Source organism: Monodelphis domestica, chromosome 7, assembly GCF_027887165.1.
Source record: "Monodelphis domestica isolate mMonDom1 chromosome 7, mMonDom1.pri, whole genome shotgun sequence".
NCBI classification, from domain to species: domain Eukaryota; kingdom Metazoa; phylum Chordata; class Mammalia; order Didelphimorphia; family Didelphidae; genus Monodelphis; species Monodelphis domestica.
The window spans coordinates 85,514,814-85,639,299 of NC_077233.1; the positions used below are offsets into that span (position 1 = coordinate 85,514,814).

General features: G+C 38.5%; 1 protein-coding gene across 1 annotated transcript; it reads left to right on the top strand.

Moving 5' to 3' along the window:
• The first annotated feature begins 13,896 nt into the window (after window positions 1-13,896).
• Window positions 13,897-72,172, top strand: RFT1 (RFT1 homolog). Its single transcript, XM_001380155.4, has 13 exons — window positions 13,897-14,078; window positions 17,377-17,462; window positions 18,752-18,868; window positions 19,820-20,009; window positions 20,513-20,614; window positions 24,177-24,311; window positions 32,030-32,108; window positions 38,692-38,742; window positions 40,042-40,172; window positions 45,402-45,546; window positions 57,216-57,321; window positions 66,228-66,477; window positions 67,045-72,172. Exons 1-13 carry the CDS (start codon window positions 13,980-13,982, stop codon window positions 67,207-67,209), a joined length of 1,656 nt encoding a protein of 551 aa, XP_001380192.1. The 5' UTR covers window positions 13,897-13,979; the 3' UTR covers window positions 67,210-72,172.
• Window positions 72,173-124,486: the final 52,314 nt, after the last annotated feature.

Here is a 124,486-nt window from a genome sequence, read left to right on the forward strand (position 1 = left end):
CTAAATCATTTTTTCTTTATATAATCATGTCCTTCCCTGCATCTAGGCTGGCACTTTCATAAAGCCCTTTTGTGTGTGCAGCCCAGGACTTGGTTTCTATATTTGTAGGCACAGGTGGTTAAGTGGAAGAGAGCCTGCAGTCCTCTTCCCCCTCCGCCTCCAGGCCCAGCTAAACTAGAGGTACACACGCCACATTCTTCCTCACCAAGTTCTCATGCCTATGGCCCTCCCCACCCACCCTGTGCACTCGTTCTGGGGAACCGGGCCCCATAGTCACATTTCAGCAAAATGCTTTTGATGTTTCCTGAAGGTACGGCCTTCTGAATTTTCTCCTGGCTGGCATCTTCTGTAGGGCAAGAATAGGGGCTGCTGAACCAACCTCAGTCTCAAACTCTTAACTAAAATCACCCTGTTCTCCCTCCCACACTAACTGCTGGGTCGGAGCCTAGAGCTAAGGTCTGGTGACTGGAAATAAACAGCTGTTTCATTTCTGTGAAGCACTTAAGTCCTTAAAGGCACTTAAACCTCTCTCTGCCTCATTTCCTCTCCCTCTGTAAAATGACTAATAGGATCTGCCGGTGGATGACCCCTGAAAGTACTTTGAGATTCTAAAAGGAAAGTTATTACCACAGAAGAAACTTCCTAATGGTGGGAGGAGAGGAGTTTCATCATCTCCTCTGCAGCCCAGTCCAGTAGAAAGGAAGTCTGAGGAAACCTGGGTTTTGGCCCTCGCTTTTCCAAAAAAATTGTTCCGCCTAAGGCAAGTGTCTTGGCCCCTTTCTGGGTCTTAGCAACTCCATATCATCTTAGGGGGAATCTGAAACGTCGTGATTGAACTAGTGGGGAAATATGGACAATAAGGTCCGTATGCCTTTGGCGCATGCCTGGACGCGGCCAAATAAAGTCGTTGGCACTCCTTCTTATCACCTTACCAACAAAGGGCCGGGATGTATTCGCTTCCAGATTAAATACCCCCTAGAAAGCTCCTCTCTGAGAGCAGATACCTGGGTGCAGGAATCTTTGGGTCTTATCTAGAAAACCCCTCGAGGCAATCCAACGTTTGTCTGCCGGCTATGTGATGGGAACAACACCGCCTAGTATTTTTACTTTTAACTCCTCTCTTGGTTCTCTAAGGTCCGACTACACTATGTGTTCCTAGTTATTGACACCACCTCCTTCATTAGAATGTGAATTCCTTGAGGGCAGAAACAGCATTTAGCCCCATGTTTAGTACACTGCCTGACGCCCAGAAAGTGCTTAATAATTTAGCGCTTGTTCAATTACCGCTGGGCCAGCAACCCATCATCCCTGGAATTTACCCAGCTGGTATCCCGGGAGAGGTCCTAAGCTCAGGGGATTTATGCAAAGTCAAACGGGTCTTACAGAACAGACCAATAGGCTCATTCCCCAAAGAGGAAAAGGGACTTGCCGAAGGTTACAAAGGAGTCAGTACCAGATCCAAGACTAGAATCCAGGCTATTTGACTCCTAGTCTACTGTTCCTCTCATATTCCTTAGTGCTTTCTCCACACTCATTGCCTTGTCATCTATCTACTCAGCAAACATTTATTATGTACCTATTAGATACGTGGCATGGTGGTGGATGCTGGGACTATAAAGATTTAAAAAAAGAAAAAAAATCTGTTTTCAAGAATCCTTTATTCTATAGGAGCAAAATAATGTGCACAGGTGATTTTGTTCAAGGCAAATTGAGAAAGGAGAGAGGCCTAATATCTCAGGCAAAAAGGGCTCAGCTCAGGAAAAGGTTCCTTTGAGGAGAAGATGCCATAACTGAATCTTGGAGGAATCAAAGAATGCTCTAGATGGAGGAGGTAAAGAGGGAGGACCTTCCAGGCAGAGAATGACCACCCATATTGGGGAATAGCAAGCAGATCTGTGTGGCCAGAACTCAATGTGTGTAAAGGTCAGAAAAATGAAGTCTGGAAAGGTAGCAGAGAGACAGATTGTGGAGGCCTTTAAAGGTCAGACTAAGGAATGAATTTATATTTTTACCCAAAGGCAATAGGGAACCACTGACAAATTGTGAGCAGGGCAGTGGTGTGGTAAAGCATATATCTTATTTGAAGTTTTTTTGTCAAAATGAAACATCACCATGTTGTGAGGAATCATTTTCTTTATAGACATTTGAAAGTTCACAAATTTTTTCCTAATTCAAAGGCTTTGACTGATCTAGTAAACCAAAGATATCTTCAAAGCCTTCTCTTCTCTCCCATAATTCTTAGGGACCTGAGAATAATACCTAATCTACCTCCTACCAAACTAATCCTATATGTATCTATTTAAATTATTTTATTTCTTCCAGATTCCAGATGTTACCCCCTCAAAGAAGTCTTCTGGTCCCCAGAACTTGTCACTCTTCAGCTGGAAGCAATCTCTCTGTTAATACCTCATATGTACTTTTCTGGATATTCCCTAGAGATCATTTTGTTCAACCCATCCATTGGAAAGGAATAGGTATTTGCTTAAGGTTACCTAGTTCATTGGTGGCAGAGTCAGAATTTGAACCCAAGTTTTCTAACTCCTAAATCAATTCTGCTTTACATTATAGTTATCCATGTCTGTGTCAATTCACTTTCATTCATTTTAAGTCATTAATTGTCTTCAATGCCATGATCTAGGGTATAAAATATTTGGAATCTTTCTAATCAAGCAACATAACCCGAACATCACCAAGTCCCTATGCCCAAAGGAAAGGAAAAGATCAACACTGCCACTTTCAGCTTTTAGGTTGACCATTCCCCTTTTCTGCTGCCCCAATTCCAAGGCAGCCAGGTTAATGTTGATGTCTCTACTCTGAGGCCTAACTTCATGAAAGGATATGGAAGCCCCAAGAGAGAAAACGTTTTATCCAAGGTCACACTGCTAGCAGATAAAATGAAGACAAATGGAGTAGGTGAACTCTAAATCCTTCTAAGTGAGATATCAAGTGATAATATATGTATAACCCAGTGGAATTTCTTGTCAGCTCCAGGAGGAGGGAAGGAGGAAGGGAGAGAACATGAATCATGTAACCATGGGAAAGTATTTTAAAATAAATTAATTAGCTAAAATCCCTCTAAGCAGCAAATTTTAACACACATATCATTTCTAAGGTCTTTGGCAAAACTTTCTCTAAATAAACCCTTGGCAAGAAACATGGGAGAACACATGAACTGATATAAAATGAAGTAAGCAGAACCAGGAAAACCATAGATACAAAGTCTACAAAAATAGAAATAGAAAGAATAGTGTCCAAAGAATTGAAATGGAATTCTATGTTATTACAAAGAGTAAGATTAGATCCCAAGAAGATACATGAGAATATTTCTCCTTCTCTTTTGGACAGAATCGAGGATTAAAGGTATGGAATACTGTTTAAAATGTCAGATTTGATTGATGTGTCGGTTTTATGAGGAATGACCTTCTGGAAGAGGGCTCAGGGAAAGATACCCAGGATATAACAGAAGTTAACAGGTTCCTATATAAGCTTCTTTTTTTCCTTTTGTATATTGAAATGTTTGTATCTGATGACTAAACTTAAAAGAAAAAGATATATTGGGAAATGTAGTTGTAAAAACAAAAGATAGAACTAAAAGTGCTTATAGAAAAAATTAAAATTAGTCTTCAATTTTATAGATAAGGAAGTCAAGGTTCAAAGTGCCCATGGTCACCATGGTAAATGCTGGATCAGAATCTAAGCTCAAGCCATCAATCTCTTTCCAAATCCAAGGCAACATTTATGATATTGTTCCCTCAATGCCCAGTATAAAGTCCCTTTCCTGAGACTATCCACAAACCATGTGACTATATATATATATATGTCCTTAAAATGGAAAGAACCTAGATTGGTTCTACCCACTTACTTCCAATCTGGCCATGACCTCAAAAACCTAGAGAAACTGGGGAAAGGTGAATGCTTCTATTACCCACAAGATTAAACAACAGCCCAATGACCAACTTTCCATTCTGAAGTTAATACTTAATCTATTTCAGAATAAAGGGTCCTAAATTGAATAAATGGAGGAAAGAAGGTGTTATGGGGAAAACCATTTTAACAACATTTCAAAAAATAAACAAACATTGTAAGTGTTTGGGCATGGTTGGGAACGGGGAGAGGGGAGACTATAACAGGGAGGTGATGGACCCAAGATGCAGAATGTCATTTTCTGAAAAAGTCGAACACAGGAAGTTGTTTTGTTTCACTAGGAATTTACTCCCCCAGGTTTCTTTTTCTTTTTTCCCCCCAATGGTGGAGGGTGGGGTGGACAGGATACAGAAAGGAACTAGGGATGGAATAGGAAACAAAAAGGAAAGAAGAAGAAAAGAGGGTCATTGAAGCATTTTTTTCAATGTTCTGAGAACAGAAGGAAGGTCAGATAAAATCAGAGACAAGTAGGGCAGCCTTCCAAGTGACATAGTGAAATTTCCAACCACCCTGGTTTTGCGGGAAGCCAAGTCTCTGAGAAGCAGCCTCTCCCTGGCCGCATAGGCAGGGCTGTTACTGTATCGTCTACTGTACATCAGCTGCCCTGCTCCGGACTCCCCTTCCTCGGGGAACGTTCGCCATCTAGCGGTTGCAAGAGGGGCGGCTAGGAGAGGAATGGGCTCCCGGCCGCCTCGGACTTGTCTGTAACAGCTGCGCCAACTTCTTCGATCCTGCGTGGGACTAACGCATTCGCTTCTTTGTTGAAACTTCCCCTCCAACCCAAAAAAGGAGAAGGCAGGACCCGTCAGTGATTTCGGCCCGTATGCCCGCCCACTCCTGTAATGGTTAGGTGTGCCAGGAGCAGCCCGGGGGCTCTCCCGTCCTCCCCAGGAGGGATGGTAACTGGTGCGAACAATGAGGAAACTCTCTCTTTTGCCCCTCTCTTTGTAATCTTTGCATTGAAAGCTCAGGAGGGGAGGGGGAGTGTACAGAGGAGGGGGACAGAATTAGGAATTGAGGCAGGGGAAGAGATCTTCCACTAGCGGTCTTTACCAATTTATTCATCCATCTTTCCATCCATCCATCTAGGTATCCATCCATTCATCTATCTCTCTATCTCTATCCATCTCTCTAGCTAGCCTTCTTATTTTGTAAATACATAGTTGTTTGCCCTTTATCTCCTGCAATAAAATGTGCGCTTTTGGGGGGGGTGCAGTTTTTTGCCTTTCTTTGTGTCCTCCGTGGCTGGCAGGGTCTGATACATTGTAAGTACTTAATGAATGTTTCCAGACTTGATTTGCCTTTTTCCTATTGGGGTAAATAAAAACAACAGACTCTGGTAACTAAGATTCACAGTTGTTTTTGAAAGGTGCCATCTCTCCCACACACATACAAGGTTTCCAAAGGAAAAGTAATTTCTCTCTCTGGAGATTTAAATGACCTCTTTAGGCAAATGCAAGCAGAAGTGAGACCTGAACATCCCTGGGTAATTTGTTTGCCATATTCTGTGAATTGTGTTATTCCCAGTTTCAGAAGCAGAGGCAGACTGTCAAGCTATTTCTATTAGAGTCAGTATGCATTCATTAAGCACCTTTTATGGGGTAGCTAGGTGGCTCTGTTGCTAGAATACCAAGCCTGAACATGGGAGGTCTTGGGTTCAAATGTGATCTCAGATACTTCCTAGCTGTGTGACTCTGAGCAAGTCATATACCCTACATTGCTTAGTCCTTACCACTCTACTATCTTAGAATTGATAAGACAAAAACCAAGAGTTTAAAAAATAAATCCATGGAGTCCAGGAGTTTTAACCTTTTTTGTGTCATGGACTCCTTTGGCAGCTTGAGGAAGCCTACCCTTTCTCACAATAATGTTTTTAAATGAAGAAAAATGGAATACCTCAGATTACAAAAGAAATAAAAGATTAGTGAAAATAAAGATGTACATAATTATTTTCTCATCCCACTTCATCAAACACTGAAATCTAACCATAGATCTTTGGACTTCAGGTTAAGAACCCCTGATCTATTCCAATTCCCTCATTTTGCAGATAAGGGAACTGAGGCCCAAAGAGCCCTTAAGTGACTCTCCCAAGATCACACACAGCTAGTAAGTGGTAGAGTCAAAACTTGAATCTGGTTAGCTGGTCTCTATGACCTTAGAGCAAAGCATTTTGATTGGTGTTGTGTTTAGGTCTTTTCTTCTCAAATTATCTTGTACCTGCTTCTCTGTGGTACTGGATGCCCATGCAGTGAGGCCATGGACATCAGGGACTGTTTTAAAATGTTAACTTTGTAACTTGAGTGAGGGGACAGTGTATGGCACATAAGTGTTTAATGAATGCTTATAAAATGGAAGTGACTTGGGTCCTGTGGCTCTCTCTGCTGTCTCTCCTGGACCTCCTAGATAGAAGTTCTTTTTGATGTTAGGCCTTTGGAATTTACTGAAATGAAGAGTTGTCCCTTCTGTTTCAACAGACGTGTTTTCATTTTTGTGTTGTCACAACTTTGGCCCAGGATAAAAAAGAGTGATTAGAACTCAGTAAAATTTTATAGCTCTGTAAACATGGATGAAATTTGGATGGACTTTTGCTTTCTCTGCAGGGGATCACTTATTCACAGTTTGGGGCCCATCTGGATATAAAGATGAGAAAATAAAAAAGAACAAGGTCTCAGCAATACCCAGCAGCGCTGCTCAGCTTGGAGAACAATGTTTACTCCTCTAGCACCAGGGAGCCATGCCCCAGATAATGACACTGAAGAGCAGGAAAGGTTCAGGGACACATTTTCAATGCCTCTCATCTTTCCCTTCCCAGTCAGTAAGTCAGCAAGCATTTATTATGTGCTTCCTTTGTGCTAAGAGCTGGAAATTTAAAAAAGGCAAAAAGGCCCCCAAACAGTTCCTATTCACAAAGAGCTCCCGCTCCAAGACAAGTGTTCAGGTAAAGGAAGGTTTCCTAAGGATCATAGATGTAGAAGGGGAGGGTTTCTTCCATTTCTTCTCCCTCCAATCTGCAACTGTTAGGCTAAATGGGGGCAACTTGCTTTGAGCCTCTGATCTCTAAGTTGTGCAACAGAGAAAATAGTAATAGCAAACATGTTATACTGTTGTAGTGTTCAAAAGCGGCTCAGTAGAACAGTGGATCAAGCCCTGGGTCAGGAATCAGAAACACTTGAATTCAAATCCAGCCTCAGATACTTACTGTGTGATCCTGGGCAAGTCATTTGGCCTCTATTTTCCTCAGCTATAAGATGGGGATCATAAAAGTACCTATGTTCCAGGGTTGTGAGGATCCAATGAGATAAATATGTGTAAAGAACTCAGCATAGTTCTTGACATATAGTGTTTTAATACATGCTCATTTCTTTCCTTCCTTCAACAAACATTTATTAAATATCTACTCTGTGTAAAGCTAGGTACTGGATGTCATAGGATTATGGCTTTAATGCAGGAAGAGATCTTAAATGTCATTTAATACAACTCCCTCATTTTACAGATGAAGAAACTGAGTCTCAGAAAGGCTAAGTTATTTGCATATACACAGACAATAATTTCCTATGGCAGGATTTTAATCAAGGCAAAACTGAGTGACAGGGAATATGATGGTGTTAACAAAAAATGTGAATTTTGGAAAGAAGGATGGATTTACAGAAAATCAGAGATTATATTTTAGACATGTTCAGTTTAAGAGGCTAATGAGATGTCCATCCCAGTAGAGATATCTAGCAGATAACCAATGATATGAGACTGTAGTTTGGGAGAGCAGAGGTTGATATGTAGATTTGGGAGTCATTTGCCCTAAGATGATACACTTGAACCCATAGGAAGTAATTAGATAACAAAGGAAAAGAATATAGAGTCAGGAGAAAAGAAGGGTAATGTCAAAGTATAGAGGAATACACATGATCAGCTTCTGGGACCTAGATGATCCTAGTAAAGGAATGTTCAGACAGGTATGAATAGAGCCAAGAGAAAGCAGGGTCAAGAAAGCCAGAGGAGGAAAGAAAATTCAGAAGAAGGAGATCAACAATGTCAAAACCAAAATCAAGGTAGATGAGAATAAAGAAAAGGCCATTGCATTTAACAGTTGAGATTGCTGATTATTTTGAAGAACCTTAAAGTTTACAAAACCCCATCCTCACAACTGCTCTTTGAGGTAAAGTTCAAATGTTATTATCTCTATTTTATGAAAAAAGAAACCCAAAATTTAGACCACTGAGGCAACTTACCCCAAGTCACACAGATAAATAAGAACTTAACCTGGACTTGAACCCAGAGATCTAAGTCCAAGAGAACAACAATAATTCCACCAATAAATAAAAAATCATGGAAAGACAGAATGATGAAGCTAGAAAGGCAGAAGCCCTTATAAGAGGGGAGGCTTAGCGATGGAAAGGGACCTTACAGATCTTTTGGTCCAGTCTCCTCATTTAGCTTTTAAAAACAAGTTTTATTGATGTCTTTTGTTTTCATATTCCAGTCTTTTCTGAATATATCCCTCTAGTTCCTCCAGTAAACTTTCCCTTGTAATAAAGAAAAAAGTTAAGCAAAACCAACACATTGAGCATAGTTTGACAGTGTGTGCAACATTCCACACCTGTACTCCCCAACCCTCACCAATAAAAGGAGCGAGTATTTCCTCCTCATTTCATCAAGGCCAAGAACAATAATTATCATTAAACAGCATTCAATTTCATATAATTATTCTTTTCATTGTCATCATTTAAATCATTTTTCTTAGTTCTGTTTACTGCATTATTTCATATGACTTCCTATATTTCTCTGAATTCCTTATATTCACTATTTCTTATGGCATATTTTAATATCCCACTACAATCATATAGTGTAATGTATTTAGTACTTTCCCAGTTTGTAATTCTTTGCAACCACAAAAAAGAAGCTGCTTTAAATTTTTGATATAAGTGTTTTGGCCTCCTTGGTATATTTGCCCACTAGGGAAATTTCTGAATCTGAGGGTATAGTTTAGTCTAGTCACTTTTTTGTATAATTCCAAATTAAAATCCAGAACAATTGGACCCCTTTATAGCTCTACCAATAATATATGAGTGTGTGTCTTCTTGAAGCCTCTCTAACATTGATTATTCCATTATTCCCATCTTTTGTCATCTTTGCCTAACTGCTGAGTGTGAGGTAAAACCTCAGTTGTTTTAATGATAATTCCTCTTAATATTAGTGTTTTGAAGAAATCATTCATATAGTTGCTAATAGTTTATAATATTTATTTTGAGAACTGTTTGCTTATATCCTTTGATAATTTAACAGTAGTTATTTGTTATAGATGATTCTATTTACAAGAATTCCTTATATAGCTTCTATATGAGATTTTATCAGAAATATTTGATGAAAAGATATTTTTACCAATTGAGACTTTCCTTCTCCCTTCCCTTGTCATTTTGTTCACGAAAAAGCCTTTTGATTTCATGTCATTGAAATGGCCCATTTTATCATTTCTGGTCTCCTTTATTCATTGTTTGGCAAATAATTCTCCTCAGCCATAGTTGTAAAAGGAACCTTTTTCCATTTCCCCCCAATTTTTATACTAGGTGACCTTTTGTATTTTGGTCAAGTAACCATTTGGAACCTATTATAGTATATTTCCTAAGATGCCGGTCTATACCTTTTTTTTTCTTTTTCTAAAATGCCTTTCTGTTTTTTCAGCAGTTCTGTCAAATAGAAAGTCATTCCAGAAGTAGCTTATGTTCTTGACTTTATCAAATCCTGGGTTACTGAGTTAAGATTGTTTTAAATTCTTGCTTTCCTGGTCTATTCCTAATCTGCTTTTCTATTTGTTTTAAACCAATGTCAAATAGTTTTTTATTACTGCTTTGTAAAATAGTTTGCAATCTGAAAGTGTTATTCCCCCTTCACTGTTACTTCAAGAAATTATTTTATTTCCTTTGAAATTTGTCCTCCATATGAATTTGGTTATTTTCTCCACCTCTACAAAGTAATTTATTGGTCAGCGGAATGATGAATCATGAAATCTAGAAATTAATTTAGGTAAAATCATCATTTCTATTATATTGGTGAGGCCCAAACATGAACAGTCAATATTCCTCCAATTATTTTTCTTCCTTTATTTTTGTTAAGAGGCAGAGCTAACAAGAATAGAGGTCAGGAATTTAATTTATGTGAGGAGTAATCATCCTGAATAGATAGAATGAACCCAGATTTTGAATGTCTAAATCTTTGTTTCTCAATTCAAAGACTAGAATAAACTACCTGTTTATTACCTTTCTGATACACTTATTATATGTTATTGTGTATTACAATTATCTGCATTTATATCTTACCAAGCTGTAAAATGTTTCAAACTTTTCATATCAATTAACAATTTTCTTTCCCTTTTATCTCTCCCCTCCATTAGAAAAATAAAACCATGGTAAAATTATATATATATATGTATATATATATATAATGTATCTATATATACACATATACATATATACATGTGTGTATTTTTATATATGTACACACATATATACACATGCAAGAAAACAAATTCCCACATTGGCCATATTGAAAAATATGTCTCATTCTGTATCTTGAGTCCATCACCTCTTTGTTGGTAGCATTCTTCATCATTAGTCCCCTGGAATTATAGCTGTTCACTACATAGATCATAGTTCTTACATCTTTCAAAGTTGTCTTTGCAATGTTATTATTGTATAATCTCAGCCATTCCCTAGTTGATAGGTAATCCTTTGGTTTTCAGGTATTTACCACTCCAAAAAGAGATGCTATAAATGCTATAAAAGATCCTATATTTTCATACATATTGGTCCTTTTCTTCTTTCTTTGATCTCTTTAGAATGTAGGCCTAGTGACTTTTGAGGTAAAGCTCCAAATTGCTTTCCAGAATTACTGAACCAATTTACTTCATCACCATTAGTGCCATAAATTTTAGATTGAGGTGAAATACTGTAAACTTCCCTTTGCAACTGGTTTGAGATCTGGTCCAACTTCAGATTTTATAGACGAGCATTTATTGGTGGGTGTCTGTTCTGTGCTCAGTGCTATGCTGAACCCTACAGAGGTTATATAGAAGTATCCCAAATGTCTTTCTAATACATGGAACTAAGGCATAGACCGTGAATATAGTGCAATTTCTTTCTCTAAATCATTCACTAGGATCTACTCAACAAATGGAAGGCTTTCCTCTTGTTCCTTCAATATCTCACAGATATCAGGACAAGACCACTTCTCTTGGGCAAGTCTTCTTTGGTAATGTGTTATAGCCTATTCACACAAGCTATGCATGTCTTTGCTGTCCTTAATGACCTCCAACTGTAAGTCCTCGTAAAGGGTAGTGTGCCATGACCAACAATTGAATTCATTGGAAGAATATTAATATTAAAATGATGATTAATAATTTCAAGGAGAAATTTAGGGTCATTGAGGGTTGTGAGCAACATCCTAGAAGTGGTTCATCTTGTTTTGCTAATCATTTCTGGACCCTGCTCACTATATGCATGAGGTATAATATAAAGGATGTTATTAAAACATTATATATAGAAAAGATAAGTTGGTCTGTAGCTGAATATGTAGCCATACTCAGCTGGTATCCTTGCAAAGGCCAAGGATCTAGTGGAAAGTTTCTAACCTCTTGGATGGCTCTCCTAAAGTGGTTTTATAATACAACATGAACATGAATTGTACAGTCTTGTCCTTTATTACATTTTCAATGCCTTCTCTGTGAAGAAATGCTCAGCCCTTGGGCCTTCGTTCTGTCTGGATCCAGTCTGCCTTGGACCATGTTGATGGTTCTCAGACTCGGGGCTACCACAATCTGAAAGATTGCTCGTTCAACTGTGGTTGGCTGCATTTTGGATGATGAAGTTCCCTGGGTATGGTTGCTCGAAGTCAGGCAGCATCTCATAAGTTTGTAAGGATTCACATCCAGGGTGGCTGCACAAAGTTCTGGGTAATGGGTGGTTTGGGGAGATGTAGGGGACATCACTTTAGACCCTAATGTCTCTTCACTGATCATAACTTTAGTCTCCCTGGTTCAAAGGACAATATCAGCTAGAATCATCTAGTTTCTAGGTTTTACTCATACTTGGTTCTCTTCCCACTTTTCTGACCTTTCCTCAGGCTTTTTTGCTTCATTCAAGCCACACTTTCTAATCTTGGTGTCCACCTAAACTCCATCCTGGACCTTCTCTTCTCCTCTTTATACATTTTCATTTGGCTATCTTATCTGCTCCCATGGTTTCAATTATCATTTCTATGTAGATGACTCAAATCTGCTTGTCCAGCTCTAAGCTCTTTGCTGGCTTCCAGTCTCACATCTCAGTGGCCTATTAGATATTTCAGACTGTATGTCCTATAGATCTTAAAGTCAACATGTCAAAATTGAACTCAATGCCTTCCCACTCCCCTAGATTCTCCCCAATTCCTAATTATCCTAATACTGTCAAGGATACCACTATCATCCAGTGACCTATGTTGGAAACCTAGATGTCAATCTTGACACTCTCATTCACACATCAGTTGTCAAGTCCTGAACAGTCTATTTTCATATCATCTCTTGGATATCAAGGGATATCATCCCTTTTCTCTGACTGCCACCACTGTTGTAAAACGACTCATCACTTCATGCCTGGATTATTGCAATAGCCTACTAGTTTTTCTGCCTATCACAAGTCTCTCCTCCAAAACATCCTCCACTCAGATGTTGCTAATCTTCCAAAAAACAGATAGATCTCCTTCCCACTCCATACTCCATTCAACAAACTATAGTAACTACCTATTACTTCCAGTTTTAAATATGAAGTCCTCTGTTTGAACTTTAAAGCCTTTCATATTCCAACCCAGTCCTACATTTCTAGTCTTATACCTTCCACCCCAACTTGTACTCTTTGAACCATGGCACTGGCTTCCTTACTACTCCTCACATACTCTATATCTTGACTTCAAGCATTTTTCTGGCTGTCCCCATGTCTGAAACTCTCCCCCTCCCCATCTCTGCCTCCTGACTTCCCTACTGTGGAAATATCACCACTAAAAGTCTCACTTTTTGAGGCGATTAAATGGAGATATAGGTCTGGGGACAGGAGGTCCGAGGTTCAAATGTGATCCCAGATGCTTTCTAGCGATGTGACCCTGCACTTAACTCCCATTGCCTGGCCCTTATAACTCTTCTGCCTTGGAACCTATACACAATATTAGTTCTAAGGCAGACGGTAAGGGTTTTAAAAAATAATAATCCCATTACATGTTAACATAACATTTTTGTGAAAAACATTTTCCAAGACCAAAAACCAAAACAAAACAAAAACCGTGAGAATGGCATGATTTTGCCTATTTGTGCCAGATGCTTGAATGTCTGGCTTCAATTCTCAGTTATATTTGTTGTTTTGGTTGAAGTATATGAGGAACATCTAGCCTTACAGAGAGTGGTAGTTGGAAAGGGGAAGCGTACTTTAATAGGTAAATAATGTTTCATTATTATGAAGAAAACAGTTTTGGCCTCAAAGTAGCCCAGCAAGGATCCCCCAGAGGTCGTTGGACCACATTTGAGAACCCTCTGCTAACCAACCCTCTAAGACTCCCAAGTTGCAGAAATGGTAGATGTAATTTCCTCCTCTGGGACCTCCCAATATCCCTGACGTTACAGGTCCAGTTCCTAGCCTTAAGTCTATCCGTCGATCACACTCTGCCTCTTCTGTCAGGCAGGCCTTCTGGACTGGCAGCAGAATGAAAATACAGCATGGTGCTTGGGGAAAGAGCTGTATCTGGAACCAGAGGAGTTGGATACATATTCTAGCTATATGACTAATTATCTATGTGACTTTGGGATTTCTCTGCACAACAGTTTCCTTCTTTAAAGGCCGACTACACTAAGTACTTTCACAGAACGAAGAAAACCTGCGCTGGTCCGTTGAGGATCCCCCCGAAGCCCACCCCCTTTGCCACTTTCGCCAATCAGCGGGCCGACCGCTGCGTGACGCCATCTCCGTGCGACGGAGGAAAGGCGGGGGCGCGGGCAGTGCACGGCGTTTCCTGGTAACTGCCGGCGCGGGACCGCGGAGGGGATGCGCGGCCCGGAGTTGTTGAGAGGCCGGGAGCCTCGCGATGGGCACGAGGTGCTGGGGCAGGCGGCCCGGCTCGCCTCCTCGGGGCTCCTGCTGCAGGTATCGCGCGCCGCCCCGGGATCAGTCAGCGCCTTTACACCGTGCCCCTTGTCCTTCGCTGCTGGGCCTGACCTAGGACTTCCCCCGAGAGAGGGGTTCGAGGAGCCGGGGACCTACCCCTGACTTCCCGTGTTCAACTTGGGGCAGGGTGGAGGGCAGCCCTTGAACCTGGAAATGGGACTCTAGTTCTGTTCATGGAACAAGGCCTCAGTACCCTTATTGGGACAGCTGGTGATGCAAGCGCCAGGTCTGGAGGCAGGAAGATCACAGTTCAAATTCAATCCCAGACACTAAATGAGTGACCCTGGGCAAGTCACTTAACACTATTTGCCTCAGTTTCCTCATTTGTAAAAAGAAGATAATAGTACCTACCTTTCAAGGTTGTTATGAAGAGTAAATAAGATAATTATAAAGTGCTTAGCACAGTGCATGGCACATAGTAAGAACTATCTAAATGTGTGCCATTATAATTCCCTATTATACCAAAAAAACAGCTGGAAGAAGCTTTAGAGATCTTGTCAAATCCTTTCATTTTACAAGAAGAAAGAAAGGGACTTGCCACTAGCAGCAAGCCAAGTGACAGGTCCAGGTTTCTAGACTCCCATCTTTTCCCCTCTGAAAATGGAAATAATAAGTTGAACATTGATATTAATCTTTAAGCACTTAATCTAAACTTTTCTCAAGAATTTTGGGAGGTCAGTATTATTTAAGCATTATTCTCCTTTTAAATGAAAAGAAAACTTAGACTTGCTGAAGTTTTTGAGTGACTTTCCCAAGGTTAGACAGCTATATTTTGAAGGGAGCCAATTTTTATTTTTTTAATTTTAAAACACTGTGCCCAGCCAGTCCAAGGAGATGGTTGAGGGAATTAAATGTATCAGGGACATCTAGGTGGCTCAGAAGAAAGAAAGCCTAGCCTAGACTAAAGGTCCTGGGTTCCAATGAGGCCTCAGATACTTCCCAGCTATATGACCCTGGGCAAGTCACTTAACCTCACTCAGTTGCCAGCCCCTTACCACTTTTCTGCTTTGGAACCTATTGTATCTAAAACAGAAGGTAAGGGTTTAAAAAAAATCAGATGGGACAATAGATTTAAAAATATACATTGTAGATTCATAAAAGATTGTGTGAGGTTTTTAAATTGCTGATTCAATCAGATGAAAAAATTATAAGTAGAATATACAAGTTGGACCATACTGTATATCTCTAAGCACTTAAAGAATTATAAAAACCATGTTTCCTATGTTTGTTTACTAATTTTTAATCAAAGGTTTTAGAGCCAAAAAGGACCTTAGAAATCTTGTCCCGTCCCTTCAAAAAATGAAACCAAAGAGGTGTATTTGCTCTAAAGATCTTCTAACTAGATCTAGTACTTATTCCTCTACACCGAGCTACTTTTGTTTTCTTCCCTCCACATTCCATTTCTCTGTTAATATGTAGTTTACATCTTGTCCTGAATATATCCACCATAACCTTCTCCAGATATGAATTCAACTGTGGAAGTTTTTTTCGTAGAGCACCCTGGGAAGTGTTTTGTGCCTACAGTTGTTTAATAAACATTTGATTAGAGATTTGCTTCTTAGATCAAAAGGGACAAGGTAAATATTTAAAGATGTTGGGAAGGAACAAGTGGTACAAGGACACACAATCTAGGAGTAGGGTAAAAACATTATTTCTTCTTCTAATATGTGGATGTAGATTTAGAAGATGATGCAATTATATCTCTTGCTTTCTTTGTACCCACAATTTATTTAGTGCCTGTGTTACACAAATTATTTAGTGCCTTGTATTTCCTTGAAAATCTCATTTGACTTGGAGGGTAGAATTGGAATATAGATAAATGATTTGACAATATCCTCAATATTCAACATTCTTTTTTTTAAACCCTTATTTTCTTTCTTAGAATTGATGATGATTATTGGTTCCAAAGCAGAAGAGTAGCAAGGGCTAGGCAATGGCTCTCTATCAATATTTAGCATTCTTAAAATGCCCTTACCCAGTCTTGTATGGTTTCTCCACTTCACCTGTGGAAATGTTGGTGATAGTTTTATATTTATATCTATATATTTTTTAACCTTACCTTCTGTTTTAGTAGCAATTCTAAGACAGAAGAGTAGCAAAGCTAGGCAATAAGGATTAAGTGACTTGCCCAAGATCACACAGCTAGAAAGTGTTTGAACCCAGCTCCTCTAGACTCCAGGCCTGGCATCTGTTTACTATGTTACCCAGCTGCCTCTATACCTATACTTCTGCAAGTATTGAGCTCCTACCAGTGCTTCCACTAGTGAGGAAGAGGGAAAAGGAGAAGGGATGAAAATAGTAATGCTTTTCATTTATACAGTGCTTTTAACCCTTTCAAATTGCTTTCATCTCTGATATTCACTCAACCCAGTAAGTGATTCAGAACTTATTTGCCCTATTTTACAAATAAGGGAACTGAAGCAAGTGATTTGTTGAAGAGGAGGCAGAGTAAAAAAGTTTTTACTCTTAGCCCAACTTAATTAATCAACCAAACTTGTGATTTAATCAGACATTGTGATTTGTGTGTTTAGTAGTAGGAACTGAAACCAGGTTTTCTGGGCTCTATCTGCTATGACACATGGCCTTTCTTAATGCTTTTTCCATTATCCCCAGACACCAACCCTTCAGTAAAGGCTTTTAAGCAGCAATGTTATGTTACTTTGGCTTAATTATCATATCTTTCCCCTAAAGTTTTGATTTATTTTGCTTTAAGAATGAAATAAGTTAGATCAGTGCCAAGTATTGAGATGGAAAGATTGAGATATTCCCCTTCCCTATTTTATAAATGGGCAGTTTGAAGTACAAACTTATTAATTACATGGCTCATTGGACTCATTAAATGAAACCTTAGTAACACCAACCAATTGATTTCTGTATTTCTTGTACTGAGTTGGCTAAGCCCTACTATATAGCTCAAATACCATATGTATTTTACTTATAAATAGAATACAGCTTTTCAGTTGGAGGGAATGTTAGTGTGGTTCCAAAACTAGATTTCTCTTTTTTTGTATTTTTACATGAAAATAACCCTTTAATAGCTCTATAATAGCCTTTTCTGTATTATAGGAGTGCTATAAAATACTTTCAGGGTACCTTTTCATACCTCCTCCAAGGATATTTAAAAAGAAAATGAAAATACAGTACATTTTTTAAAAGTAATTACTTTGTAAATTCATCTTATATTATTTACATGATTTTAATGAAATTGTATCTTTGTTCATATGACAGCAATTTCAATGTTACTAGGATTCTTTTCTAACATTTTTTTCTTTTGTAGGCATTGTTTCGTTTGATTACCTTTGGTTTGAATGCATTTATACTCCGATTTCTTTCAAAGGAAATAATTGGAATAGTAAATGTAAGGTAAATAGAAACACACTTTAGCATTATCTATAACTAATATCTCTACTTATAGTCTATAACAGCCTGTCATCTTATTTCAGGAGCTGTACATATGTTTCCCCTTGTCAATTCTTATATTGTGATGGTGTTTGTTGCTGTCATTTGTTTTTACTATTGCAGTAAGGAAAAATTGTGACTAGAGCAGTTGAGAAAATAATTGATTTGAGTTTGAATGGACACATGGATTGTTTTCCCTGCCAGCTATCCTGTTTTGTGTGCCCTCAGAGCCCCATAAGAAATTTGTGGAGGGGTATAGGGTGATTCAGTATAAACATGTCTCTGATTTAAACTATGTATTTGTTCTGACATCAGTGGAAGAAGTTCCATGAGGAGTGAGAAAGGATAGTGATTTGCTTAATCACAGAGCAAAGCAGCTAGTCCTTAACATTTTTTAGAAAAATCTAATGAGGAACTGAGGAACAATCAGAATAAAATAGTCTTTAAAATGACTGCTATGGCATAAACTTCTTTTGGTTTGCTAAAAGATTGCATACTTCTGAAGAGAACTGCTCCTCTGACATTCTATCTTTTGTCACCCACTTCCACTAGTAGAGAAAAGAAATTAATGATACTTTTAGATATAGGCAAGGATTTTGCCGTATTCCCCCACAGGACCCAGTTCAGTCCTAAACTCAGTTAAAGTTAAGCTGAATTGTACCAGTCTCATTCCAGTTGGTGGTTCAGAGTGTCACTTTGATTCTGTATACTCTCTAACTGAAACACCAGGTTCATACCTATTGACAAGAGAACCAGTGGTGTTCTGTACATCTTTACTCAAAAACATCTTTTCCTATGAAGTCTGAAGACTGTTGAATAACCTAGTACTACCTTTAGTTCTGTTTTATTTTAACCCTTACCTTAGATATCAATTCTAAGTCATAAGGGGGGCAAAGACTGGTCAATTGAGGTTAAGTGACACAGCTAGGAAGTGTCTGAAGCCAGATTTGAACCCAGGTCCTCCTGATCCCAGACCTGGCTCTCTATGCTACTTAACTACCTCTCCTTTGAGTCTTAAAGATAATCATGACCTATGTAGGTGTGCACAAACTCTTGTGCATCAACTTTGTCTCAATGCACACCTGGATGCGGCCTCTGGGAAAATTTTGATGGTGACAGTTGTATACTTTACCATCAATAAGTTGTTACAAAATCTTATTTTGTCATGTTATGACAAATACTGGCAAAATCCTGGGAATTGTTATTATGAAGAAACAAGTGCAATCATGCTGCTCCCTGTTTTTCTTCTTTAGGTTAACATTGCTTTACTCAACTATCATCTTCTTAGCAAGAGAGGCATTCCGTAGGGCATGTCTCAGTGGGAGGACAGATCGAAATTGGACCCAAACAATCAACCTCTTATGGCTAACGTAAGTTATCATTTGGTGGAGAAAAGAGGACTTAATCAAAGGAGATGCCCAAGCATTTAAGAAATCTGATGAAATAGTAGCTCCTACCTAATTAAAACCAGATTATTTTTGACTTTAGTTTTCACATGTGATTTCTTAGAACAACAGGTTATGCTGGGAAGAAGAGAAACCTGTCTGATGAAGGAGCATCTTTTGATTGCCTTAATGAACTTAATTTTGTTTTGGAATTCCTAAGATTTTGTTACTAATCATGCTTTTTGCCATATCCAGATATCCTGTAATTGCCCTGTGATACACCTAAACAGTTTCACTATTTTTTCTTCCTCTTTTTCATTTTCTTGGCCATATAGAATCAATTATTAATAAGTTAGTCTTGATGCTTTATGTCTAAAAATATTTTACTGTATCTTTCTTCAATTTTGTGTATCTACTTGGTTTCAGTTCTCAGCCTTTTAGAAGTGTCTCAGAGATTCAAGAGCTCATTACTTCAACTGAAAAAGTTAATGGCTTTCATGAAGACAGATCCTTGGGAGAGAGGCAGATGGTGATTTAGGTAGTTTTCAAATGCTGCATTTCCATAACTTTGCCTCAAGTGGGTAATTCTCTGTAGAGCTAGTGGGCGTCTATGTTCTTTTGGAGAAAAACCTGTTAACTGCTTAGTCACATTTGAGTAATTTGGAAAGTATTTTAAAAAAGAATACTGTATGTTGAATTCTTTTCTCTTTTTGAATGAAGATACTGGTCCATATATTTTTAGTTAATGGTTTAAAGGTCACAGGACCAAAATGTTTTAAGTATTTTTAATTTTCAAGTACATCTTGGGAAGCTTCTATAATTAGTTAATACAGCTGTATTTCCTGTATGAGTTATATATACTAATATTAAATTTTATATTCTGAATTCATGATAATATTGAATTTCCTTAATACAGATTTTTAAATTTTCTTCTAGAGTTCCCTTGGGTTTATTTTGGTCTTTGTTCCTGGGTTGGGTCTGGTTCCAGATCCTTGAAGTGCCTGATCCTAATGTAGTACCCAATTATGGAGTTGGAGTGGCAGCATTTGGTCTTTCTGCAGTGATTGAACTCTTAGGAGAACCTTTCTGGGTCTTAGCACAAGCATATATGTTGGTCAGGCTTAAGGTTAGTACATGGTCTACAAGGAGTGTATGAAGAAAATGCAGAGAGAGAGAGAGAGAGAGAGAGAGGAGAGAGAGAGAGAGAGAGAGAGAGAGAGAGAGAGAGAGAGAGAGAGAGAGAGAGAGAGAGGGAGAGGGAGAGGGAGAGGGAGAGGGAGAGGGAGAAGGAGAGGGAGAGGGAGAGGGAGAGGGAGAGGGAGAGGGAGAGGGAGAGGGAGAGGGAGAGAGAGAGAAAAGGTTGCATTGGGGAAAGGGGTTTTTCTAGTTTTGCACTTAAATGAATCAGGAAAGAAAATATGATATAGTGCAGAAAAGCTCATTCAGTGTCTTAGAAGAAGACTAGGTCAAAATTGACCTTTACTATTATAATTTATGAATAGTGGATTTAATAAGCAAAGTAATATTGTAAACAAACATTTAGGAAGTTTATGTGGGCTTCTCAGATTTTGCTAATTGTCCTTGTTAGTTTAAAGCTAAAGTTAATCTTTTTTAAAAATATCTTTGCAGGTGATTGCTGAAAGTCTGTCAGTGATTCTCAAATGTATTTTGACAGCTGTTTTAGTCGTGTGGTTTCCTCACTGGGGACTTTACATCTTTTCTTTGGCCCAGGTAACGTTCATACCTTTTAAGTTTTTTTATGTAACCATTATTTTTTCATGTCATTAGTTCTATTGGTTTATTTAAATGAATATTCTGTGTCCTAAGAGTCTCAGAAAAGAAGCACACAACAGTGCTACACTGTTAGTTTTGTTACTATTTCATCTTTGGGTGTTATCTCTATGCTAATGAATCACAGAGATTCTAGGTGCTTCCTCATACTTTGTGTGTTCTGCAATCCTGGCCTATTTGATAAAATTATGTAAAATTCTTCTTGCTAGTCTTAGTCAAATCTGTACTAGTTTGATCTTTTGTAATGTATTTCTCCTTTGAAAACAAGAAGGCTGGTGGAGAGGGAAATAATCTTATTCGGTTTATGTTGCTTTATTGGGGTTTTATACAACTATTTGTGAATTAGGAAGAACTTCCAAGTTAGTTTTATCCTTATTTTAAACTGTGTCTTTAAAAAGTTAACTCAAAGTTTTGCTAAATTTTGGTACCCCTTACTCTCAGTTTTTTCCTCCATAGTGTACATTCTGATCTAAATCTTAAACTCTCCTGCTTATCTCACAAATATTTGGAAAATTTTAGGCCAGGACATGGGAAAACATTTTCTTACAACATCTTGAGTAATCATTTCAATTCACCAGTGATTATTGATTAAATGGCAAAATATTGGATTTAATTTAGAAAACATTCATTAAGCACTCACTGTGTGGAGGGTGCCATGTTACTGAAGCTACAGAAGCCGGGTAACTGTGAGCTAAAATTATGTTTTAAAAATATATATCTTGTATCCTGGCTTTATAATTTATGTTTAACAGAAATAGAAAACTACAAAATTTCAAAACTAAATTTGTTTGAAATTCAATATCAGTTTTGGAAATGGAGAGTTAGTGATACAAAATGAGGTGTGTCTGACTGCTTGAGATGCTCAGCTAGATACTGCTTATAATTAACAGTGATGGCTGACCTCTGAATCTCAGGAAAATACTCTTTGACTATAAATGACCAAAAAACATGCAGGAATCTACATAAGGATGAAATGAAAGAATTGTGAAGGAATGAAGATTGAACACAGAAGATGACCTTCTGGCAGCTGTCTTCCCTTGACCACTTTACCCTTCTTCAAGTCTCCCTTAAGTTCTACCTTTTCTACAAAGCCTATCTGACCACTGAAGCCTCCAGGGAACTCTGGCCTTTTCTGAGTTGTAGCATGAATTGCCTCTATCACTCATTTGACACATCACCCATTACCTTATAATTCAATTTTAGTCATCTTTTTAATGTGTCTGAGCTCTGTCTTCCCAGGTTGTTTCCTTACTTGAGAGGGAGGACCATGTCATATACTGTCTTTGTATCATCCACAGGACCTACTCTAAGGCTCTGCACCTAGTAGGCATTAAGTAGATATTTATTGATTAGTCAGCTTGATTAAGAAAAGGCAAAACTGTAGTTATCTTCTGGTTTTTTATAGCTTTGTGATGCAGTTCCTTGAATAGCTCTCTTGGACGGGACCACACCCTGGCATAGAAGCTATTTTAGGAAAGGCATATTCTTCTTGCTTGCTAGGCTTTGAGCCAATTTATTAAGTCATTAAATAAGACCTGATTCTGAGTTCACTGCTTTACAGGAAACCTCTAAAAAAAACTCTCATTCCCCTACCCCCCCAAAAAAAATCATTTCAGGCAATTCTAGCAGGTTTTGTGTGAATCCAGAAGGAAACATCACACTTTGATATAACAGTAGAACTGCCACTTCTACTCCTGCCCATTACAATGATATACCCTCACTCTTACTGACCTGCCTCCTTCCTTTCTCTAAACTAACTGTCTTACTTGTTCCCAAGTATTAGTAGTGCATATTTAGTCAAATACACAGAATTTAAGGTACATTATATTTCAAGTGTTCATAGACCCTGACCACTTCCCTGTGGTTCCTGGCCAAGAGAAATTGCTGCCTGTCATTGTACTTAGGACTGTACAAGTACTTAGGACACTTTTAATAATACTAAACCTGCCTTTAAGATATTGGAAAGGTTGTGAACTGGAACAACCTCTAGGAATTGATGCAGAGTGAAGAGAGCAGAATCAGGAGAACATTGTCCACAGAGACTGATACACTGTGGCACAATCGAGTGTAATGGACTTCTCTACTAGCAGCAATGCAATGATCCAGGACAATTCTGAGGGATTTATGAGAAAGAACACTATTCACATGCAGAGAAAGAATTGTGGGAAAAGAAACACAGAAGAAAAACAACTGCTTGATCACATGGGTTGATGGGGATATGATTGGGGATGTAGACTCTAGAAGATCACCCTAGTGCAAATAATAATAATAATATTGGAAATGCGTCTTGATCAATGACACATGTTAAATCCAGTGGAATTGCATGTCAGATACAGGAAGGGAATGGGGGGAGGGGTGGGAAAGACCTTGAGTCTTGTAACCATGGAAAAATATTCTAAATCATCTAATTAAATAAAAATTTAAAAAAAAGAAACTTAAAAAAAGAAAGGTAAAATGACAGGTTTTTTTTTTCTTTATCATATTTTCCCTACATTCAAGCTTTTTGTACTTAAGAATTGATTGGGGGCTCTTTTGTCAAGGTAGGATGGAACAGAAAAAAATCTTGTTACAGAGGAAGAGTTTTTCTCCTCTTTTTCTGTCTGGGACTTCTCCCCCTTAGCATCAGGGGCACCACTATGTTCTTTATTAAAAAGGAAGATATGGAGATAGTGCCCCCATTCCAAGAGCTGCTGTTCAGTTTTGTAGGGGGCAGGTAAGCACTTATGAAAGTGTTCTTTCTCTCCCCTCACCCAGCCTGAGAACAAACAGTGGTTGGTGTCTGTTCTTCCTGGCTAGCCTCTGTAGTTGGTCTTTGTCTCCAGAATGGGTGGAGGGAGGAGGGACCTCTCTTATCAGTCCTCCTCCCATCCTGCCAACTATGTACTTAAGAGGAGACAGAGAGGACTGGCAGCTTCTCTGCAAATAAAACAGATGTGGGGTCTTTTTTTGTAATCATAAGTTGCGCAGGTTTCCGGAACTTATGAAAATTACTCATGTAAAGGTTGAAACCCCCCCAGTCCTCAGTATAATCAGGCACTCTTGAACAGAGCAATTGTGAATGCCCACAATATATTTTTTGGGTGGTGTTAACTACTACTGTGTCCAAACACTAATCTAATTTGTCTATTATTTTATATTGCTCAAGAGTTTTGAATAATGGTAATGTTAGAAATTATGTTCTGTCTAAAATTACTCATGTCATTTCAGCTAAGCAAAAGATTAAGGACATTTTTTACTGCTGCCCCATAATGTTCTGGGGTGCTATTGAAAAGTGGCCATGTTCTATTAGGTATAGCAATTCTCTAGTGAAGTGATTGTTTTGCCAGCAATGTTCACTGGATAAAAGAGGCTATGAAATTTTTAGTAACGATTTTATTTCTTGATTGGCATTCAAAATTAAATTTAGTAGATGCAACATCTCATCTTACTTTAGTCTGAAAAACTTTTGTTTAAATTTGTTTTTAACATTGTAAAATTCAGGTTTCTCTCTTCTTTTTTTTAGCTTTTGTATACCACTGTTTTGGTGTTCTGTTACATCATACATTTCATGAAATTATTGGGTTCCCGTGAACCAACCAAGAAGTCTCTTCCAATCTCCGGAATGACAGATCTCTTACCTCACATCACAGTAAATGGGGTAAATAACCAAACCAATAACTGTCATCTTAATTTTAATCATGGGTACTTGTTCCATTTCTGGAAGAGGAAACTAGAATTGGTTTACCCTTCTAATTAGGGTGGACTTTTCCTACATTGACTTCAGCATAGATTGTGTTGGTTGTAGAGTCACAAAGAAGGACTGTAAAAATAATGTTACTTTATAGAAAATACAGGCCTGTCTACAAAGCTTGTCTGACCATTGAAGCTCCCAGTGAACTTTTGCCTTTTCTGATCTGTAACATGGATCATCTCTATCACTACTAAGTCACTGAAAAGCTCTAATAGGATGATTTGCTAAATATGAACTGTGTCCTCCTCATTTGGGAAATTTGGAATTCTAGATATTGATGTTTGAGAATAAAATTGATCCTTTTTCTGTTCAGATCTCTACCTCATAGTTCAAGTATTGATGATTTTGGTGATAGAAGTCATAAAATTCTAAGGTTTAAAGGGACCTTAGAGGTCATTTAATAATCTAAACCCTCCCCAAAGCACAAATCTTCTTCATACCATCACCAGCAAGTGATCCTTTTGAAGTTTCTGTCTAAAGATCTCCAGTGACAGAGCTCCATTCATCTCCTTCACCCTCCCACTTCCCCAAGGCAGTTCAAGGACATTTTTTACTAATGTGGGCCAGAAAGTGCCTCCTTATAATTTTTACCAATTGTACTGTTTCTTCTCTTTGAGTTCAAACGGGATAAATCTAGTCCCTCTCCTATAAGATAGTCCTTCCGATACTTGAAGACCCCACTCAGGCCTCCTCCATTATTCTCTAGCTAAACAGGACTACTTCTCTCAACTTATTAACATGTGCCATGGTTCTAGGTCCCATCATCATCATCTTTTCAGTGCCTTTTTTTTTTAAATGTGGGCCGTAGTACCCCGTGTTTGGTCTCACCAAGATAGAGGGAAGTCAGACCAAAACTTCTCTCACTGGGAAACTATCCCAGTGTCTGCAAAGCTAAGATGGCATTAGCTCTTTTAGATGTTGCAGCCCACTTCTGACTCACATTGAGCTTTCAGTTCTCTAAACTTCCTGAATCTTTTTCACACAAACTACTCTTTGGCTACACCTCCCCCCTTTTGTACTTTATTTGTACAGATTAAAAAAAAAATCTCAGTGACTTTATGTTCATTCCTATCATAGTTCATTTCGTCTGCTTTAGCCCATGATTTCAGTTGGTCAAAATTATTTTACATCTTAGTTTTGTCATCTAGACCATTAGCTATTCCTCCCAGGTTTTAAACATTTGTACAGTTGATAAGTGTACCACTTGTTTATTCAACCATGTTATTGACACAAATGTTGAATTGGATGGGGTCAAGGACAGAAACCTGTGGTACTGTTATTAGAGAAGTCTATTCAAATTGATATTGGTTCGTTACTGAATTTTTGAAACCATCTAACATCTAGTCCACTTTCTCTTCTGGTCCACAAGCATATTGTGAAAGACTTTTGTCAGATTCTTTGCTGGAATTAATGTGTACTTTGTCAATGGCATTTTCATCTCTGTGTTTGCCATGATCCCTCAATCTTCCAGTAGCAGTTCAACAATTACATTTGCAAACTTTCCATGCTCTGGGATGTAGTTATTCATTCCAGGTGATATATACTGAAAATGAGAGTAATTGGGTGCTCTCTGACCATTTCCTTACCTCTCTTGAATTTCAATTCCTTATTAACATTTTTATTCTGCTGTTACTAGTCTGAAGGTCATTGGTTGAGAAAAATAGAAGCATAATGCAATTGAATAATTTCCCTTTATGTCAATCCTAATTCAAACTCCCTTTTCATTCTTCCTTCTCCTAAAGCAGGTATCTTATCACTGTGTTCTTGCCATTGACTATGAGCATAGCTTTAAATATCTTCTTTTATTATATTTAACATTTATTATATATCTCAGCTCATATATGCTTTATCCTTCCTAAAACTATTCTTATAAGCCTTGCTGTTCTCTTAATGCCTGTTTTTTCTTACCTCTCATGTAGACCCTTTTTAAAAGTCTGCTAGTCAATAAATTTGTGTGGTAACACTAGTATCCATGGCTCTATCATTTTTCAATATTAAATTCCATTAGGACTTCCTAGTCATAATTTCTTTCTTTAAAAAGAAATACTAGATTTATTAGGATATCTTTTATTTTTATATTGCTTAGGTTTTACCTTGTATCTTTCTCCTTTACTATCCCCACTGTCCCCCATTTATTCTTTATGATGCAAAACCAATCAAGACATCAAGAAAACCTGATGATATATGTGTTATATCATCTATACTTGTGGACCTCCACATCTGTCTTCTCATGTTTTCTCTTTGAGGCTAAACTTGTTTTTGATGCTTTGGGGGGGAAAATATTTACATTTGTTTTGTAATGATTGTCTTTCCACTTATGTTGTTGCAGTCATTGGTTATATTATTTTTCTAGTTCTGCTTATTTCATGTAAATCTTCTCATGCTTCTCTACAGCCATCACATTCATAATTTCTTATAGCATAGTATTATTCCATTACTTTCACATACCAACATTTGTTTAAGCCAATCCCCAATTAGTGGCCACCTCTTTTATTTCCAGTTCTTTGCTACCATGAAAAGTGATGCTATAGATATTTTGGTATATATGAGGCCTTTTTTATCAGCAACCTCCTTGGGTTTCATGCCTCATAGTGGAATCTATGGATCAGAAAGGATCCCATCTTTCTTGATCCCACTTTCCAGTTAGCCAGACCATTGGATTCTACCTGTCCTATATCTGAAATCTTATTAATCTGCTTCCCTAAAATTTTGGGTATGTGTTAGATAATGCCTGATGTTTCCTTTTTATCTGACAACAATTCTAAGATTGCATGGTCACTATCTCCCAAGGTTCCCTGTATTTTTATTTCATGGACAGTTCCTCCTTATTGGCCAAAATCAAGTCTAAGTTTAACAATTTCCCTAATCACTTCTTCCATCTTTTGATCCTTTGAAAGGAGCATCCATTGATTACCTTACCACATAACGATGCTATTTACTACTTTGACATAATTTATAGTATTGTAGTTCTAATAAGATGGTTTCTGAATGATACTTTGGTTAGGTTGCTCTCAATTAGTCTGCTTTTCCATTTCCATCTTTTTATCTTTGTTTTCTAGAAATAGAACTGTTAATTATGTGGGGAAGAGTAATGAAGGAATTTTTATTTATTCTTTTCCTTTGGTTCTTAGAAAGATACAATAATATGTAGAATTTAACCCTTGGAAGTTCCTGAATTCTGTTGTAAGTTTTTCTATAAGAGAACTGATATTTCTTAAGCTTAAACACACTTTAATTTTGTGAAAATGGTCAAGACCAAATGGATCTTTAAGTAACTTATTTAATTCCTTACAATTCTTTTCTTTTCACTTGAAACAGTAAGAAAATACAGATACTTCTTGACCACATTTTTTAGCAGACTTAGATTTCAATGATATTAATTATGCCAGTCATCTCTCCTTCACACCAGCAAGTCAATTCTAAAGACATTAAGAAAATTCTTTATAAGAGTGTGAACAACTCACTTATGTAGTGCCTAGTAAAATTGCCCAACTAGTAAGGTTGTTGGAACTGATTCTTCCTTAAGGACCTGTGCAGGGCTGCAATATGGTAAACTTTTTCAGTAAACAGCACTAATCTGTGACGAAGTAAACAAAGCCAAGAAATAAGAAGTAAATAAAGTGAGTAGGGATTTGCATAAACAAAATAATGTATGACAATTTTACAATAAGAAATTTACTTTATGAAATTCTTTAAATTGGTTATTTTATGAGGGTTTTTTTTTGAAGTTTGAGAACTTCCTCCTAGAACAAGTTTTTTTTTTAATCAAAAGATAGTATGTTTAGAACAAAAATTTAAGGTAGAATTATTACATCCTACTTGTTCTTTGAATTCCATATTAATATTTTAATGGAGTTAATGAAATTTAAAATCGTTCCTGCCTATGAAATTCAATGCATGATAAAAGAACATTGAGCACCAGCATGAATCCAAAGGCCTATAAACATTGTTTAAGGACATTTGGCCTTTATAGAGAGAATCCAGTTAATAAGATTGTCCTCATGAAGAAAAGAGTTAAAAGAGTATGGGCTGACCCCAGCTAAAGTAGCTTGATCTTCTCAGTCCAAGTTCTGTGACTTTGTCTAACTTACTACAGATCACATATCTTTTCTCAGTGCCCCCCTTTCTTCCTCTAGAAAATGAAGCTGGAGAATGGCATGTTGATCAGATGCTTCTCAGAGAAGGACCTGTAAAAATTGACATCTCTTTCAGAGTCAAAAAGTACAAGTCTCCCTCCCCTCTTTGTCTCCTAAGTGACAAGTTACTCATAAGAGCATGAAGAAAAATAGAACTTTCTTCTTTCTCTCCTATGCTTCTTATCAGACTGGAAGTCCAACCTTAGGTTCAGTCTTTAATGAGCATTTTAGAAATAGTAAATTATAGTAAGGCCATTCCTTCCAAACCACAAGTCTCCTTAAACAGAAGACATTGGGAAATTTTAGCCTGAAGTCAGAACTTTTCAATGAAATGCACTAGAGGAGGGCCTTCATCACCCATTGACTCTATGTGGTCATTCCTATTTCATAGTCCTATAAAGCTCTTGACAGCACAATATGATCTGATAGTTTTCACATTTGAATAGGAAGTCAAACAAGTAATTTACTTAAGAAAAAAGTAACTCAACAGATCCAAGGTATTACAATCATTTACTATTTTGAAGAGAATTATGTGAATCCTTCCTGTTACTCCAAAGTTTAATGTTTACCCATACCTGAAGAAAGTAAAACTGCATAACTGTGGTGCTTAAGAACCGATGTATTTGCATCTGGTAAAAAAAAAGTTTGTTTAGTCTTTTAGATGAAGTACCCTGTGATTTGGCATCAATCAGCTTATATTTATTAAATAGCTACTGTGTTCAGGGTACTAGACAAGTACAAAGAATGACTTTATATTCAAATGGAGGAATCAATACATAAAGATATGAAGCAAATAAGAAGTCAATATCTACAAATGTTTGCCACACTCAGTTTTAAATCTATATATTGTTCTACTGTACATTCAGCCTCAGAAGAAGAGGACCCCAGAAGGTCAGGTTGATTTTAGAAGACTCTGGTTTATTATTTGCCTTCTAGGATTCTGTTGAATGGATTAGAACTAGTGAGATTGCTAGAATTTACCTTTCCTCTCCAGGATCCCTCTGGACTATCAAATCAGTATGGAGACAAATACCCAGGTCATCCCTAATCTTTAGACAGGGCCTACGTCTATCCTAGTATGTCACTACAGACTTCCATGATTGACTAGCTGAAGGAGTATGTGCTGCAGAGATAAGGCAGGCTTGACAAGTGAATGGAGTAGATGGTTATCTCTCTATCTAGGATGATTAGGGGGTGTTCAGAAGATTCTTTGTCAATATGTATGTTCCCAGAAATATCCCTGTTAGAGAGTGATTGTCTCAAAGTTAAGTGTTACTGTCTTCTTATAAACCTGTTTTAAAACGCAGATACTTCTATATACTAACACTTTAATTATACTCTAACCCATTATTACCAGAGCAACCTTATACATAGAGCAATATCATAATAGCCAGGCAGCCCCAAAATGTGCATGCAAAGGAATTAGAGGACATAAAAGAGAGGTGCCGGGGGCTAAAGATAAGCTTCACTTGCTTCTGGGGCCTTTTGTAGGACAACTTGATGTCTGCATATTAAAGACCCAGCATCACTCTCACCGTTTGACAGACACAATGCTCAGTAAATATAGGGCTGTTCTGAAGTATTTCTCCCTACATAGACTGGGATCAGATAAAGATCAAAGCTCTTGTTCATAATTTAGTTTGTAACTGAGGAAAAACTCAATACTAAGTCCTTAAATTATAGCATAAAGATCATGATTCCTTTGGTAGAGCAAGTCAAGGTTCTGGTAGATTGTAAATGAAAGGCTCCGGGGCATATTGGTATAAGGCAGTGATGGTGAACTTTTTAGAACTTTTTAGATACCATGTGCCATGCCTCAACCTCACCCCCACTCTGTGCTATGCCTGCCCCCCCAACTTTGTGCAGTGCCCCCCCACATCGAGTACCCCCCCACACACACACACACCCTCCCCCTAGACAATGGATCCTATGTGGAGGAGGGACTGCTTTTCAGGATGTTGTTGACTACCTTAGGCAGCTTTCTTCAGGAAAATCCAAGCCAGTGGGAGAGATTCCTGGGCCAGCAAGTCCTGCCACCATTCCATTGTGGGAAGGAAAGACAGATTAAACAGGATTCTAGAATAAGACAAGCTTCCCTTTTTAAAAATAAAATTGTCCTTTGGGGTAACTAATCCTAATCTGGGTTCAAGTCAAGTCTGGGCTTATAAGAATTGTCTTACCAGTGATTCTGGTCTGACTGCCATCTGCCTGACCTGAAGTCTTCTGGGTGAGGGCAGTGCTGCCAGAGGGATCTGATGCCCCCTACCCCCCCACCCCCTCAGACTTGGAGCAAATGGAGTCTTGGAGTTTCCTTCTCCTCTGCAAACCAGCAGGTGTACATTCGATAAAATTCTCTGATGGGGGTGGAGGTTGCTACAGGTAGTTCTTGATGGGGTCTTGGTGAACCAGGGTAACCCTAGAGAGGGGTCTGGGGAGGGGGCGTTCAGCTTGAGCCTCCACTGTTTCCTTCCTGTCATTCAGGGCAGCTGCCCAGCCCCAGGCTGGGGCTCAACCTGTTCCTCCTTGGAGATCTGGGTGCAGAGTCTCCCCTCAGACTTGGTCTCTTCTCCTGAGGGAGGAGGGTCATGAAAGCCCCACACCAGAAAGGGGAGGGAGAAAGGGGGAGGAGTGGCTTGAGCACTCTACTCAGGGGAGGGGGTAAGTGCAGAGGAGTGGGGAGGTGCGATGGTGAGGGGGAAGGGAGCAGCTCTGCCAGGGACTAAATACATGCCCACAGAGAATTCTCTGTGTGCCATCTTTGGCACAAGTGCCATAGGTTTACCACTATGGGTATAGTGTTAAACTGAAGTGTAAATACAGCAGGAATGTTTATCTGCAAGCTTAAGAGAATAGACAGAAGAGGACGCTCCCTTCTTTTATTGGAGAAATGGGAGACTCTGATGGGGGTGGGGTGGGGGCAGAATATTGCATAGCATGTCAGTCACTGTGCCAGTTTTATAGAAATCTGGTTTTTAAAATCTTTGTTAACAAGGAAAGCTTAATGAATAAGGGGAGAAATGAACATGATATAAAAACAAAAGCAGCAATAAAACTTTTTTTTTTAATTGGCCTACATACAGCCCACAACTTCACATTTACTCAACAGCTGGGAAGATCAAGGAAAGTACTTGCTGTTTGTTGATTATAAGGAATATTATGTTGAATTACTAATTTACTCTTCAGAACTTTTGAAAGAAGTGAAACAATTTCCCAACTGTCATCAGTGTATTGCTATTTTGATAGGCTTCTTGTAAGAAGGCTGCCAAGATGGAAGAGTTCATATTTCTATTTGATAATGTGTACAATTCAACTCAGCAGTTATTAATTACCTACTATGGTATCAGCATTAACTGAGGAATTGGGACAGGTATAGAAAGAAGGATGCCCTAGTCAGATTTAGGAATTATAGTACATAACCTAAAGGCAGAGCTCCCTCTCTCCCTCCCTCTACTACTAAAAACCAAAACTTTAAATCCTTTTTTTCTGCAGAATTTTGTCAATTGGAATGAGGCTAAATTAACATGGAGTTTCTTCCAACAATCCTTTCTGAAACAGATTTTGACAGAAGGTAAGTAAATTCAGAGAGGGAAATTTCTTGGGATTGGAAGTTAATCATAAGCCCAAATGAACAAGTAGAATTTCAGTAGAATTCCCAAAAGATAAATTTTGAAATAAGTAAAATGTAGCAACAAATAGGAATCCTTGTTTAACAAATACTTTACAGATTTGCAGAATTTTAGAGTTGGAAGGAACTTCTGGCCCAGCAGAAATCCCTACCTAAAATGTTACCTTGGGTTACATACATTAAAAGAGGCATTCCTTCCAGGATTAAAGAGGAAACAGTTCTAATAACTTATCCAACATTTGCTTGAAGATTTCTGTTGAGAAGAAACTATCTTCTAGGACAGTTCATTCCCCTTTTTGATGACTCTTAATTGCCAAGACAGTTTTTCCTAATTCCCTCTTTGCAATTTCTATTTGCTGATCCTGGCTTTGCCCTCAGACCAAACAGAATTAGGCTCACCCCTCTCTCACATTTTAGCCATTTAAATATTGAAGAAGTATTCCCTCACAGTTCTCACTCCCATCCCCTTTCTCCCTCAGCCTAAATATCCCAAGTTTCCTCAGGTGACTCTCCTGTGGCATGTACTTAAGGCTTTTTACCATCCTGGTTACCCTCTCTTGGATACTCTTCAGCTTATCAACAGCCTTCCTAAACCATGGTTCCCAGAACTAGATATAGCACTTCAAATATGGACTGGCCAGGGTCCAGGGCCAGGGACTGGTATAAGGGGGGGACTGTCACATCACCTCTTTTAATGCAGCCCAAGGCCACATAACTTTTTGTCTCCTCCATCACACTGCTAACTCATCATGTTTAAAGGCCCCAGATTGTTTTTGGACAAACTGCAGCCTAACCATGCCATCCTCTTCTTGTGTTTATGAAGAGAATATTTGAACCCAAGTGTAAGTATATGACTTTACATTCATCTATTCTTGATTTAAGCCAAGTGCTCCTTTTTGTGTCCTGACTGCCATCAATTTTTTAGTTACTTCACATGGAATAAAGACTTTTATAACTGAAAAGAGCCTTAGAGATTATTTTATTCAATATCTTTACTTTTTATATGAAGAAATGAAAAGGAAATTATTTACTCAGTGTTATAGGAGCTAATTAGTAGCAAAATTACTACTGGCACCTAGGCCTCCTGACATTCCACTCCTGCTTGCCTACAACTCTATTTTTAGATTAATTTATGAATAGGCTTTTAAGAACCAAGTTTTTATTATTTCATTTGCTTAGAAAATGAGATTTACTCATGTAATGACTGTATTGAACTTTCTATCTTAACCAAGGCATAGCTAGTGTATAAGCATATTGGTAACAAATTTATTTGTGGGAGATTATCTTTAAACTAAAAATAGAGATTCAGGAAATCCTTGTCAGTTGATTCTCTGACTTAGATAAAACTCTTATCCTTTTTATCCTTTGGTTTCTTCATCTATAAACTTGGGGGCGTAGCCTAAAGACCTTTCCAATTCACAGTAATCTGATATTAATAAATCTTGGTGCTCTCAGCCTAAATATAGATACTTACCTTTTTAAAATTAGAGGGTTTGGAAACTTCTGGAGGAAATAAATGCAAATATTCTTTTGTGTGACTGGATAGGAAAAATAGCACCAGTGTTTTGTGACCTGGTTAATGAGGGTACTGATCAGTTGGCCACATTTTAAAATAGGAAGGCAAACTGACTGTTTTTTGATAAACCATATTTTTGTTTGTGTGTACCTTGTCTTGGGCCCCAGATATTTAATAGCAGTTAGAATATGTCTAGAGGGAATGTATTCAATCTAAATTGTGGCCTATGTTAAGTCTTCTAGACCACAGATAACCATAATATCCTTGTTTAGATGAGGTAATATAATTTACAGATTTACCAACCAAGTCTTGATATAACAGCACATTCATCCTGGTAGTTTGCAACAATAGCTGGAACTCACTAAAAGAATTCTACTAACTCAAAGCAGGACATTCTGCAAGTCTATTTCCCTCTGGACTTCACTTTCCTTTTTTGTGAAGTGAGGGAGTTCAGTCATAGTCTCAGACTCTAAGGTAGTGACTAAAGCCTCTTGAGTTTTTTCAATGCAAAAATCAGGCTTAGTAATAGTTATATTATCCCTTTAATATAAAATCAGTATATTGGTTAGCTGATATATTCTTATCCACAGAGGGATTAGGTATCACACCCAAGATTGGTATGGTTAGGTTGGAAATTCTATGCTTAATAATGAATAGTTAATGATGATACTATCCATTTGGACAAAATTTCATGTTGAACCCTAATCACTTTTATAGTTTTCATACTTCATTTTGATTCATTAGTCTCAAAATAAAACACAAAAAGAAGTATAATTTTGGGGAAACAGGAAGTAGGTTAGGTCGCTTTTAACTTCTGAAGATGGTATTTGAAATTGTGTTAGAATTGGATCACAAAATAAAAAATGTCTTGAGTAGTTGCTAGCTCTAAAGATGAATCAGACTATTTATTGCAAAAGCAATATGATTTTTAAGAGGAAGTATGATATAAATCAATCAATAAAAATTTATTAAGAGCCTATTATGTGCCAGCTACTGTGCTAAGTGCTGAGGATACAAAAAGGTAAAAGATAGTCTCTTTCCTCTAGGAATTTATGATCCAATGAGTGGACAATATGCCAACAAATATATATATATATATATGTATGTGTGTATATATATATATATATGTGTATATATATATATATAAAGCAAGGAAATAATTAACAGAGAAGAGGCTCTAAAATGAAGAGAAGCTGAGAGAAACTTTTAATAGTTAGGATTTTAGTAGGGACTTAAAGCCAGGGAAGGAAGAGTTGAGGACAAAAAGCATTTCAGGCTTTGGGGATAGTCAGAGCAAATGCCTAGAGATGAACATCTTGTTCATGGAACTGGAGGGAGTACATGGGATATAAGATATAAAAAGACTAGGAAAAGAAGTGGAGGAGGGCCACATTATGAAGGATTTTGTATTTGATCCTGGAGGTGGTAGGGAGCAATTTATATGAATTAAATATCTGGGGGACCTCCAACCCAGTCCAATCCCAGAAGACTCACCACATTAAGTAGCCATAGGAGTCACAGAGTCATGTGTCTTAATATGCCAGCATGGCAGGCCAGATTCCTGACCATTGAAAGTCAAAGGATGTGATGTATGGGGACTGAGGTGAAACCCTGGGCCAATTGAAGGATCCTGTGGGAGGGGTTATACTGAGCTTGAAAAAGCCAGCACTTGAAGTTCAAAGGCCCTCACTCTGCTATTCCTGTGGGCTTTAGGAAGAAGCCCTCTCTCAGCCATCCAGGTAGCACATATTTATGTAAGCCACCTCTGGCAACAGGGGCAGTGGTACCTCCAGGAATCTAGGAACTCAGTCTCTTGGGCTCTGGTCCCTTCCTGAACTCAAGCCTGCTCCTTGACTGGCCTTAATTTGTCTGGTCTGATCATGGGGGTAGCTGGGTCCCCTGGGCCTTGCCATGGAACCATGGCCCATGAAGAATCTAGGATTTGATGGAGTGGAATTAACACAGCTAGGTTAGGGAGGCTGAAAATGTTTTCTTTTTTCTTTTCCTTCCTTCCTTCCTTCCTTCCTTCCTTCCTTCCTTCCTTCCTTCCTTCCTTCCTTCCTTCCTTCCTTCCTTCCTTCCTTCCTTCCTTCCTTCCTTCCTTCCTTCCTTCCTTCCTTCCTTCCTTCCTTCCTTCCTTCCTTCCTTCCTTCCTTCCTTCCTTCCTTCCTCTCTTTACAAATATATACCTATAAATTTAGTATAAAGCCTCCAAGATTAATTTTTATTCGTAACACATTGGAATTTCTTGAGTAGGAGGGTAACATGATCAGACTGGCTCCTTAGGAAAATCACTTTGACAGTTGAGTGAAGGATAGACTGGAGTGGGGAGAGACTTGAGGCAAGCAGATCTTCCCTGACTATTTCAGTAGTTCCGGTGTGAGGTGATAAGGGCCTATACCATATCAGTTGTAGTGTCAGAAGAGAGACTGGAGCTCATATGAAAGATAGTAAAAAGGTGAAGTTGACAGGCCTTGGCAACAGATCAGATATGAGGGGTAAGAGATAAAAGGGAGTTGAAGATGGAGCCCAGAGGACTAGGAGGATGTTGGTACCCTTGACAGTAATAGGGTAATTTGGAGGGGAGGAGGTTTTAGGGGAAAAAATAATCAGATGTCTAATTTAAGATGTCTAATAGGTATTCAGTTGGAGGTGTCTGAAAAACAGTTGGAGATGTAAGATTGGAGGTCATCCAAGAGATTAGGGCAGGATAAGTGGCTTTGAGAATCATTGGCATAGAGATAATAATTGAAGCCAAGTGAGCTGATTGAGATCACTGAGTGAAACAGTATAGGGAGAAGAGAAGGCTCAGATAGAACCCTGTGGAATACCAGTGGACTGACCTGGATTAAGATCCAGCAAAGGAGTCTGAGATTATGACTGTGAATGCTTTCTCCCCTACCCCTTAGATAAAACCTGTGATTTTTTCAATATGGGGAATAGACCGCATACCAAACCAATTCATTATCTTTAAATTTTTTTTTATTTTATTATTTTGTTCTGATTAATCGGCATTTATTTTCTCTCCTTCCTCCCCCCTTTGAACTATCTAAAAAGAAAAAGAAAACCTTCATAACAAATATACATAATCAAACAAAAAAATGCCCAATAGCCCTCTCCAAAAATGTGTGTCTCATCTTGCATTTTAAGTCCATCATTTCTTGGACAAAAAGTGGTTAGTGTGCCTCTTTGGTCCTCTAGAATTGTGTTTTGTCATTGCATCAATCAGGATTCTAAAGTCTTACGAAGTTGTTTTTCTTTATCCAGTTGTTCTCAGTTTATAATTTTTTCCCTCCTAATTCTGGTTTACAACATTCCATAGGCTCATAAAAGTCTTATTAATCCCCCCCCAAAAACAATTTTTTGGGGGTGATTCTGATCTAGCTTTATTATAATAAGACATTTGAGAACTGAGAGAAACTACAATGTCAGAGGAAAGGGGCTGGAGAAGGATTAAATGGGCCCAACTCTAAGATGGGAAGGGGAGATTTTTCAGGGGTGGTAAAGGAGGGAAGAAGAAAGGAAGAAAAGTAGGAAGGAATAGGGGCAGGTTGGAACCTGAACTAAAAAGGGTAGGGGTGTATAAGGCAGGAAGCTGGCAGAGAAGGCTCATAAAGGTGCTTCCTGGAAAGTATGACCTACCATCAGGGCTCTTTTCAGTTGCTCATAGGTGACAATCATCACTACATTCCAGAAATCCATGCGGAGAAAGGAAGGCATGAACCCTTTGTAGAAGGTTTGGGGTCCCTCTTTCCGAAGCATGGTGAGCATGGTGTCTGTTACTGGCATACTGGCCCTCAGCAGAGTTAATATAGCTTTCTTGACCACATCTTTAAGGGAGGCACTTATGGTGGTACAGAAGCCAGCCCCAAAGGCTGATGTAAAATGGCATGGAAGATTGTCAGTCATGAGGCAGGCCTTCAGAAGGGCATCTTCAATGAGGTAGTAGGTCACCAGCTCAGCACAGTTGAGAATAACATTCGGAGTGGCATTGTGGGAAGTTCCTTTCTAAAAGCCCCTCTTCTTGGGTGATAGTCTTTTAAGCATCCATTGTGTTCTGGTGTCTCCAGCTATCATCTGCATGAGCCTGGGCCTGGAAACATACCTTTATCATCTGTGGGTTGGGCAACACCTTCTGCCAGTGCCTTTATGATACAGCTTGCCAGTGCCCTTATGATACAGCCTGCCAGGAGGTGGATTTTAGTATCATTTCCTATGACCCAATAATATTATATGCATATACCATAATTTATTTAGCCATTTCCCAATAGGTAGGTATTCCTGTAGCCTTTGGTACTCAGAAGAGAATGGCTATAAATATTTTTGTACATGGAAGGCCTTTTCCTTTTTTCCTTGATTTCTTTGGGGAATATGCTTAAGTATAATATATCACTGGGTCAAAGAATATACAGTTTTGTGATTTTTAGAAATGGGTGACTTCTGAAACGGGTGGACCAAATCATAGCTCCCCTAGCAGTAGATAATTGTGCCTGTTTCTCTGTAACCCATCCTATATTTCTCATTTTCCTCTTCTGTCATCTTTCCTACCTTCCTACTACTGATAGTCTTAAAGAATTTCCCAGAGCATTGAGATGGTTGTGACTTTCCCAGTGTTAGCCTGACAGGTAGTATCTGTTAGAGATAGGACTTGAAGAGATAGTACCAGAGGGTCTTTCTGACATCAAGGCCAACTCTCTGTCCTAAGACTATACCTACATACTTTCTATATATATAACTTTTAGACCTAGATTTCTTAAAAACTTGAGTAAATTACCTTGACTTGGAATTATCCTAGATTTTGTCATTACCTGTTCAGAAATAGTTTCAAAATATTTTTTCATTACATTTCAATCTTTTAGAGTCAGCATTAAAACTGGACTGATCTACAAGGAACTTTACTTAGCTAGAGATAAGATTTTTTTTTCACTTTAACAATTTTGCCAGTGAGAAAAGAGAAACTGAAACTCTTTTGTGTTTTAAATTTTAATTATTTTACTTTATAATTTATAGGTGAACGGTATATGATGACATTTTTGAATGTGTTAAATTTTGGAGACCAAGGTAAGTTTTTTACCATAGTTGATGTTTATAAGAAAGCACTCAATAAATGTTTATTAATGTGTCTTCTCTGGCTTACTGTTTTTTGTGAAAATGAACTTGTCAATTCCTAGAGATACCAAAATGTTATTCTTGAAAGTATATAAAAGGTTTACAATATCTTTTAATAAGTGTTTAATGGTGGTGCTAAAGGATTTGAGCTATTGAGGTCCTTTCTCTTACTGCTTTGTTGGGCATGGGATTCTAATGTCCAAGTAGTGTCAGTGGTTCACATAAAAGTTGGTAAAAGTTGAACCCAACTGTCTTTAGGTTGAGTATATTGTTGAGTATGTTTATGTAGCTAGAAACTTCTTTTTGTGTCAATATGTTTATAGATTGTAGATATTTCTTTTAAAAATTGAATACCTGTTTGCTCTGCAAAGTTAATAGAAACAGAATAGAAAAATAAAATGTGTATTGTGTAAGTTTTAAAAAACCTGCTGCTTTAAAATTTGGAACTATACCCAAAGGGCTATAAAACAATGCGTACCCTTTGATCCATGTAATACCAGACAATACCACTACTAGATCTGTAGCCCAAAGAGATCCAAAAAAAGGGGGAAAGTACTTTCTTGTACAAAAATACTTCTAGCAGCTTCTTTTTGCAATGGCAAAAAATTGAAAATTGAGAGGATGCCCATTAGTTGTGGTATATGATGGTACTGTAAGAAATGATGAATGGGATGGTTTCAGAAAGAGCTGGAAAGACTTACATGAACTGATGCAGAGTGAAGTAAGCAGAACCAGGAGAACATTGTACACAGTAACAGTAATATTGGGGAATGATCAAACTGAAAGACTTAGTTCTTCTCAACAATGCAATGAATGATCAAGGACAATTCTAGGGGACTTATGACAAGAAATGCAATCCACCTCCAGAGAAAGAACTGTTAGAGTCAGAATGCAGATCAAAAAATACAATTTTTCACTTTAATTTATTTGTTTTTTTATTTGGGTTTTTTATTTTATATGATTATTCTCTTACAAAAATTAACAACATGGAAATATGTTTTGCATGATAATACATGTATAACTCAGATCAAACTACTTCCCAGTTCCAGGAAGGGGAAGAGATAGGAGGGAAGGAGACAATTTGGATCATATAACTTTGGAAAATTTATGTTGAAATTTATTACATGTAATTGATAAATAAAATACATTTTTATAAAGACAAAAAATTAAATAAAAACCTGTCACTTTAGAAGATTAAAACAGGACAAAAATATTAATAATATTGCATTTGTTCCTTTTTTGTTTTGCTAGGTGTTTATGACATAGTGAATAACCTAGGCTCACTTGTAGCCAGATTGGTTTTCCTGCCAATAGAAGAGAGTTTTTACATATTCTTTGCTAAAATGCTGGAGAGGGGTAAGAGTGTCAAGCTTCAAAAACAGGTAGTTTTTGCTCTTGTATTAGTTCTAAATTAAATTCACTTATTGAACTGAAGGAAAAAATCAGAAATATCAGTTAATCTTTATTCCTTTTATTTAAATTAGATATTCTTCTGAAGTTTTAACCTCCTAATCTCATAATTTTGCTGTAAAGTCCCAAACTCCAAATAGTTGTTGAGAGATAGTTCTCCCCCACAACCTCATTCTTTCACATTGCTGGCTTCTTTTTCTAGTTTGCCCCAACTTCTTTTTCTCTTTGAATGTCTGTCTTAAACTTCTCTTTTACTCATAAAAGGAAAGAAAAGTGCCCTTCTAACACCATGGCTTTTCCCCTAGGAACAAAAAAAATTGTCTCACATTTCCCTCTTAGGTGGAATGGTAATATGGGACACCAAGGAAAGCCTTAAGATGGTCCATAGGAGGAAAAAATTTGAGAACTACAGCTTAAGCAGTATGATGAGGAGAATAAGTAGTCATATGGTTCCCTTCTCATCTCTAAGCATGGGAGCTGCCCAGGCTTGGGCAAAAAGCATTAGCTGTTTGGAGACAAATATCCATCTTAATATCCTATGTGATATATAGCAAATGTAGGTAGGATTCCAAGAAATTGAAAAGCTTCACATTCTTATGAAACTACTTCAAAATTCTGATTTGCCTTTAAAGTACAATCAGATTAGGTAAAGCTTTTGCCCTGAGAAATTTTAAGAGATTTTGTCAAATGTTTCATGATCTCTACATTTTATATGTATTTAGTTGTTTGGCTATTGTAAAATGTGAATTCCTTAAAGGTCAGGGATTGTGTTCTTCTCTGTCTTTGTACCTCCAGTGCTTAGCATCGTTTAATTGCTTAAGGTAGTAATTGCTTAACAAATGCTTAATGTTGTTGTTGTGGTTAAAATATCTAGTATGTAGTCTAACATTTGTAAAGATTAAAATTTAGGGGAGACTGAGGCAGGTAGAAATTAGTTTCTCTCTGCAAGGAGTATTATATTTTTTTGAGGTTTATTGAAGATTAAGGATTAAAGAAAACACAGGATAAGAGACCAGTGTCCAGGCCATAGAGAGGCCTACACACAACCTCACCTACATTATGAAAAAAAGTCACGCCTGCCCCAAAGTGGAAGTCCAGGAGCCCAGACAAGACCTTTGCCACCAGCTTAAATCCTTCCTCAATCTCGGCCCACCTCAGAATTCCCATGAGATTACAAAGCATTTTGGGGAAGTGGAGCAAAGGCTTGTGGGGATTGTAGTCCTATATTCGAGTCTATTATTTACATTTCTCCATGTGATCATTTTTGGAAAAATTTATTTTTCCACAAAAGGATCACAAAAACATAATAAACTTAAAATATTACAATAATGTGAGGATAAGAGAAAAAAAGAATAAAACCAATAATTGCTGAACACATTGACAAAAAGCCGTTAGGGGGCAGTCCCCTTTGGCATGAAAGTATACATACAAATAAATGTTCAATCAACCACACCCAAAGTTCAGTTTGATCTTGTGCAGCTTGTGGTCTGGAGGCTTCTTCATAGTGGCTTCTCCAACAGTTCAGTTTCTGGATTCAGAGACATAGCATCTTCTTTACCTAAAATTCTTCTCAAAAGGAATTTAAACTTTGCAATTTACAATAATATTTTTTTACATTTCCCCGTGTTGTGGGTGATTGAAAGATACAGAATCAGTTAGGGATGCATGGCTGAGGTATGAAGTATATGAATCAATTGGCAAGAGACATTAAAAAGACATCAGAAAAATCAAAAAGAAAAGAAAAATTTCTGGATGAAAATATAGACTATCAAAGTCTTATGTGTAAAAATTCCAAGTAGAAGAAAAATAAATCTATAACAGGTCCTTCAATCAGGGCCCAATCAAAATGATCTAAGTAATGATGCATTTACCCAGTAAATAGCCAGGACTACAGAAAGGTACCACACTATGAGAGGCAGAAAAGAAAGGGACCAGATTATAGAAGCCAAGTAGGAGCCAAGGTTTTGGGGATACTCGTCTGTGAGTATCTTCAGAGTGAGTGTGGACACATGTTAAACAGTAACCTCCAGTCTTCACACTAGGTTCAAGACCTTTGTATTGGCCTAGAAGTGCATCAATCCATCCTGGATTGGCTTTTCTTTGGCCCTGTGCAATGGCTCTTGTGTGTATATCTTGTCCTGGAATCAGACAGAATCATTAAGCAAAGTCCCATAATTTATTTAAATAATTAGTGGCATCATTTTTATAGTCACAAGCTTTTTAGGGCATGCATTAGCAAATGTATTTCAAACTTGTAGCACTGAAAAGTCAAAAAGTTAAAGAAAATCTTAATGTTGGTGACATGTGCTTCAAATATAAAAAAGAGAGAAAAAAATAAAAAAAACTGAAAAAGTATATTGCACATGCAAGAAAAATATAATAATAAAAGAGCTTTAAAAAATTCAAAAATATAGCTTATAATCATTGACACTCTGTGTCAGCTAAGAAATATAAAATGCAAGACTTTCTTACCAAAAATGAGATCCATTTCCTCTAAATATCTGGCCATGATCACTGTGAGTAGGAGGCAAATGAATTGAACAAGGTTAACAATTTTTTCATCTTTAAAAATGCAGTAGTACAAATATGTAGTTACCAAAATCCCCAAAATTCTCAATAGCCCAATTAATTACAATAACAAACAAACACACTTTCATATTTCACATAAGTTGCTGTATGACATTTTTAAAACCTATGAATTGATGGACATTTGTCACAATTTTTACAAACATAGCAATCTTTCAACCTTGGTATTTAAACATATTTTTTAAAACAAAGTAAAACTCATCTTGGGTTTAGAACATAATCAAGAAATCTATATATCATTCTGGTAGAAGTAAAATAGTGAGCTGAAGAGTATAAATAAAGGGGTGCTCCTTTTTTGGAGGCTTTTAGGGATAAAAATGCCCTGAGATTAACTGCCCAACTTCCATTCACATATTTAGAAATGCGGGAAGGTTGGGGGTTATAAAATGTATTTCACTTCAGCTAATGGGCCTTAGGGCAGGCAAAAATAACCAGATTGTTAAAAAAAAATTCCAAAAATCATATTTAAAAAACCCTTAAAATCAAATCATTTGAGGTATTTAGCACATTAAAATTTCCAAGGTTGTTAATACAATTATAACCAGTTCTGAAGTCCATCTATCCTCAGCAAAATAGAAAAAAGCTGTTTTTTCATATATGGGCTTATTCACAATAATATTTGTTCAACACAGTTATAGGGGAAAAACAACATAATTTTAAAAACTCAGTACATTCAAAATAAATTCAATCAACCTTCAGTTCAAGCAGAATAATATTGAATCCAGTAATATATGAACTTAAAATCACAAAGTTAAACCATAACAAAAAATGCAATAGAATACAGAGATTTTTTTATAAACCATTGGAGTCTGAAATGCCTTAGTAAATATAGCCTTTAGTTTCTTCAAAATTCCTTGGGGTTTTTTGTTTGTTTGTTTGTTTTTAATTATCCATTTAAATGTCTATTGTCCCAAGGTAGAGTAGTAAAGGCTAGGCAATGGGGTTCAAGGGACCCATCCAGGGCCCCATAGCTGGGGAGAATCTGAGGCCAGATTTTAACTAGAGACCTCCCGTCTCTGGGCCTGGCTCCCAGTTCTCTGGGCCACCCATTTTCCCCTTAAAGTTAGTTGAATCTTCTCCCTGACACGCAGGTGAAGTCAATGCTATTACCAGAACAGTCAAAAGGTATCCTTTTAAACCCATTGCTTTTTAGGTTTCTGTTTGAAAAGATCTGTTTCTTCTCTCTAGTCTCTCTTTCCCCTCTCCCCTGATATGATCCCTCCTCCTGCCCCAGTCCATGTGGAGCCCAGGCCACCCACGTGGAGCCAATACACCCCGTTTGCTCAGAGGCTTAGCCTAAGGGAAAATTTCTCTCCCCTCCGCCCACGTGGCCAATACTGTTACCAGCTGGTCAAAATGAGTCCTGAGCTATCTGCTCCAAGGATCTGGGTGATGAGCCATCTGGGTCGCGCTTGTGGGTCTGGGGCTGGGGTGATGAGCCGTCTGGGTTGGAGGCCAGATGGGTGAGAGACAGACTGCCGGGGTGGGTAGGGCACGGAGCTGGAGCGCAGACAAGCGGAGCTGGGGCACCAGGTGAGAGGCCAGGAGCAGGAGCAGAAGCAGGAGAAGCAGGCAGACAGAACTTAGCAGCCAGGGGCCAGGTGGGCAGAAAAAACGCAACAGGTCTGGATCGGGGGCTGAACACCAGCAGGCAAAAGCGACTGAGCCAGTTCCGGACCGAGCCTGTGAGCTATCTACTGGCTGGAACTGAATGAGCAGCAGCTTTTCAAGGGTAAAAAACCTTGGCCAGAGAGATATGGCTCAAAAAAATTTTTTTTCTAGGTACTAGATATTAAAAGTTGAACTAAAGATCAGAAAAGAAATTAGAAGATTGAGTTTTTTTTATATCCCTTCGTGGTTGCCAAACTGTAAAGATTAAAATTTAGGGGAGACTGAGGCAGGTAGAAATTAGTTTCTCTCTGCAAGGAGTATTATATTTTTTTGAGGTTTATTGAAGATTAAGGATTAAAGAAAACACAGGATAAGAGACCAGTGTCCAGGCCATAGAGAGGCCTACACACAACCTCACCTACATTATGAAAAAAAGCCACGCCTGCCCCAAAGCAGAAGTCCAAGAGCCCTGACAAGACCTTTACCACCAGCTTAAATCCTTCCTCGATCTTGGCCCACCTCAGAATTCCCATGAGATTACAAAGCATTTTGGGGAAGTGGAGCAAAGACTTGTGGGGATTGTAGTCCTGTATTCGAGTCTATTATTTACACATTTATTATACATTTACAATGCCTTCAGAATACTGAAAACTGAAAAGTTTGGAGTAGGAGAGATGACACTGCCAGCAGGTAGAATAACATTCTACAGTTTTTATTTAAGGAAAAAGGTAAAAGGAGAAATGAGTGCTTCAAAAATTTTAGCTTCCTTGAGTATTACATAGTGTAGCAAATAGTTGAAATTAATTTATCCAAAAGCAATTGGGGGGAAAAAAACCTTACCTCATAAATTATTTCTCCCTCTCCATTTCTCTTTATTTGCTAATTGATGTGAAAACACATGCAGGTTACAAAGCTGGTATACATTGATTAAAGTTCCTAAAATGGAGGTATTTTCCTTTAGATTATGATTCATATAGTTTCCTTTCCCTTTCTTCCTGCCCCAGGAGGATATCGCCATGGCAGCAACAGTTTTAGAGTCCCTGCTGAAGTTTGTCCTTCTGATTGGCTTGACAATAACTGTTTTTGGCTATTCCTATTCTCAGTTGGCTTTAGATATTTATGGAGGGTCCATGCTTAGTTCTGGCTCAGGTAAGTACCTTTTCTTTCTTTCTTTCTTTCTTTCTTTCTTTCTTTCTTTCTTTCTTTCTTTCTTTCTTTCTTTCTTTCTTTCTTTCTTTCTTTCTTTCTTTCTTTCTTTCTTTCTTTCTTTCTTTCTTTCTTTCTTTCTTTCTTTCTCTCTTTCTTTCTCTCTCTCTCTCTCTCTCTCTCTCTCTCTCTCTCTCTCTCTCTCTCTCTCTCTCTCTCTCTCTCTCTCTCTCTCCCTCCCTCCCTCCCTTCCTTCCTTCCTTCCTTCCTTCCTTCCTTCCTTCCTTCCTTCCTTCCTTCCTTCCTTCCTTTCTCCCTCCCCCTCCCCCCTTTCTTTCTTTCTTTCTTTCTTTCTTTCTTTCTTTCTTTCTTTCTTTCTTTCTTTCTTTCTTTCTTTCTTTCTTTCTTTCTTTCTTTCTTTCTTTCTTTCTTTCTTTCTTTCTTTCTTTCTTTCTTTCTTTCTTTCTTTCTTTCTTTCTTTCTTTCTTTCTTTCTCTTTTTCTATCTTTCTCTTTCTTTCTTTCTCTTTTTCTATCTTTCTCTCTTTCCTTCCCTCCCTCCCTGCCTACCTTTTGTCTTAGAATCAATACTAAGATTTGGTTCCAGGGCAGAAGAGTGGAAAGGGGTAGGCAATTGGGATTAAGTGACTTGCCCAGGGAACCCACGGCTAGGAAGTATTTGAGACCAGATTTTAAATGAGGACCTTCTGTCTCTAGGTCTGGCTCTTTATCCACTGAAACACTTAGCTGCCCCTATAAATCTTTATAAAAAATAACAAGTCATTTATTATGTACACACAGGTTGATGGTTTTGTCAGTAGGGGGAAAACCTTCCCATTGGATAGAGCTCAACTAGGTGGCCTAATTAGCACTTGGAAGACTGAGATTCTTTGTGATACACATACCTCAGTCTGGAGGAGGTGCATAAACCCACCTCAAAGCTATTTTTCCAGACACAAAATTTTTCTTGTGGAGTAATTCACCAAGTTTCCTTTCTGTGACTGTAGCAATGCTAATGAGTTTCTGCTTGGTACTGAACACATCTGAAGATAATAAATGCCATTTAAATCTAATGACTTCATGCATAAAAGCCTCTAAAGGATAACTCAGAGAAATTTTCAAAGAATAGGATCAAACTATATGAGGGAAATGGTGTGTTTTAGGGGAAAAAAGGGTTGGATATATTTAACTTCTAAGTAACTCAAGACCTTTTACATACAATTTGTCTTAATTGTTTCATATGTTATAATTCACAATTTTGTAAATAAGTAGCTCATCCATTTCAAATTATATGGAACAGCAGCTTTATCATCAATCTGGTCATCCATTTATAGATTTTCTTCTTAGATTTAGAAAAGTTATTTTAATTCCTCAGGTTAGTAGAGAAAACTCCAAATATCTTTTCCTGCTGTTGAGCTGTAAAAAGAACTCTTTATAAATCACTTGTTAAAGTTATCTGCTGTAGTCAAGTCCAAATTCTTGGGATAGAGGGTGAAGGAAGTTCCAAGTTTGGGTAAACAAGAATAAAGATAAATTAAGTTTGGAGAAATAACTGTTGTTGAGCAGATGAGGTACCTGGCATCATTCTTGGGATTTGGTAAGAAGTATGTGGAGACCTAATTACAATCAGCCCACTGCAGGGAGATCTCAGTAGGAAATCACTATAGAATTTACGTGTAGAGATTGGTGATGCAACTATTCCACTGCAATTTCACTTGTTCATAGATGCAGGCAACAAGATACAGGCTTTCTCTATAGCATTACCCTAGTGAAAGGAGTTTACTGTGTCTGATTTGGCCTTAATATAATTAAATATTTTGTTATAAAAGAAACTCTAGAAGAAAGTGGAGAAATTCTCTATAGTCCTTTTGTACATATGAACAGAACATAAGTTCTGAATTTTAGAACCAGATTTATTAGTTAAAAAGAAGTCAGTGCTAAAGTGGACACATCCATGTAATTTCAGTCATTAGGGGTTCTAGACCCATAAAGACCCTCTCTAAGCCTATTCTTTAAGCAGCTAGAAGGAGCTCTAGTCAGAAAAAGCTATTTTTGTTTTCTAGAGTCTCTTGAAAAGTATAAATTTATAAGAATTTATTAAATTCTCATGTACGTTGTCTCATCTTGTTTGAACCACTTACAGAGTCTTCCTCATTAGACTCTGTGTCCTTCATGAGCCTCCAGCTTCCCTTAGTCACTCCTATTTCTTGCTTTGATTATACTCTCATAAAGGATTTCCTTAACATCCAATGGTTGCTTTCTTTCAGGGAGAGGGGAGGGCAACTAGATCTGTGAATGCATCACTTGAGGAGCTCCCTCAACCAATGCAGGTCAGAACCTTCTCTGTATTGATATTCTTCAGCAATTGTTGGAGGCCCTGAGAGTTGCCTAACTTTTCCTGGGTCAGAAAACCAGGATGTATCGAAGTCACTTGAACTCAAGTCTTCTTGACTCCACAGACAACTCTGTATTCATATTTCCTCTCCAATAGTTTCATATAATATACTCCAGATGAAGCCCAATATTCAAAACTTTTTATCATGGTATGCCAAGTGCCTTTGTTTACTGCCCCTTAACTTGCCTCCTCTGTTCATTGTTGGGCACATCAGTTATTGTTATTGTTTTTTTTAATTTTAATTGATTAAGAACATTTTTCCATGGTTACATGATTCATGTTCTTTCCTCCCCTCCTCCCACCACCCTCTATGATATTGAAATCACTTTTAAAAGACTGATATATATTAATTTAAGGTCACCAAGGAATTCACTTATGTAATTCCTACATGAAACACTCAAGTCAGCTGCCAAATTTTTTCATGGTGTTTTAATTACAAATAGGAGGAAGAAAGTATTAGAGGGAGGGGGAGAGAGAGAGAGAGAGAGAGAGAGAGAGAGAGAGAGAGAGAGAGAGAGAGAGAGAGAGAGAGAGAGAGAGAGAGAGAGAAGGATAAGGGAGAGAAGGAAAGAAGTTTAAATACCCACTCTGGCTCAGGCTGAGCCAAAGTGGGCTTTAAGGCCCTGGATAGCCAAGGCAAGGAAAGGGATCAGTCCTTATCACTCATGTGACCAATCTGAAGGAAAGCAGTCTGTGGGACTCCTCCAACTCCAAGCACCAGCCTCCAACTCACTCTAGCCCTCCTCACAGGAAGTCCCAAGAACTCCAAAGGCTGTTCTCTACCTCACTTCCTGCGTCTCACATGTGCCAATGATGGCTATAGCTTGACCTAGGACCACCCAGAGGTCTCCTTTTTTTGCACATGTCTGTTGAAGGCCATATTCTCAAATAATTAAATCTTGAGTTTGCTGCAGCCCTTCCTAATCTTGTTACAATGAGTAGGGTAGAAAATGTAGTTTCCAAGACCTGATTCTGTTATTCCAAGTATCTCTATTGTTATTGATCAGGAAATAGCTAAATCTGATCTTCTAAAGAATGGTCTGAATAGGGTAGAGTAGTTTTAACATTCACAAAAGCCCCCCTGAGGCCCGAGGAAGACTAGTCTCTCGGATGGGTCTTGTAAACATACCAGCTATGAAATTACAATAGTTAGAGATAAGAGGAAATATGAGAGAGAGAGAGAGACAGAGACAGAGAGAGAGAGAGACAGAGAGAGAGAGAGAGAGAGAGAGAGAGAGAGAGACAGAGACAACAAAACCAATGTTTTGCTGGGCGCATTGACAAAAAACAATTAGGGGGCAGTCCCCTTTGGCAGAAGAGTGTACATTCAAAATAAATTCAATCAACCTTCAGTTCAATCAACCACACCCCAAGGTTCATTCTTGATCTTGATGTAATGTAGGTTTTCTGGCATCTTTCTGCAACAGTTTATTCTCTGGATTTAGGGGTTAGCAGGCTTTTTCCTTAAAGATCTTTCTCAAACAAAAAAATTTTTCAAAATCTTGGATTTTTATTAAAATACAATCCCCCCTGAAGTGGGTGTTAAAAAAACATCCAGTTCAGCTCAGGATGCATTATTGAGTTATGGGGGTGTATGAGTCAGTTATTAAAAGAATTAAAAAACAAAACAAAAATATAAAGGGAAAAATATGGAAGGAAGTTAAACTTTGGGGAGAAAGGGAAGGAAAAAAAATTCAAAATCAGAATCAAAATACCAAAATCTATGTATATAAAATGTTGAATAAGCAAGAATAAATTCATAATAGGTTCTTGTACAGGTCCAATTTAAAGTAATTTCTATCCCACAGGTCTGTAGGACAGAATGCAGTAATATTTCACTTACCCATTTACAGCCAAGACTACAGGAAGTTGCCATACTATAAGAAAGAAAAAGAACTAGAATTCTATTTTGATAGGGAAACGTCATTCCCAGGTCTGACTTTTTTCATTCTCAGGGATATAGGGAGCCAGCATGATGACCACTGCTTTATAGTACAGTTTAAGATCTGGTACTGCCAGGCCCCCCTCCTTCACATTTTTTTTCATTATTTCCCTTGATATTCTTGATCTTTTGTCTTCCAAATGAACTTTGTTATAGTTTTTTTCCAATTCACTAAAAAAATTTCTTGGTAGTCTGATAGGTATGGCACTGAATAAGTAAATTAATTTAGGTAGGATGGTCATTTTTATTATGTTAGCTTGCTTTGTAATTGCATGAGCAATTAATGTTTTTCCAATTGTTTAGATCTAATTTTAATTGTGTGGAAAATGTTTTGTATTTGTGTTTATATAATTTCTGTGTTTGTTTTGGCAGATAGATTCCTAAGTATTTTATATTGTCTAGGGTGATTTTAAATGGAATTTCTCTGTCTAACTCTTACTGCTGGGATGTGTTAGAAATATACAGAAATGCTGATGATTTATGTAGGTTTATTTTGTATCCTGCAACTTTGCTAAAGTTGTTGATTATTTCCACTAGCTTTTTAGTTGATTCTCTAGGATTCTTTAAGTGTAGACCATCATAACATCTGCAAAGAGTGATAGCTTGGGGTCCTCATTGCCTATTTTAATACCTTCAATTTCTTTTTCTTCTCTAATTGCTACTGTTAGTGTTTCAAGTACAATGTCAAATAATAGAGGTGATCTGGGCATTCTTGTTTCACTCCTCATCTTGTTGGGAAGGCTTCTAATTTATCCCATTGCAGATGATGCTTGCTGATTATTTTAAATATATACTGTTTATTTTTTTTAGGAAAAGTACTTTTATTTCTATACTTTCTAGTGTTTTTAATAGGAATGAGTGTTGTCAAAGGCTTTTTCTTCATCTATTGAGATAATCATGTGATTTTTGTTGTTTTTTTTGTTAATATGGTCAATTATGTGGATGGTTTTCCTGATATTGAGCCATCTTTGCATTCCTGGCATAAATTCCACTTGATCATAATGAATAACCCTCTTGATCACTTTCTAGAGACTTTTTTGCTAGTATTCTATTTAAGATTTTTGCATCTATGTTCATTAAGGAGACTGGTCTATAATTTTCTTTCTCTGTTTTTGACCTGCCTGGCTTTGGAATCAGTACCTTGTTTGTGTCATTAAAGGAATTTGGTAGAATTCCTTCTTTGAAAATTATGTCAAATAGTTTGTATTGTATTGGGATTAGTTGTTCTTTAAATGTTTGATAGGATTCACTTGTGAACATATCTGGCCCTGGGAATTTTTTCTTAGGGAGTTCTATGATGGCTTGTTCAATTTCTTTTTTTGATATGGGATTATTTAAGTATTCTATTTCTTCTTCTGTTAATCTAGGCAATTTATATTTTTGTAAATATTCATCCATACCACCTAGATTGCCGTATTTATTGGCATATAATTGGACAAAAAAGTTTTTAATGATTGCCTTAATTTCCTCTTCACTAGAGGTGAGGTGTCCCTTTTCCTCTTTGATACCGTTAATTTGGTTTTCTTTCCTTTTTTTTTATTAGATTAACCAGTACTTTGTCTATTTTATTTTTTTCAAAGTACCAGCTTCTAGTCTTATTTATGAATTTAATATTCTTTCACTTTTGACTTTATTAATTTCTCCTTTAATTTTTAGGATTTCTAATTTAGTTTTTCTCTGGGGATTTTTAATTTGTTCTCTTTCTAATTTTTTATATTGAATGCCCAATTAATTGACCTCTGCCCTCCTTAATGTATGCACTCAAGGATATAAATTTCCCCCTGAGTACTGCTTTGACTGCATTCCATAGATTTTGATAGGATGTCTCATCGTTGTCATTCTCTTCAATGAAATGATTAATTGTTTCTATGATTTGTTCTTTAACTGATTTTGGAGAATCATATTATTTAATTTTCAATTAATTTTTGATTAGCCTCTCCATGTACCCTGACAAAACATTATTTTTATTGCATTATGATCTGAAAAGGTTGCATTTATTATTTCTGCTCTTTTGCATTTGTTTGCCATGTTTTTATGCCCTAGTACATGGTCAATCTTTGTGAATGTACCATGTGCTGCTGAAAAGAAGGTGTATTCCTTTTTATCCCTATTCATTTTTCTTCACATATATATTAACTTAATTTTTCTAAGATTTCATTCACATCTCTTCTTATTTATTTTTTGGTTTGATTTATCTAGATCTGATAGAGGAAGGTTCAGGTCTCCCATTAGTATAGTTTTACTATGTATTTCCTCCTTAAGCTCTATTTCTCTTTTAGAAATTTGGATGCTATACCATTTGGAGCATACATATTGAGTACTGATATTTCCTCATTGTCTATGCTGCCTTTAATCAGGATGTAATTACCTTCCCTGTCTCATTTAATCAGATCTATTTTTACTTTGGCTTTGTCAGATATCATGATTGCCACTCTTGCTTTCTTTTTCTCAGTTGATGCCCAATAGATTTTGCTCCAGCCTTTTACCTTCCTCATGTTTGTTTCTTATAGACAACATATGGTAGGATTTTGGTTTCTAATCCACTCTGCTATTTGTTTCCATTTTATGGGTGAGTTCATCCCATTCACATTCAAAGTATGATTACCACTTGTGTATTCCCCAACATTTTGATTTCCTCTCCTAGTCCTGCCCTTTCTTCTTTCACTATTTCCTTCCACACCAGTGCTTTGCTTTTAATCAGTCCCACTAATCTCCACCTTTATTTTACTTCCCTTTCCACCCCCTCCCTTTTTATTCCCCTCTCTTTTTTTTTAGGGTCTATTAAATTCCCTCCCCATTCAAATTCCCTCCCTTTTTGTACTCTTCACCCCACTCCCCCCTTGGTTTATCTTTTTCCTTCCAGTTTCTCTTGGTACCATCTTCTATTCCCCCCCCCCTTTTTTTGCATATCATCTTAAACCTTAGTACCCCAACCTCTACCTATGAATCATTCTTCTAACTACTATAATAGTGAGTACAATTTTTGAGAGTTACAAATAACATGTTTCCATATAGGAATATAAACAATTTGAAGCCCTTAAAAAAAAAACTAAAAAAATTTCCCCCCTCTCTTTATTATTTACCTTCTCATGTTTCTCTTGATTTTTGTATTTGGATACCAAATTTTCCATTTAGTTCTAGTCTTTCCCTTACAAATATTTGGAAATCTATTTTATTGAATGCCCATACTTTCCCTTGGAAGTATATAATCATTTTTGATGGGTATATGATCCTTGGTTGTATACCCAATTCTCTTGCCTTTCTGAATATAAAATTCCAAGCCTTGTGGTTCTGTAGTGTGGAGACTGCCAGATACTGTGTAATCCTGAGTGGTGCTCCTTGATATCTGAATTGTCTCTTTCTGGCTTCTTGCAATATTTTCTCCTTAGCTTGGAAGCTCTTGAATTTGGCAATTACATTCCTGGCAGTTGTCTTTTGAGGGTTTAATGCAGAGGGTGATCTATGGATTCTTTCAAAGTCTATTTTGTCCTCTTGTTGAAGAACATTCAGGACAGTTTTTTTTAATAATTTCTTATAGTATTATGTCAAGGTTTCTATTTATTTCTAGGTTTTCAGGTAGACTAATGATTCTCAAATTGTCTCTTCTAGCTCAGTTTTCCAGATAAGTCATTTTCTCAGTGAGCTATTTCATGTTTCCTTCTATTTTGTCATTCTTTTGACTTTGCTTTATTAATTCTTGCTGTCTTGTGAGATGATTAGCTTCTACTCGCCCAATTCTGGTCTTTAAAGATTGGTTTTCTGCTATGATTTTTTAATTTTCCTTTTTGGTTTATCTATCCTGCTTTTCATGGCTTCCAGAAGGTCATTTTTGGTCTTCAATTTGCTTATCATTTCATTTGATTTCTGGGCTTCTTTTTCCAAGTGGGAGATTCTGTCTTTTAAACTGTTATTTTCTTTTTTAACTATTTCCCACTTTTCTTGCCAAGTTTTTCCTATCTTTTTAACTTGGTTCTCAAATTCCATCCTGATTTCTTGGAGAGCTTGTGATTAATTTCCTTTTTTTTTTTTGAAAGTTTAGATATGTTTTCTTATTTGTCATCCTCTGCTCTCTCCTCTGTAGTCTGTTGTTTCTCTAAGTAGAAATTATCCTAAGTCAAAGGCTTTTTCTTATTCTTTTTGGTAGTTATAAATTGTAATTCTTGGATGTTGGTAGCCATTGCTTTGTTGATTTTTCCTTCCCCTCCCAGCCAGAAGTCTGAGTGAGGAGGGCAGGCTCTCTGTGTATCAAACTAAAGAGAGGTTTTTGCCCTGAAACTATTTTTTGAGTCTCCCTGGAACCTGCTGTGTGCCATCCCTCTCTGCTCTATCTCTGTGTTCAAGGTCTCCTCCATTCCTCAACCTCCTGAGGTCCCAAGTCTAGCTGCTCTCAGGGGTAAGTCTGTGGTGTTCTCAGCCAGCTCCCAAGAATCTAGAGATTGCCTCAAGCTCACTCTGACTTTGGCGCCATAGGTGGAGTGGAGGAGGAATAATCAACTTGAGCCTTGGTGGGAGTTTTTTAACCCACTTATAGTGTGGAAATGCCCAAATCCCACCTACCTTCCAGGCTATATCCTACAGTCATTTACCTTGTTTTCCTTATGTGTAAAATGGGGATAATAAAACATCTCCCAGAATTATTGTGATGATAAATAAGATATTATTTTAAAAGCCTTAAAAAAATTTAAAGCATGATAACTTGTACATATTCAACACTATGTGCCCAACAAAAAGGTAGAAAGAGAGAAAATATACATATCTATTACTCTACAGGATTGTATACTCAAAACCATTGAGTAGCATTGGATGGTAGGTTCCCATACTCCCCTGTGGCTTGTTTATGACACAAGTTGCATCTGGACAATCCCCAAGGAAGGCCCAGGGATACTACCAGCAGCTCCTAGGCCCCAGAGTGATTCCCTCCAGATATGTCACCAATCAGGGCAGGAGAGAATTGTGGAGGAGAATGGCAGAAGTGGGAGATGGATCAGAAAAACAGCATTGCCTTGTTAGTTCACAAGTAGAATTCTAATTCATAAAAACTAAAACAAACAAACAAAAACAGCCCACTATCTCCCAAGAACAGCAAGGCCTTGATTGTTCTCTGTGGAATAATTACAACTCTCCATGATTTTTGTATTATTGCTGACTTTAGAACCTAATCCCTATGTTAATCACTGGAAATATTTATGAAGCCCTTGCTGTGTGCTAGGCACTGTGCCTTTAAGTGCTAAGGATACAAAGAAAAGGGAGACTCCCCCTACCCTCCAGGAGCCCACAGTCTAGTTCCCTTTTTAAAGCACCTAGCCACAGCATTGTACAAAATAAGGTGTTTCTTATATGTTTTTGATTGATGGTGTGATTTCACTCACTAAGAGTGAAAAGTAGAAGATAAAAAAGATTGTATTTTAGTGTTCCCAATCTCTTACCCTTTGCAAATGAAAAGTAACTCTAGGGAGGAAAGCTACCCTTAAGCTTGATAGCCAAGGGTGTGGAAGGTCATTGCAAGTATGTTTCTTTTTTTAAAACAATGGTTTTTGTTTGCTATTTTTAAAGAGCTAAGTTTTTGTGCAATAAGGCCTCCTTTAATGCTAAGACCTTCCCTATGAAATTATCTTCAATTTATCCTGTAAGTTTCTTGTTTGTATGTAGTTGTTTACTTCTTGTCCCCCTCATAAGATTCTGAGATTCTTGAAGGCAAGCTGTTTTTTTTTTTTGCTTTTCTTTTTATCCCTGGCACTCAGCACAATGCCTGGCACAGATTAAGCATTTGGTGAATGCTTAGTAAAAATGTGAAACACTGAGAAATCTAAGAGGCTGAAGCTCCCTATTTGTCTCTCTCTGATTTGTGCCCCTCCTTACAATGCATTTTGCCCAAACTTTTAATCCATGTGCTCATACCAAACATTGCTGTCCTGATGACTAAGATCCCATATGGTATTTGCCTTTTTTTTTTCCTCAGAGGCTTCTGCTACTTGAGTTCCCATCCCAAGGGAAAGCATAATCATTCCCTCATTTCTCTAGGATGGATCTTTAGTGCCACTTCACATATTCCTCTCTTCACTCTTCCCAAAGTCAGCTTGTCCCTAGATTTGGTTCTTCTTCATGTATCTAATATTTTTTCCCTTCATCTATAACCCAACATTTAAGATCCTGATCCAGGATCATGCTTGGATATCTCAGTTTTAGCATTTTCTCCCATAGGGGATCCTCAATACCTCACCCCAAATCTATTCTCTCATAATTTCTGGAAAGGGGCACAGTTGTTTGTTTTTGTTTTGTTTTGAACATCTTGGAAGTGGCCCAGTGTTCTCCCCTATTAGATGAGCCTGGAGTCTTTTTGGAATGTTGAAGGAGGGAGAGAAGGTGTAAAGAGTAAGTAAAGGTGGTAGTGGTGGCCTTATTAAGGTCTCTTATATGAGATGTAAAACTTACTCTTTGATCTTGAACTTACTAGAACTATAGATTCTACTACAAATAACTTCTTCCAGTTGAGGTGGCCGGCCAGGCTACTTTGTTTTCTCTTGTCTCTGGCAATTACTGCCAGAGGACCTAAAAGACAATGGGGAAATGACCCTTTCTTTAGTGAAAAATCAGTATTAGGGTATTGAAATAATTCTTAGTAGTTTTCAGAACTGAATTGCTTACCTTCATTTGGCAATTTATGATCTTCATATTCTTTTGGGTCCCCACTGGGAGTTTCATACTAAAAATCTTTATTAACAGTGAATGGATTCCAGATTCTTAAGATCTGGTGCTTTGATCCCATATAAAAAAGACTCCCTCCTAAGTATCATTTAAAAGCTTGTTGGCTAGTTGTAGAATTGAATCTCTTTCATCTTGACCAAGAGTGAAACAGAAACTTTAGCTCTCATTGAAAATATGTGGGCATTTTTGCCCAGTTGTTTGCTTTTGACCCCTGGCTCTGGATTTTTTCCTCAGTCTGTTGTTCTTGATGGTTTCTACATTTGTAATCCCTTAGCATTTAGGGGTCTTGCTTCTGTGTGGCGCTGAGAATAGCAAGTTACCATGTTTATTAAAAAGTGAGAAAATCTACTTTTGGCTGTCAAGGAGAAGATCTGGACTATTTATTCATAATTGTTCTTTTGGTTTGGGCTGTCTCCTCCATGAAATACTGGGAATCTCTCCAAATAATTAGGCTGTAGATTTGAATATGAAATCTGCAGTAGCACTGGTACACAGCAGCATTGGAAAAGAGCCCTGGTTTATTATTGTTGTGTTTCCTGTGAATACTAAGTAGAACGGAAAGAAAGATGTTGGGTCTTTTATCTTTCTGTTTGTGGTTTTGATAACCTTTTGTTGGGCTTTTTGTTTCCAGGTCCTGTTCTCCTCAGATGCTATTGTTTATATGTCCTCCTACTTGCTGTAAATGGCATAACTGAATGTTTCACATTTGCTTCTATGAGCAAAGAGCAAGTAGACAGGTAGGTAACTTGGAAATTACAAATTTAGCTTTGGATTTTAGTCAAATGAAATGGTTTACCAGTTTATCCACTTCAAAATGAGGTTCTGTTTGTATTTGTATCTTTTCAAGAAATAGACTGTTGCCATCCCCATGATATATATATATATATGTATATATATATATATATTTAAATTATTAATATTATAATAAATTAGATTGTGTGGTCCTTGTCTTTTGACTCTTTTTATATCCCAGCCCATAGTACAGTGCTTGGTACATGGTAGGATGATAATAAATGTTTATTGATTGATTAATAATATTCATCATACCTATTGTGGGGATAGGAAGCAAATTCTGTTATTCTCAATAATACAACATCAAGAAGGCACGGTGGGGGCATCAAGAAATTAGTCAACTTTTTCAGAATCACAAAGTAAACCTAAAGGACTATGAAAAAAAAATTCAGCCCCTGCCCATTCAGTGTTATGTAGAATCTAGATCCACTGGGGTAGATCTCTTACCCATTTAGCCCTAAATTCCACAAGTGGGGAATTAGCAGTGCTCAGAGGTGCCATTTGCTGACATGTGTATTTGAAAATGGGAAATAATCAGAGGAGAAAAGTGAGAGAGAGAGAGAGAGAGAGAGAGAGAGAGAGAGAGAGAGAGAGAGAGAGAGAATGTTACCTATTGTGGCCTAGAGTAGTAACAGTATGGATACTTCTGGTGCCTTCCTTAGTTGGATCATGTCCCTTTCTGTCTTAATTTTACTTAGCACAAGAAGTTCTTAACCTTTTGTTGTGTCTTAAACCCTTGGCAGTCTGGTGAAGCCTATGAACCCCTTTTCTGAATAGTATCTTTTTAAAGACTCATAATTGAAGTAAATAACAAATTCCAGTTAGAGGTCAGTGAAAATGAAAATGTAATCTTTTTCTCATTCAAGTTCACATGACCCCCTGAAATTTCTCCATGCACCCATCTGTCTAACCTTAACTTCATGTTAAGAATCCCTAACTTAGAGATACTTTGTGTCCATGTAAGTCTATTTTGTGTCCATCTTCTTGAATGGAAAGTTGTGTTGGCATTCTGCAATTTCATCATTATTGAATTTATTTTTTTTTGGTGGCTTTTTGAATGTCTGTATACATTTTCTGTATATCTAGTGCTATATGTGAGAGAGTCAATTAAATACCAAACCTATTAACATGGGAGGCAGAGGGGAGATCTGTTACAGCCTAACAGTGTGGAATGTAGACCCTGACAATTTGCTTTCCTCCTACATCTGTTCCAGCTGAATTCCATTATAATAAACCAAAGGAAACAATCCTTTTATTTTGCTTTTAATGGAGTTTCAACAACGTCTCCATAATTAATTCCATGTTAATATTCAATACTGATGCTAAGCAGAGTGCCTTCCTAATATAACTTTAATCTGACTTTTAATTAATTTTCTTGAAAGTTAAAATATTTTGATCCTTCAACATATTAGTCTAGCAATTTTTTAATAAAGTAGCTTATTCTTTAATTTTTAAAAAAAAAACTATTCATCTGGACCTAGTGAAGAATATCAATAGTGGGCATATATGCTTTAAAGTTTGTTTTTGCAATAGTTTATATTCATTTTCTATTTTGAACTTCACAGTAGCCTTGGGAGATAGGCATTTCAGATATTATTAATATTATCACGCCCCTTTAGAAAAATTAAGTGACTTGCCCATGATAAGACAGTTATCAGATGATAAGGATAAATGCAAATCCATTTCTACTGTGCCATTTTTACCTCAAAGTAGGTTTCATTTTATCAATCCATCAGATTTTTCTAAAAAGAATTTCATTTCTCTGTTATCCTCCAACCCATTCTTACCTGCTCTTCTAGCTTTATTCCAATAACTAATTCAATTTTTAAAAATTTATTAAACCTTTACATAATATATAGTGTTGTGCGAGGTTCTGGAGGAGAGAAACTTTTGCCAGTATTCAATTCTTACCTGTTATTCAGTCTGGTCAGGAAATAAGTTACACTAATAATGATCATGTACAATAGTACAACAAATGCACTTGAGGGGTGCAAAACAAATTACTATGTGAGGTCCAATGACTTAGACAAAGTTGGGTTGATTAATAGAGTGTCAAGATTGATAGCAGGAAAATAATTGTGGTATAGAATATTGAATATCTTATTCATAGGAGTTGTGTGATATATAACTAAAATGATTTCAGCATTTAACATTATTAACTGTGAATTTTTTTTAGTTAAGTGGAAGAAAAACTTCAGTTTGGACAACAGACATAGTACAGTAAAAACTTAATGGAAAATGCAAAGGATTGGAAAAAATTACTTTTAAATGAACCAAGTTGAGATTGGTCAATGTGAAAGAGGAGATGTGTTTTTGCCTTACCATCTCAATTTTATTTTAGTCAGCAAAGAAAAAACACAGGTGCACTCTTGTATTCTTTATGCTTCTCAGTCAGCTGTGTAACTGTAAAGATATGGTCTCCTGTATGGAGCAGAAAGTCCAGTTATCTCTTCCCTTCTTGTACTTTCATCAAGGATATTCTTGGTACCTAAATAGGCCAAGCTGTTCAAGATTTTAGAGAGTTAGGAAACTGGACATATAGATAATGAAATTCAGTTAAATATTAAGTGCTTACTTCTATGTGCCAGGCACTCTGCGAGACACTGGAGATATGAAGGCAAGAACAAAACAGCCTTTATTCTCAAAGAGGTCGCTAAAGGGTACACCACAGTTCACAGAGCTCCAGGCCTAGAATCAAGAAGACCTAAGTTCAAATGTGACCTCAGACACTGTGTGTCCCTTGGCAAGTCACTTCACCTCTGCCTCAGTTTCCTCAACTGAAGGGGAGATAATAACAGCACCTATCTTCCAAGGTGTTGTGGGAAGGGAATCAAATGAGGTAATATTTGTAAAGCACTTATTAGCGCAGTGCTTGGCACTTAATAGATGCTTATTCCCTTCTCCCCTTCCCTCCCTTCTAAGGGAATCAAGAAGAAAAGTACCACCTGAGCTGAAAGCTGAAGGAAGCTGAGCCTGAGAAGCAAAGATGAGGATAGAATGCATTTCGGGCATGGGGGACTGATTGCTCAGAGGTAAAAAGAAGAGGAAAGGAAGGCTGAGTTTGCAGACTAGGAAATAGGCCAATATGACTGGAATATAGAGTTCTTGAAGGTGATCATATAAAATAAGTCAGGAAGTCACTAAGCATTTATAAGTTCACCATGTGACTAGAGTGTTAGGAATACAAAGAGAGGTAGATCTAATGGGAGAAACAAGGTATATGAAAAGAGGTATAGACAAGATAAAATAGGTGGGAGCCACTTGACCTTAAAAACTAGGCTGAGGAGTTTTTATTTTATCCTTGAGGCAAATAAGAGCTATTGAAGACTTTTGAGCAGGAGGTGGTCAATTTTCAAACCCATGGAAAAGGAATATTAATTTGGTAGCTATGTGGTAGATTGGAGAACTAAGAGCTAAAAACAGGGAAAACAATTAAGAGGTTTTTTGCTTTTAGTCCAGTAGGCAAGTAGCTCTGCAGATAGAGAAAAGGGATGCTATAGATGTTGTAAAAAGAAAACAGGATTTGGGATCTGATTAGATATATAAGGTAAGAAAGAATGAAGAGTCAGTTACTTACTAGAAAACTGTAAACCTGGAAGATTGGGAATATGGTGATGCACTCAACAGAAATTGAGAAATTTGAAGAAAGGTTATATTTAAGTAGAATAAATTAAATTCCATTTAGTACATGTTACGTTTGATATGCCTAAAATGGCATTCAGGAAGATTATGTCCAATAGATAGTTGATGATGTTAGATTGAGATTCAGGAGAAATTAGGGCTGATTTTATTGATTTGGGAATTGTCTGAATAAACTGACAAAAAATAAGCACCTTTTAAGGGCATTTTGTGCTAGGTGTTGTGGATTCAAATCCAAAGAATTAAATCTCTACCCTCAAACAGTTAGCATTCTAATGGGAATTGAACATTGAATTGAAGCATGAGAATCAATTTAAGGGTTCATCAGGGATAAATATACATTTTAAGGATCAAGGACACCTTGCATGCTTTAGGGACAGGGAAAGGAGCCGATAAGTAAGAAAAGCTCAGTGATGATCAAAAGAGAAGAAATAATCAAGGGGGGTAAGCTCCCATGAACAAGTAGAGGACTCTCAGGAGTAGATCTGAGAAAGAAGAGAAGGCACATCTGGAAGAAAGAATTGGAAATGACGAGATATGATAGTTAAGGTAAAGAGTAAGAGGGAAGAGGAAGTTCGTTACAGAGGGCTTCTGTTTTCTCGGTAATATATATAAAGCCAAGCCCTTGGGAGGAGGGAAATGAAAGCTTTGAAAAGCTTTTCTGGGAAATATTGTCAATCAGGGACTAAATAAAAGGGTTCATTTGCATCAGGGAAGGACCACTTGATTATAGTTAACATCAATATGTTATAACCAGTCAGTATGATTGTGTGGCTTTGTCCAGCAGTGTTCAGAGCACATGAGTAGTTGCAAAGAAAGCAGAAGGTGGGGCAACACAAAGATGGAATTTGGCAAGTTGTAAATAATGATAGCCTGGAAAGGCAAAGGATTCTGTAGTAAAAAAGCACCTTTCTCTTGAGATTGCTAAAGGTTCACTTGAAATAATCTTTATAAAAGCCTTGTAGACGTTAAATTGCCATACAAGTTTAGTTATCAATTAAGCTCAAAACAACAAAAGAAAGAAGACAAAAACAAAGGGGACAGACTGGGGAAAAAAGAATGGGTTAGAGGGATTGAAGGTGCTGGTGAGAAGAAAGAATAGATTTAGGTAGAGTGAAGTTGAGATTGTAACATAGGAGATTATGATTAGAGGAAAGGATATCCTATTTCAAGATTTTGAAGGTAGTAAAGTTATGAGTAATGATGAGATCTAAGTGATAGGTGGAATGATGATAAAGATGGTACTTGAGGATGTTGAGTAATTGATTAATTGGAAGGCCAGAATGTTCAAGTATATTAAAATTTTCAGATATGATTGGGTACAGATTGAGTTGGAAAAGAAAACTATGAGTACTAATGCCTTCTCACTTGCCCTATTTGGGGTATAAATGCCAACCACTTAAAAAATTCTTTTGGAATCTTTTTGTGATATCTTGCATTCCAGAATGTCTTAAATTCTTATCTGCATGTATTTAGTTTTGTCCAACTGCTTTTCCCAATTTCATTTTTGAGTGTCATTTCTATATCCCCATAAAACAGATATAAACTAGAGTCCAAACATGAATGTTCCAGTGTCATTGAATGAAGATCTGTTTCATTTTATTTCTATTTGGTTTTTTCCTTCCAGTTTTTCTATAATTGTCTTTGGGATAACCAGGCCTTGTTGGGTCTCATACCAGATTTTTCCATAGCCTCATTTTCTTCTCTACTGCTTTTCTTTTTCTGTTTTGTGAGATGATCCTATACTTCAGCCCTTCTCCTTCATAGTATTTTACCAATGAAGTTGTAATATAAACTGGTTTTGACCTTGGCCAATATATTCTTTCAAAGTTTTGTTCATTTGTGAAATGTATGACCAGAAAAAGAAGTAGGCTAGTGAAATATAGCAAGTGAAGAATAAACAGATGGACAACTTGAGTGTTGCACTAGCAACCACAAAATATTAAAAGGTCTAAAGGAAGGCCTCTAGGACATTAAGCAGATCTTTCATAAATTTATGGGGATACATGGTCAAAGATTGCACAGGATGAGAAGGCATGAATGGGCTGCAAATTGCAACCCACATAAAATCCATCAAAGTATTGCATCAATCAGTCAACAACAAACATTTATTTAATATCATATGACAAGCAGTGTGCAAAGAACTGGAGAAGAAGGGACAGAATTGAAATAAGGTCAGGAATTTACATTCTCATGAAGGAAACAACACTAACAATATAGTTCTATACATGGTACATAGAAAGACAAAGTAACCTTAGAAGAAAAGATCTTGTTCAGAAGGTGGCATTTGAGTCCATTCTTGAAGGAAGCCAGGGATTCTGAAGGGTGAATAAAGAACATTCCTGGCAGTGGGGCACAACCAGTGCCAAGGCTTGGAGCTTGAAGGAGCTTATTGTATATCAAGACAGCCAGTGTGGCTGGACCATAGAACATGTGGAGGAGGACAATGTGTAAGAAGACTCGAAAGGTAGGGAGAGCTTTAAATGCCAAACAGCAGTGTTTACATTTGTTCCTAGAGATAATAATAAAGAGCTACTGGAAGTTATTGAATAAGCATGATGTGGCCAAGCCTGTACTTGAAGAAAATTACTTTGGTGGCTCTCTGGTGAATGGATTGGAGTAAGGAAAGTCTCAAGGCAGGAAGACCAACTAGGAGACTATTGCTGTAGGCCTGGCAAGAGATCATGAGGGCCAGAACTAGGGTAGTGGTCTTGTGAGTAGAGAGAAGGAAATATCTCATGTTGTAGAGGAAGAAACAAGATTAGGCAACAAACTCTTTTTGTGGGGTGAGTGAGAAATTCAGGATGTCACTGTGGTTGTGAATCTGACTCCAAGGATGGTGATGTCCTCAGCTGCAATCGTAAAATTTAGAAGAAGATGAATTTGGAGGGGAAAGAATGAATTATGTTTTTTATATGTATTTGAGATGTCTATAGGACATCCATTTCAAAATGACTAGTAGGCATTTCATGATGCAGGCCGGGAACCTAAAATAGAAACTGGGGTGGGAGGGGGGGAATACCTACACACACACACGTTTGTGTGTGTAAAATAGCATGTAGCTGGATATGAAATAGTGGGTTCTTTATATAATGAGATATTTTTAGTCTATGTTAACATTTGGTAATATAGCACATTTAATAAATTTGTTGGAGTTGACTTCTCAGAATATGTATAGTAAAGTATTTTTATTCCATCTTGTTAAGCAATCCATCATACATGAAACAATGTAATCAGTTTATACATACGGTTACTGACTCCTGAAGATGCATAAAATGATATTTAATTTTTTGTTAAACTTCTTCATTGTTCAAACTTGGTGTCTAAAAAAAGTCAATCTTTCTAAGACCCAACTTTAAGTCTATTCTCTTTTGAGTGTGAAGAAGCATTAAAAATTATTTTTTTGTGTGATAACTAATAACAATAATTACCGTTACTATATAATAATTTTACATTGAGTGAGGAAATGGCTTCTTTCACATTTTCATTTTTTTTCCTAGAAGTATGTGATGCCTTTAAGACTATAGAAGGTGAGCTTTGGTTGGACCTAATTGGGAAGTGCAGCAGCTATAGATTAGTCTTCTTAATGGAAGAAAGACAGCAGGGCTCTTCATTATCAGCTGTACCAAAACAGCCTAAAAGTTGCTCAGTCTAGCATTCCAAACTGAGCAGGTTATGACAGGGAACTAAACTGTGCTTTTGTGAGTTAGTTGTTAGTGCCATCCATTTTGTCATTTACTGGGAGACATAGCTTTGAGAGTTTTGTGAAGCTGTTCATTCTGTGCTAAGGAATGATATATTGGTAAGGCTTTCCACAAATGTGGTTGCAGAGAAACAAGAAATTATAACAAATAATATAAATATCAGCTTCTTAATCGGAAAGAACTGGCCTATGCTATATTCCACTTCCATTGGCTGGAATACTAGCCACAGTGTGAAGTTGGTTTTTCTAACTACTACTTGTTTAATTAAAAAACTGCCTCATGCATTGAGTTCTAGTTCCAGCACTGTCATTAGTTTGTTCTGTCACCCCCAAACAAGTTCTTTCCCCTATATGGGCTTTGATATTTTCTGTAAAATGAAGAGATTGGACTACATGATCTCTAAGCACCTCCAGCCTTGACCTTTAATAGTGGTTGTGGCTACTGCTCTCAGATTGTTCACTTAGAGACTTTTTCTCCCAGGTGAAAAGAAAGCAAGCTCCTTTCCTAGAAGTCTAGACAAAGGGTTGATCATTAAAACTTTCCTTTTAGTTCCTTCTTCAACCGATAATATAAAGGTCCATGGAGTATGAGTCTGATTCGGCTAAAAAAAAAAAAAAGCAGAGACACCTGGTGACTGTTAGAAAGGCATGATTCTCCCAACCATTTTTCTATATGAACCCAGTCACTGTTTGAAGTAGCCCTGAAAGTAACTTAATAAGGGCAGTGTTAATAGACTAGAAGAAATTCAGAGGATTGGAAAGATTGTTAATAGTTCCACCATGCCTTACTGTAAAGCTCATTTTCTCTGGGCTTTAGTTGCTCTTATCTGAGGAATAGTCTGAGAATAAAGTGCCTGTGAAATCATGTAGGTAAATAGGAACAATATAAAACATGGATAGAATACAAAGCATTATATAGCTTCTTCTTCCAAATTTATAAACCTGAAGAAGTTGTACAAGATAATCTCACAGGTCCTTTCTAACTCACAGAATTTGTGAGTCTTTATGCATATGATTGGAATATGTTTTTGTTAGGAAAGCACCAAGAAAATTCATTTATTAGGGTATTATCTACATTTCTCCTATGAAATCAACCCTAATTTTAAAATAAAATGTTTTGCCTTGATTAAAACTGTTAATACTTGTAAGTAAAGAAAGATGTGTTTGAATTTCATTTTCATTCTTGTAATTCACAAAGACTCAGCCAATGTTTTTACATGCATTAATAAATGAAAAGGTCCCACTTAACCCAATAATTTTTGTTTTATAATATTAAAGGGAACTATGATTTTTTATTACTCAGTTCTTTTTGGCCCCATTAGATCTATAATATGTACAAAACATAAAACTGTTGTATCTTGATGATTTTAAAAGAATGCTAAATTTACTTGTGCCTAATTATCTGCAGAGCATCTTTTCTGTCCTTAAAAAGAATAAAGGAAAGGTAAGGTGTTTTGTACAGGTGGTGTAAATAGCTCATTTAGCTCCATTTGCTTCCCTCCTTCACAGGTACAATTTTATCATGCTGGCCCTGTCATTCACATTTTTGTTGTCTTCCTATTTCCTGACCAAGTGGCAAGGCAGTGTGGGCTTCATCTTTGCCAATTGTTTTAACATGGGAATTCGAATTGCACAAAGCCTACACTATATCTACAGGTACTATAGAGAGAGTCCTCACAGGCCACTGGCAGGCTTGCTTCCATCACCATTTCTAATTGTGGTGTATGTGGTCAGTGGAGTGGTTACTGGTATTTCAGAGGTAAGTTTCCCTTCTTTTTGAAAAGAATTTTTTTTCCAGATTCTATACAGAAACCATTTTAAATATTCGTTCTCTGACATTTTGCAATCCAAATTCTCTCCCTCCTTCCCCTCCCCTGTGGTGGCCATATGATATAAATTATACATGTGCTATCATGCAATACATATTTCCATATTCATCATATTCTATTCTTTTTTCACACTCTGGCTCAGACCATAACTCCGTTTCTTCCAGTACTGTCTACCTTGAGGTGGTTACTAATATAAAAGTTTCCCTCTCCCCCTTAGCTTTGAGCTTTATTCTTCCTAAATGTTTACTTTGCTAATAATAGACCATGCACTAAAATGTCAGGCCTGTATGCATAATACACTTTCAGTAAATTCTTATTAATTAATTTGAATAAAAAGCTAGAGACAGCAAGACCCCTATTTTTCCATCACTTATTCCTAGAATATGCAATGTCTCTCAGCTTCTCAAGAGATATGCTCCTAGTGGAACTTATGAAGGGAAATGTCAGGAGGTCAGGCTAAAGGCCCCAGGCACTAATGATGTTTCCTTTTCCTATAGGTGTTTCTGTGCTGTGAGAGAGGCTGGCTGGCCAGGCTTCTGCACATCATGGTAGGGGCTTTGTGTTTGGGAGCTACCCTTGTGACTGTGTTCTTCACAGAGACCAAGCTTATCTTCTTTATTCGAACTCAGTTCCTACCCAGATATACCAAGAAAAAAACATGAACACATTGGAGGACCAGTTCCTATATTTAGTTCTGCAGGCCTGTCAGAATGGTTTGTGGTACAAAGGCTCATTTCCTGTTTAAAGGAAGAAAGTCATTAAGTAAGAATCCACTGAAGTTCTGCTATTAATAAAACCATAAGTTTATAAGAAACTAGAAAATTAGAACCTATTGAGAAATAATAGATGTAATATTTGGTTTGTTTTCAAATCCATTTGGAGTTTTAATATTAAGGAAAGATAATTTTTGAATGCAGATCAGAATAATCGCATTTTCAATTGTTCTTTCATTATTTTGTACTAATTTGTGATTTTTTTCCTCTGTTGATTGCTTTTTTGTCTGATCTAGCTTAATAGTCAAATGTATAATGTCTAGTTTCCTTAGTGTTTAGTAAATATAGGGCCCCCCAAAAGAGCTCTGATCACTTAATTGTTCTTAAAAACATTTCATTCATTTCTGCAAAGAAGGAAATGCAGTTTTGCTTGAAAAACAAATACCAAGAAAGATACTAGAGTGGTGCTTTTACTGAATTTAGCCAACAGTCGTCTTTTCTTTTAGAGAAGAACAAATGTCATTCATCCCACAAGCCAGAAAAAGGAAACATGTAGTCTTTCTGAGAAGTATGTTTCTAAGAAGCCTGACTTATTAGAAAATAAAGAGAAATTCCAGAAAGTAAAGTGTGGAATTCAAAGTGGAAAAAGCAAGGCATTTACTTTAATTAATTATAAACAACTAACCATCCTAAAAAACATGGGATTTAAAAATGTGATCACCACAAATGAGTTACCTTTGATTCTTTAGGAAAATGTTGCCTTTGTAGCTGACCTTCACTTTTTATAGGACATGGTGTAAGAGTTAAAATTTAGGCTGAAACTGAGGCAGGTAGAAATTAGTTTCTCTCTGCAAGGAGTATTATATTTTTAGAGGTTTATTGAAGATTAAACTATAAAGAAAATACAAGTAAGAAAGGCACATGTCTAGGCCCAGAGAGCCTATTCACAACCACTCACATGTTGCCTGCTAAGTGGAGAGCCAGTGCGATTACAAAGCATTCTGGGGAAGTGGAGCAAGGACTTCTGGGGATTGAAGTCCTGGATTCAAGTCTCCATTTTTGCATATCTCCGTTTGATCCTCTGGGAAGAAGGACTTCCCCAAGGGATCATAAAAACATAATCAATTTAAAGATTACAATAATTTGAGGATAAGAGAAGGAAAAAAGAACAAAACCAATAATTGCTGGACACATTGACAAAAAGCCAGTTAGGGGGCAGTCCCCTTTGGCATGAAAGTATACATACAAATAAATGTTCAATCAACCACACCCAAAGTTCATTTTTGTGCAGCTTGTGGTCTGGAGGCTTCTTCATGGTGGCTTCTCCAACAGTTCAGTTTCTGGATTCAGAGAGGTATCATCTTTCTTTACCTAAAATTCTTCTAAAAAGGAATTTAAACTTTGCAATTTAAATAATAATATTTTTTTACATTCCCCCGTTAAGAGGGTTATTGAAGAATACAGGATCACTTAGGGATACATGGCTGAGGTATGAGGTATATGAATCAATTGGCAAGAGAAATTAAAAAGATATCAGGAAAATCCAAATAAAAAAGAAAAACCTCTGGATGAAAATATAGACTATCAAAGTCTTATGTGCAAAAATTCTAAGTAAAGGAAAAATAAATCTATAACAGGTCCTTGAATCAGGGCCCATGGAGAATTCAGTGCGATTACAAAGCATTCTGGGGAAGTGGAGCAAGGACTTCTGGGGATTGAAGTCCTGGATTCAAGTCTCCATTTTTACAATGGGGATGATATAGAAAAGCAACTCTCATTAACATATTTCTTTTCCATGTTTCTCCCAACTTAGGAAACAAAAAGGTTTTAATATTGTTGTAACAAGTCAGTAATCAAATATCTGTGATTTTTGATGATATGAAAATCCCTCCACTGATGCAAATTTCAGCCTGTTTATAATTTAGTAAGATGTTTTAGAGGGCTAGAGGAAGCTCAGATAGGTTCAATGATTCGCCCACAACCACACGCTGGTAAATCTTCCTAATTCCAATTCCTATACTTTACTAAGCCTTGCTTTCTCTTCTTTGTTATAAGAAATAACACTCTGACATTTTATTCATGAAAGACTTTGCCCTTGCCACATGACCAACCCTAGTTGTTGGCCCACTTGTTTCCACATTTAATTTTGTATTACTACACAATTAATATTGTATTACTACAATAAATACAATAAATTTTCAATCTATCCTAAGAGTAGAACTGATGATGCATAGACAGTAGAACGGCATATGGAACAGTAATAGAAATTCAGTCTCATTCAATCATCCATTTGACCAACACTTACCATCCTCATATTGTGTGCAAGGCCATGTGCTTAAACACTATGGGACATCAAAAGATGATAAGACTCAACTCCTATTGTCATGAGGTTCCCCATATTAGCTATGTTTTACAAAATATGGTCTTCTAAATAGATCGATTTGGCTTTCCAAAAGTATGTCTTCTGTGAGCTCCCTAAAGTACCATCCCCAAAGATGGTACTCTGCCATCAGAATAAGTTTCAGGTTGTTCCCATTAGACTATACCCTCACTAAGCATCATTCTAATGCCTTAGGCTGCTATTTAAAACTTTTCCAGCAACTTCCCAAGTTCAGTGATGCTGAAAGCCCACCAACCCTTTGATCTCCCTGTAAAGGTAGTAACAGTAAATCAGAAACTCTCATTCTTCTAGACTACATAACTACTTTTCATCTTAATTCACTTCCATTCTCTTCTCTTATAATCCCGATGTCAGTGGGACTGGACACACTTCCAGCCTGGCCTCTAGGTTTAAGACCATAGTTGTCTGTGGTCTTCCCATTCAAGTGTATTTTTAGCAGGTTTTTTCTGTTATCTTTTGTTTTTATGTCACCTGGATTTCCCCTTGTAACTCCTCTCCATCACCCAAGAGCCCCTTATGACAAGTAATTTTTTAAAAAGAAAGTAAAAGAGGAATAAGAGTTTGTTCCAGGGTGTGATCCTTAAAGACCTAAAGCTCTGCTTCTAGTTGTTTTAAAAAATAGATCGTTTACTTTCATTTTCCTTATGCTGGCAATTCCTGTTTTCTAGGACCATTAACAGTAACCCGAGAATGCCCGTGGATATTACCTTTATTTTCCATGCACCTATTAGGCTAATCCTCCCTTCAGCCTTCTCTCACTAGTCCCACTGAAGGACTTGCCTGTGGTCATTATATTAGGTCATCCTTTCACTTCTTCAGAAGAGTCTACTTTGAATTGTTCTTCCCCCATTTCAACCATAAGAACCATAACTCATTCAAATACAATTTTACTACCTCAAAGTGTGACTCAGGCCAGTCTGATGCTTAAGGACCAAGACTAGAATAAAATGAGACACTCAAAGGTCATCCAGCACTTATTGAAAGGTTTATTTACCCATAACATGGTCAGAAAACTCAGTAAAGATACAACACTGGTTTAGTTGGATATTTCCCCATGTCCATCCCTTATCTTCTTTTTCAAGTCATCAGGTATGTTGGGTTTGGTGACTCATATAGCAATGGGACAGATGTCAAGTCTGAAGGGCACTGATTTCTCATGGGCTATATTTTATACCCTAGGCATTTGCAATACCATATCAGTAGTTTATGCTTTAGTCCTTTGGTCTGATATCTCAGAACCAATTTCCTGACAAGATTGCCTGTCCAGTATGTGACTCATATCTGTGTTCTCCCAAGAGATTTCCACAGGAGCTAATACTCACTATACTGGAAGCCATCCATGATTCCTTTTATGAGAACACCAGTGGAGTGTATAGCCTAACTATTCATTTTCTCTTTTTCATGTGTGACTAGCCCATCATCTTTTTCTTTCATGCATTCCTTTAATAATGTCCTTCTCCTTTGTTTAGTTGTTGGAGAAGAAACAAACAAACCTTTACTTTGTGTTTGGTATGTAGCCCATTAGAGACACATATTTCATTTCTTCTAAACAATTTCTGAGTTTTCCCACTGTGTGGCAGCCTTTCTATGCCTATTTTTAAAAATGAGACTGTTTTGGGGGAGAAGTTTGAAATCATTAGTAGAACTCTCCAGTTTTCCAAAGGTAATTCAGCCTTCAGCACTGGGCTCAACTTATTGTTTGTCTGTAGTGCTTGTTCAGGATACTGATGTGTGAATTTCAGAGGTTGTCCATTCAAATGTGTATTTGTCTAGACAAAAGTCATTCTTCATTTGCTTGGACTTTCCTGTGTGGGTCCTTAGCCCAATCTCTTGAATTTTGATGCTGGAGCCAGTTCCGATTAGCTCCAAAGAGCCAATTGTTAAATTTTCAGTGTAAGCATTTACACCTTGAAAATTGACAAATGCTACAAATTAGGGTTTGATTTATTTTTGTTCATTGTCAAGACTTAAGAAAGTGATAGGGAAAATGTTAATGATGCAGATTAAACTTAAAATTGAGTCTTGGGGGTAGGTGTATGTATATACATACACACATATAAGAACATATATATATATATATAATAATTATTATGAAAGTTGGTTGTTAATACCAACACAACCCTAATTTTTGGGTGGAAAAAGTGTGTGTGTATATGTGTATACACATGTACACCCACACATATCCTTTAAGAGTCTTCTCAGGTATCCATAGCTTGATACACTTGACTCAGTTTATCCAGAGACAGGACAGAGGACCTGACTCTGGGTAAGATCTCCATTAGGACAATGGCAAACATTATGTCTCCATGCTTTATGCCTCATTCAATGTTAGTGATCAGAGGGACATTGAATAAGGTTATCTCTGTTGTTGTCCCAGGAAATCTTGAATAATTCTGACATTCATAGGAGACATCTTGTTGAAGAAGAGCACTTGAGATGCTTTTTGTAATTTATTAATTAAATTAAATGCTTTTTGTAATTAATAAACAGTAATAACTGTGGTATCCTGTATTTTCTATATCTTTAACTCATTTTTATGTTGGTAAAGCCATGGTCTACTGTGGGAAATCTCTTTTGAAGGCTCACCAGTCCCCTTCTAATGGCCTCATCAAGGACCCCCTCAGCGCAAATATAGCTATTTTTATAAAAATGTATGTATTTTTCATCTTTATTGCAGGAAATTGTAAACAAAGAGAGAGTTTTACAGTCTTTTTTTTTTTAAAGAATGTAGAACTGAATCACAAACAGAGACATTCAATTTTATTGGACCATTCAAGATCATTCTCTACCTGCCAAGAGTAGGCTCTCAGCCCTTGACTGCAAGGGCCTCTGGGAAATGTAGGAATTGCATCTTTGTAACATGTATTTCTCCTCACCTGAAGTCCCTGGGACACAAGGATGAGCAGAGACAGCATGCACTATTTGGAAGAAGAACTCAAATGGATGATCTGAAACTGGAAATAAGGAGAGGACACTTTTGTGTTCAATATCTCCTCTGGGGTAATCCTGAGCAAGAGTGGTTAGAGTGATCTTGAGGAAAATTTTCTCTCCAGGAGGTAAGATAAAGGACAGTGGCCTATCCTTTTCCCTGTTCTGATGAGAGAACAGATGTTAAGTCTAAAGTTTTCCTTTATTCCAAAAATCATCTCTTAATTTTCATTTAGTTCATTTTGAATTTGATGGCTCTAAAAGTGATTTATCCTAGCTGATTCCAAATAATTGAGAAAAGGAAGTTGTAAAAAGAAACAGCAAGGCATCTAGGTAGAACAGAGGATAGAGTACTGGATCAGGAGGACCTGAATTCAAATCAGCCTCAATTCAAATTCAAATTCAGACATTTAACTAGCTGTGTAACTCTGGGCAAGCCACTTAACCAACTGGTAATTGCCCTAGTTTCCTCATCTGTAAAATGGAAATAATAGCACTTACCTCTCAGAATTGATGTGAGAATCAAATGAGGTAATATTTGTAAAGCACTATAAAATTTAAAGCACTTTGTAAATGCTGGCTATTATCATAGGAATGTTATACAAAGGGGCAAAAAAACAAATACTTCATCTATGGGGGAAGAGTAGATTTTTCTTACTGGGTCTCAAGAATTACATGAGAATCTTATTGAGTTTTTAGAAAATGTTTTGTATAAATGACTCAAAGCAGGATAAAAGCAGAATCTAGTCTTTGTTTTGGTGAAAGCAAGTCAGTTTTCATTTTGTCTGGTAAGGGCTGGAAAAGCTGCTTTAGGTCCCTTTGTCTTCCCCCATTGTTCTTCCACAAATTCTCAAAAGAACCCTCTGAAAGAGTAGCTCATTCATGATGCCTCAGAGAGGGAGAATTGGTGAAAAAGATTAATGATGCTCCTCTGCTAAGGATAGGGGCCATAGGCAAGGAGTGAGTGCCCTCCCTCCCTGTAGTGATCCAGAAGGTGAATTTTTCAACTTGAAACAACCATCCATCACAGATAGGTGACTACACAGCATCATCTTGTATTTTTTAATAACTCTATACAGATGGGGAAATGGACACGTGGGGTGGTGGCTGTTGATATTCTCCCAGACCCCCTTTCAGGAGTGGCGATAATACTAATAACTAATCATTTGTATAACACCTGCTATATGCCAGACTCTGTGTTCTCTTTTAGTCTTATTTGATCTCCCAGCAACCCTGGCAGGTCAGTACACTTTATAGATAAGGAAACTGAGGATGGGGAGAAATGGATGCTGAAGTATCCAGGAGACTGAGATATTTTCAGAATTGTTTGAAATATTCCCAGCATGAGGCCTTATACATGGACCCAGTGATGGAGACTTGGGGCTGAGGACTGTAAGTGAACCCGAATTCCCTTTTCTGAGGCATTTGCCTCAGGAAACTTCCCTTCCCATTGTTTCTCCTGGGCAAATTTTTAACAAATCACCTCTCTCCAGAAGTAGCACTCAGAACACTGACTAAAGAGAATGTCTTAACTGGAGGGAGGGGGAAATAGTGCTACCTGCCTGAAATGGGAGCCAACCAAGAGGTGGTAATGGATTTCTTCTAAACCAAACATCATCTATTCCCACTCTCTTTAAAACAAAGAAAAACACAAATGTATGACACGGACAAAAAAAATGGGGCAAATAGTTCTAAGAAGTATACAGTTTTCACACTGTCTATAAGCTTAACTGATAGTACATGAAATTCGAGATCCTTCTCCAATAACCAATGAATCAACATTTTACTACTAAAAGGATTGTATCATATCAATCATGACATTCTCATTGTGAATGAAACCAGAAGATAAGAAAATTGTGGTTAAATGAAAGGGTAGCTCAAAGTTTCTCCTTAAAGAGGCAAATAAAGGAGTTGAACAAGTTAGATTTATTATGTATCCAAAGGCACCAAAGAAACATTTCATTGAATATTTGCTCATCTCTTTTTGCATAGCTCATGATTTACATGAGCTATTTGTAGACTACCATGAAAATGTTTGTAGTTGATACACAATCTGCTCCATCATGCACCAAAGAAAAAATTCTATGAAGACCTTGAAGACATACTCAAAAATTAAATCAATATATACTCGGAGAAACATTATGACATAGTGGATGGGGTATAATGGATATAGTGCTGGCCTTGCCAGGAAGATCTGAGTTCTAGTACTATTCCAGGCATAAACTAGTTATGACCCTGGGCAAGTCATTTCTCGATGCTCTAGGCATCTGTTTAAGGCTATAAATTGCAGGAAAGGTGTTGTTGTGTTTATAACATCACTGTGTGTGATGGTCTTTTGTGTAATGTTTGGTGGAGAGAGGCTAAGCTGGTGAGTGTAAGCTAAGGGTTCCCCTCCTCATTTAGAGTGATTAAGTGGGGGCAGCTGGTAGTAGCTCAGTGGATTGAGAGCCAGGCTTAGAGATGGGAGGTCCTAGGTTCAAATCTGGTCTCAGACACTTCCCAGCTGTGTGACCCTGGGCAAGTCACTTACCCCCATTGCCTAGCTATATCTCACTACTTATAAACAACAACCTGTGCTGTTGGGGGAAGAAGTCATCACCTGAGAATTTCCTATACCAGTAAATACATCTGGTTACTTCCCTTCAAAAGTAAGATTAGTCAAAGGCAACATAACATGGTACCTTGACAAAACATTTTATGTCATGGAAGAAAGAAATGTTAAAAGGCAGATAAAGTAAACTGGCAATGAACAGTAGTTATTAAAGAAATGTAATCAAAAGCTACCAACCAAACCGGAGACTAAGAAGAATCTTTATAATGAGAAGGTCCAAAAATAGATCATATAAATGATAAACTTTATGAGAACAGCGGGATATAACAACAAAATTTATAGGATGAGGCTGAAGCAGTACTTGAAAAATTATGTCTCCGAATCCATATTGGGACAGTATGAAAAGATGATTAATGAATAGAATGTAACTTTTAAAAACTAAAAAATTATCATGTAGGGATGAAGGCAACCATGACCATGTACTGCATATGGTGATATATGTGAGATGCAGAAATGGAGTTTTACTCACTGAAGATACCAAACTTTCACAAAGATCAGTCATATTCTGGTAAATATTTAGGAACTAGCTTTCCCCCAAAAAATCTTATTCTTGATACACGTTTAAGTATAATCTGCCTTATTAACATTTTCTCCATCTAGTTCTAGACAATCAACAAAATAATAAATCAGTGTTTTCCAACTTCCAAAGTGTAAATGTTCACATGAAAAATTTAACAGTGGGCTCCTGGGAGCTTATAAAAGCTGGCTCCAGCACACCCCTGCCTTAGATTATGGCTCCCAGGTTCATAAAGATTCTGAAGATCATAAGAAGCCTGGAGATCATTTTTCTTTATAAAGAAATAAGGAGCAAACCAGGAGTAGAATGATACACAGAGATGAATGGACGCACCCGTGGGAACTACTATTCCTGTATCACCTCAACCACTTTACTGAAATCTAAGCAAAATAGCTTCCCTAATTTCCTGGTGTATCACCAATAGAAGTACCAGGATGTAATTGTGAGCCATATAAAATAATTTTTGCAAGAACAGACTCTGCTGTTGAGGATGAAGAACTGAGAACTGGGGAAAGTTTCTACAAGGCTGAAAGAATATTCAGAAATGCACAAAAGACCCCAACTCTGTCCCAATCTCAACACCATATACCAGCTAGATAAACTGCTCTGACCTTTTTTTTTTTAAGCCCTTACTTTTCATCTTGTTATCGATGCTGTGTTTTGGTTCTAAAACAGAAAAGTGGTAAGGACTAGGCAATAGGAGTTAAGTGACTTGCCCAGGTCACACAGCTAGGAAGTGTCTGAGGTCAGATTTAAACCTAGGACCTGGCTATAGGCCTGGCTCTCAATCCACTGAGCCACCCAGCTGCTCACCCAGCTTGCTCTGACCTTTCTTAAAGAAAAAAGAATTTATCAACCCCTAAAACAAGCACAAAAAAAAAAAAATCTTGAAAACCATAGGATCCTTAGGTACACCTGAAAATAAAAGATGGAAGTTACTTTTATAAACTAACAGTCATTAAGCAATTTGATCCCCCCTCCTACTCTTTTTCCAAAGGAAAGAGGAAGAAGAGGGAATGAAAAGAAATGATTTAATTTTAACATAATTTTTAATATATGAAAAATACATGAAGAGGTAGACTGGTTATATACAGAGCGTGAACGGTAACATGAACCCAGGTCCCCTCCATACCATGAAAGGCATTAGAGTAGCAATTTCTCATAAACATTGGCTTTCAGGAGTAAGGGGGTCACTTCCTTTATTTTTCTTGGGGGCAGGGAACCCCTCTTTAGACAACAGAGCCCCACCCACAACACAGGATTCTGCCCCACCCCAGCTGAAGACTTAAAGGAACTGAAGTGGCCAGAGCCCACACCTGAGATAGCAGGACTGGCCAGATTTGATAAATCAGTAATAAAAGAATCACAAATGAAAACAAATAAGAGCTTTCACTTCACATGCAGAAAATTAGTAAAGATGAGAAGAGGGCCTGGTGGGTGAGCTGCTCAGCACTCTGGCTCAAATTAAAGGAAGTAGCTGTACAGAGAAAATTTTTCAGTGAAATGAAATAAAGTAGGTGTCATTCAGCAGCCTCTTCCGCTACTGAATGCACCTAGAGCAATCCCTAAGTTGGTAGCCCAATCAATCTTGGTTCATTCCAGACCCTAGACTCCCAATTACTGTGAACATGACAAACTCTGTCAATAAAGCAAATAGGAAATGTTCAGTCAAGACTAATGATACCCCATGCACAGAAAGACTCGCTATATCTCACTACTTATAAAGCTTTAAGAGAGAGGGGGGGAAAGTGAACTGGTTAAGGACAAGGAGCTCAGCTAAGGAAGAACAAAGAGAAAGAAGTGACACGATCTTTAAGATTTTAATATTGTTGTTATTTGCAGTAAAGTCTGGTCCCTGCACTGAAGCTACATAAGAACTTAAGCAGGGCCAAGGGGTAAACTATTTTAGGGCAGCAAGAGTTTTAGAGCCCAGGTGAGCTTTGAAAAATAATACAATAGACCCTATCTATGTAAATAGTCAATATCTGACTTTTTATATGGAAGGTTTGTATAAAGTATCTAAATATATAGATGCTGCTCTCAGGTGACATGAGTAGACATGATCTGAGTTCTAACCCAGTTGGACAGCAGGAGAAAAGCTATTCCTAAACCATCAGCACGATAGCTAGAGAAAGGAGCAGACAGTGTCTCCGGTGCTGAGTTTGGGCAAGGTCTCTAGTCTCTAGGAGGCTAGAATTGTATCTAACTGCTGCCCTTCAGATGTTTCTGGTTTAGGAAAGAAAGCTTCTTCACTTGCTTAATCACTTTTTTTTTTTAAACCCTTACCTTCCGTCTTGGATAACACTGTGTATTGGCTCCAAGGCAGAAGAGCGGTAAGGGCTAGGCAATGGGGGTCAAGTGACTTGCCCAGGGTCACCCAGCTGGGAAGTGTCTGAGACCAGATTTGAACCTAGGACCTTCCATCTCTAGGCCTGGCTCTCAATCCACTGAGCTACCCAGCTGCCCCCACTTAATCACTCTTAATGAGGAGGGGAACCCTTAGCTTACACTCACCAGTTTAGCCTCTCTCCACCAAACAAGTTACACAAAAGCCCATCACCCATAGTGAATAGAAAGTAAACTCTTTTATCCAAGAGAGCCAATTAAAAATTGGAGAAGTTATCACAGGAAATTCACAAGAATTAATGAGCTCTTCAGGTGGGGACAAGAAAAGATCTTTGCTTAAACTAGGAGAGAGAATCTCACCCAGGGGAGATCTCTCGGCAGTCTTTAGAATGTGCCAGGGACTAGAGGTTGGGAAGATGATTTTCTATATATCTACAACTCGGATGGCTTTAGTCCACAATTTCTCTGAAAACCATCTCCCAGGAGGCCCTTTCTCCACTTATCTTTCCCAAGAATGTCTGGAACCAACTACAGTTTCTTATGTCAGATATAGCATTGTCACAGTTTATATTTTCTCAACCAGTCTGGAGTATCATCTTCCATATTCTCAGCAATTTTTAAAAAATCACACAACACTCAGGTTACATAGAATACTTTAAAATGGGCAAAACACTTTTATATACATTATCTCCTCTGATCCTCACACAATACTGAAAGCACTTATTAATCAGCATCTATGTGCAAGGTATTCTGCTATGAATAGAGGCAAAAGTGAAATACTCCCTTGCCCTCAGGGAACTATATTCTACTAAGATTAAATAGCATTACACAGATCAGCATTCATACGATAAGCCATAGCAAATTTCACATCATCTGTTTAAAGGTGAAAAAGCAAGTGGACAACAGAAGGAGATATCTTTCACAACTTAGTTTAGGAGAGGATTACATTCTACATTAATTTTTTTTAACCTTACCTTCCATTTTAGAATCAATACAATTGGTTACAAGGCAGAAGAATGGTAAGGGCTAGACAGTGCGGGTTAAGTGACTTGTACAGGGCCACACAATTAACCAAGGGCCTCCCATTTCCAGACCACTATCCACTGAGCTACCTAGCTGCCCCTTGCAATAAAATGGACTTTAATATACCTAAAACTCAATGATAAGTTCAATATAAGCAAAAATATTGACAATAACACTTTTTGCAATATCTCAGGTGTGGGCTCTGGCCACTTCAGTTCCTTTAAGTCTTCAGCTGGGGTGGGGCAGAATCCTGTGTTGTGGGTGGGGCTCTGTTGTCTAAAGAGGGGTTCCCTGCCCCCAAGAAAAATAACTTCTGAAGTTTTGGTTATCCTCTATCAACCACCTTGAGGTCCACCAAGGCAGCCAGTATGCCCCCATGGAGGTCTCATTTATTGTTACTCTCACTTCCCCCCTACTTTCAATTCCCTTTTTAAAAACTTTTGTTTTTGGGGTGGGGATGGTGAGGGGGAATTCAGAGTACTAAGCTGAGGGGCAGGAGCTGAGAGAACAGGTCAGCAGGTCAGTCATCTACAGTAAGTCTTAGAATGTGTCCTCCTTGGATATGGGACTCTACTGTATTGTGGAATATAGAATATATATATATATATATACAATAGAAATAAATATTCCCCTATTGATTTGGGGAATAGCTAAATAAATTGTTTGATGAAATGGAATATGAGAATGAGAAATTATGAATATGAAGAATCCAAAGAAACATGGAAAAACTTATATGAACTGAGAGAAGGTGAAATAAACAGACCCAAGAGAACAATAGACATAATGACTATAACAAGAATGTAAATGGAAAGGAAAAGAGGGGGGAAAAAGATGGACTACTGCATAATTATAATGGCCAAGCCTGGCTCCAAAGAAGACATGAGAAAATGCAGTTCTCTTCATTCTTTGAAAAAGTGGGGGGCTGTGGGTGGGGTACAAAAATTGCCCATTCACACAGACACCAGAAGTAAGGCCCTGTCATTCAAGCTCAGGGCCCCATCCAGGGACCTCATCCACCATTGCCATTGCCCATTTGGATGGCTCATCCATTTGCACATGCTCACAGAGGAAGCTGTGGCTCTCCGAGATTAGACTGCCACCTTGTGGCTTCTCTCCCATATTGCACTCTGCCTAGTGTTGATGCATAATTTCTTAAATCCCTCCTTCCTAGTTCCCAGTGTTGAAGACATGGAACATGGGGCCTTGTGTGTCAGAATGAAACCCAGGAGTTCACTTGGCTAAGATCTGGGGAGGTAAAGAGATTAGTCCAAGATCACCCAAGTAATATGGATCAGAGACAGGATTCTTAGACCCTCTAACCAGTTCTTTTTCCTTTAATGCATGCTGCTTCCACTGTTCTTCTAAAGAGAAAGACAAAATTTAGGGGTAGAGGAAACAAGAAGGACAGTCAAGGCATGCAGACCTTGCAAGTGAAGGCTTACCTTGGGGAAGAAAGGCCTCTCTTGAGGTATAGGTTTGTTTGGGCAGAGAAGAAATTATAATCCATAAAGCAGCAGGAGACTTAAGAAAAATGAACATAGAAAGAAAGAGAGGTGAGGGGAAGGGAAGAAAAAGAAAGAAAGAAACATGGGAAAATGTTTTTAAATTTTTTTAATGAAAGAAAGAAAAGGAAGAAAGGAAGAAAAGAAGAGAAAGGAAAGAAAGGAAGGAAGGAAGAAAGAAAGAAAGAAAGGAAGAAAGAAAGGAAGGAAGGAAGGAAGGAAGGAAGGAAGGAAGGAAGGAAGGAAGGAAGGAAGAAAAGAAGAGGAAGGAAAGAAAGAAAGGAAGGAAAGAAGGAAGGAAGGAAGGAAGAAAGAAAGAACGAAAGAAAGAACAAAAGAAAGAAAGAAAGGAAGGAAGGAAGGAAGAAAGGAAGAAAGAAAGGAAGAAAGAAAGGAAGGAAGAAAGAAAGAACTAGATGGACATAATCTCTGAAAGGCTAGTTTATCCACAAGGGGTCTCAAACCCTATGACTAGGGATTTAATTTTGATTGAGAAGTAAATTATTGTTAGGTCTTGGAGAAAGGGAATAAAAAAATAACATGGCAGAAGAGATAGTGTCAGACTGGAAGGCAGAGGACATGCTTATGAGTTGTGCTATCATGGATAAGCTGTGTAGTCTCTGTTTCCCTATCTGTAAAATGGGGATAGTAATATTTGTGCTCTCTACAGCCATAAGATCATTGTGAGAAAAGTACACCATAAATCTAAAAGAACCGGCTAAATCTAATCCAACAAGCTTTTATTTAGTGCCAACCATGTGCCAAGCAAGAGGCATGGTCTTAATGTTAGTAAGTCTGGGTTCAAGCCCCCCCCCCCCACCTCCTACAGACACTGGCTCTATGATTCTAGGCAAGTTACATCTAAACTTGAAAACCAAAGGGTAATCTGCATGGGTAGCGGGAGTCCCCTCATCCAGAGTGCCAATGAAAGCCTCAAGTCCAGGTCCAATAACTTAAAATTTGCAAAGAATCTAGAGTGCTGACACATGCCTATAATCCCTGCTCCTGGGAGAGGCAGAGGCCACTGGAGCACTGGAGCACATGGGAGTTCTGAGCTGTAGGAGGGCTAAAGATGATCCAGGGCTGAGATGGTGAGCTCCCAGTGGAGGCTGAATGCCAATCAAGCTGCCTAAGAAGAGATGAAGTAGCCCCAGAGCAGGGTATAGCCCCTGTACCAAATGGCATCCAGGATCAAGTCTGTGAATGGGGGCTGCACTTCCAGCTTAGGAAAGATACAGAGATGAGGCTTTTAAAAAAGGCAGGGGGTGGAGTGCGTGGGGAGGTGGAAGGTGCCAGGTTTAGAGACATGAAATCCTGGGTTCACATCTGACCTCAGACACTTCCCAGCTGTGTGACCCTGGACAAGTCACTTAACTGCCATTGCCAGCCCTTACCACTCTTCTGCCTTGGAACCAATAGGGAGTATTCCTACTAAGGTAAGGGTTTTAAAATTAAAAAGATGAGTAGGGCATAAGGGAGTCTTTATTGTTAAATGTAAATGGCACATTGAAGATCAGACTATTAGTGAGATTGACCTGGAGGGGGCTGCTGTAGCCTGGGTAAAATAGGGAGACCCATTCTCATAAAAAAAATGAAAAAAAAAAAAGGCATGAGATGTGTGCTGGGAATACCACAAGAGAAATGAAAAATTGGTCCAGCTCTCAAGGAATTGACATTTCTCCAGCTGAACAGCTAACCTTTCCCAGGAGAAGGATCTTCTTTGTATGGTTTCTATGGAATTGTCTGTTCTCGTTGTTAAGGTCAAAAAAGTTTCCGAGGCTTATAGATTTAAGACTGAAAGATCTTTGGAGACATTGAGTTCAATCTCTTTGTTTTATAAATGAAACACGAACTATTTGTAACAAAGCTGTTCTAGCATATTTGAAACAATATAGAGTCTAGGTTTTGAGCTGGAAAGCCCTAGGCATAGAACTGCCAGGCAGGGGCCAGGGCTGAAAGGAAGAGAGCTAAGACCTAAATGTCAGTGCGCCGCCAGCAAAGTTCCTTTAAGAAAACTGTTTGACCTTGGGTGAGTCACTTCAATTCTCCAGCCTCATTCTCCTCATCGATAAGATGAAGGTTTCAGACTTGATGACCCCTTCCGTCTCCTTCAAGTTCTAAATCTGTGAATCAGAGCCTCGAGGCAGAACAGAACGTGGGCAGTTTACTCTGAGCCACAGCTGAGAATTGCTGACTACTCTGGGAGTGTCCTGGCAAAGACAGAGGCTGTTGTACTGGATGCGGAAATTAGACTTCTGAGTCAGGCAGATTCAGATGAAAAGTGATCTGTTTTACTGTCATTTACTCCGCATAGTTGGATTACCAGACTATTTTCTCCCTCTCACATATGTACGTGGGTGAATTAGTCCTTAATATTGTAAATATCTCATTTGCTAATTAAATCTCGGTGGCTGCAGGAAATATGTTGTTTACAAGAATGCTGAATTGAGGAAGGAGGAGATTCATAACACTGATCTGCACCATCACTCAGGGCTCATTACTGCAGTGCACTTGTTCCACTAGTCAGCGTTACGTTAGCGTCCAGATGCCATCGGATATCAGAGTGGCCCAACCCAAATGTAACAAATGGGTTCATTAACCTAGCTTTGGCTCATCTGGGGACCTAATCAAAGGTATTAAGCAAGGAAGTCCTGGAAACACATTTAATAATCCTCCCGATAAATTAGTAGGCGCTCCCTTGACCATTTTTCCCAAGTGCCATTGTTTCCTCTTCAATTGGGTTGTCCATTCTTCTTAGGCATAACGATGTAGAGATCCAGCATGCTGGAGCATCTGTGGGCAATTATAGCTTTCCTCTTACTTTTTCATCCTTAATTGAATAATTGCATCTGTCAGTGGAGCAAGAGGAGACGTTAGAGTTGTCAGGAAATTGATCTTCTCAGAGCAGATGAAGTTAATATTAAGTACTTTAACAGAAAAATTACCTGGGTTTCTCTTGCTTAAACAGTTCAGAGGAATGTGGGTACTTGAGGGACTGTCAGGGTCTTGTCTTAGACTGGTGGAATTGAAATTGCCAAGGTTGGTGCCTGAAGCAGCTTCAAGCTTCCCGTGAGAATAGAATACATAATTCCTGGAGGTCAGGGATGATTGTCATGATTGCTTTTATGTCTCTATTACTTGGTACTTATGAAATATTTGTTGAATTAAAGTTTTCAAATGTTTATTTCTTATTCTTTCTCCACTAATTACTGCCAGTCTACCATTTATAGCATCAGCATAGCCATATCATAAATCTAGGAGTCAAGAAATGAAGCTTTGATATGATCAACTCTGCCCCCTAGACTATAAGCTCCTGGAGGGCAGAGACTGACTTTTCAGCTTTGTCCCACTCCACCACACCCTCTGCAGCCCCTCAGAGCATCAAATACAAGGTTTTTGCACATAGTAGGTACTTAAAGGATGTTTGTTGAGTCAGTAAGTGTTAATTAATTGAGAGAAAGATGCATTAATCAATTCCTTTGCTGGCATAGATGCAGTGATTCAGAATATAAGTTTAACAGTCCAAATATCAGATTGGGATAGAAACAGAGAATGACTCACTCCTCCTCCACAGATTTTATCTCATTAGAGTTGTATTTGCCATTAGGGAGGATGCCCATTTTGAGCTCTCAATTCTCTTTTCAGTTTCTAGTTAAGAATGTGATCAGAACACTTCCCGCTTACTCCTCTGCAGAGGCAGAAGGCTTTTGCATATGGAATTTTACATATAATGTCAGATTTTTTTCCTCTTCCTCTTTTTTCTTAAAAAAAGTTGTTGTTGTTTTAATTAGGGATGGCTCTCTGGAAAGGGAAGGGATGCCGAAATATATCTAGGTGATATAAAAATAAACGATATCAATAAAAATGTATCAGGGGCCAACTAAGTGGCTCAATGGTTTGAGAGCCAGGCCTAGATACAGGAGGTCCTGGGTATAAATATGACTTCAGCCACTTCCTGGCTGTGTGACCCTGGACAAGTCATTTAATTTCCATTACCTAGCCCTCACCACTCTTCTGCCTTAGGGCCAATACACAGTATTGATTCTGAGACATAAGGTAAGAGGGTTTTGTGTTTGTTTTAGTTTTAATGTCATCAGAAGGTGGCAGGGTGAATTGGCACAAAAGGTTTTCTAGAGCCTGGTATTAGCTGCCTAGAGCACATGTGTTCAAGTCATATAACCTGTGTCTGCCTCAGTTTCCTCATCTGTAAACTAAGGCAAGAAAAGATGATAGAGAGATTCTAAAGTCCTTAAAAGCCCTGGTCATTTAAGTAAATTATTCTTGGTAATAAAGGACCCATAGGAATCTAAATATGGGTTTAATTAATTAATTTTAGTCTCTAAAATCTTAGAAAATATATTTTAGTCAGGCCCTCATCAAAGTCTAGAATGCAAAAATAAAGAAGTGAAGATGGGGGTGGGGGAGGTAGAGGAAGAGGAGATCAGATAGATTTGTGAGCATTTCATGGACATTATAATTTTTTCTTAGAAACAGAATAACATGTATCAATACACAGTATTGATTCCAAGATGGAAGGTAAGGGCTTAAAAAACAAAAAAAGAAATAGAATAACAAACTTGGTTTTCCTTCTCTGCTTCCTGAAATTTTCTGGTTTCTTTTCACTCCAGGAGAAGAGCCCAATATTAACAAAAAGCTAAAAGTCAGGTAGGAAAATGAGCAAACCATCAAAAAAAATAACCTAACCATAAAAAAATTACTATGATAACAAGGAAGCCTATAACAAATTCAGAAGACAACAATGTCAAAACAGCTATACACATATCCAAGAAAGCATTCATGGAAGAGCTTGAAAAAGATTTTTAAAATAAAATAAGAGAAGTAGAAGGAAAATTGGGAAAAGAAACTATAGTGAGGCAAGAAAATCATGAAAAACAAACTCAAAAAAATTTGTTCTTATAGATAGGTACAACTAATGGGTTTTTCCTGGTCACAGTCCAACCTCTGATGGTAGTTCTGTCTCTTTTATGTTTTTCCCCACTCTACTATCTCTCCTATCACTATCCTACATTCAGCCACTGAATATAGGCCCAATCATGTCACCTCCTAACTCAATAAACTCCAATGGCTCCCTATTGCCTATGGTCAAATACAAAAAACGCTCTGTTTGACATTCAAAGTGCTTCATAATTTAACCCCTTCCGACCTTTCTAGTCTTCTTACACAGAGTCCCCTCCAAATACTCTGCTGAGTAGTAACAATGACCTTCTATGTATTTCAAAAACAAGACATTCCATCTCTCTTAACTCTGGGCATTCTCTCTAGCTGTCCTCCATACATGAAATGTTCTCTCTGCTCTGCCCTAACTAATGACATCCCTGGTTACCTTTAAGTACCATCTAAACTCCCACTTTCTCCAGGAACCCTTCCCTACTTCTCTTAATTTTAGCACCTTCTCTCTGTTGATTATTCCCTGTTTATCCTAGATATAGTTTACTTGTATATATTTGTTTGAATATTGTCTTCCCTATTAGATTGTAAGCTTCTTGAAAGCAGGAACTGTTTTTGCCTCTTTTTTGTATTCCATACTTAGTTGGTATCTGGCACACAATAGGGACTTAATAAATGTTTAATGATTGAGTGTTGTCCTGGGTCACCTAGCAAGTTCCTTAGATTAATTTCCCCAAATTTTTTAGTAAAGTTTTCACTTAAAAAAAAAAGAACAACAAAAACAAGCAAGCCATAATTTAAAAAATGCTATTAAGTTATAACCTAGACCTTGAAGATAAAAAGCAGATTTGGACAGATGGAAAAAGACGTACAAAAATTCACCAAAGAGAAGAATTCTTTAAGCAGCAGAATTGGCAAATTCTGTATGGCATTCCAGTATCTTTCTGATACTGGACAATCCCAAATAAGGTCACACAGAGTTGGACATGTTTAAATGACAAAAAGGAATCCCTAATCTCTAGAATCATGCTTTGCGCATCATTTTTGCTCAGTCATTTTCAGTTGTATCTAACTCTTTTCTTGGCAAAGATATTGGAGTGTCCACTAAAAAAGGCTGAACAAAGAGCATGTGCAAGGAACTGCTATAGGGGCTGGAGATTTGTTGTTGTTGTTTAGTCATTAGTCTGATTCCTTTTGGAATTTTCTTGGCCAAGATACTGGAGTAGTTTGCCATTTCCTTCTGTAGCTCATTTAACAAATGAGGAAACTGAAACAAATAGGATTAAGTGATTTGCCCAGGGTCATACAACTAATAAGTATCTAAGGTCAGATTTGAACTTGGGAAGATGAGTCTTCCTAACTTCAGGTCTGGAACTCCTTGCCAGTTACCTGCCTCAAGGAGCTAGAGATAGGAGTCAAGATAATGAGCACCTGCCCTCAAATAGACTGCACATGTATAACCTATATCAAATTGCATGCCTTCTTAAGGAGGGATAAATGAAGGGAGGGAGGGAAGAAAGGAAAGGATTTGGAACTCAAATTTTTTAAAAAATTAATGTTAAAGTTGTTATGTGTAATTGGAAAAAATATATAGTATAGTAGCCCAGTGGATTGAGAGCCTGGTCTAGAGATGGGAAATCCTAGGTTCAAATCTGGCCACAGACACCTCCTAAATGTGGGACCCTTGAGCAAGTCACATGAGCAACTCCTCGTTGCCTAGCCCTTACCAATCTTCTGCTTTGAAACCAATATACTATGCTGATTCTAAAATGGAGGGTAAGGGTTTTAAAATAAAGTATAAAACATTTAAAGCATTTCTATTTTGCTGAGAGATGCATCATGCAAACTAATAAGAAAATCCACAATAATTTTGATTAGGAGAGACTACTAAAAACTAGGGATATCAGGGCTTTGAGTAGGAAGTGATACTTGAACCAAGTCTTAAAGGAAGCTAAGAATTCTAAAATTCTAAGTGGTGAGAATGGAGTGCATTTCAGGCATGTGCAAAAAGACATAGACCAGAAATGGAATGTCATATACAGGGGAAATGGTAAGTAATCCAGGTTGGATGGAATGTAAATTGAAAAAAGGAAGAAGTATGGCTACAAGAATAGCCTCAGTCCAGATCAGGAATGACTTTAAAAGACAAATAAATTTGTATTTTATCCATAAGGCATTTGGGAGCTATTCAAGATTTTTGAGTAGGGAAAGTACTGATCAGATCAGTGTTTTCTTAAAATTTAGAAGGTCTAAAGATTGGAGAAGGCAGATATTTAAAAAAGGGAGACCAATTAGGAGGCTATAGGAACAATCTAGAGGAAAAGTGATGAGAGCCAGAACTCGGGTGGTGGCATGATGGAGAGAAAAGGGATAGCTATGAGAGATGCTGTGAAGACAGAATCAACAAGACTTGGCAACTGATTGAATGGGGAGATTGAGGACAAATAATAAAGACGCTAAGAGAACTCTGAATTTGCTAAACAAAATGACTAGCCCTATAGTGGCATTTTTAACATAAAGAGGAAGGTTTGTGGGAAGAGAAGAATTAGCAGGGAATATAATGAGTTTCATTTTGAGCACACTGAGTTTGGGAAGCACCTTGGTGGAGGTGACCTTTGAGATGTGGAACTGAAGCTCAAGTAATGTGATTAAGACAAGAGGGAGGAGGGGGATGGAGACAGAGACACACACACAGGAGGGGAGAATGAGAAGGAGGGAGAAGAGAAATTATAGTTAGTAACTAAATCCAGGAGTTTATTAAAACAAAGAGCCTAGGGAGAAAAGACCCAGGACAGAGGCATAGGGCAAACCTAGGGTAAGGAAAAAGGAGATACAGGATGATAATTCATCAAAAGACATCAAGGAGAAATCAGCTCCCCCTGGTTCAAAGCAGGAGAAAAAAAATGTCATGGAAGCTTGTGGCATCCCAGGAGTCTCTAGAGAGTAATGTTGGGGGGTGGGGTGAAGAGGAGGGGGGAATGAACAGTATAAAAAAGCCATAGGAAGATCAAGAAGGATGTAGACTGAGTTAAAAATCATTGGAGCCACTTTTAACCTTGGACAGACTTGTTTCAGCTGAGTGGTGAGAAAGCCGGGTAGCACTATGAGGAAATAAGAAGTGAGTAGAAGGAAAACAAATGGGAAGCCAAAGGCAGTAACAAGATGGGAATGGCCTAGAGGTCACCTGGAGCTGTACTCTGAAGGATGCTCAGGAATCTTCCAAGACAGAAATGAGAAGGGAGAGCCTGTCAGGCATGTCTGTGAAAAGCCATGGAGAAGGAAAGTCATGTGTAGGGAAGAGTAGGGAAGAACCCTAAGTGGCGAAGGAAGAATACTAGGAGGTCAGTCTGGAAAGATAGGTTCAAGTCCAATTGGGAAGGGCTTTAAATGGCGGAGGAGTTTGCATATTCTTCTATGCCATAGGAAGCCACTAATGCTTCTTAAGCAGAGAATGGCTTTGCCAGGCCTGTGCTCCAGTAATATTAATGTAATAGCTGTGAAGAGGATGGCTAGGAAAGAAAAGACTAGAAGCAAGGAGACTATACTAAAAAACCTTATTCTACTCCCCCCCTTCTCTGCCCCTTCACCCTTCCTCCAGTTTCTCTTTCCTTGGATCATAGGTTTAAAACTGAAGCCTTTAGAGATCATTTTTTCCAACCTCCTTATTTTATAGCAGAAGAGACTAAGCTAAGCCTGAAGAAGTTAGTTAATTAGAGTAGATAACCTCTAAGGTTTCTTTCAACTTTAATCTATAAACCTGTGATTTGTCCACTGTCTTTCTTCCCCTTTCCCTACTGAGAGCTCACCAGGATTTACATGTGTTTTTGTGGTTGATTTTTTTTTTTCCTGGAGCAGATTTAATCTGCCATGTAGGGAAGAGAAAGAGGGGTAGTCATGGCAACCACTTCATTTCAGAGAGTCAATGATCTCTAAGGCCCAGTGCTGGACAAGACTATTCCTGTGAGGGGCTGATGAGAGTGAAGGAATGGGCACATTTGACAGAGGTAAAAGCCCCATTCCTGTAAAGACTCCCTGGCATGCCCTCACACTCCCACCCCCAACCCCTCCATGCTCATACTCCACTCTCCCAAACTGTGAGAGGCCTAAGAGCCAGAACTGGAAGTAGGAGGGAATAGCCCTGGGCTGAGAGCTTGAGTTCTAGACTTGGCTTCATCAATGAAAAGTCATGATCTTAGACAAGTCCTACTCTTCTCTAGCTTTCAGTTTACTTCTCTGTACAATGAGAAAGGGTAGACTAGATGATGTCAATGGAGACTTCTGATGCTTATTTATTATGTTACCAATTTTGATGAGAAATGTAAGAAATCTATGGTCATTCATGATCATTTTAAACTTCTCCCACCCCAGACTCTGAAGTACAACTAGGAATTCCAGGAGTGGAAGAATGTATCTAAGGTATGACCATTCTTGAGGTAGATGAGAGACTAAAATATATATATTTTTAAACCCTTACCTTCCATCTTGGAATCAATACGGTTCCAAGGCAAAAGAGTGGTAAGGGCAGTAAGGGCTAGGCAATGGGGGTTAAGTGACTTGCCCAGGATCATACACCTGGGAAGTGTCTGAGGCCAGATTTGAACCAAGGACCTCCCATCTCCAGGCCTGGCTCTCAATCCCAATCTCTTAATCCAAGATTAAAGTCTTGGGAGATAGGGAAATTGAAGACTCTAGACAGAGTATGGGCAGGAATTGGGATGGAGAAGAGAACTGTAAACCAGGAACTAGGAAGGAAGGACAGTGGCCTAGAGGCCCAAAGATTATAGTAACAAAGCTCTGGATAGGATGAAAGGGATTTTAAAGGAGGTATACCCCTAAAGTTATTAAACTGTACATACCCTTTGACCCAATAATATCACTTTGAAGCCTATACCTCCAAGAAATCAAAGTTTCTTGGGCAGCAAAAAGGACTGTATATGTATATATAACTATAAGGACACTATAAGCACATATATAAGTACATTATAGCAGCTCTTTTTATAGTGGGCAAGCTCTGGAAACGAATAGAGTGTCTATCAGCTGGGGAAAGGCTGAACAAAATATGATATATGTTACAAGGGAATCACTTTAAAAGACTGATATATAAAAAACTCAAGTCAGCCGTCAGCCTTTTTTGGAGTTTAATTACAATAGGAGTAAGAAAGGAATTAGAGATAGAGAGAGAGAAAAAGGGAGAGAAGGGAATAGGGCTTAAATACCCCTTCTGTTTAGGCTGGGCCAAAAGGCCCAAGCCCTTAGATAGCTGGGGCAAAGAAAGGAGATCAGTCCCTATTACTCACGTGACCAAAATGGAGAAACAGTCTCAGAGGCCCCCACCTTCAGCTTCCTTCAGAGCAAGCTTCTCAGAGCACACCGCAACCATTCCGGCCAACTCCTCAACCACCCCCTTGAGTCTTCAGACTCCCCTATCTTTAAGGAAACCATCCAAGTTGCCTCCCCTCAGTCCTCACATCTACTAATCACCTGTCCCTCAATTTCCCTGTGCCAATGGAGGCTCTAGCTTAAACCCAGGACCGCCCAGAGGTCTCTGGCTTTTGCACATGTCTGTTGAAGGTCATATTTTCAAATAATTAAATCTTTGATCCTTTGCTACAGCCCTTTCTAAATCCTGTTAACCTGAGTAGGGTAGAGATTGGAATAATTAAATTTTGATCTAGGCTGCAGCCCTTACTCAATCCTGTTAGGACTGAATAGGGTGGAGATTGATTCCAAGTATCTCCATTGTATCAATTCTAAAATCAATCATGACTCAAAGAAATTCCTGTTCTATGCTTAAGCATAGGTCAAAGTCCTTTCCATTGTTCAGCAAAAGGTTTCTGTCCTAAAGTAATCTTAAGAAGGTAGGAGAAGGAACCTCCCATGCCAATGGGGTTCACATTCCAATAGTCAAGACCCACTATCAATAGGAAATTTTTCAAGTATGAAATTTCCCAATGGTGAAATTTCCAACATTTATAAGTCTAAGAAATTTTGAGGTTTACATATATGAATATAACAGAATACTATTGTACTATAAGAAATAATGAAGGAAATTGAGAGAGATTTGGGAAGACTTGTTTGAACTGATTCAGAGTGAAGTGAGCAGAATGAGAACAATTTATACAATAATAACATTGTAAAGACAAACAATTTTTAAGGACTTAAGAATTCTGATTAATGAAATGGCTGAGCAGGATGCCAAGAGGACTCATCATGAAACACACTACTCACTTCCTGACAGAGAGGTGGTAGATTTAGGGTGCAGACACTTTTAAAAATATCAATTCAGTCATTTGTTTTGCTTGACTATGCATATTCATTATAAGAGTTTTGTTTTTCTTTGGGGGGAACAGTTAGTGGGAGAGGGAGAGAAACAGATTCTCTCCCAGGACTAGCCTTCTTGACCAGCACTCAGAGATCATCCACTCCCAGAAATGTGGTGGTTGCCATGACTACCCTTCCCTCTCTATCCTACTTGGAAGATTTAATCTGCTCCAAAAAATAAATAAATAAAAATTAAAAGCCATCAAACAACAACAACAGTGTAAATCCTGGTGAGTTCTCAGCAGGGAAAGGAAAAGGGAGACATTGGACAAATCACAGGTTTATAGATTAAAGTTGAAAGGATCCTCCGACCTGGCCAATTCAGAAAGTAGTTTTGCTTGACTATGCATATTCGTTATAAGAGTTTTGTTTTTCTTTTTTCATTTCAAGAGGTGGGGGTAACCTTCCCGCCATGGCCTTCTGGCTTAGAATTGACACCAAGACTTTTAGGACACCCTGTATACTTAACAAGATGCAACAGTCATAGGTGCATGTACAATTCTCTTTTTCTTTCTTTCTTTCTTTTTTTTTGTATAAGGAAATGTTCATCTTAAAATTATAAATAAAGGGTGGGAGGGGGAGAAAGGAGTAAGCCTAAACTTGAAAGAGAAAATGGGGAAGGGTTCTTGAAGACATAATAGAAGGGGAGGGCAGCAGATTGTAGGAATTCCAGGGCCATGTTTACCATGGAATCCAGGAATGGGTCCCAGAGGCAAATTCTAAGCAGCCTGCTATTCAAAGTGTCCCTCTGGGGTGGAGAAAAAAATTGTCCTGGGAGAAAGCGCTCCCACTGAGGAATCTGATAGTTATGTCATAACCCTGAGGGTGAGCGCCATTCCCCCGGTACACTCCTTTTGTGAGCGCACACCTTCAAAACTGGTTTCCATTTTCCATCTTTAAAAAAAAAAAAGATGAATTGAACTAAAGGTTTATCTAGTTGGTTTCCGCTTGTTCCTCTCCCCCAGGCGCTGTTACTGCTTTTTCGTTTTTGTTTTTTTTACTGCTCTTTTGTAATCTATTCTCCCGTTTTCTCGCTGCTAATGCGCAGAGAGCCAAACTCAGCCCAAGGGGCCTTTAGTGACTCCGCTGTCAGAAGCCACCGAGCAAGAACGCGCAGTGGAACCCGAAGGACCAGGCAGTGCTTCAGAAATGTGACGGAGAGTCCTCCTTCACCTTCGGGCCCCTCGGAGATCCGGGCGCCACGCGTGGGCCCCAAGTGCCTGCTGCTGGAGTTAGTGGGCGCAGCGCGTCCTGCCCTTCCAGCCCCTGATCATTGCCGAGCTGGAGCAGGGGGTGGAGGAGCTTAGGCGCAGGCTTCCGTGCAGCCTGGGCTGGCCCTCGGAGCTTCCGAAAAGCGTCCCACCGGGCCTGAACCCAAGTCTTGGGAGCCGGGGTGGGGTGGAAGAGAGGGCAATCGGGTCACCTGCGCGAGCCCTCCCCCAACTATGACAAGCCCTTCCCAGCTCCGACATCGCTGTCGAGGGGAATCCTGCAGCCTTGGGGGATGCTGCCCAGGAGGACCAGGAGGGAGGTGGAGTGGGAAGGAGGCTGAGGCCTCACTCACTCACCCCAGGTGTGGACTCACACGCTGCAGGCTGGGGCAGACTGCGGCGGGGGATGGGAAGAGCAGCGTGGAAAAGGTTGGAGGATGGGGAAGGACTCGGCAACGTCTGTAGGGGCGTCTGTATAGCGGTGACGCAGTGGCCTTTGCCTACCGACTCAGAAAAGCCCGAGGGGAACCGCCTGCCCCCACAGTCTGCATCTCCAGCTATGCCAGCCCCAGCCGGAGCCGCCTACTCTTCCCCCTAGCCCACTACCTCGCCCGCCCACTAGGGACTAGTTCCCCTAGAACTTCATCCTCTTGGGTCTGAGCTAGAAGCTGACTCTGGGGGCGACGGAGGGGAGGTCCCGAGGTACTGCTCTCCTCAGCTCTGGCTGGGCTCCCCCAGGCTTCACTTAAATGAATCTGAGCAGCCTGGGAAAGGGGGAGCTTTGCTGGAATAGTACCTGCACAGGGAGGGGAAGGGCAATTTAGTCCTCCGCAGAGTTGAGAGGGTGTTTGTCAGGCCATCTGAGCCCAGCAACCCCGGCCCTAGGGACCCAATCCCTGATGTGGGGAAGCTTCCAGGCAACTTCCTGTGCCGAGGCCCAGGGCAGATGGTGTTCTGCTACCCAGTATCCCCCAGAGAAGCCCTCTGCAGGCCAGGCTGGCCCTGAGCTATCTCTGTCACGGCCTCTGGAGGAGCGGCAAAGGCCGAGGTCTCCACAACCTTCCCCACCCTCCATCTCAGGGGGCCTCTTCCACTTACTTGTTTATTGTTACACACTCAACAGGTTCTCCCATTTGCCCAATTAGTGGTAATTGGAGAGAGAGAGAGAGGAGAAGAGACAAAGTTACAGGGAAGGGGATGGAAATACCACCTCCATTCCTATTCTCACAGAGGATCTCTAATGGAGATGCTACCATCTTTTGGGGAGGTGTTGGTCCCTGCAAGCCTGTGCATGTCTGTGTGCACATGCCTAGGGGAGTGCATCTTTGTTCGGCCTCTATGTATTTGTATAAGGGTCTAAGAGCTTGGGGCACTAGAAAGATCACTGAGTCCCAGATTAAAAACCTTGCTCCAAACCTGCACCTTGCAGAGAAGGTCAGTTTATTTACACTGGTAGGTGAGGTTTCTTCTTACAGCCATGGAATCGCAATTGTGCTTTAAACACACACACACACACACACACACACACACACACACACACACACACAGGGTGCAGCTGGGTGGCTCAGTGAATGGAGAGCCAGAACTAGAGATGGGAGGTCCTAGGTTCAAATCTGACCTCAGACACTTCCCAGCTGTGTGACCCGGGCAAGTCACTTAACCCCTGATGCCTAGCCCTCACCACCCTTCTGCCTTGGAATCAATACATAATACTGGTTCTAAGATGGAAGGTAAGAGTTTTTAAAAATTAAAACACACACACAGACATGCAACTTGAGGTGATATTCTATGGCTGGGAACCAGGGAACATCAGTCTCCAGAGAATTGTACTTGAGTATTGCCCCCAAGGACAAGAGAGAGTGTATGGAATGATTGGGCTGAAACACATCATAAATAAGAGATTGCTCAAGAGAAGTAGAATAAAGGAAGTCATCAAAGGAATGTACGACCCAGAGAAGATAGAAAAATGAGCTAGCCCCATAGCATGGGAAAAAGGGACTACCTGGAGATGGATGATGGACTGCTGGTGTCCTTGACCTGTCAACAGGTCCACAGGAAGGCCCTACAGGAGAACCCAAATAAGAAGCACTTTCTCAGGCCAGAATGGGTAGGTGATGACTACATCATTGCAGGAATACGTAATCCAGTGAGGTGTTCTGAGAACCCGAAAAGGCTGAGTATCACAGAACACCAAAGCCTCTGAGGAAATAAAAATTGTAAGAGGCTCAGAAGGCAGGGATACAAGTAGGCTATAGCGTGTTACTGATGCTTGCTTGTAGGAAGCAGCAGAAAAGATGTCATCCAAGCCAGGCATGGTGGTGCATTCCTGTAGTCTCTTCTAAGAAGGAGACTCAGGATGGTGGATGCTGGAGCTCAGGTGTTCTGAGTTGTAATATGGCTAAAGCTAATTGGTGATCCACACTAAAGCTAGCACCAATGTGGTGAACTCCTGGGAGCAGGGGCCTAACCAATATGGGCCAGAAATGGAACAAGACAAAGCTTCTGTGTTGATCGCAGTGAGATTAGGTCCATGACTAGATGCTGTATTTCTTCACTGGGAAAATAGAAACTCTTGGTCTTGGGGGGGTGGGGGTGGGGAGGGGGAAGATGTCACTTAAGAAATATCTGATTGGAGAGGGAGGTAAGTCAGTGACATAGGGAGAATGAAGGATACCAAGTAGGCTAAGTGCTAGCCCAGGACCCCCCCAATTTTTTTAAACCTAACCTTCTGTCTGAGAATCAATACTGTGTATTGGTTCCAAGGCCAATAGTAAAGACTAGGAAATGGAACTAGGAACAGTAAAGACTAGGAAATGGGGGTTAAGTGACTTGCCCAGGGTCACACAGCTAGGAAGTGTCTGAGGTTAGATTTGAACCTAGGATGTCCCATCTCTAGGCCTGGCTCTCAAACCACTGAGCAACCCAGCTTCCCCAGGACCCCCAAATCTTAAGAGACAAAAGAGGGAGGTCTCTGGTGTAGTGGCCTCCAAACGTTTTTGACCATGTACCCCATCAGTAAAAAAAAAGAGCATGTACCCTTAATATGTATATATTTACCTATATATAAATTATGTGTGTACTAATTAATGTCTTAATAAATTCTATGCATAACAGTTACAAAATAGTAACTTAAAAAGTACGATATAAAGATGAAATAATATTTGATCTTAGGGTTAATGGGTAGACATTGGACTTTAATGAGTAGGAGGAAGACATGGTTAGATCTTCACTGCAAGAAAGTCACTTTAGTAATTAAAAGCAATATAGATTGGAGGGAGGAGAAACAATGCAAGGGGAGTATTAGGGAGCTATTGCAGGAGTCCTAGAGAGAAGAGATGAGGTTCTAAATTTTAATGAGGGGGGGGGTGGCTCTGTCAGGAGAGGGACGTTGCTGCTGCTGTTAAAGCTCATCTGTTCCAATCCCTTCAGTTTACAGAAACTAAGTCCCTAAGAGTAAAAGAGATATGTTCAAGGTAACAGAAATACCAAGAAACAGAGGCAAGATTTAAAACCAAGTCTTTTTGTGGCAGGGGCAGTGCTTTCTGGACCCCCAACTATACCAAGATACTGCTCACTAGAGCAACCAATCAGTCAACAAACATTTATTAAACACCTACGGTATGTCAAACACTGGACAAAACACTGGGGATACTGAGACAAAAATAAAATAGTCCTTGCCCTCAAGAAGCTTATAGTCTAATGGAGGAGAAAATATGTTCACAAGTATGTACTATATGTGTATGTGTGTGACTGGCTGATAGGGGATGGACCCAAGACTAATGAGATAAGAGTGTTGAGTAATATAGCAAAGCTTTATTAGTGGAAAGGAGAGCAAGGGAGGAGCCTGAAACCAGGAGATGGCTAGGGGGTCTCCACCTGGGTGAAGAAGGAGGAAATCTTTTATAAAATGGTGGTCTGGGATTAGGTAATCTGGGACTTTTCTCATTGGCTTTTTCAGGGTAGGAAGTAGCTGGTTCCCATGATTGTATAGTTCCTAACATGGCACAGACAGTACAGGACCAGAGCATTAATCCATCAAGGATCTGTTGGGTCATAGCATGGGAAGTAACAGTGCCCTATGGAATGGAACAATTGCTTTGTTCTAGAGTTCCAGCAGGTGCAGAGGAAGCAGGTGAGGGGGCTTAATCAGGAAAAGGGGTGATTTAGCCCCAGGGTCTATCAATACACAAGATCAAATTAGGAGGTGGAGAGAGTAGTGGGGGAATTAAGAAAGACTTCATATAGAAGATGCACAGAATTTTGGAGGAAATAAGGTCTCTAAGAGATGAAGCTAAGCTGGGAGTTCATTTCAGGCACCTGGTAGAGTTTCTGCAAAGGTGTGGATATGGGAGTGTGCAAGAATGCACATGTGAATAATAGCCAGAGGACCAATTTGAAGTATAGTTTCTGGGAAGGGTAGTAATGTATAATTAAATTGGAAAAGTTGATCGGGACTGGAGGTAAGGGCTTTAAAAGTTTAAAAACCCAGGTGCTTATATTGAATCCTAGGACAAAAGGGAGTCATTCAGGTTTATCAAGTAAGGGAGTAATGATCACTTTGGAAATTGTGTGGAAGATGGAGAAGGAATACTTGGGTGGGGCTAAGAAGTTATTCCAAGGGACAGCTAGGTAGCACAGTGGACAGAGTGCTAAGTCTCAGACATTTCCCAATTGTGTGATCCTGGGCAAGTCACTTAACCATTTCTGTCTTAGAATTGATACTAAAATGGAAGGTAAGAGTTTAAGAGGGGGAGGGTAAAAAGCAATTCTAAAAGTCTTGATAAGAGGTGATGAGTATCTGAACTATGATGATGGTCCTGAGAAAGGTGAATGAATTTGAGTGATTTTGTGGATGTAGAAATGACAAGATTTTGCAACTGATTGGATGTGTGAGCAGAAGGGGAAAGGGGCACCCAGGATATTTCTAAATGAATGAAAGGATGGTGATGCCCTCCAGGGAATACCCATATCAATGACATTACATATCCTTTAGAGTTTTTGCACTTTACTTATCAAAACATCATCTGACTTCACAGACAATGGATGATATGTGTGGGTGATAAGAATTCGAGCTTCATCTCTATCAGCATTCTTTGATTCTGGCAATTTTTTTAAAACCCTTATTTTCCATCTTGGAATCAATACTGTATATTGGTTCCAAGGCTAAGTATTAGTAGTAACATGTTTCCCATTAGATCTTTTCTAGGTTCTAACTGCCAGGAGTTAACAGTTAGAAAATAGTTTTCGTCCCTACAAGCTTTGCTTCTAGCTAGATAGGATCCAAGATGGCTAGATCCTATCAATGACAGCTCTAGTACAGTTTCCCTTTTATAATAGACTCTCTTTTTCAGGTTTTGTAACTGACCAGAGTGGCAGTTGGTAACTGACTTGTTCTCCCCCCCCCCCCCCAATCAAGATGTTTTTGATCCTATGTGGAAACTGCTGGGCAGAGTCAGTGAGAAAGGCTACTATCCTCAGGAGTTGTAATTGACAACTGCACAACTTACAGTTGATGACAGTTGGTGACAGTCACTAAAGGTTTTTTTTTTTAATAAATGGGTTTCTTTTAAATCCGGGGTGCCAACTGTCTTAAAAAAGATGAAAGGAAAGTAGGAAAAGGGGATCCTTGTCTCTATCTAAACCCTTTCCCCTCCCTCCTCAAGTTTGGGGGGAACTCAGGCCTTGGCAGCCTGAGCCCCCTGAGAGAAAGTCAGGTTGACTCACCCCTGGGCAACATGAGCTGAGGTAAAGTCTTCTCAGGTTTCTCTTCAGAAAGTCCCTTCATTTGGGAACTATTGGGGGGAAAGATTTCCAGTCACCAGCAGGAAAAGTGGGTAACCCTCAGGAGAAAGTCTTTTTCCCACCTTCTCTCTTGGCTTCTCAAGACTGGGAGACCCACTGCTCTCTCAGCCAGAAACTCCTCCTCCTCTGGATTTTCACTCCTGGGGCCCCTCCCCCATCAAGGTGATCAATTTCACATACTCTTCAGCCTGGCACATACACTTCACCTCAATCACAGGGCTAGGCAATAGGCAAAGTGACTTGCCCAGGGTCACACAGCTGGGAAGTGTTTGAGGCCAGGTTTGAACCTAGGATCTCCCATCTCTAGACCTGGCTCTCAATCCACTGAGTCACCCAGTTGCCCCCTCTGGCAATTTTTAATGTGCTTCTCTCTTTTTTTTATATATTTCTAGGAAATTTTCTTATATGCCTTCCTGTATTTCAGCATTCAGAGTCTTTTCTTTTTCAATCTTTGGGTAACATAACTCTTGAATTTTCTCTTCTTTCTTTGTCTCCCAAATATGTCACTTTTGTCTGCATAATTGCTTTTATGGTAGCATAGTTTTATGGTCTCATTTTTGTGTTTCCACTATTCATTCTTTCCTCCAGTGAAAAAATTCTCCTTTTCATTGTCTTCTGTTTGTTTTGTTTTGTTGTTGTTGTTGTTGTTGTTGATATATTGTAGGGATATTTCCAATCTACTGATTTTCATCAACATCTTGACCTGAGGTTTTGTCATTAATTCATTTTTTAACTTAATGTGGTAATGCTTTTTTGCTAATTTCCTTTAATTCCTTAAAAGCATTTAATATCCATTTTATTGGGTCTTGAGGAAATTATTGGTTTGTTTCTGGCCTTTCTCTTGATTTTTTAGCACATTTACATTTTGGTGGGTTTTTGGTGTCTAATCCGTTATTAACTTGTTCTTTGGTGTTAGAACTCTTGTGTTTATATTTTGAATGTCTAGAAAGGATTTTAGTTTATTTTGTTTTTTAAAGTTTCTGAGGGTTTTACTTCTTAAAATATTTCTTTTGCTGTTTTTGAAGGTCTTTTGAGGACATAAATTGTCTTGCAATTCATGCTGCTATGTTTTTGGAAATATTTCCTATGAAAGGGAATAATAACACTTGCAAATACCTACTTTACAGGGTTGTTATACAGAAAGTGCTTTGTAGATCTTTTTTTAAAATACTTATCTTATGTCTTAAAATTAAAACCAAGTATTGGTTCCTAGTCAGGAGAGTGGTAAGGGCTAGATAATTATGGTTGTGACTTGCCTAAAGTCACACAGCTAGGAAGTTTCTACCTAGCTGCCCTTGTTTTAATCATCTTAAAGTCTATTGAAATGGGAGCCATGTCTGTATTTGTATCTACTAGTATACTAGTAGGTGCTTGGGCATAGAGTCTTAGGTTCCTCATCTATAAAGCAGGGATAACACTACTGATACTACCTATCTCATCAGGTTATGAGAAAAAGTTAGAAGCCAAAGATTACCTTATTGTAAATTACTGCCTTTCCCACATTCTACTGTCCAGCCAACTTGAGCATCCTGCTATTCTTCATATGGCACTACAGCTGTGTGACCCTGAGAAAATCACTTAAACTCTCTAAGCCTCAGTTTTCTCAGCTGTAAAAATAGGGGAAATAATAGCATTAATCTCATAAGGTTTTCATGAGGGTCTAATGAGTTAATATATGTAAAAGCATTTTGTAAGGAGTGCTATGTAAATTCTGATTATTCTTACTATCGTTTTTATTATTATTATTATTATATTCCCTATTTTTCAGCTGGAGGAAGAAGAAAGTATTATGGTATTAAAGCTCTTCAGGAATGAGTACATTGTAAATATTAAAGCTCTATAGACATGAAACCTATTGAGATTATTGATGTTTCTTCAGTTTAAATGTCTGTAGGTTGCTCAGAGGAGAAGCAGAACATAGTTCTAGACCTAGAAAGGACGTCAAAGGCTAAATAGTCCATCCCCATCTTTTCAGATGAGAAAACTAAGCCCAAGGAGATTAAAGGACTTGCCCAAGGCCACATTGGCAGAAGGAATCAAATATATTAATGATTAAATTCTTTGACTAAAGGGAAAGGTGAATAGGAAATCCAAAAGATAGAATGAACTTTGTCTATGACAGAGTGGAGCCATAATTCCAACAACAGTTTAACCTCTTGAGTCCCATTGAGGCCACAGCACAATCTGGATACTCTCAGATGCTCTCCCTCCCTGTTTTCTAGGCAAGGAGTCGGTGGACTTGTCCATACCCATAAGTCCCTCAAATGCCTACAAAGTCTCACACTCTGCAATTTCAAGTTGACTAAGGACTTATCAAATACAGTGATACCATCTTTTCCATCCAGATTTCATTAGATCTGATCGAACCTCAACATCTTTCAGAATTATCTCATTTGATTCTGGTTTCCTTCTTGAACAACTGATGGGTTGCAAGCATGCCTCTCTTTGGGAAGGGATAGTAGAGCTGCAAACTTATGAATCAAACAGCAGTTGTCTTACCCCTTTGTTTGAAGAAAACAGCCACCTCCAGGGAAGCATATATCAATGAATCCTAGAATCAACCACACAACATCTAAAATGGATGATGTCTTTACCTCCTCCCCTTTTTCTCCTTCTCCTCCTCTTCCTCCTATAAATTCCTAGAGTTCTTTTACACAGGGAAAGTGCTACTTCCCTAGAGTTCTCTAAAAAAATTTAAAGTCCATGCCAACCAGAAGAAGTCATCACAGGAGGTATCTAGGTGGCTCAGTGGATTGAGAACCAGGCCTAGGGACAGGAGACCCTGGACTCAAATTTGACCTTAGATACTTCCTAACCATGTGACTCTGGGCAAGTCACTTAACCTCCATTGCCTAGCCCTTAACACTCTTCTGCCTCGGAACCAATAAATACTATTGATTCTAAGATGGAAGGTAAGGATGAAAAAAAAAATCATTCTGGGCAAAGGCAAGTATAATTTCCCTATGAGTGGGTAATAGGAGTTACACTATCTTTGTTTCACATTTGAGGAATCTGAGTTTCAGGAAAGTCACATGACTTGCCTGCAGGTCACATAGTTATGAATTGTCAGAAATACAGGCATCCCTTCCATATTGGGGGGGGGGGTAGGCGCCTGGCAACCCCCCAATCTGGAAAATCCACATGCAATTTTTTGGCCCTCCCTTCCTATCAGAGAAGAAGTCTGAAATATTTCTAGCTTTCACATGTCATCTGCTGATTTTCATTTTCTTTTTGCAAAATTTAAAAAATTTTAAACTTATTTTAACTTTAGAAAAAAATGTATATATTTGTGGTGCTAAATGATAAACATATATTGATATTATACAATACTATACATATATTTTATCCATTGCTGAGTTTCTAAACTTTTTCTGTGTGGTCTGCTGGCTTTTATGTATCATCTGTGGCTTCTGCAAAACTCCCCCCAAATTCCCATTTAATTTCTTACTCCAACTCACAATCTATTGAAACTGCAATGGGGAAAGTCACAATGTAGAAGGGATACTTGTACTCTGGAATCTCCCTTCCATGCTGCCTTCCCGCCCGGCAAGTGGACCACATCCAAACTACCACCTGGAAAGGAATGAGATATCCTTTACTATACTTGAGATTTGTGGTCAGAAGACATGACTTTAACACTAATCTCTCCCTCTTATTATCTGTATAACCTTAGAAAATCATAGCTCCCCTTTATGCCTCAATTTATGCCTCAATTTCCCAATAAAGTAAAGAGTTTGAACCCAAACACCTTGTCATCCCTTCTATATCTCTGAGTAGTATAATTCTATCCGGTTCTTAAAATGGAGTTTGTAATATTTTGATGATTGTACGTCAGTTTAACTGGTTTCCTTTGTAATCCTCTGTATTTTTATTTTACTCATTTAAAAACATTAATCTGAGAAGAGAGCCATAGATTTCACCAGATTGTTAAAGGAGTTCATGATGCCCAAAAGGTTAAGAATCCCTCTTACAGAATAAAAGTTCCTCAGTCCCTTTTCTAGAATGTTCCCCATCACAAATGAGGCAGGAGGCACAAACTGGATGGGGATGTAGAAAAATTACTTTTAATTCATTGGCTTCCTTTTTTTACTCCTCTATAAAATTTCACATCCCCAATGAGGGATGCAGTGAGGATGGGAGAAATACAAAGTAAGAGACTGAGTGAGGATGGAGAATCCTAGGGGCCACTACCTGACCTTGGCCCTAAGGGGCTTTCTTGGCTGTGACCACTAGAGGGCAAGACATTCCCACACTTTCCCCATAGGGACAGTGACCCAGTACAGCTATCCATTGACTGGATAGCCCATCCAGGCACTGGATAAGACAAGGTAGAAAACAATTCTGGAGCAAGGAGGAGACAAACCTTCAACCCTCTTCTTCTGGAGCCTTCAAGGCTACTTATTCCTTTGTTAGAAGCTTTCCTGTAGATTCTTGCTACAAGGCTCCATGATTAAATGATTAATTGAATGAATCACTACTTTAGGAATATGTGTAATATGTATTGTCCTCTGCTTTTCCCTTTCAATTCTAATATTCTATTCTAGAGGCTACCTTTGAAAACAGACTCCTGGACCCATACAGACACACCCTCAGTAATAACCATATATCCACCTAGGGGTGGGAACACAGGAGCGCTTGTTTTAAGAGTATAGAGAATGTAAGCACTAGAAAGGACCTCAGAGAACTCCTCTTCCATCTCTTCTATTTCACAAAGGATGAAACCAAGGCCTAGAGAGTAAAAGGGACTTGCCCAAGGTCACACAGGAGGGATGATGGCAGGGATAAAACATAACATTTTTCCTGACTCTCAGCCCAGGAAGAAGAGTTCATGACTTTCCACCAAATTGGGATTAGGCTATAATCAATGGCTCTGGAGTGCTTACTCACATGGGTTAGAAAATACAATGATCAATGATTCTCTCAGACTTTAAGCGACAAATGAATTGCTGGTGCACATAGGTGGAAGAAGAGAAATTTTCCCATAATGATTGATCTATCAACCTCTGCTATGTGCCAGGCAATGTGCTAGGTGCTGTCCTCAAGGAATTTTGCATTCTATAGTGTTATAAGGAAGAGAGGGTTAGAGCAAGTTTGCAGAGGCATGAGACTAACAGGGAGAGAAGTCTAGAATGGGAAAGTAAGGGAGAGACAGTTAACTGAGTTAGGGGTCTTTCTCTGGGTTTGACTTGGGCAGAGAGGCTGCTTTTCCTTAGTGACTGATACTACCTTATATTATCCTGAATTCCCTCTCCTGTCTTGCTGTCTGGCTGCCCTGCTCCTCTACTATCCTGTTGCCCTGCTGCCATGTTGATCTGTTGTTATCTACTGCAGTTCCTGGTGATCCTGAACCATCTGGCATCTGATTGTGAGACCAGGCCTGGGTTCTTTTGGATCTAGAACCTTCCCTGGGCCCTATCAGGCTTACACAGACCCTTTCCTTAAAACCAGCTTGGGGGGAGGTAGTTTAGTTTAGCCAAGATCAGGGACTGGGGATTTAGGCAGGTAGGGAGGATTAGAGTAGGAAAAACTACTCTGATGAAATCTCTGTTAAGACATATTAGATCCTGGGTTATTAGTTAGAACAACTAGCTTTAGGTTATCCCATACCCTTCTACCTTATTTCTTTTATTAAACCTATTTCTCATTTCACTGAGTGATCTGTGTGTGTCATCTTAGAGTCAGGCTCTTCCTGGCTGGGTTTTGTTGGCCTTCCCAAACCTGTTAGTCTTCTGATACTGGCCCAAACATATTCATCTGGTTCCACCCCCTAAATCACCCTCCTAACAAGAGGAAGACAATATATACATAAATAAGACTCTAGGGACAGCTAGGTGCTGTAGTGGATAGAGTACCAGGCCTAAAGTCAGGAAGACTCAGCTTTCTGTATTCAAATTTGACCACCAACTACTGTGTGACCCTGGGCAAGTCACTTAACCCCGTTTGTCTTAGTTCCCGATCTGTAGAATAAGCAGGAAAGGGAAATGGCAAACTACCTTAGTATCGTTGCCAAGAAAATCCCAAATAGGGTCATGGAGATTGGACATGACTGAAACAACAGAATGACAAGAGCATATGAGATAGATCTAGATATAAAATGTTATATTCAGGGAGAAGGCATTAATAACTGGGGAAGTCAGGAAAGACCTTATATAGAATATGGTGCTTGACTTGGACTTTAGAGGAGTCTAAGGATTCTAAACATTAGAGGTGAGGAGGGAATATATTCCAGACATGGGAGATTCTGTGCAAAGGTACGGAGATGGGAGATGGTGTATTTTGAAACGAGTTTGACTAGATTATAGCATACAAGAAGGTAAATAATGTATAATAAGACTAATACATTATATTACAAAGTCTTTCTGAGTGCAAAAAAGTGATACAGACAATAAGTACTATAGGACAGAGAAGGGAAAGATCTCTGGAGAGTGGAGTGAACAGGAAAGGAAATATGGAAGAATGAATGAATAGATAAGCATTTATTAATGCTAGGTGGCAAACATTGTGCTAAGAGCTTAAGCCACAAATAGAAGACACATCTTGTTCTTGAGAAGCTTACAGTTTAATTGGGGGTAATAACACATATAGATGGGTACAGAGCTTAGAGAGATTGAATGGCCTATTAATTTTAAGGGTACAGCATCAGGGCAGATGGGAATGCCCAGGGGCTCTTAGGTTGCTTCTCAGGTAAGATGGCAGTGCCCAGAAGAGGAAAGGGCGTAGGATCAAAGAAGATATTAAGGCCTAGAGTACCTTATAGTTTAGTCATAGGGCATATAGTAAGGTCTCCTAGTCCTCTATCTTACCAAAAGGATAATAGTTGGTTATTCCTATCTCATCCAAACAATGTGAACAGTTATACCCCCTGGAAGGCGAAGTTAGACAATATCAAAAAGAAGGGAAAGGGCCTGAGCATATGAGTAGAATGGGAATTCTGGGTCCCTTCACAAAGGGGTGGAGGTAAGAAGATCTGTGTCCAATGAGGATGGGAGAAGGAAAGGGAGGGCATTGGTGGAAAGGTTGGAATCCTGCAGCCTTGATCCACTGGGTCAGCCAGTGCCTGGATGGGCTGCCAATATCTGGGGCAGCCAGCACTAAAGCACAAACTTAGGAGATGAGACATTGTGTGTATAGAAGAACAAATAAGCCAATATGACTAGAATGAAGTTAGGAAATGGCTTTTGACCTGGGCCTTGAAGGAATGGAAGAGGTTGACCAAAACATTAGAGATCATCAAGTTCCACCCTTCCTTTTTTAGGAGGGGAAACTGAAACTCAGTAAGAGAAAGGGAATTATCTGGGTTAGAAGCTGACTACAAACAAGAACTCAGGACTTCTGGTTCCCACCTCAGTGTTTTTGCACTAAAAAAAAGGGAAATGTTTGAATCTTCAGAGTAAGGGATAAGAAACAACCAAGTCAGCGAAACAAGCATAGCACTTGCCACCTAGCATTTAAAAATGATAAATTTAATAAAAAATAAAAATTAATAAATAAAATTTAAAAACCATTCATTCAATCTTCCATATTTCCTTCTTGGGCTACTCTACTCCCTAGTGATCTTTCTTTTCTCTTTCTAACAGTACTTACTGTCTGTAAGAAACAACCAAATGAACCAATTCAAATCAGCTGTCTCCGTTATCTAATGAAGATAAAGTGGCTCCAGAGATTCATGTTTGTAGTAGTCATTATTCAGCATGAGAAACAGAATGTTCCCCCCTGTTTAATTAGAAGAATATGGACCTCATCACCTATCACTTAGACTACTATCCTTAAGCTTCTTCGCCATTTGACACCCTATAGTCATCAAAGTAATTTCCCCTAAAAACCAAGTTTGACCATATCACATCCTTCTTTGATAAACTCTAATGACTCCCAATGATTCCTAAGATTAAATAGAAACTCCTTTGTTTGGCATTTAAAGCTCTTTCCCCACCCACACACAAAAAATTGGAAAATGAGTGGTTGTCCCTCAATTGGGAAATGGTTGAACAAATTGTGGTATCTGGTAGTGATAGAGTACTATTGTTCTGTGAGGAATGATGAGCTGGAGGATCACTATATGAACTATAAGAACTGTAAGGATAGAGGGATAAGGGAATATGCAAAAGTTGTCTCTAAAAGGGAGAGGAGGATTTAGCCATGAACCATGCATGGGAAAGATTCTAGAAGGAAAAGGTATTGCAGAAAAGGGGAGTTAATTGTCACTACACAACTATCCTGTCTCTGAGCTGGAAGGGAGAATAGCTACTCCTTTAGCTCCTGTAACCTGACTAGTTTTGTTAAGAAATTTGGAGGGTTTGGGCTTGGAAGATACCTAGGAGGAGATCTGGGTTTCCCTGCAGTGCTGTGGACAATTTGGCTGTGGCAATTTGGCTAAGGTAAACCAAAGGGTTTAACATCTGGGACTTTGGGTTGTTGTTGTTTTTGTTTGTTTGTTTGTTTGTTTTACCTAAGAAGCTAACCCAAGGCTTGGGAAAGGACTCAGTCCACTTGTCAGTCCATTATCACTAGCCCTTTTAGGGACAATTAAGCTTAGTTGACTAACAATCTAGGATTCTTAGTCTAGAAAGTTAGTCAGATGGGTTTGGGGTTTAGAAAGATCAGGGAGCTGATAAGAAGGGTTTATGAAGATCAGAAGAGCTTTCTTGTGAGAGGAGCATAGAAAGTGGGTGGAAGTAGAGCTCTGTAGAGTCAGGGACACATTGGATCTTAACTATCAGTTCCCTAACCTTAAAAAGCAAAATAAATTTGTATTTTCATATAGTCTTAAGGGGCTTGCGCTTCACTGGCCCTGGGAAGGTCCCTAGGTGGGTTTTTCATTCCCAGTCTATCTGGGTTCTTCTCTATCCACATATCTCCTTTTGGATGTACATTTCTTTTTCAGAACCTCCATGAACTAATACAGAGTGAAATGAGCAGAACCAGGAGAACATTGTACACAGGAAGTGAAACATTGTGGAATAATCCAATGCAATGGACTTGGCTACTAGTAGCAATGCAACAAGCCAGGACACTCTTGAAGGACTTATGGGAAAGAATGCTAACCACATGGAGAGAAAGAACTATGGGACCAGAAATGCAAAAGAAGAACATTACATCACTTATCACATGTATATATGGCTATGTTATTTGGGGTTTAGGCTTTAAAAGATCACTCTATAGCAAAAATGAATAATATGGAAATAGTTATCAAGTGATAACATTTGTACAACCCAGTGGAATTGTTTGTTGGCTCTGGGAGGGGGGAGGAAAGAGGGAAGGGAAAGAAAATGAATCATATAAACATGGAAAAATATTTAAAAATTAAAATAAAAAAATAAAGCTCTGCCCAACCTAGACCCTCCCTATCTTTCTAGTCTTCTAAAACATTATTCTCTCCTCTACAATTCCACTAAACTGGCTGTCTCTGTCCTTCACAGACAATTTTCCATTTCTCATTTGTGTATCTTTTTACTCACTATCTCCAATGCTTAGGAAACTCTTTCCCTTGACTAGTGCTTCATAGTTTCCCTGACTTCCTTCAAGACTCAGCTGAAGCCCCACTTTCTAATCTACATCAAACCTTTCCTGATTCTTCCCCATCCTGACTGCTAGTGTCCTCTCTCTTAAAACTACTTTGTATTCATTTTGTACCTATTCTATATCTATATCTATACACTTTTCTTACAATATAAGTGCCTTGAGGATAGGGATTGTTTTATTTTCATCTTTGTATCCACTGTAAGGATGATATTAGAAAATAAGTATTGTTTTATTAGTTTATAGATAAGAAGTAAAGTGGCTGGCTTGAGAAAAGAACTGGAGTTTGAAGCAGAGCTGAGAGAGTGTGCTAATTTCAACTGCCCACAGTGATAACCATTTTTTCTATGCCAATTACCCCCTCTGGCAGTTGGGAGTTGCTCTCTGGCAGCAGAGACACACTCTCAGAGACTCTCTCTCAGGGCTGGAGGAGGTAACATCTTTGCCTCTCTCTCTGTCTAAGGGAAAGACCTGAAGGAGCTCAGTGTTTTCCTTTCCCAACTTGGGAAACACTATTGAATATCTATTGTGGTTTTATAGATTGTTTAACTCTGAGAAGACCAAAGAAAAACCTGGTCTTTGGTTTGGACTCTGAGTCTATTAAGACTCAGAATCAACAGACTCAGAGTCCTAATCTGATTGAGACTCAACCAACTAGTCTTTGCTATTTTATAATTTGAAGACTAAGTTAAGATTTACAAAGATAATAGGGGTAGTTTTATTTAGATAATATAAATTTGGGTAAGTTAGATCAGGGAGGATTAGTGTAGCCTGTGAAACATAGGAGAAGCAATTCCAGGCAGAACCTGGGAGTTTATTTGGATGGATTTAGAATCCCATAGAATTAGAAATCCTTTATTTATCTTTATATATTTCAATAAACATTTTATTTTTATAAGAGTCTCTTTAGCATTCTTGCGCCTGGCCCCGAAGGGAAGTTCACATTTGAGCTTCACTTCATCACTGAGGATACTTTTGATTACCTCTATCAAAAGTATTCAAACAGTTTGAACCTGATTGGCGAGTTAAACAGTTTTGGAACAGTTTATCCATCTAAATATTTTATTTTATAGCTCGCTAATTTATTTTTACACCACAGAACCTCAAACAATGAATGGCACACAGTAGGTACTTTTTGATCAATAGATGGATGATAGATATGTTTATGTGATGCCACATATTATAGTATTAAGTAGGCATAGTTATATTTTTCCTTTGTTTTGTGAGTTAAAGAAACTATTCTACATATAAGCAAGATTATTAGGCAAGCTTAATGCTTCTAGGATCTGTGATTTCATCAATATAGGTATTCCTTCCACTAAGCAGATTGTAAGCCCTCTTAGTGTAGATATCCTTGGTTGGTGCAGGTAAAAATTCATTATCCCATAGCTAGCCTGTGTATGAGACTCTTTAACTATAGCTAGATTAGTTCCCATTTGGGGGGGGGGCATGGAATCAAAAAGAACTGTAGAAATGGTAATATTTATTAAATTTTTTAAAAATTAAAAAGACTAATGGTATGATAAACACTTGCCTTAAATTGATTAAAAAAGAAAAGGGCATAGAAGAAATCTTTGGGAAATGAATATTGAATTGGGTTATCTTTTGTGAAATAACTTTTCCTCGAGCCTCCAAGAACAATTTGATTTTAAAGCTATAAACAGTTTCTCCCCCAGGCTATGAAACTGGGTTGGGTGCTTCCTTTTGTTGAGATCTTTGGTGAGTATAACAGGTCTTAGGACATGGTCAGATAGCCATTTGACCCACATGAAAGATTAAATTAAGTCAGCAAACTCTAGTGCCACGTGCAAAGCAGCGATGTTGACCCAGCCTTTTGGCAGCAAGGAGGACTTCTTGGCACCTGCCTATTCCTATAATGAAGTAATGAGGGAGGGTTTGGGTTCTCTAGGTCTACCTTCTCTGTGGCTATTTATCAATCAGAAGTGTCTTAGAGAGGGACTGACTGGTGACATTACATGGGGTTATATTGGGCTGTGCCACAGAAAGTCAGGCTCTCTTGCCCAGCTGCTCTCATTTGATCCAGGTCTCTTTTGCTGGTCCCTTTTGTCCTGCTCAAGCTCCTTGGCATCTGTACAGATTTCAGAGGGAGTCGTTATAATCCATATAATTTTCCAGAGCAGCTGATTAATAAATTAACTTAAATTTAATATATCCTGCCTCGAAAGAAAATTCAATTGTGACATAGCAAAACAAACTAGAAAAAATAAAAAGAATGATCAGAACTTGCTATAGACAGTAAGTAGTATGCTGACAAAACTGAAAACATCAAAAAGGGTCATATTTTTTAAAATAATCTAGCTAATAGGATACCAGAGATATTTAATAGAATTCAAGCTCAGAAAAGGAAATGTGGCCAAAAGAACTGGTGCAAGGACTTACAGGAGATTTCTGTCAAACTTTTAGAGAATAATTAATATCACAAATTATTCTCAAAAATGGAGCTGGAACTTTACAAAATTCCTCTTATTTATTTGTAAAAATTTATTTATTTTAAATATTTTTCCAATGTTACATGATTCATATTCTCTCCCTTCCCTCTTCCCTCCCCCCTCTCGGAGCTGACAAACAATTCCACTGGGTTATATATATATATATATATATATATATATATATATATATATATATATATATATAATCACTCAAAACCCATTTCCATATTATTCATTTTTGTTATAGGGTAGTCTAAGAAATTCCTTTTATGGGACAAATATAATTTTAATGTCTAAACTAGGTAAGGATAAAGCAGAGAAGAATGACAAATCAATATCAGTCATGAATATCAATTTAACTTTAAAAATAAAAGTCTCTAAAATATGTTGTGACAAATTTTCTAAGACATCATTCATTAGGGCCAAGTTGGATTTACATGAGAGTTGCAAAAATAATGTAATCTTGGGGAAATGATCAACATAGTCATATGTAGCCAAAGCCGCATGATTTTCTTGATACAGAAAAAGCTCTTGAAAAAGCAAAATATTCAATTAAGCTGCAGTCTTATAAAATATAACCACAGAGATATTTTTTAATATCCAAGTATCTAAAACCAAAAGAAAACATCATAAGCAATGTAGATAACTAGAAGTGTTTCTATTAAATATAGAAGTAAAGCAAAGATGGCCAATCTTTCTACTGAATGTTCTTCCAGCTATTTAAGTAGGAGCATTTTGCAGTTGACTTTACAGAAGTATTGAGTGTACATTGGCTAACTGACTCCCAAATACTGTGTGTATTTAATGGTTATTTTGAATGGAATTTCTCTTTCTATTATTTCCTCTTCTAGAAATACTAGTGATCACAATAAAGAAAGAAGTAGGCAAAGAAGAGACAAAACTATCTCTATTTGTTAATGATATGATGGATTGTTTCTAATATAGTCTTTATCTTCTGTCTTAGGATCAAAACTAAGTATCAGTTCTGAAGTAAAAGAATGGTTAAGGGCTAGACAACTGGGGTTAAGTGACTTGCCCAGGGTGTCTGAGGTCAAATTTGAACCCAGGTTCTCCCAACTCCAGGCCTGACATCCTCTCCAGTGAGGCTTATAGCTGTCCCAATATGATGATTTACATAGAAAATTCTTGAGAATCAGGAAAGAAACTAATTGAAAAAAATATCTTCAGCAAAATTATGGGCTAATGTTTTGTACCCACAAGAAATCAAAAGTGTTTCTATTGAATAACAACTAAAGTCAAGAGGCAATAATAGAAAGAGAAATCCCATTCAAAATAACCATTAAATACACACAGTATTTGGGAGTCAGTTAGCCCATGCACACTCAATACTTCTGTAAAGTCAACTGCAAAATGCTCCTACTTAAATAGCTGGAAGAACATTCACGGCTCATGACTAGACTGTGCCAATGTGCTAAAAATGACAGTACCATCACAGTTAGTTTACTTATTTTGTTCCAAGCTAATTACATTATTAAAGGAATATTTTATGGAAATGGATAAAATAATAGCAATATTTGGCTGGAGGAACAAAAATATCTAGAATGTCCTTGGAAATAATTCTTAAAACATAAGAATGAAGAGTATTGCACCTTCAGACTATATTATAAAATGCAAATAATCAAAACCATTTAATACTGGTCTAAAGAGTGGAATAGAATAAACTTAGACAAGGATGAATGAGAAATAATGCAACTACACAATTCTGGGCTTGATAAACCCCCAAACACAAATTACTTAAGAAAGAACTTCCTATCTGATAAGTATTAATTAGGGAACTGGAAAGGAGTCTGGTAGAAATTAGGATTAGGCCAACATCTCACACAATAAATTCAAAATGGATATAGAGCCTGAATATTAAAAATCATACTACAAAAACATTTAAAGAGAATCTGATCATAATATTAATCACAACTCTGAGTAGGAGATGAATTTTTAACTAAACAAGGGATAGAGGAAATTACAAAAGAGAAGTAGATCATTTTGATTACAAGAAATATGTGACCATTTGATAACAGATATATGGCCAAAAGTCACACCCCCATAGCTAAATGATCAAAGGATATGAACAAATGGTTCTTAAAGGAAGAATTAATTGCAAACTGTTAACCTGTGTATGAAATCATTATTAATAAGAAAAATGCAAATCAAAAGGACATTGAGGTTACTCTCCACACCTAGCAAATTGACAAAAATAACAAAAGATGCCAATTGTTAATGTTGGAGATGGTGTGGAAAGAGAGGCACACTAATATGTTGTTAGTCAAGTTGGGAATTAGTACAGCTATTTTAGAAAGCAATTTGGAATCATGAAGACAAAATGCCAAAAAATATCCATAACTTTTTGGCCCAGTCTCACTGCTATACATAGATGCTAAGGATGCCACTGACAGAATAAAAGGCTCCACATATACCAAAATATTTATTAGCAGCACTTTTTATGGTAAAAAAAAAGAATTGGAAACATAGTAGATGTCCATCAGTTAGGGAATGACTAAACAAATTATGGTACATGAATGCAATAGAATATTGCCATGCCATAAGAGACATGATGAATGAAATGTGATGAATACATAAAAATATGGAAAGATTTACATGAACAGATGGAAAATGAAGCAAGGAGAGCCAGGAAAGTAATGTACACAATTACAACTACAATATAAATGGAAAGAACAACCATTGGAAACGAATGCTATTAAATCCAATTGATTCCAAAAAAGAGATTATAAGAAGACACATATTTCCACCCCTATGCAAAAGGTAGAGAGGTTTACAAGTGTGGAACATTGCATATAATATCTGATTTTCCAATGCATTTGATCAGTTTTGCTGAAGGTTTTTTTCCTATTCTTCCTCTTTTTCTTTTTTTTAAAAATTCTTTGCTATAAAGAATGACTCTGGGGTAGGAGTTAGCAGTGAGAGGGATACAGGTAGAAATATAGGCTATATAAAAATAAAAGATATCCATAAAAATAAGAAAAATGCAAATAAAATAATCCTAAAATAAATAATAAAAATAAAAAATAATCCTCCACACCCAACAAATTGGCAAAGATAACAAAAGATGGCAGTAGTTAATGTTGGAGAGTATGTGGAAAGATGGAATACTAATGTATTGTTGGTAAAGCCATAATAATATGTGTAATAATAATAATATATTTTAATTATAAAATAATATTTAATGTTATATTAATGATATATTAATATACCACATGTATATAACATTAATATATGTCATATTATAATTATTTTCTGATATGATAATGACAATTAATAAATATTATAATGTTATATTAATGATAAACTATTTAGATATTAAACTAATGATGAACTATTTAGTTATATGGGTAAAATATATTTATCAATATATAAAATATATTTAACAGCATAGTAAATATATCTTTAAAAAGAAAACCAGTTATGTAGACTCTCAAATTTTGGGAGGAAAGAGGATTACTTTCTGAAAATCAAGTAATATTTCCTTAAAAGTTATGTTTGTGTATTTAGGAATAAATGATTGGGAGAGAGCCTTTAGGAAAGAGTCATACTTTAACTTATTTTATTCTTTGTCTGGAGCAGTGATTTTATTGGTGTGAGGAGCTCACTGGGAGAAAACTACCTTTACATATGCAGATCAATGTATAGTCTTAAACAGGTGTCTAGGAGCACTGAGAAAGTGCTTTATGTGTAGGGCCTTATGGCATATACATTAATAACACTAATAATAATAGCTAGCATTTATATAGCACCTACTAAGTACTGTACAAACATTAACTCATTTTATCTTCACAATAACCCTAGGAGATAAATGCTATTTTTATCTCCATTTTACAATTAAGGAAATTGAAACAGAATTTAAGTGACTTACTCAGGGTCACACAGCTAGTGTCTCAGGTCAAATTTGAATTCAGGTCTTCCAGCCTCCAGGGCATCTGCTGCTTAGAGATTATAGAGAAGAAGATTTAGGCTCAGGGTAAGGGAAAGACTTATTAATAATTAAAATGGGCTAAAAATGGAATGGGTTGCCTTCAAGGCAGAATTCTCCCTCTCGGGAGGTCTTCACTGGGAGGCTTACAATGGTGCTTCTAGAAACTAGTCTCCCCCCCCATTTTAATTAAGAAGGGAATGCTACCATCCAAACACTGACCTCCATCCCTGGAAAAGGGGCCCCATTGGAGCAATGTGTGGGCCAGTAGGAAGAGCCCAGGAGTGTTTGGAAGGGGAGGCAGCTAGGCCTGAGCCCCGGATGCTTAGCTGAGAGGTCTTTCTTTCTGAGACAGCTTGGCTGCTCTGGTCTCCTGCCTCCTCCCCACTAGGACCTACAGGCATTGGGCAGTTACTTTCTCCAGGACCCAGAACCACAGTCATATCCCACTGGCCTTCTCTCCACTCACTCCACTCTGCCTTCTTTTGGAACCGGGACACTGGGGGAGGCTTGAGTCAGTGACAGAAATTAGCAGCTGAGCAGAACTGAAAACCAAACTGCTCCCTTTATTAACCGTTGGACAGCTGCATCTGTGTGTGCGTGTGTGCATGCGTGTCATTAGCGTGAGACACTGGGTGTGTCTACATGTTAGATACACAAGGACAGAATTATGTTGTGGAAAGATTATTGGAATCAGAGACAGGGACCAGGTCGTGTGCAAATTCCCTGGGTAAGGTAGGCCTGGGAGCTAAGCTCCCCTCTCTGAGCTACAGACTCACTGCCTGGCCTTCTGAAAATAACTTAGACTCCTGTCTACCTACAGGAGTTTTTCCCAGAGCTTCCCTCACAAACCTTCAAGGTAGGTGGTAGAAGTATTATGATCCCCCGTGCCTCTTACAGATGAAAACAGTGTGAATTAGGAGAGATTAGTGTCCACTCTCTCCCTCTTGAAATTACTTTATTTGGGGTCGTTTTTATATGTTTGGGGTCTAAATCAGGCATATTTGTCCATATTTTTGTTCTTCAATCATTTTTCTGTCATTGGACCCCATTTAGGATTTTCTTAGCAAAGATAATAGAGTGGTTTGCTATTTCCTTCTTCAGCTCATTTTACAGATGAGGAAGCCAACAGAGTTAAGTGACTTGTCCAAGGTCATACAGCTATTAAGTGATACTTTTGGGGAATCCTTGGGTTGGAAAATTCCCCCCACCTCTGGATTCTTCAACCTTAATTTTCTGGCTTAATGAACTGCCCTAGATACTGGGAAGTTAAATCATTTGCCCTGGGTCAGTGTCATAGCCAGAACTTGATCTTTGGTCCCCAACACCAGTACTTTTTGCACGGCAATGGGGAGCTTCCATAACCGACTAGCTTCTGCCTTCCTTTCCCTCGAGGCTGTGACCTCAACTTGTTGGGGAGTTTTCATTTTCGTTCAGTAGTCAGTCTACACACATTGACTTAGGGCTAACAGTGAGCCTAGTGCAGCCCTGATCATTAGAAGATACAAAGAAAATCCTCATCATTTTGGTGAGAGAGACAATATACAAAAAAGGATGTACATCTGAGATATGGGCAAAAGGAACTTTCTTTTTCAAAATACATTTCATGAATCTCTTTTGGTTTTAAATCTCAGACAAGCAAAGCTTCCATTTCTCTGGCCTGGACTTGCCCTAGTAACTGTAGTAGGGAATTACTCTGAGAGGGAGATGATGAATTAAGGATCAGATCTGCCAATCTCCTCCCTCCTCCCATCCCCCCTTCCGTGCCCTTCCTCCCTCCTCCCTTCCCCCCTTAGTTGATTCTTCTGTTGGAAGAGTGAGTATATTGGTATATCAGACAAATCACTCTCTCCCTTTTCTAAGTTTAAGTAAGGGGGTTTATTTAGGAGAAGGGAAAGGTAAGAAGTTGAAGGGGGAGAGGGCTTGGGCTTTCCCTAACACTAAAACAATCCCTAAGTTGGAGGATGGTGGAATAGAGTTCAGATTTAGGAAACATTTTGGGGTTGAAGATTCAGTCACTGGAGTATTGTAGGGAGAAACCAGAGAGCAGGACTTTTCTGTCCTTCCTCCTTTCTGTCCCAAGAGCAAGAGACCAAGTTTTTTCAGTTTGGCTCTTCTTCAACTGTCCTTCCCCAGTCCTCCTTCCAAATAGAATGTCCATCTTGATCGACAGTTCTATAGTCCTTGCTTCTCCAGCATTTGCTGCAGACTTTTTTCCATCTCTCCTCCACTACATTAAATAACCAAGAAATGCAATTAGGCCAGACTTGGAGAGGTTTTGGTAAGGTTTCTCTGCTGGTGGAGTGAAGGTCTCTCCTATGCTCACACAAGATGGGGCAGAGGCTGGGCTCCCTCCAGGACAGCCCTGGGGGGCATAGTCTACTCCCCAATTCCAGAAATGCCTACCAATTCAAATCAAATCACCACAATAAATACTTAACTAGGTGTTTGCTAAGGTGCTGTGTTAGGAACTTCTCTTTCTTTTTTTTATTTTTTAAAACCGAACTGGGTATTGTTGTTGAATCATTTCAGTCACGTCCCACTCTTCATGACCCCATTTTGGTCTTAGCAAAGGTACTAGAGGGATTTGCCATTCCTTCTCCAGATAATTTTACAGATGAGAAAACTGAGGAAAACAGGGTTAAGAGACTTGCCTAGCATCACTCAGCTAGTAAATATCTGAGGCCAGATTTGAATTCTGGAAAAAAATGATTCTTCATGTGTTCAGATCTAGCACTCTATCCATTGCTACCTGCCAAAAAGAACCATGACACAAAAGGGCAGTCTCTGCCTCAATTTCCTCATCTGCCTCATCTATTCCTCATAAATAATAACCTACTCCTCAGAATGTTGTGAAGATAAAATGAAATCGTATTTGTAACATACCAGCTATTGTTATTACTCTTATTATTAGAGAGTCAACTAGAGGAGTGAGAGATTAGATAATTTACCCAGAATCAAATAATGTGTTAGAGGCAGGATTTGAACCCAGACCTTCCTAGATTGCTCTCTGCCCCAAAATATGCACGGCTTGCCCACCCAATTCATGGATAAACTCACAGATCTAGACCAAAATAACAATATTAACAAAAACAAATAAACAACAAAAACCCCAACCTCAAATCAAAGTAATTTCAAGAGGGAAAAGGAGTGACTAAAGCATCCCTCCAGCTTCCTCTTTCTACCTCAAGTACCCTTGGCAATAATTAGGCTGCAAAGCAAACTGGTCCTTCCATAAATGGCCTTTAATCTGCCTCTAATGGGGTTACCCCCTTTTCCATTAAGTTAAATATCACATCTCCACTGACCTGTTCGGCTGACATTCAGTAATAAGGATTATATTTATGGGACACTGTAAAAGGAGAATCTGTGCCACTGTAAAAACTTCCAAACTCCAATGGCCATAAATATCTATTTACATTTTTACGACCCCATTAAATGGTCAGTGGGGCTTCCCTACAATGTTGTCACTGAAGAGGACTAAGACCAGGAACATAGGAGATAACCCATTTCCCTGGATTGTCTCACTACTGATACCTAAGAGAGGTTAGTAACCCAGCGTCAGACTACTCCTTTGGGGAGAATTTATCCCCAGACATACCTAGAAGGAGGTAGACTATGTGAAGCCATTTGAAGAAATCTTTCTAGTTTTTATTCTCTCACTGGGTGGGCAGGTGGGGATCTTGGCATCCTCCTTTGCTCAAGGTGACTCATGGTGGATAGTGTTTAAGAAGGGAAGTGTGCCCCTGGCTTCTGCTTTGGCCAGGCCATACCTGAAGTCCTGCACCCAAAGAGAAAGAGACTCAAGTGGAACAGGCAGAGAACTGGGTGGAAGTTAGAGAGTGGCAAACTTTGACCCAGTGTAAGGAAAAACTTAGTCTGAGCTGTGCAATAAAGGAATAGGCTGTTACAAAGAAGAAGGGCAATCTCTTGATGGAGGTCAGATCTTACATTAAAGCTAAGAGAAAACTGCGACTGATTCAGTAGCAAGGCTATGTATTCAATACACTGATCTGTGTGCTCTGCCTCGATACTATATTGTCAAAATAAGAAACTAGTAATTTCTCTAAGAATCCTTCTTCTACCTCTGTGGATGGCACCATTCTAAATAGGGATCCTGTCAAGGAAGCCAGCTAGCAGAGGCTGGATAACCACATATGTGAGCAGGAATTCTCCACCTTTTTGTTTGGCCTGGACCCCTTGAGCATCTTCTGAAGCTTATAACCTTCTTCCAAGAACAACATAAAAAAAAAAAAAAACCCTTATCTTCAGTCTCAGAATCAATATTGTGCATTGGTTCCAAGGCAGAAAAACAGTAAGGACTAAGCAATGGGAGTTAAGTGACTTTCTCAGGGTCACACAGCTGGGAAGTGTCTGAGGTTAGACTTGAACCTAGACACTCCCATCTCTAGGCCTGGATTTCAAGCCACAGAGCCACACAGCTGCTCCCAAGAATAACATAAAAAAGACCCTTACTGTCTATCTTAGAACCAATATTGGTTCCAATGCAGAAGAGTGGTAAAGGCTAAATATTGGGAATTAAGTGACTTGCCCAGGGTCACACAGCTAGGAAGTGTCTCAGGTCAAATTTGAATACAGGACCTCCTCTCTGGGCCTGACTCTTAATCCATTTAGCCAACCAACTGCCCTCCCCCCCCAAGATTAACATTTTAAATGAAAAAAAATGCATACGATTATAAAAGAAGTAAATTATATCAAACTATCAAAATAGTTATAAAACAAAGTTAGCAGATAGGACTATGAATCCCTGTGGAAATTCTTGTCAAAGTGGAGGTGGAGTCAGAAGACCTCTGGAGTCCTTTTCAGCACTGAGATTCCAAGTGGAAGTCTTTGGGACTGAAGAGTTCCCTGCCTTCTCCCCTCCCACTACTGGACTCCTCCTACATATAGACTGCTGAATCCGGAGTGTGAATTCTTCTTTGGACACTTAATAACTGTGTGGCTCTTGAGAAGTCATTTAGCCTCAGTTTCTTTATCTGTGAAATGGGAGGAATAATCACATTTACTTCATAGAATGGTTGTGAGGGTCAAATGAAATAACACGAATTTTGCAAACCTTTAAGCTCGATATAAAAGTTAACCATTATTATCTGCTCTGGCTCTTCTAGTAAGCACTTTCAAATTGGCTGGGAGCTGGCCAAATCCTGATCGTCCCAGGGAGATGTTTTGTCTCTCCTGTTAACAATGAATCCATTTGGAAGGATACCTGGATACAGAGGGAAGAAGAGCAAGGGGACCTGGGCCCTAGTTTTGGTCCCTGAACTAATTATGTGACCTTGGGTAAATCCATCACTCACAAAGAGACAGAGACAATCAGAGTCAGGGAAAAGAGGAAAGGGGCAATACAGATTTAGTTCTTGTGCTGAAAAAATCTCCTTTCCCCCACACCAGACAATGGATTGTTTGGCAGTGGGGAAAGTGCTGTCTATATCTATAAAGAGCGTGGGTGAAGAGAATTCACCCACTGGATGAAGCCACAGACCCTGAAGGGCCAGGAGCCAAGAACTTGGTTTTTGGAAGAGTGCTGACTCAGAATTCAGTAAAAGAAAAGCCAGCACCCTCTTCCAGGATGAGCCTTGCCTTGACTGGATAGAAAACTACTGTCTGATGGTGGCACCCTAATTTGTGAGGACTCAGAGTAGTAGCCCCAATGATCAAAGAGAAGGTGAATTGATGGAAAAAGAATCAGGATAAAGGAGAAAAGGGAAGAGGGAGGGAAGAGAAGTGGGGAAGGAAAGGTGACCCAAAGTCTTTTTTTCATCTGTCTTATCCAGTTACCCATCCATCCAGTTACAAGCGCAGATAATTCCCACTGAGCAGAGTTTAGAGAGTTAGGAAAGAAGAAAGCAAGAAGAGAGTGGATTTTATAATGAGGTGGAAAGGCTGTCCACTTGGTGCCATTTTGGAGATGTTGAGGTTTGCTCTCTCTACACCTTATCTGCACCTTAGCCTTTTATTTTACTGTTGGAGATTTATTCCTTTGTTCATTTTTGCCCTAGAGTCAAAGGATGTCAGAATTAAGAGAGATCTTAAAGGTTTTGTATTCTAACCCTTTTAGGAGGAAACCTAACCCTAAAGAGGAAGAGTCACATGGCAGGTCAGTGGTAGAGTCTTTACAAGGAACCCAGTTCTAACACAGGGTTTCAAGTGCCATGTTATTTCTACCACTATGTTCAGGGATAGATCAAGGGCTTTGTAGGTCCCAGGATTTTTTATTTTAGAGGCCTTTCGGCGAAGCCATCTTTAAATACACACACATATGTATATGTATATAGACAGATAATTTATATACTGCCTCAGATTTCTCTCTCCAGTGAGAAAGAGACAAGATAGCTTGGCATTATATGTATGGGTGATGGTTTCCTTGTTATACAACCAGTCAGTTAGCAAGCATCCTTAGGCACCTCCTATTTGCCTGGACACTGACTTCCATGGCTTTCTTTAAGTCCCAACAAAAATCCCAACTTCCACAGGAAGTCTTCTTCAAGCCCTCTTAATTCTAGTGTCTTCTCTTAGTTAATTATTTCCTATTTATCCTACCTGCAATTTGCTTTGTATGTATTTGTTTGAATGCTGCCTCCCCTAGTAGATTGTAAGTTCCTTGAGGGCAGGAACTGTCTTTTGCCTCTTTTTTTATATCCTCAGTGCCTGGCACATAGTAGGTGCTTAATAAAAGTTTCCCAATGAAGATATTCTTTGCTTCTTTCTGGAAAGGAGGAGAACCTCCGATATGTTTGGCATTGAAACCATGTGGTCCCTTTCCTCTGAAGTCTTTTGGCACTCAATCAAAATCACTAGCTAAATGGAAAAAAGCGAGACTAATTCAACTGAAAAGTCCTTTTTTTTTTTTTTTTTGGAAAATTTTATTTAGTCAATTTAGAATATTATTCCTGGGTTACAAGAATCCTATTCTTTCCCTCCCTCCCCTCTCCCCACCCCTTCCTGTAACCAACGCACAATTCCACTGGGTTTTACATGTGTACTTGATCAGAACCTATTTCCATGTTGTTGATGTTTGCACTAGGATGATCATTTAGAGTCTACACCCCTAATCATTTCCCCCTCAACCCATGTGATCAAACATCAACTGCAAAATTCTATTCCTAAATTTGGGATGCATCCTCTCACCACCGCACACAGCATCTGTAGGGGAGAGTGGGCACAAACTTACAGGACCATATATATCCCAGGGGCACACAGGCAGAGAGTACATACTCCTAGAGATGAGTTGCAAAGGCTAGCATGCTGTGCATCATTCCATTTCTGAGCTGCTGAGGCAGAGTTAAACTTCTCTCAGGAAAACAGAGCTCTTAGCCAGAGAACTGTCAAGTTTTTCCAGTTCTGCTCCCTTGGTTGATCTCTGAGGGATTGTGACTCCTCAGGCAGTACATGCAAATACGCAGAAAGATAAAGGAACAACCTTTCTCTTCCAATCAGCTCTGTTCAGTAGCAATCATGTTTTTTTCTCCCATCTGCTCTTCCAAGCAGCAGACGGCAGTTCCTAAGGTCTTGCTGGAACCTCTCTTTGAGGGTTCTCTTCATACCCACTCCAAGGTTTTGTCTTGCCTCTGGGAGGTCTAGTCTTGACCAACCTACTACTCTAAAGCATGATCTCTTGTGTGAAATGACTCAACGCGGTCTTAAAATGAGAAACCAGAACCCTCATTTCTGTCTGCTGTGCTACAAAGACACAATATACGGATGTCCCATAGTCATCAGTAGCTGTAGTTCTCAGGCTTTTCCTGTGTTCAGCCCCCCAACCCTCATATCAGTCACATGCAAATCAGATTCTGGGAAACAGTCAATTTTAGCCAGGCTAATTCTGAGTATTCTCTTTGGGATTGCTTTTTGAGTGATTCTAACATAATTATCTGTCTTTTCTGTCCTTTTCTATTGTCAAAATCAGATAAAGTATGGAAGGGGCAGCCAAGTAACCCAAGCAGATAGGCAGGCTGGGAGCTAGGAGGATCTGGGTTCAAATCTAGCATCAGACATTTCCTAGATGTGTTACCATGAGCAAGTCTTTTAAAACCAATTGCTCAGTCCTTGTCATTCCTTCTGTTTTAGAACTGATACTAAGACAGAAAGTATGGGGTTTAAAAAGGAAAGAAAGAAAAGCATGGGAAAGCTCATATGAACTGATACAGATTGAAATAAATATTCACTTCATCAACAAACATATTTATATTTCTTATTTCATATGTATATATATAGGATATAAAAATGTTTACATATTAATAAAACTTAGAAAAAAACATTCTCACATTAAGGAGATTGAGGTTTAAAGAGAAGAAAAGTGATGCCCATAGACCTAGTGGTACCTGTTAGATTTGGGATCAGGGCTCAGATCTGCTGGTTCCAAGTCTAAGACTATTTCCATCACAATGTTTCCTCAATGCCCAGTACCAAGTCCCTTTCCTAGAGCTGTCCACAAACATCATGACTGTGTATATCCTTCAAAGGGACATGGAGCCGTTGGCTTGACCATCCCATCCCCCAGTCACTACCTAAAATGTGTAGACCCTGGTTAAAAGTGAATGCCTACATCATCCACCAGAGAAAACTACTCAGTGGACCTGATTGATCTGTTTCATCCACCCCTGGGAACACAAAGCTGTATATTTTTCACGGAGAGTGCTTCAAACTCCCATGTCTAGGACCCTGAAGCCTGTCTGTTGCCAGTTAAAATTGGATCACTAAATCCCATTTTCTCATTATCCTACTCATGAAGATAAATCCCCTTACCCCACACCCCTTTCACAGAGTCATATAATAAGTAGCCTTTTGTCCCTCATTGCTTTTCTCATAGAGCCTCCATCAGGTACACTTCCTCCCAAACAAATCTTAAGCTCCCAAAATGTCTGAACAGCTAGAAAGATTAAAGACCATCCAGTCTACTTCCTTCTTTGCACAAAGTGGGAAACTGACTACTAGAGAGGGGAAGGGATATAGTAGACATGACATTGATGAACATTGTTGGAGGAGTCTCAGTTCCCTCAGGTTCCCATGTTGTAGCCATCCTCATTTCATGGCACCCTTCCCCAACTAAGGCTTATTCAAGCTGGTCTGAACAGTTCTTTTTTCCATCCCCCTTTTCTTCCACCTCTCCATCAATGCATAACAAGTGGTTCCAAGAGGACAAAATTTTGTATATTTTAAGCGCTGGAAGATAGCTTAGAGACCATCAGGTCCTTTCTCCTTATTTGAAGGAAGAAGAAGGCACCAAGTCAGAGAAGTTAAATGACTTGTCCAAGGACACACAGCTAATGTCAGAACAGAATTTGAATCTAGGTACTACATTCCAAATCCAAGGTTCCTTCTACTATTCCACACTGGTGTATGCCTATATATCATTCTTCCTTAGGAAGGAGGGAGTGGAAAAAACAAAGGCAATGGTGTTAGAAGCTGCTGCCTTTAGGAGACAGTTAGGTTGACACTTCCCAGCTAGTGACCCTGAGCAAGTCGCTTAACCCCTCATTGCTCTTCCGCCTTAGAACTAACATATAGTATTGATTCTTGGTCAGAAGGTAAGGGTTTAAAAAGAAAAGTTGCTGCTTCTTGAAGATTCATTAGAAATAAAGATCTCAAGTTAAGACCCATGTAGCAGAGTGCTGTGGGTGAAAAGTCAGAGCCCCTTGGTCCAATACCGGTCTTGTTGCTTGCTCTCTGAGTGACTCTGAGCAAGTCATTTAAATTTCTGGGCCTCCACGCCCTTATTCTTAAAAA

What these genes read in the sequence shown, in the direction of transcription:
- RFT1 (XM_001380155.4), top strand. Translation starts at nt 13,980, where the DNA reads ATGCGCGGCCCGGAGTTGTTGAGAGGCCGGGAGCCTCGCGATGGGCAC. An exon ending in ATTGGAATAGTAAATGTAAG is followed by an intron (nt 17,463 to 18,751) that starts GTAAATAGAAAC and finishes TTTCTTCTTTAG; the next exon opens with GTTAACATTGCTTTACTCAA. An exon ending in ATATGTTGGTCAGGCTTAAG is followed by an intron (nt 20,010 to 20,512) that starts GTTAGTACATGG and finishes ATATCTTTGCAG; the next exon opens with GTGATTGCTGAAAGTCTGTC.